The sequence below is a fragment of the Echeneis naucrates genome, chromosome 11 (genome assembly GCF_900963305.1).
Source record: "Echeneis naucrates chromosome 11, fEcheNa1.1, whole genome shotgun sequence".
Taxonomy (NCBI): Eukaryota; Metazoa; Chordata; class Actinopteri; order Carangiformes; family Echeneidae; genus Echeneis; species Echeneis naucrates.
In genome coordinates, this window is record NC_042521.1 from 3578113 (window position 1) to 3721452 (window position 143340).

General features: G+C 43.1%; 7 protein-coding genes across 9 annotated transcripts in view; 2 read left to right on the plus strand and 5 right to left on the minus strand.

Moving 5' to 3' along the window:
- Window positions 1-1741: 1741 nt before the first annotated feature.
- slc52a3-2a (solute carrier family 52 member 3-2a) lies at window positions 1742-4318 on the plus strand. Its single transcript, XM_029514649.1, has 3 exons — window positions 1742-2766; window positions 3068-3191; window positions 4109-4318. The coding sequence occupies exons 1-3, from the start codon at window positions 1757-1759 to the stop codon at window positions 4316-4318; spliced, it is 1344 nt and encodes a 447-aa protein (XP_029370509.1). The 5' UTR covers window positions 1742-1756.
- Window positions 4319-10021: 5703 nt separating this feature from the next.
- nfatc1 (nuclear factor of activated T cells 1) lies at window positions 10022-52162 on the minus strand. 2 transcript variants are annotated; one of them, XM_029514695.1, is made up of 10 exons: window positions 52068-52162; window positions 41550-42597; window positions 41165-41324; window positions 35515-35717; window positions 33860-34032; window positions 31925-32065; window positions 23664-23719; window positions 20511-20643; window positions 17445-18062; window positions 10022-10174 (listed from the first exon to the last, which is right to left on the minus strand). In XM_029514695.1, the coding sequence occupies exons 1-10, from the start codon at window positions 52129-52131 to the stop codon at window positions 10119-10121; spliced, it is 2652 nt and encodes an 883-aa protein (XP_029370555.1). In that variant the 5' UTR covers window positions 52132-52162; the 3' UTR covers window positions 10022-10118. The 2 variants fall into 2 exon arrangements, with proteins under 2 accessions (XP_029370555.1, XP_029370556.1); XM_029514696.1 differs by lacking the exon at window positions 52068-52162 and adding an exon at window positions 44001-44130.
- Window positions 52163-53786: 1624 nt separating this feature from the next.
- On the minus strand, window positions 53787-86980 carry atp9b (ATPase phospholipid transporting 9B). 2 transcript variants are annotated; one of them, XM_029514288.1, is made up of 30 exons: window positions 86893-86980; window positions 82787-82960; window positions 80313-80463; window positions 79148-79261; window positions 78441-78549; window positions 77799-77857; window positions 77405-77456; window positions 75667-75761; window positions 74436-74516; window positions 72461-72536; window positions 71120-71196; window positions 67988-68148; window positions 67656-67798; window positions 65791-65903; window positions 63912-64169; window positions 61023-61184; window positions 60572-60664; window positions 59355-59438; window positions 58668-58838; window positions 58404-58502; window positions 58229-58318; window positions 57825-57969; window positions 57246-57310; window positions 56852-57007; window positions 56514-56578; window positions 56246-56354; window positions 56087-56144; window positions 54834-55037; window positions 54258-54290; window positions 53787-53923 (listed from the first exon to the last, which is right to left on the minus strand). In XM_029514288.1, exons 1-30 carry the CDS (start codon window positions 86970-86972, stop codon window positions 53787-53789), a joined length of 3414 nt encoding a protein of 1137 aa, XP_029370148.1. In that variant the 5' UTR covers window positions 86973-86980. The 2 variants fall into 2 exon arrangements, with proteins under 2 accessions (XP_029370148.1, XP_029370147.1); XM_029514287.1 differs by lacking the exon at window positions 54258-54290 and having other exon boundaries at window positions 63912-64181.
- Window positions 86981-88404: 1424 nt separating this feature from the next.
- On the minus strand, window positions 88405-98314 carry sall3b (spalt-like transcription factor 3b). The gene is made up of 4 exons (XM_029514107.1): window positions 97530-98314; window positions 90305-93292; window positions 89842-90185; window positions 88405-89025 (listed from the first exon to the last, which is right to left on the minus strand). Exons 1-4 carry the CDS (start codon window positions 97609-97611, stop codon window positions 88633-88635), a joined length of 3807 nt encoding a protein of 1268 aa, XP_029369967.1. The 5' UTR covers window positions 97612-98314; the 3' UTR covers window positions 88405-88632.
- A 27364-nt stretch (window positions 98315-125678) lies between these two features.
- galr1a (galanin receptor 1a) lies at window positions 125679-127204 on the minus strand. The gene is made up of 3 exons (XM_029514521.1): window positions 126566-127204; window positions 126400-126465; window positions 125679-126032 (listed from the first exon to the last, which is right to left on the minus strand). The coding sequence occupies exons 1-3, from the start codon at window positions 127202-127204 to the stop codon at window positions 125679-125681; spliced, it is 1059 nt and encodes a 352-aa protein (XP_029370381.1).
- Window positions 127205-135048: 7844 nt separating this feature from the next.
- mbpa (myelin basic protein a) lies at window positions 135049-141191 on the plus strand. Its single transcript, XM_029514172.1, has 6 exons — window positions 135049-135252; window positions 136491-136583; window positions 137069-137095; window positions 138195-138215; window positions 139381-139464; window positions 139961-141191. Exons 1-6 carry the CDS (start codon window positions 135133-135135, stop codon window positions 140006-140008), a joined length of 393 nt encoding a protein of 130 aa, XP_029370032.1. The 5' UTR covers window positions 135049-135132; the 3' UTR covers window positions 140009-141191.
- Window positions 141192-142348: 1157 nt separating this feature from the next.
- The window catches only part of zbtb22a (zinc finger and BTB domain containing 22a), a 3876-nt gene continuing 2884 nt past the window's right edge, over window positions 142349-143340 (minus strand). The window contains exon 4 of the mRNA XM_029514418.1: window positions 142349-143340. This exon is cut by the window's right edge and continues 551 nt beyond it. Coding sequence (XP_029370278.1) covers window positions 142771-143340 — 570 coding nt within the window. The 3' untranslated portion in view covers window positions 142349-142770.

Genomic DNA, 143340 nt, shown 5'->3' on the forward strand with positions numbered 1-143340 from the left:
CAATGAACAAATTGACTCATTCAAAAATTTCTCCAGGGCACAGAAATCGGGTAGATGAGTTTGAGAATCACAGCATGTGATGTCCACTGATCTCTGAAGCCCAGACAGTGAAGAGATTTACGGCTAACACAATGATCAGTTAACTAAACGTGTCATGGTTGGCTACATGATCTCTCTCTCTCTCTCTCACACACACACACACACACACACACACTGAGGAGGGTTTAATCGTTCCGTGGTCACACAGTTTACTGCACAGGACTTTGGCTTCTTTCTCTCAGCACCAAACACCAAACTGCAGGTGAGTATTTACAAGGCTGCATGATTCTATATCATCCTTTTGACTTTAATATCAGTAATATTAATAATAAAGCATTTAACTGGCTTGAATTGGTGAACAAAAAATGGAGGGGGGGTTCTTTTCACTATGTTGAATTTTTACACAGTACTATTTGATTTGACTCTATGATATTTGAACAAGTTAAATTCAATGAACAGTCTGTCAAAGAGCTTCTTTGAAGCCATGATTCTTAACATTTTGCCTCTTTTCTAAAGCTCTGCATGATATTTTCCTCTTTCAGTCACTGATGTACGCTGCAGGCAGTTTCCTTTATAATAAACATTGCACTGCTCAGATGTTTTCTCAGGTTATGTAATGTTGCCAGGACAGCAGGTGGTCATGCTTCCTTTGCTGTATTTTTGATGTTTCGGGTCGTTTTTCGGCCGCACGCGATGTCTGATCAAGTGGAATATCTTGAACTCTGGCAAGTTGCATGATTGGTTTGGGATTGGTTTAATGTTGTAATGTTTAATGTCTTGGTGACACATTAATCTGTTAAATTTAACATGAATGTTTTTGTGTGTTAAAGTCTTGTCTTAACGTATTGTTTTGGTCACCATGAATATTTGTTATTCTTTGTGACTGAAGCAGCAGTAAAGAAAGAGCCAACGTGTTCGTTAGAATGACACGACATTACTTCAAATCTAACCAGGCGTGAAGAACCTGACCAAGCGATGGCCCAATCTTAAAATAAAACTAAACCTAAACAGGGTTCACCTCAGACGGATCACCAGTCTATCACAGGCCCAAAAACACAGAGACAAACAGAGAAAGCCATTCATGGTCACACTCACGCCTGCAGCCAGTTAGAGTCACCGTTTTGAACTGTGGGAGGAGGTCAAGGTACCTGGAGGGGTCCGATCCAGCACAAGGAGGAGCTGGAAACTCCAGAGAGAAAGGCCTCAGGTCCAGATCTCTGTGCTGCTGAACCATGTTGAGGGAAGTAAAGAAAAGGAAGTTAGTCATCTGTCTGGTTTGGAGTTCTCATGATAATATTAACCAACTCAAATACTTTTATATGAGAAACACATTTTACTCTTTTGATCTCACTAAGTCTGAGTGGTTGAAATGGTTCTATTAGAGCGAACAATATGTAACAAACATATTGGCAAAAGTTTCATCCATATCATGTGCAACTTTCAAGCAAGTTGCTGCTTAGTTCAGCTGCATACAGAACATGTCTTAGAGTTTCCAACTGTGTCAGATTTCTGAGCAGCATTTGGTCAAAATGCATGAAACCAGCATGATGATCCTATTTTTACATTCATAGATAAAATCATTTGACCACTGAGCTCCAAGAAATTTGTTGACGTTAGATCTGCAGCAGCTTCAGACTTAAGAAAGATATGTTGGAGCTCATTAGATGAAACTTTACAGATACTTCACGTCTCTTTTCTAGCGAAAACCATCTGCAGCATGGCGTTTCTGACCCATCTGCTGGCGTGCCTCTTTGGTATGGGCTCCTGGGTTTCCATCAACGGCCTTTGGGTGGAGCTGCCTCTGATTGTCCCCCAGATCCCGGAGGGCTGGTTCCTGCCCTCGTACCTCTCAGTCCTGATCCAGATGGCCAACGTCGGGCCTCTCTTCGTCACCCTGATGCATCGTTTCCGGCCCGGCGCCCTGAATGAGCCGGCCGTCATATATGTGATCGTCAGCGTGGGTACTGTAGCCAGTTTCCTGCTGGGTTTCTTCTGGACGGAGACTGTCGTGGTGGCAGGCGGTCCTCACAGTGTAGCCCTCCTCGTCTTAACTTTCTTCCTGGCTATTGTTGACTGCACGTCCTCCGTGACCTTCCTGCCCTTCATGATGCGCCTCAAACCTCAGTATTTGACCACCTACTTCATCGGGGAGGGTGTGAGCGGGCTCCTGCCTGCTTTGGTGGCTCTGATCCAGGGCGTCGGGGTTGTCCACTGCATCAACAGCAGAACGTCTCTGAACCACACCCTGGACGCCAACAGCTCCCTGACCTCTGACCTCCAGGCCCAATATCAGCCAGCCAACTTCTCCGTCGAGGTGTTTTTCTTCTTCCTGAGTGCCATGATGGTGGTGTGTCTGGTGGCGTTCCTGCTGTTGAACTTCCACCCGGCTGTGGTCAGGGATCACCAGAACAGTCGATACACAAACGGGGTGAAAGAGGAATCTCGGAAGAACAGGAAGTGGCCCGAGCAGAAGCACATGATGGATCCGCACAGACCCACAATCCAGAAGTGCAAGAGCAGCTTCGGCACCGGCGCTTACAGCCGGATGCAGGTGTTTTACATCTTTGCGACTCTGGCCTGGGTGAACGCTCTGACCAACGCGGTGCTGCCCTCGGTGCAGTCCTACTCATGCATGCCGTACGGAAACAACGCCTATCACCTGTCGGCCATCATGGCGGCAGTGTCCAACCCTCTGGCCTGCTTCATCGCCATGTTCCTCCCGATAAGGTCGGTGATCGATCACATGATCTGCTCACAGTCAAACACAGAACAGGACATTTGGTTTTCAAAAAATAAATGAAAAGGCAGAAAAAAAGCAAAACCTACAAATGGAAAGAGCTCATTATTCCTTCTATGAATCGACTAATCAGTAAACCAACTTATTTCAGCTGCAGTTTAGCCCTCACAGTTGTTAGTGAATGGCATTTAGCCCCAGTCACGTGCAGTAAATTTCTATCCTCCTCTCTAAATGTGATTTAGTAATTCGTTTTTAATTTATAACTCTACACGCTGCCCTGACATTTCGCAGGTCTCTGCTGTTGATGGGAGCGCTCACACTGGCTGGCAGTGCAGCTGGAGCTTACATCATGAGCATGGCGGTGCTGAGTCCGTGTCCGCTGCTGGTCAACCACACTTCAGGGGGCGTCATCATTGTGAGTGCATTATTTGGCCTCTTTTATCCAAATAACCCTCATTTAACCACTTCTACAGCATCGCTCCCATCCAAAACAGACAATTGTTTCCTTCTTCAGTTCATCGTTTATTTGGTTATGCCAAAAAATATTTGTTTAGCTGGTGAACCGTACTCGACTGTTGCTAAGAAAACCATCTCTGTCTCCTGACCTGTCTAACTAACAGTTTATTTGTTACCTCAAACTAACTGTATGTATTCTCTTTCTTTTTATCACCTTCTGCCAACTGAATGTTTAATTCAATTTATATTTCAGGAAATAGATTCATATTTGTGGCAGCAAAACTTCCAGGCTGGTACATTTAAAGTGTCTGAGGACTACACTTTAAATGTAATGAATGGCTTTCAGCTAACATTCATAAAACAAAATAACATTCTGAGAGTCGTGACACGACATTAAGAGCAGGAACACCGACTGCGTATGAAAATGGAAATCAACAGCAGCACTGAAAAGGGCCTGGATTTTATGTTAAAAAAAAAAAAAAAGGTTGGTGTATTGAAGTCTATATGAAAACAGCTTAACTCATTTGTGTGATTTTTAAAGCAATAAATGTTTTCCTTATGAGTTTATGGTCTGAGTTTCTACTTTAAATGTCTTCTTCAACACAGCTTGGTGTCAGTTCTTTAAAGCGCGCTCCCTTTTAGAGGAAAACAGGGTGGACAGACTGGAGAAAGCCTGGATCAGATCTATCCTCAGTCCTCCTCAGCTCCACCTGCTCCTCCAAACCAAGACTGGAGCAGCTCGCAGTGGGCTGGAGACATACAGCTAAAACACTTTTTCTGGAGGACGTAAACTCCTGAATCTCTGCTTCTTCAGCGGCCTGAGGATGAATGAATGCTGCTGAGCGGGTTTCAGACTCACCTGTTTCTGCTCCACAGGTGTTGGCCTGGATCACCTTTGCTCTCACTCTGTCCTACGTGAAGGTGATCATTGGCCTGATCCTGCGTGACGAGGGCCACAGCGCCCTGGTGTGGTGTGGAGCTGTGGTCCAGTTAGGATCTCTGCTGGGAGCCGTCACCATGTTTCCTCTGGTCAGCCTGTACAGCTTCTTCTCGTCAGGGGATCCGTGCAACACAAAGTGTCCTTAAACGATGATGTCGTCAGGAAAAGACAGGAAGCAGCAAAGGCTTGACCTTCTTCCTCTGTGAATCCATTTCACGCCTATTTATTGCTTTTTGGTCTTCTGCAGCTTCCATTTGTTACACACAAAGATATAAATATAAAACTCCTGAGCAGTTAGAGGGAATTCATACTTTCAGATGATTTTGATAAATGTGGATTGCAGCTTAAAGTATTTTTAAAAATGCAATAATAAGATGATTTGTGAGTGCACTTGGTTTGGTTCAACTTGTTTGTATGTTTGTAGTCTAGATGTTCACAGTATTGATATTTCTTTTACACCTCAGTTTTACCCTCTCTACATAAAAGGCATGGAAATTAATGATATGTAATTAAATAACATCATTGGGGTTTTTTTGTTCATATGTTTTAATCATATTGTTTATTGTATGATATTAAATATACAACCACAACTAAAGGAACGTTATATTATCTGTGTGTTTTCTTTGAAACTTTGAAACAAGCACAGTAACACAGTAACACAGGCACCAAATTAAAAATCAAATAAATTAATGTATAAATATAAATTGCATTTAAGGAGGAAAGGTAAAGGTAGAATAAAACTCTTGGTTCTCTAAAATACACAGCAAATAAAATTTCCATATTCTAATTAGACATCATTTCCATCTTATCACCATCACCACAGACAAATCCAGTCAAAGATATTACACCATTTTAATTTGAATCATATTTTCATATTTCCTGCAGTCCACTTCAGCATCAAAGACAGCATCCATTAAATAATTATTTTTATCCCTCCAAAATGGAGTGAAGTGACGGGACTGTCGGATTTTTTTTTTTTTTTTTTCTCATCAGACTTTTCTCTTCAGGCAGGGCAGCTTTTCGTGCGTGGCGAGATAAAACAGGGGATGCACAACACTTGCAGCAGACATCAGGAATACACACCTGGGGATCACTATACAGTTCTCTCCACATTCACCCAAAACCAAAAACCTTTGCAGCAGAGTCACAGGGATGTAAAACATCAAGCAGATGGTTGTCGTGGCGATGATGGTTTTGAAGGCCCTCTTCTTGGCCGGATTCATCTTGCCCCCCCCCGGGCCTGTCTTCATCAGCATCCTGGTGATTCTGATGCTGCACCGCCCGATCACTAAAATTTTCACCACCATCAGGACAAATGAGACATATTTAAAGACCTCAACTTTTTTCAGGGAAAAGCCCCCTCCATTGGTGATGCTCCCAACAGATATTGTCATGCAGATGACCCACATGGTCGACACACAAATCTCGCTGTATCTGTACTTCTTCAGCAGAGGGTACGACGAAGGGTGAATCACAGCCACGTACCTCTGAAAGCTGATAAACACCAAACTCATGGGACCGCCGGTTTGTGCGTAGATAAACAGAAACCTCATGACTATCACCTGGTGATGGGGCGCCTTGAGGGAGAAGACCAGCTGTAAAAAGGACAGCCAGTACTGGAAGTAGTGGAAGACGCCTAAATTGGCGTACAGGATGTCCACGGCCTTGTTGGACATGAAGATGAACCACAGCAGTCTGAGGATCACCAGCTGTCCGAAGATAAAAGTGAAGGTGTTGACCAGTGAGATGAACAATGTTTGTTTCGGAGTACAAACACAGTGCATCTTCATGCTGGAGTTGTCTGTGGCGTTACTGAGGAAAAGGTCCATCTGGAAACGAAGTGTCAGTCAGAGCTGAAAGAAACACACCGTCAGAGATAAGCTGCTGGTGGACGTCCAGAAAGTCAGACAAAAGATTGCTTCATCTGGTGATTCTTCATATGACTGATAATTATAAACAAACACGAGGTCAAGTCGACCTTTTTTCAGTTGTTTCATGAACAATGTCTAATAAATACCTTGAAATTGAACTAAATCGAGCAGAAAGGTGACAATTTAAAACGATCAATTTTAAGTTGAAGAAAATTCTCCCCAAAAATGATCTCTTTGATTTGAAAAGACATAATTATTACTTAAAGTACTTCATAACACACATTTCACGTTTATAGAAGAACATGACAACTAGCACAACTACACTGAACTTGTCACGTGAATCTGATGGTTTGGGGTTTACAGCTGAAGTCAGATCTTACCTGCTGGACTGAAGAGACTGAAGAGAAATGACAACAGATTTTCCTAAATCACATAAAACAGATTTCAAAAATAACAAACTGTCAGTCAACGTGTCCTGATTTCCATAAAAGCTGAGTTTCCGTGTGAGCAATACAAATGAAAAATACACAAACACACACACACACTCACATAACCTTGTGTTTGTCACTATTTAAAATGCAGCAGGAGTTAATCAGACCACTGGGTGTCAGTATGCACCACAATATTTAACACACAAACAGCAGATAGTCGAGTAGCTCCTGTTCTCCAGATGGAGTTCTACTTCTGTTCAATTCTGCACAATCTAAGACCGGAAACTTTTTTTTTTTTTTTTTTTTTAATGATGTGCACCACATGGTCTGCAAACATTAAATGAGCACGTCTGTATTTTTGTGTCTACGTTGTGATTTGAAGCAGGAGGATGGTTTTTAAAGTTGAGGACCAGCTGTATGGAGGACCAAGGACGCCACAGGTGATTAATAAAGCGTTACAGTCATTTAAAAAAAATATGTATTCATGACAGCTGTATGACAATGAAATGATTATATATTACATCATTTGCATTTACATTAAGGCCTCAATAAGTTGATGTAACTAAATTAAACTAATTGAACCATCCTGGGGCAGACATGGGGCAACTTTTATCAACATTAGCATTTAGTGGCGCCATGGAACCAATTTACATCCAGCATTTGCTCTTTTAAAATCAGGACCACGTTTAGTTTTTTGGTGAACTGGCTGACTTGACTTCACGTGCTTCATTCGTAAAACGTGAATAATGTTTTGTACGCTTGTAGCACCAACCTGATATTGATTGTGAACGAAAGGTCAGACTACGCTGATGCACATGTTGGTGGATGCTGTGGGGTTAATGGATGTGGGATTGATTTCTCTTTTGGTTTTAGTGCTGCAGCAGAAATCAAAGCCGTACTTGAATGCAAAACACTGATGCTTCCAAAAACCATCAGTCATTTCTCGTCTCTGGTTTCTTATGTTTGGAAACACACAAGTTATCTCCATCCCGCCACACAATTAAAATATAAGTTTCTGGGCATGTTTTTGTTACGTGTTTTATCGGCACAAGCTTTCTTGAATCATATTATTGTATATTATTTGACATTGAAGCCCAGAAAAGCCCAGCTTTAAAGATGAAGCACATTGTTTTATTCATAAACAAACGTTTATTTCTTTCCACAGCTGTGCTTTACACTCTTTGTGCAGCAAATGCCTCGTCTTAGGATACTCTTGACACAAATAAAGTTCAATCTGTGTAATGACAAAGCCCTAACAACGAGACACGTTGACCTCCCCGACACCTGTAACAGCTGCATTAGTTCACATCTGCATCAGCTCTGACTCAAGCTTTTTCTTGATGAAACGCCAAAAAAACAGCAGAAAACGTTTCTTGGACAAAGGTGACTTGGACAAAAAGTAAAAACCTACTGTGAGCATATCAGGATAAGACCAAATCATTTTGTTATTTTAACTAATTGTAAACCATTACATCATTGCTGATAACATAAAAAAAAGACGTGGATGTAGTTTTACTTTTGCTCCACACACACACTTTGGTTTCTTATTTATTATTTCAGCACAATATCAGACTGGACTCAATTTGAACCATGTTTTTTTTAATGATGTGCACCACATGGTCCTTAAACATTCAACGAGCACGTCTGTATTTTTGTGTCTACGTTGTGATTTGAAGCAGGAGGATGGTTTTTAAAGTTGAGGACCAGCTGTATGGAGGACCAAGGATTAATAAAGCGTTTCATTCATTTCATATTTTAAAATAATGTATAAATGACTAATATACATATATCTGTTAAACTCTTAGAAATTTGATTACAAAAACATTTTGGAGGTAAGATTGTTTAATGAGCTATTCTGTTTTTGCGTTATTTACTAATTCATTCCCAAATTCTTCTCACGGCTCGTATTTTTAATTCCTGTTGAATGAATGAAATGCTTTGACGTTTCATGTGACATCCCCTGATCTTCCATACTCGTGCAGCATCATTAAGCCACAAATTATGTCCAGATTTTATGTCATGTCTACAGCGAGACAGACGCCAAAGAGATGAAAGAGATGACGGCTTATTTATTGACAAATACAACAAAATAGATGACAAAGCAGAAATATGTGTTACAGGCTAACAACGACCTCCCCGGTAAACATTTCAGTATGGCTTCTCTCGTGCCCTCCAGTAAAATGGATTAAGACTCATAAATACAAATAAAAGTGGAAACAAGTATGAGAGCCCGATCTGTTCCATAAGAGCACAAACAAATTGGTACATAAACCACAGTATGTAGTTAACGTTCATGTAAAAGAAGCTGTATGATAAACATGGATAAACAGAGCACATGCTACGAGAATAAATATGAAAATAGAAAGACAAACATTAAAGGATTTATATATTTGTATTGCTGTTCACCGTTAAGTATTCTTTGGATTAGAAAAACTCTCGTGGTTACGATGCTGATTGTTTACATTCTTTTACAGAGTAATGCTACTTTGCACGTTGCATAGCTTCCAGGGAGTAACAAAAGTCAAGCTTTGTCAAGACTGAGATGATTTTTCTTTTCTTCTCTGATAAAAGTCCAACTAGTTCACAACAAAGTTCATGTTTTGTTTTGTTTTTTTCAAGTCAGCATGGAGTCCGTGTTCTTTTTCACTCGACAATGACAATAATATTTGGTGACTCCACGTACTGTGTATTGTTTTGTGCTGTAAGAGTGCAGAAAGGCTTCAGAACGCGGTTTGAGGTTTTGGGGAACGAATCAGCCGGAGAGGTTTGACATTCCCGTCTGATTTCAAATGACAATAACAAGTTGCCTTGACGGAATAACTACAATTATTACAACAGCTTCAGCTGTGATGTGACATGCCGACCAAATGTGATTTAAAGGGAGCAACTTTTGGAATAAGAAATATCTAATTCTTCCTGTTACGTGTTGAAAAGAGAGAAAACAGATTCAACTCTCAGACATTTTGCTGTTCCAACCTTATTTGGTCTGAATTACGGTGGCTAATGTCAGCAAACACGGTTTGTGCTTCTTATCACCTGCAAAAGTTGTGTTATCTCGCTTTAAAAATGCTTCTCTTTTAAATGTTGAGATTGAACTTGGGAAGCCAAACTCCAGAGGCATGTTTCAAATTCCAGTCAAAGGCACTTCTCTGTCTGTTTCTGTAAAGCCAGATATGCAAATTAAAGCAGTACACACGCCGTATATACAAATCACATAACAAATAGGCACCGAATCATTTACAAACTGCAGCAAAAAAGACATACAAAACAATTCTTGGTCCTCTAAAAGCATACTTTGTTGTTGTGTTGGGGGGTTGGCAGGTTTGGCTGCTACATACTGAATTTACTCATCTTAAAAAAAGTCATTTTATTCCTAAGATAACTTCTGCATAAAGGCATAATATATGAAAAACAAGGCACGTGTTGGACCCTGGTCATCTGGACGAAACATTTACAAAAAGCTCTCCTCCAGTTTCCTTTTGCTGCTTCTTGCACGCTGTAGTCCAAACATGTGAAGCACCGACTCAGCTTTTTTCAGGTGTTTCCCTTTTTTTTTTTTTTTTTTTTTTTTAGTTTTTTGTTTGTTTTTTTTATTTATTTTTTTTATGTTTGTTTACCGTGTCAGTTTTGTCGCTGATGGGAAACTATGCATGACTGTGGACGGAGATGCTCGACAAGTCGTTCCTGATGATCTCGTTGACTGGAAATGAAAAGAGAGAGAGAAATGGAGAGAGTCAGCATGACATGACATTATTTTAATGTTCATGTGTCTCTTCGCACTCTGATCATCTCAGCAGGACATATTTCCATCACATTTCATTTTGAATTTAGCGCTCAGACTTTTCAGGAGCTTTAAAAATGGTTGAAATCTGCAAAAATGTCATTTTTGGTGCACACATTTGCATACAGAGTCAGATCTCAGCACAAAGGTGAAGCTAATCGTGACTAATCTCCACAAATGTAAGCAGGACAAGTCGACGAGGACGAGAGCTGATACAGATGTCTGCGTTATTATGAACTACATGAATAAAATTTCAACTTCCCATCTGGAAGTGTGAAATACAGACGCTGTAAAACACCCGTCGCCTGCTCAACATCAATTAGCTGACATCATGTTTTCATGAAAATGTAACGTCCTTCTGTCACGACACTGTGAACCAAAAACATTTCACTCAGGGACGAGAAAACCAAAAAGCTGGAGCTGAAAGATACTAAATCTCTTCACGGCACGGAGAGAAAGTGCAGACTCGGGCGATAATTGGATGTTGGTTGGTCACTATAAATAACTCCTTTCATATTACACCTTACACACTTTCTGCACGAGTATTTAAATATCTGTCGGCGCAGCTTTACGGCTTGATGCAGTAATAAATAAATCGTTCTCCGAGCTCTGAGATTTCCTCTGAGCCCACCTAATGAAATCAGCTCATAGCTGAGCACCCCGGCCCTTTTTTATCAGGAGAGATGATGCAACCTCGCGCCGTCTCTGAAGGATCCAGGTGCACTTGTTTATCTGCTTTAATCAGCTGTGTGCTTTGGCGGACAGGTGGGATGATCCAAGAGCAGCTACACCAGAAAAACACACCGACATTAATCGGCTGATAAGAGAGGAAAAGGACCCATCGGTCACATTTTGCTTTTCTGCCTCACTGAAGGAGACGGTTCATTTTTCACTTCTTATCTGTTTTATTCATTTATTACTTTGAAAACAACTCCTTCCCATGTGACTCTCACTTTACTAATCAGTATCAGGGTCCAGGTTCACCCCCCACCATCCATTCAGCTCCCACGTGGATGAGAAATGTGGGGGGGGGGGGGACACCTCTGGATCCGGCCTCCAGAATCCCAGCCAGTGGGCTGAGGGAGGAATTCCCTCTGAATGACTGACCGGATGCTGGAAAAGCAGCCTGGAAACCTGAGACCGCACACACACATGCATACAATGGAAGGAATAAATCTATTTTTTAAACATTTATTTTCATCTCAGGCAGCGACCCAGCATTGGCACAACTGCCTCCAAACAGAAATACCACTCACTCACTTCCGAGCATGAAAAATGAAGTTGAGCTGTTGAAGAGTGCGTGAGGGGGGGGTTTAAAAACAAAACACACACAAAACAAGTGTCCCCATCAGCTACAGATAGATACACAAACAACCAGAGAGGAAATCAAACTGTTTAAATCAATGTGAAGGTGCCAAAACGCACCACAAATCATCCAAAGTCTGGAGCTGCTACAGAGTCTGGACGTGACCGTAAAGCGTTGATTGACTGCTCTTAATAAAACAAAGGCGAGACCTCCTGAGAGGTTTGATAACAGCAGCGATCTCACACGAGCCTGTCAGAGAAACACACTGAAGTTATTACGTGACTAAGAATAAAAGGTGCGATTCGCAGCGATACGTCTTCGTGGAGAACTTGGCAGCGCGGACAAAACTCATGAGGGAAGCAGCGGCTTTCATATTCAGGTGCTCCAAATCACTCACACTTTAATTAGCAGATTGGAGAAATGAGGAGAGACTCAACATCCTGGTTCACTTTTTCTCAAGCAAACGTTTCCCTCCTCTATCAAATACACAATCAACACGAGTGTTTTTTTATCTCCTAGATTAAATTGTCCAACAACATGCTGCAGCTCGTGAACACAGAAGAACTTAATACTGATTAGTTGAGCATTGATTCCACAAATATTTGCTAATTCCAGCTTCTCAAACGTGTAAAATTTCCTTCAGTGTTAACTGAATATCTTTTGGTTTGGGTTGAACAAATAAAGACATTTGAAAATGTCTCCTGTGGGGAATTGTGACTGTGGCGTTTTGTCTATTTTTCGACGTTCATTAGCCAAAACACTTAATGTTGGTCGTTGTTTTTTTTTTTTTTTACTTGTTCTGTAATAGTCTGTTCTCACAGCTGCTTTATCACACAAGTACAAGTTGAAGCTGTGCTAAATATAAAAGTTTTTGGTCTCGGCATATTGATTTAATTGCTTCTGTGTTGAAAAGCAGCTTGGAAGGAAGAAAACCGACGTTAAAAATCTTGTGGTCTGTTGTTTGTTTTTCAGTTTTTTAGGTTTTTAGGTAATGGGCTAAATTACAAGCCAACTGTTCTGACCTTTAGTGTGCGAATGGGCGAGGCCGACTCCTGTGCATTTATCTACAGTGGGATTTTTGACCGTTTTGACCTTCAGTTCCATCAGTAGCTGCTCTGTTATGTGAATACTAAGATGAGAGGGATCCATTTTTCTGTGTTAACGTTGAGGTCAGGTGCTTTTTAATGTTCTGTAGCCGGACAGCACGCCGCCACCGGCCATGTGAACGTGTGAATATGACCAATATTGTGAGGAAGAAATAAACACAGACATTCAGATGTGCTCGGATTGAACTGATCTGGCGTTGACCTTCTGCACATCTGGAGGAGGAAGGACGTGTCCTTTAAGGTCAGGGGACGTTATTACGCAGAGTTTTCGACGCGGACTCAGAACTGGGACGAATTTTGGACACCAGGACATCGGCAAAAGCGTTGCGTCATATCTTCGCCTGTCAAAATCACGGATGAATTATGCCATTCAGATATTCGTCCTCACGCGCCACATGTGGCAGGATGACTTTCACATGATGAAGTGGTAAAAAGAGAAGTTTTCTCAGATATAAAACAAAGAAAAGACAGGCACTAAAACTTTATCTTCCGTCCGACTGAGGCCGCAACATTTACTGTTTACTCATCTGTTGCCATGGCCCATTTTTCATCGTGCCGTCACATTTGTTGTTGAGCATCTAATTGAAAAAAAAAAAGAAGGTCAATCTATTGATCTCTAAGTGTGTTTACAACATAGTCCTAGAAATAGGCCCAGCACCAGTGTGACATCTGTGTCACGTGGCTCTTCAGCCACATCGGTCCGCTCAAGAGACATTTGACTGATAGAAATGGTGCAAACATCAAAGTCAACATCGATAAACACATTCGAGGCGGCAGTTCTGGTTTTTTCATTTTGGGCTTTTGATTTGATGTGTAGCTCTGAGTGGGTGAATCCTCACATCAGAAAACAACCTCATTGTGTTTGCAGCTCTGGAGCTTTCACTCATCACATGGTCTTCATCAGTCGTTGGACTTTTCCCACAATTTTATTCTTTTCCTGTAAGGACTTTGGCCTTAAAGCTGAGGTCAGGACCTGATGGTGACATAACCAAACCCATCAGAGCAGCTAAATGGACCTTCTAGTGAGAATATTTACTTTACTGCTGTTTTCAAAGCCGAGAATAAACTTTGAAACTCTTCTATGCCAGCACAGATGAGGAGAAACATTAAATATTTCATGGCCACTGCTGGTGAAGACCATCTGGTATGACTGAAAGCTCCTAAATAGACCTTGTGGTGAGTTTGTTTTCTCGTCCCCTATTTAAGAGACAATAGAGGCTCACTGGAAGGGACATTATTCTGAATGCGTCCTTCACTGGATTATTTGCGGATTCTGAAATAATCCTAAAATCCTCTTTCAGATAAATATCACCTGGAGAGTGAGTCTAACTTCACTGTTGTTTAAAAGCAGGAGGGTGGCGTTGGATTTGAAATAATCCAGGAACTGGTTTCCTGCCCCGTGAAGGTGGACAGCAGCTGGAGCTGACTGATACAGACCAGAGGTCCGACCAGGAAACCCCCCGAATGAGGAACTCCCAAACAATTAGCAGGTCAGCACTGTTTGCCTCATTAAGGGCTGCGACGAATCAACGTGATCCGGCCTTCAACAACACGACACGAAGGAGGAAGTGATCCGACGGCGAGATAATGAACAGCCTCAGCTGAGACACCAGAACAGAGACAATGAGAGAAAAGACTGTGAAGGAGTGGAGGAGGCGGAGAGGGGTGGGGGCAGAAAATACCACAACCACCCCCTCCTCCACAAACCCCCGTTTAATGCCACGTCAAGTCCAGGCCACAAGCCACGAGATGTTCTTGGCCCACATTACGAGGCTCCTACTGGGTTACTGCAAGTCAGTCCCACTGAGCCGAGCTGTAGTTCACCGCAGCCTGCGCCAGTTTTCTCTTTATTCCAGGTATAATTTAAAAAGAAAATGAGCGGACAATAGAGAAGAAAACTCTGTAAGCCTTTATAAAAAATAAAAGAGCTGTAGGAAGAGAGCAGACGAAACATGACCACAAGGACACTTCTTTCATACAATAAGTGACCAGATAAACGGTCAAAATAAATAAAAGTCCGTCCTATAATATCTATGTGTGCTCCGACTGTGAGCCAACAAAAACATCACAATAACCGCTGGATGGATTCTTATGTTTCTGTGGTCCCCAGAACTTGAAGACAAATGACTCGTTACTTGTTTTCTGAACAGATACGTCCAACAACGTCAGCTGCAGCTTTTGTGCTTCTAGTTAGTAAATGAAAACGTATAGTTTGTTTTAACGGATTAATGCTCCTCCCTGGAAATGATACTGACAACACAAAGTCAAGTCTTAAAATACAAAGAACAGGGGAAAAAAATCTATTATATAGTTTTATAAACGGTATTTAAACTGGGGTTGTTTTTTATTGCAGGGTTTCAACATGACATCATGATTTTCTTTTTTACTTTCTGGCCATTTATTGTATTTACGGAAGAATCAATACGTGCAACTGTGCAAGGAGTAACAGATGTGGATACTGACGAATGTAAGTAAAAATAATCCTCCAAAAAGCCGAAACTGATGAAAAAGAAAAGCTAATATTTCATGCCAATTGTTACTGTAAGATCTTATGTAAAGTCAGCGCTGTATATTTGATGTATGTGGCTGCAGATCATCTGAGGAAGAACAAGACAGTTAGAGAGGCCTCAAAATTTACGCTCATCTACTCCGTCTGTGATGATCTAAAGCCTTCTCACAAGGCCACAACACTTCATAAAAATAACACGCTTTAATGGATTTCAGGCTCAGACCTGACTTCAAAATGTTCATGTTTTGCTCATGTTACCTCCCGCTGACCGACGTCTCGGGCGCACCACTGTGCAGGATAACGTACGGCTCTGGCCGCCTCCGTCCAGACTCTCTGAGAGCCAAGGGGACGAACACAAACCTCTCCAGTCAGCAAGTTTTATGGACCGGACTGTTCACCCTGCAGCCTATAGCTCCGGCTCCGGGCCAGAGAGAGAGAGAGAGAGAGAGAGAGCGATTCAGACTTTCCATGAGCTGACAAGTTTGCGAGCTCTCTGGAGATGGCGTTTAAAAAAAAAAAAAAGGAGGGTGATCCTGATGAATCTGTGAGAGCGGCTCAAACAGGGCGAAGACATCAGCTCTGGTTCCACACAATGAGCCCACAAGCTGAGATCAAAAACACCCGGCTGTGTCACATCCATTTAAAGTCTAAAGACAGGGTGGTTCGGCATTCATGTGCTTGAATTATTCACTTATGCTATTTGCGCCAAATTGTTGTGAAATTAAAACGAAATTGCGCTAAATTCAATAAGTTAATGGCGACAGTTAAAGCAGGGATCATTACATCCTGAAAAACAGCTGGAAACACACTCGCAGTTCTTTTTTTAATGAGTGTTTTCAGTGACACTCGGCCTCTCAGCTCCTTAAAGGTCTCAGCTTGCGTTTAACAGGCATGTTTGACAAGAAATTACAGGAACTCCACACCTGAAAAAAAAGAGAAAAGAAAAAATGCTCTCATCTCTGCCAAGGGCTTTAATGAAGTGAGAAGCCGCATTTAGTTTGGAGTGTTCAGTAAAATTTCCCTCAATTCGCCAAGAAAAACAAGAGTAATTTTGGGCACGGCACCTGAGAAATATCCATGATGGCTACAGAGGGGTGCTTTAATACCTTTGAAGGTAGAAATCCTCCAGAGACACGAGCGGCCGTGGCACCGCGTTACAACATCATTACAAATCAAATCTAAAGCTCCCGCCATCCAAACGTCTCTGCCGACGCGGCTAACAAGTGTTAATGTATTTACCCAGACTGCTCAGAGGAAGTGGCAATGGGAGCAGTCTGAGTCCTGCAGTCTGCGGCCCGACAGCAGCGTCTCGTTCGCCATCGTCAGGAAGCCCGGGCCAGACGGTCCAGCAGGGGCTCTGCTGATGGATCAAAGCCCCGCCGCTCTGCGTGCTGATAGCTGCTGGTTAGTGTTTCTTCATTTACTGCACTCCCTTCCTCTCCTCATCGGGACTCAGTCGCAGCCAGGACATGGTTTTTCTTGCCCAGAGGAAGATCATTTATCCAATTTATTTCAAATCACCGCAGCTCAGAACACAAGGCCCCCGAACCTCAGCGGCGAGTGCAGAGGGCCAGAGTGGTGAGATCATAAAGTTTGTGCTCCTAAAATCCCGCTCTAGCTGAGATAAATAAAAAGGGCGTCATGTCCATTTTATCACGGAGCTCTGGGCAGGATTTAACGCCAAATATATCAAATACGAGACCACCAGGCCTCTTTGATCTAATTACCTCAGAAGTCAGATTACGAAGAACGCTGACAGCGAAGGAAAGAGGAACCACAAAAAGTGAGATGCAGGACTTTGGACAGGATCTATTCCAGTAAAAGTAGGAACTCCCAACGGCAGTGATAAAATGTTTTGGCACGGCCATCACTCCCACAGCTACCCACCTCTCCTGCAGGGGCCTAGCACGCAACCAATGCAAACACTACATCACACTTTCACAGTGAAGCCAGGTATTCAAAAGGAAAAAAATGTTGAACTACTCCTTTAAATAATAATAGGTGAGGAGATTTCAGCCAAAACGAAAGCTGAAAACTGAGGTTTCAAGGTTTAATGTTTGAGCTCCTGGCAAAGGGACCGGCGAGACATGTGATACTGATCAAAAATGCCATCAGCACCTGCAGATATAATGGTCCTTTATGCTGGAAGGTAATAAAAAAAAAGCTTTTTGTGTAGTTAATTAGAGTGTTGGAACGGCTGCTCGCTGCTAATTTTTTCCATACACTAGAAATCTAAGCAGAAGTGAGCAGTGAAACGTTTTCGCTCACCATCATCGAGGTACATCTGGTCCAGCTCCTGCGGTTCTTGTTTGATGCTGACGGCCAGCGTCGGGGGGCTGCCGTCCTCCTGGAGGGAGGGTCGCCCTCTGTCTGGCACTTTGGCGTGCTGCTGGGCGCCGGGGCTGGTGCTGCCGCCGACCGGCTGGGCTGGCGTCATGCAGTGGGCCGGAGAGAAGGCAGCGTCGGTCGGCGTGGACGGCTGCGAGGTCGGGGAGGAGGAGGAGCTGCTGGGCGGGTAGAGGCTGGGCAGCTGGTAGCGCCCGGGGGCCTCCTGGATGATGGAGATGTGAGAGATCGGGGACTGGGGGCCCTGATGGGGGACCGCCGGGCCGGCAGGGAGGCACTTGGAGAAAGGCGACGGCGTGAGGTCGTGCAGTTTGGGGCTGGTGCTCGGAGAAGAGGAGGTCGGCAGCGAGGAGGGCTTGGCTGTCAGTCTCTGCTGGCCGACAGGGTAAGCCCCGCCAACCCTGGGGTCAGAGGTCATCATCGGGGGCACGACCTGGGAGGGGAAGTACGGCTTCGGGTGCAAGGCCAGGGCGGAGCCGTGCTGGGTGCACACCAACGGGGCGTCGTAGTCGTCACGTGGCTCCGTCTTTATTGTTGGAACTGAGGCAGGAGGAGGAAGAACAGAAGGAGGAAAAGCTAAATGAGTAAACACACATAGCAACCTTCCTGCATGTGTGAGTGGGTTTGTGGCTAGGAGACCCGCTGCCAAACAAACACTCGCATCAATGAGTCTCTGTGTCTGCGCCTGAGCTCTCCCACCCAGCTGAAAATATTCACTAAACTAAAAAAAAGATGAGGAAAAAAAAAAAAAGGGGGATGACTCATCAACATGAGAAACATCCAGCAGCGTCTACAATAAAAGCTCTATTTTCTTTGGATCCCGCTCTGGTGCTAATATCCATTAAATGTGTGATATGAAATATGTCGCTCCGGCAGCAGCTTCACAGTCAGCAGGGTTCACTCATTAAAAATAAATTACTGCTGGCTCATTGAGACACAGAGAGAAAGTTTGAAGCTGCTTTTTGGACTCTGGATTCAGCTGAGAAAGACAAAATGGTGGCCCGAGAAGCGCGTCGGTGGATTGTGGTTATTGCTGAGTTCAAATGAGGCAGGGCTTGTTCTCGAGTCGCTGTGATCTTGGCTGCCGGTCCAGATTCCAGCGCAGAAAACATGTTGGACACTGAATTTTCAAATGTGGGCCATCAATCTGCCGCCGTAGCTCCTGACACGACATCGGCCTTATATAACAAGCGTCACAGTCCAGTTACAAGCAAACGACAGCGCGGCTCTGACCCCGAGCTTCATCGCTGCATCGCTGAATTGGATCTATTTCTTCTCTTCATGGCTGAGATGAAGCTGTTTTTGATTATAATACGAAACATGTGTTTGAATCCAAAAGCTCAGGCAGTAAATTACTTTTATTACTTTATTCTTCCTCGAGCACGAGTTTTTATTCTTACATTTCACTGATGCACACTGTTGTTTAGTTGTTTATCTGACTCTTTCGTGTTTTTCATGACTACAGCTGCTTCGGGATGTCTCTCGAAAAAGATATTTTTAATTTTACAGGGTGTGCCAGGCTGAATAAGGGACCAATTAGACGAAAAGGAGTGAAACTGGGACACGTCATGCCTTAGTGAAGGCTCCACTGTCAACAACTGTAAAAGAGGAACTGCGATGAGATGGTTACACCGACCGCAGGACTTAAAATAGCAAACGCACCCCTATTTTGGGCCTTCTTGGAGGAAGTGTGTCTGTCTGCCCGTGGAGGAGAGGCAGATGCACAGAAAAGGCAGCAGAAATGCAAATGTTTGCCTTGCCACAAAAGAGCGGCTGCCCTTTGTGCTTCCGGACGGTGAAAATCAGCCGTGTGTGCTGCGTGTCCCAAAATAAATCTGTTGTTTTTGTCACACCTGCTGCTGTTGCACAAAAAAAAAAAAAAAAAAAAAAAGCTAACATGATGTAATTCTGGTGCAGAACCAAACAGGAAAAATGGAGTTTTAATCATTTTTTCCCCTCTCGCTGCCCTCTGGTTCTTGTCCCTCACCCTTTAGGAGACACTGACCAGACGAGCTGCCCCCCCCCCTCTCTGTCTGTCCCCTCCCTTTGACTCTCTGCGTCCTGAGGACAATGCTCCACTTTCACGGTGGGGCACTCCGTCGCCCACGCACAGGGCTGGGCCACTTCGCCTGAATCACAGCTTTGAACCACCCACTGGATTTTCGCTCCGAGCCCAGAGCTCAATTAGCAGTGGTTTCTTCTTTCTTTTTTTTTTTTTTTTCATTTCAGTTTCGTGGGTCAGCGTTTATATTTGGCTTGGCAGTAGATTCTCTATTGAAATAATATGCTTTTCCCACGCCCCTTTCCGCACACTTGTCCAGTCGCTGCAGTGTTCGTGGAGCTACAGGTACGGAAAATAACACATTTCATGGATTTTTTTTACGTCCTCAGAACGGAGGAATTATAAAATGACTTTGTTCCTCCCAAGCATAAACCACCAGACACGAGGGAATACAAACAGTTTGGTCTCATCTTCAGACATAAAGTCCGGGCTGAAGTGTTTCTAATTTGTCTGGGATATGAAAGTCAAAAATCCAACAGTGAAGATGGGAAAGTAAAAGAAAGGCTGAGCTGTACGAGATCCTGATGACTTTTTTACAACAGTTTCATCAGAACGAAGTCATCAAGGTCACCAAAGCTACAGCAGCATAATTTAGCCTCCACTATCTGCTCCCTTGATGTTTCTAATCTGACTCACATTCTGCGTCCATATTTCTGGCCAGCTGTAAAATCACAGTGATAATATTATTTGAAATTCTCTTTGTTTGGATGATGCAACTTCATCAGAGAGGAGTCACAGCTCCATCCTGCAAAAATCCGCCCACCAAGACGAGTTCCTTATCTCTGTCCTTCCAGAGAAGTGCTGACCCGTGTTGGCCTTTTAAAGCATTATTTACTAAAAGCCAGATCTGTTGGACTCTGAGGACATTGGCGCTGCTCACCCTGAGCAGCTTTACATGTTCAATCAAGATCAGTAGGCAGAGTTACCGCTGGCGGGGATGTAGGTGAAGCGCTGATACTGGCTTCGTTTCCTCTTGCCGTTGCAGACGTAGAAGTTGACGTGGACCGGAGTGGAGAGTCTTTGGTTCCGATACGGGGGGATTTCAACCAGGAGCGAATTCTGCGAAGCAACACATTTGATCAGAAAGTAGAAATGTTTGGCGTCATTATGAATAATAAAGCTCTCTTGTTCGTTTATCTGTACTTTCATCTGCTTGGTATTATCAGTTTATTATTCTCCTTTCCTTCGCCTCCTCGGGTCTTGTGTGCTGCTGTAGCACGTAGCTCGCCTGCTGGGAACAACTGAGTTATTTCATCTTATGTTAAATATAAAAAGGCCTTTGTGCTGATGCAAACAGCAACGAGCAAAAGGTTACGAACACAACCATTTCTGGTCCGGTCATTGTTTTCATAAACACATAAAGATACCTCTCCATGGGTTAAGAAAAAAGAAAAGAGGGAAGGAAAAGGAGAAACTGAGGCTCCTTTATTCATCACTCCTGCTCCTTCATAGCTGCAGGGGGCAGCTATGCAGAAAAACATCTTTGCCAAGTTTGAAGATGAGAAACACATTAATTTTTTTAGTGGTTTAAGATGGAAAAACTATTGCGTGTCATTAATGCACGCATATTAGATTTTTTGTATTGTTTCTGACTTTGTTTGCAGGGAGAGACGGGGGGGGGGGGGGGGGGGGGGGGGGGTCAGGATTTGGATCTGTACGCCTCCTTTTGACCTTAAGTTGTGCATGTGCGTGGATGAAATCTAAAAAAAATCTGGTTGCAGTCCCAGACGAGACCATGAAGTCGAGCGAACAGAGAGGCCCGGTTGTTTGAACAGTGAATAACTGGGCTGACGTGAATGAGTTGAACTCGGGAGTGTCCACATAGTTTATTTCCCCGGCAGAGCTTCCTGCTGTCTGACGAGGGAGCGAAGGCCAGCGAGGACGGCGTTCTCCAGGTTCAGGCTGTGAACACATCTGTGAGAATATATATATATATCTATATACATGTCTGAGTGTGCTGGAGGTGCTGCTCGGTAGCCAGGGAGGAAGCCATCAGTCTGCAGAGCTGTGCTTTGGAGGACGGCTGGCCCTGACATGCACAGGTGAAAGCCGACACACGTCCTCTTAAATCACTGCAGTCGTAAAGTCAAGCGAAGCCAGATGAGGCTTTCTCGGCTCGTCTTATTCACCGCGATCCACCGATCCTTCGGAGGATTAGCTGATAAAAACCTCTGGAAACACTTTGTCTTTTCTGGGTGTAAGTTTTAATTGTGTCCAGGTTGAACAGGAAACATTTGCAGCGTTTCGCTCGCGAGGCAGGTGTCCAATATGTCAGTTTCTACAATTTATGAAAAACAAGTTTATTTTTAAAACCCAAAAATCGGACTCCAGTCGAATCATTCATATGCGTTTGAGGGTTTTTATGTGCACAGGTGTTGTAGTGATACATCATCTCAACTCGCAGAGGAGCGAGTGGACCTTTCATTTGTGCAAAAAGTCCTGACAAACGCAACAAGCATTTTTGGACTCTGATGTAAATGCCTCCAAAAATAGTAAACTAAATGACCCCCCCCCCCTCCCCCCACTTTGTCCCACGTTCGCCTCGCTGTTGGAGGAGGTCAGACCGCACAGGTGACGGAGGTGGCGAGGTATTCTCACTCTGTGGTTTTGTTCTGCGGCGTGGTGCAACAGCAGAGGTCAAACCTGGCCAAGGCAGCGTCAGTGTTTAAAATGGGAGCAATCCAGCAGACTGGCCTGAGTGGGGGGGGGGGGGGGGGGGGCTTTGTCTATTCAAGCTGACAGATGTGTCCCAGCAGTCACTGTACGAGTGTGTGAGTGTGTGAGGGAGGGAGATAAACTATGTGTTTTTGCAACGGGAAGAAACTGGGAGCAGGTGCAGCGCTTCACATATAGACACTGTCTAATCCCCCCGTCTGTCTCCCTAACCCCCCCCCCCCCCCAGCTGTCCCAGGCCAAGACAGGACACGCTGCCAAGCTCAGACTCCCACAGGTTGAAGGTTGAACTTTTGAAAACCTTTTGCACACGTTTGAAACACAATACAGCTCTTCCCAACGCCCCCCCTAAAGTCTTATTCTAGCTCCACTTCCACTCCGTCCATATTCTGCAGTGCTCATATGAAGTCTGTGGGAGCCACGCCGGGTGTAAACGGAGATCTTTTTAGGAAATGTGCTCATTCACTTTCTTCCTGAAAGCTTCGACATCTCTGTCATGTCTGCAGCAAACAGGAAGCTCCGGCCAGCAGCTGGTTAGCTTAGCTTAGCAGAAAGGCTGGAAAGGTGGGAGGGGGGTAACATGGAGCCTGGCTCTGTCCAGACGCAACCATATCCAGCGTAACTCCATAAAACTGTCATTTGTTCAGCTCGGTTTTTATAGGGATTAAATAAACGAGGTTTAATATGCCAGGTAGTCAGCTTTAGGTGGATTGTGTTATCTTCAGACGGAGGCCGGCTGGCTGCTTCCAAGCTCCTGTTGGTTTTAATGGCAGACACACGGAGCCCTTTCATTTCATCAGTGCAAGAGAATTTGTTTTAATGACTTCAGGAGCAAGTTTTCGGTTACATTCAGCACATTTACTCTGTCCTCTGACCTCCGAATCATGAACTTCTTCTATTCCTCTTTTATTTCTGTGGTGTCTTTTCAGACGGTTTCTTTTAAATGTATTATCCGAGATATCTGGAGCAGGAAATTAAAACTTAGGGTCTTTGTAGGCTCATGTGTTTGAGTGCAATTTGGACCACTCTGCTCAGTCAGCGTCTGCTGATTGAGGGGGAAGTGGATGGATCTCCAACTGCGGACAGGTAGAGAGGCTTTTCCCCCATTCAGGGTGAAACGAGCCTTTAAAGTGAACGACTTTACGTATATTCAGGCTGAATTGGCCCTTTAAAGTGAAATGCTGACTTGTGTGTTCTGTAAATCCACATCGGATGAAGTCGGCAGGATGATCTCCAGCCATCCCGCTGACTTTACTCAGAACATCTTTATTTGTTTAAATGTGAAGACTGAAAATGTTTTGTGGCTTAGATAATAGTAAAAGACAGAGAACAGCTGCTTTACTCTCACTTTCATCCAGGAATTAGAACAGATTTGTCATGATAGTCGGGTCATAAGTATCACTTACAGGCTTTGAGGCATCTCTCTCAACCTTGGCCTCGGTCTCCCAGAGATGGTGACCATCTAAAAAAAACAAAAACGAGAGAGAGAGAGAGAGAAAGAGGACAAAGAAGATTTTTCAATGACAAATCACAAAACAGTCCACCTATTCTGGCCACGAATAGAAATGAAGCCATCAAATGAGCGTGGTTAATGTTCTCTCTTACATCAGTGACACATAAAACTGAGGCTATCACGACCGTCAGTCTGTCTGACCCGCAGCTCATGAGCTCATATCCTCAGTCTAACAAACCTGAGACAGAAAGAGAGAACGAGACGACAAAACCCACAGAGAGGGGGAGAAAGAGAGAGTGAGAGTAATCTGATGCAATCCCAAAAAACCCAGAGTCATACCAGAGGGATGAGCGACATCGTTGGTGGATGAGAGAAGCCTTGACTTCATCGCCGTGTGGAATCCCTACATGCCGGAGCAGCTGGTTGGTTAGTTAATACGCAGCGACTGGAAACTGACAGCTCGCCTCAGCTTTTTCTAACCCCTTATTTCTTGTGGTCTCATAGGAATCTTTCTGTTATCCCCATATAATGATTGTTGAATGCTATTGGTATTTTTTCTCCTTTCTCGGTAATGTGTTTTTTTTTTTTCTTTTCTCTCTCTCCCTTAAACTCGCCACAATAAAGAGGTTTTTCCCATCAGGCTGTAAAAATAGGCATCGAATGAGCTGCTGGAAAGCACAGCCTTAATTTGTCATTCTTCCCAATGAGGTGTGATTCATCTACCGTTTGTCCATATCCAGGTCACAGGAGGAGCCAATCCCAGGTCACCCTGGACAGGTCGCCAACACACCAACAACCACTCGCACTCACACGTCACAGATTCATCCAAACATGGCGTCTTCGGACGGTGGGAGGAACAGAAAGGCCTCAGACCGGGAACCGAACCCACGAAACAGCACTAACCACTACGGCGCCACGCTGCCAGAGTACAACTATATTTTTACCAATTTATTAAACACAGAGGGAAACCATTGTGATTGCCTTTTAGCCCCTGGGCTCATTAATAAGGCCCCGAAAAGACGAGCAATGGCTCCAGTTTCCTTTTCCACATGAAGCCATTTTCACAGTTTACAGAAAAAAAGGTTGGTGCGCCGAGGAAGACGGAATGAGATGTGCGCCGTGTTGCTGAACGGGTCTGATAAGTGGAGGCTGTGTGGATGGATGGGGGACGTCCTGTTTGTGTGTGTGTGTGGGGGGGGGGGGGGGGGCAGCGAGGTGGCAGAGATGGAGGACGTGCCCAAACACAGCGGCAGCTTCCATTATGTCTGAGGAGAAACTGCTCTGTTTTCATCTCACTTTCCCTTTTCCTGCACTTCCACCCTTCCTGTCCGGCACTCAGTGGACTGCAGTTTTCACTGCCGATCTGCAGGATGAAGTCAAATCACCTCAACATAAAATAAAGGTTTGCACAGAAAAGCAACCAGCTGCTGTGCAGCACGAGACGAAGAGGGGAACGAGTCTGAGCAATGAGCTGTCAAATCTGGAAGCATGTTTTCAGACATTTTTCTGAATATGAACGGCCCCGCAGACTTTATTGATTATACTTAATTTAGTCACTTTTCCAGTGCACCTGCTGACAGTTATTTTGTGGAACTGGGACATGGCTGCAGTCTCAGCATTGCTTCTTGTTTCTTGCCAGGATTTTCTCCAGACCTCTGTGAGGCTGATGTGCTCGAGCATTTCGAGGCGCACCTGGCAGCAGAAGCCTCGTCTGATAACATTTCAGCGTTTCGTCGGCTCCAGACGATGATTCATCCGCAGATTGTTGTGTTGTATCTGCAGTGGCTCTCTAAGCTGTTCCACCTAAACAACGCCAAACAGTCATAAACTGAAGAGGTGCAAATGGCTGCAGAGAGTAACAGGAAGGGGTCTAAAGATGCTCTGCCACTGAAAATTGGATTTTCTGGATAAAACCGGCTGCTTTTACTGCTCCTCTGTCGGCACTGTGCAGCCCAGAACACCGAGGTGAGACCGGGTACGATAATCCGGTCACAGAGGCTGAGGGGAGGGATGCAGCAGACCATTTATCCCTCCTCACCGTCTTCTGTGTATATTTCTGATGCTGGTATGTTCAAAAACAAGGTCTAACCATATCTAAAATAAAAAAAAAAAAAAAGGTCCTTCTCCTAAATGATTTAGGAAAAGGAGAAAATCTTTTTCAGCCTGAGATATCACATGTAAACAGAATCGCTCTGTGAGCAGACACGATGTGTGGCACTGTGGATCAAACGAGCCATGTTGCGAGGAAACCCCCGAGTAAACAACAGAAACGAAGAGGAACACAGCTCGTCATACAGGAAGTTGTACAGGATGCTTGGCAGGAAGGCTCTCTGCTTGAAGGACGCATATGTCCAGAGGAGATTATTATTTTTAGACATTTTATTCTACACAGTTTTGATTTTCTCATTTTCAAAATAATACAGCGTGTATTTTACTCCAGACTAAAACTTCCATTTACTGAGTTACTTTATAATGACCAAAATGTCCTCTTTTGACTTCATTAGTGATTTTCCTGGATCACTTCAGCCGGTTCATTAAAAAGATTCATTCTGCGCTCACTGAACTGAAACACAGAAATTTATCTTTTTCTATATTTTCTTCACGACCGCTGGCTTCTGGAGGCGAAGTGCTGTCACTTTGACAAACACACCAAACCCCATTTTATAAATCTTGATCTTTTTAAACTCCCTCGGATGAGAAGTGAAGAAGCGACTCTCTCTCTTTGAATCTCTGAATGTTGGTCTTGTGCTTTTAATGTGTTTGCCAGCACAGTGTGATAAAACAAAAGAGAACTTGAAGGTGCTGTTTGTCTTCGTGGCGCTCTGGAAGTGAAACCACTGGATGAACCAGGACGCTGATTGTTGTGCTGACTCCAAGGTACAAAAATGGCCTCCGCGCAACATGGATGACGTCGATCCCGCTCGGTGTGTGAGTGTGTTGCTGCACGCTCACTCACAGCGAACTGATTAAATGATTCAGTTCAATTTCTTCGGCTAAGAAGTTATTCACAGTGTTTGGTGATCCAACACTAAGCATTACTCCCTAAACTTCGACTTTTTAAAAGCAGTTGGTGCCAAAAGTGCAGTCGCCGTCTGTCTGTGTCTTCCCTCCCACTCTGCCTCTCGCTGACTCTCTTCACTTTGGGAACATCTCCAGAAGGGAAGCCTTTGCCGTCTACGTCAATCCACGAGAGGTAAACATGTTTTTCAGATCTCCTCTCTCAGTTTCCCCTCGTCGTCTGCTTTCCTCTTTCTCTGACTCATTTCTCACATCAGTCCAGAGATAGAAATTTTTTCAATTGAGCAATTTGTTGTCTGTGCCCGGTTACTGATTGCCAGGAAACTTCTAGAGGGCCTTTTAAAAAATAAATAAGTAAAATAAAAAAGGCTCCTTGCCTTTGTTTGAAAAGAGTGTGCAGGATTATTGATAACCACAGAATGTTCCACAGTTATAGGTCAACATCTGCACCAACCCACTGAAAAAGACTTCAGTAGCACTGACTCTCCAGCTCCCCTCCTACAAACTTCAATGAGCACAACTTGGTTTCTGACTCCTTGGCCCGCTATCGAAGTTAAACAAGCTAAAAAAAAAAAAAAAAAACCCTCCCCAGAAACCACCCCGACCGTACAAACCCGCCGCCCCCTCTCCAGCTCTCACTACGCCCAAACTCCCTCCGCCTTGGCAGCGTCCCAGCCTTCACATTTCGTTAGCGATGGCCTATACAAATCGTTGCTTTCTCAGAGCAGACATAACGCAGAGCAGTCAGTGACACAGCGGCGGCCGTGTGCTGTTCAGAGTCATGGCAGCCGCAGGGGGAACAAACAATATACAATACGGTTATTTGTCATGTTGGGTTTGTAAAGGGAATCAAACAGCTCCTTGTGCTCCTTAATTGGGGCTGGGTGGAGTGAAACTTCGGTGCCCAGAGTGAAACAGCGGGGTGGCGTGTGCCCAAGCCCTCATAACGTACAGTAAATATAAACACATGCTCTGCCCTGGCTCATGTGGCACGCTGAAAGACTCCCCTTGTCCTCTGACTGATGACTGCGACTTCTTCCTTCCTGCTTCCCCCAGCGAGCACACAGGATTTGGGAGGTTGCTGCGGGGTGGCGGCGGCGGTGGCGGTGCAGGAGCCTCGGGCCCACTCCGAGCTGATAAAGGGTGGCAGATACCGCCAAATGCAGCCGCGCCGCTCACAGCTACGGTGGCGCCTCGTCATTCGGACGCAGGGCAGGCCGTTTCATCAGGAAACCGGGCTCTGGACTTCCTCAAAGGGGGCCTGTGATTTTTATGAATCATACACTGTAATTTATGAAAACATAATCCCTGCTGTTTATGCGGCTGTAATTGATTTGTTTATGAAAACAGCCATTGTTCTGAGAAGTGTCGGAGGCAGCCAAACCGCTGAAACGGCTTTGAGTGGAAACCATTGTTCTGTGAATGCAGCGAAACCAAAGCCCGCTGACCATGTGCGCCACCGAGGAAAAGCCACCCCTCCCCTCCCGCCTCCAACCAAACATGACCACAGCTCCACAGCTCAAAGCCAGCGCAGCCAACCCAGCTGGTTAAAAACAACCTAATTCCCTCCACTGTTGCCTTTCTGTCGTCCTGCCCTCGTGGCTTTAAAGGCAGATGGTTATCTGTGACTTTCTACAGGTGACTCCAGACGCCATCTGGCACGATAATCCTCCCACAGTTCAGCTTTCAGGCCCTTTTTACTCCTACAGCTGCCTCGGCCAACGGCAGTTAGATTTAGACTTTCTGGGGTGTCCGAGGCCAAAGCGGGAACCTTGGTCTGTCTACCTGCTCGGAGTCCCGACTCCTTGGGACGCCAAATGGCGAGGAGGAGGACGGGTCAACTCAAAAAAACGCAGCTACAGTCGCGGCTGAGGAAACAGATCAGAGCTGCAGAGTTATTGACAGCGATACAGGCTGCAGCCGACCAGGCGGCTCTCCAACACAACTGACCAGATGTTAGAGCGATCTTTTCGTCGCGGGGGGGGCGCCTTTCTCCTCTGCAAGGATTTCCTTCAGGATCTCTCATTCAAATGAAGCTGTTATCAATCATGGTGAGGAAATACTGAGCAGAAAACCACACTTTAATAAAAACACCAAGGGGAAGTCGAAGAAGAAATTGAATCAGGGAACAGGCAGAGGTTCACGAAGGGAAACCAAACAAACTGAAGCATACACAATGTTCCCTGTGACGACCGCACATTTCCCTCCATTTTCCCAGGTCAACCATCGACCTTCAGCTACTGTCTGTCATTGAATGCTTCCCTGTAGGATGCTGCAGTATGAAGTATTACAGCCATATAAATGCATTCCCAAAGCAACTTTGACCCCCGTGGCTCTCACATGGGACGTTCTCAGGTTTGTCAGATTTCATAAATATGCTTAATTTTTTTTTTTAAAGCCAACCAAGCTCAAGCTATTTTCCCCCCGCCACGTTTTTCATTTTCATTTGGACTTCAGCCCGCGCTTACAGACAATAGATGACGTCTGACAAGTCGTCCAACGGCTAACCATAAAAAAAGCAGAATTGAATAAATATTCCCCAAATTGGGGCGAGTGACTTATCAGAGGCCGAATCTTCTGGGTGAATGAAAGCGAGGTGTGACCGAGTTGGGGGTTTAGATTACCGGCTGATGTCTGCGGCACCGAGGCCTCAAGGTAATCTCTGACCACTTGATTGGCTGTAACTACGAGTGACAAGCAGAGGGATGTTATCTCTGGTTCTCCTCCACCGAGGCAGCATGGAGGCAGGAAACCAAAGGCGGGGGGGGGCAGATGGGAACTGTTACTGTTTTCAGACTGTGGAGCAGGTGTGTGTGTGTGTGTGTGTGTGTGAGAAACAAGGATTTCCTCGTTCGGCGTGAGTCACCAGTCGCAGCAACAACACACTTGGAAACATGAATACGACACTGTACGTGAACACGAGAGCACACGTCGGCTCTCACACCAGCGTTTCCCCAGATTCTCTTTTGTCAGCAGAGTGGAAATATCATTCAGACCGTCGGACACTAAAACAGAAACCAAAACAAATGAAACTTTTAGTTGGTTGGCAGCTTCTTAAAGCAGGGCGACCCGTCGTATAACTCTACAACTGCACACACACACGCAGTAAAGGATATATGCAAAACACAAAAACTCCGGGGATTATTTGCATCTGTCAATTCCCACGTGTTTTTTTACTGCAGCTTTTGTGAGCGTGCTTAATTGGGAAATTTGCAGGAAAATTGTGCATCGGTAAAATTAAATGCTTCAGCTCTTTATGGCAAGAAAAAAAACAAAAAACACTCTGGATTTATGAGTTTGACTGTTAAAGTGTTTCTCAGAGCTCTACCTCTGAAGGAGAAAATAGCAATAAAAGCAGATTAAATGTACTAATTCGATCAGGTTTTTACAAAATACAAATTAGTTGTTTTGCGTGCTGTGAATGTTCTTGCACTGTATCTGAAAATATCAGCCGTGCCGTTTTCCCCCTCAGAGACCGGGGACGTCTTCGCTGTATCTATTTACCTGATCTATTTATACAGGCAGCAGCTGTAAAGGAGACAGAGCTCACAGCTCTGGGACTCAGTGAACTGAGGGCTGGTGGCACAGAGGCAGTTTGGATAGAGAGGTGGAAGGATGGAGGGAAGTGAGAGGAGGAGGAGGAGGAGGAGGAGGAGGAGGAAGGGAGCGGGGGGTGTTGTGGAAGCCTGGCTTAAGGGTTGTTTCCATGGTAGGATTGCCCAGGAATCTGATGCTGGTGCCAGACGCGGGGAAACCCTCATCAAAAACAAGGGAGCACACCCATGGACAGCACATGGCCCTAAATCCAGTCAGATTCACAGAGCTGCTGCTGCTGCTGACCCAAACTGTAATCAGCCTTTTTCCAAAACAAAAACGAGCAGCTTCAGTCAAACTATTGGTTGGACTCTACCACAGCGGGAGGAAGGGGGGGGGGCTTCATTTGGAGCGCGATGAGATAAGATAATGACTAAAGGTTTCATTTTTTGAACCTTTTGAAGTGAGGAGACATCAAATTAAGGTCTATTCAAATCACCTGGAACTCAGTAAAAGAAGTGAAGGCCGTGCTGTGAATAATGGAGTGTGCAGATGTTCTCTCATCTGCCAGTGCAGATTTCAAAAAGTTACATCCTGATGATTCCTTATTTCATTATTTACTGAACTGTCTGTTTGCTGGATGATGGATTTTTGTTTGTGTGCTGTAATAATAATCCTTTTATGCAAATCTAATGGATAGTAAAGATCTTATCTTATCTACATATACGCACAGGCCTCGTTCTTTCTTTGTAATGGATCATTTCTGCTCCAGATAGCAGGAATTTATTTATTTTTGGTCTGTTGATTGAGGCTTAAATCAGCTCCAGGGTGGGTTTTGTCTGTGAGAAACTCCATGTCTGTGATCTGCTCTTCTCTCCGGAAGAGATCAGGGTTAATCGATGAGGTCAGGAAAAGAGGAGCGAGGCCTGAGCTCATATAACACTTCCTGTTTTCAAAAACAAATTCACTGCTGTGTTGTGCGGTGCAGCGGAGAGAGAGAGAGAGAGAGAGAGAGAGGCCAGCCTTGACTTCTTCCTCTCACAGGTGGAACAATGAAAAGGCTTCCCTCTTTTTCTTTTTTCTGTTTTTTGAATGAGTCACCGCGGCTGATAGGATCACACGTGTTTACAGTGCTCAGCTTCGGCCCAAACTGAGCCTCACGTTGCTTTTTGCTAAAGCTAATCAAGGAAATTGCTGTTTGTAAACGTCCGCGTATCAACATCTGGGAGCAGTCGGCGCTCCCTCCAAACCAAAAGAGCTTAAAGTCAGGAGAGGAGAAATAAATACTGAGGCATGGCACACACACACACAAATGTGTGTGCACCCACACCATGTGCACGGCCAACACACACAGACACAGACACACAACACATGCTGCATTTGTGATCCATTCCTCTGCTGAACAGGCAATGGAAACTTCTGCAAATGTAAATCTGCTGGGTTAAAAATACAGCGCATTAATGTGCACCACATGTGGCACTCTGGCAGGATGGAGGATATTTTGACGGCGGGGGGAGAAGAAGGAGAGAAGGAGAGAAGGAGAGAGGGAGGGAGCAGTCTTGGTGTTTCTCCAGCAACAGACGCACACACACACACACACACACACACACACATCTGTGTTGAGACGATGCAGCTATTAGTCCAGATCTCCTCCCCTTTTACCTTGAGCCTTTTCCACAAACACCACCTTGGAGTCGTGCTGGAAGTTGTGTCCGTCGAGGAGCATCGTCTCCCCTCCGGGGGCGGGACACGTCTCCGAGCTCTGCTTATCCACCAGCGGCAGCTCCTGGGCCGATCTCTGGGCTGTGGGAGGGGAGGGAGGGAAAAGAACCGGACTCATCGCTCGGCTAATACACACCCACTCCCCATGCAGACCTGAGCATCCAGACCGAGGCTGAATCACTACCTAGACAGTTTTCGCCGAGCTGTCGGCACAGCTGTAAACCTCAGCCTCCTCGTGTGAGAATTAAACTCCCACTTTGCCCGTCAGCACGGAGAGAGGCTCTGTGTTGTGTTTATTTGTTTTCTTCTAATTTGGGGTGGAAGTTGAGTCTCAAATGTTTGGTTTAAGATTCTCTCTGCTCTGCCTGTCTCCGTTACCTTTTGGCCTGCTCTTCTCGTTCCTTCCTTGCTTTCAGTTTTCCTGAATTGATCTATTACTTGCTATAATATATCTGCAAACCCTTTTTTTTTCTGTCTAAATGTAATACTGATGTCTTGGCCCCGTCTCTCTTGAGAAAGTTATCTGTAATTTCATCATGATTGACCGGGACACACAAATAGTTCAATAAAACTTGAATATTCTTTTCATGTGAGGATCATCTTTTTGTAATTTGACGCTGCTGTTTTCTGATTTGGATCAAACTCTAATTCTTGGTCTTTGGAAACCATCAATCCTTCCCATATCTACGTGTTTCTTTGCCTCTGCCTGTTGTTCTGCTTCTCTCGCACACAAAGTGAATTCTGGTCAAAAACAATTGCTCCGTGGCAGCCGTTCAGAAACTAACAATGGTCTATTTCAAGGAGCTGAGATCATGGTTTAACTACTGTCTTTCATTTACCTCATAAGACTTAATCTGTATGGCAGCTCTCGGTGCCAGACCCACATAAAGTGGTTGATCTGCCTCGGTTTGTCCCGGTCCAGTGAAAGGTCAACTTTAGTGCAGCGCAGAGAGTCAATGGAGTTTATCGAGCAAAAGGATTAAATGGCCTTTACGCAGACAAACAGTGTCAAGTTAAAATGTAGCTCACAACCACATGCACCGTGTCTGCAACAGCTCCACCAAAAGCTGCATCGAGCAAGTCTTATCTCGTCCTCGATTCAACTTTTCCTGACTGACCAGCATGACTGAGAGTCACAGTAATCTGTCTTTAAATTTATTTTCTCTTCGGTGAGCTATAAATTGTTAAACGTTACGTAGGCCAATGGGCCGAACTTCAAACTGTTTGTTTTGTTTGACAAACTGCTCAAAACCTGACAGTGTTTAATTTTGAGACATAAAAAAACTGACAAAAGCAGCAAATCCTCAATTTAAGAAGCTGGAAGCAGCAACTGTTTGGTAGTTTTGTTTGAAAAATGACCTTTGACGGATTGTTAAAGTTTCCTTATTTCCTGTTATCCCTCTTCTCATGTGTCATGTTCCTCTGAGTTATGAGCACTTTAAGCAAAACCATCGTTTTTTTGTTTTTTTTTCTCCTTCTAACCGCAGATTGTTTGATTTGAGTCAGAATTAGAGGCCTGAGATGGTTAAAGTGTCTCATGTTACAAGGAATAAAGTCTACCATCATGTTAGCAGCTCTGTGAAGCTGCAGCGGCGCTAACACTGCTAACGTTCAGAACATTAACGTCTGACTTTCGCGTTTCGTTTGCACGCCAACATTTGCTGCACTGGGCTCATTAAAACAGTGATGACGGCATACTGTTATTAGGATTCATCCTCTGGGGAACATGAATGTCGACAACAAAGTTATAATTGTTGCTAATGGGAGGACTGACTTCCAAATAGGCAGCACAATATGAGCCTCGACATGGACACAAAACCTGAACCTGATGGAAGTGAAACTGAAAGGCTGCTCGCGAGGCGTTCAGGGACTCACAGCACTCAATGGGATTGGATGCCACTTGCAACGACACCGTTCTCCCCGTGGCCTGGTTGATGTGGATCCTGAAAACCATTCGCACACGTGTGTTCTTGCGTCCGATGTCCGTCTCCCCCTTTCGCAGCTCGATGTCTGAGTTACGCAGCTTCAAGATCCCCGCGCAGTCGATTCTGTTAGAGGAGACAAAAGATGAGGATTCTGCCAAAGTCCGTCTGTCCACGAGGGAAATCGCTATTAGAATTTACGACATATATACTGGTGCAGTTAATCAGGTGGTGATTTATACGTTTCTGCAGCCAAATCAAGAGTGATCTTTACTCTGGACTCCATTAACACGGTCCTGAAGGAGTTTGCAGACATGTCAAAAGAAAAGATGAACACCAGCAACCTCAAGAGGAGATTCAAATTGCATGTGAAGGTTTAATAAATCAGGTGCGTCTTTGTAATGATCCAGAAGAGATCGTGTCTTAGATACTGTTTCCACAGATCTTACAGCAATCATCTGCTGCTGTGTCAAAGTCTGCACTCATCTTAACGTTTTCATACCTCCGGCTTCTCCCAACAGTTTCTGGCTTTTCCATCGCTGTGCTACTTGATGCCACATTCCTCACAGCCTAGTTAATGTCAACTTTTACACACATTGAGCACTCCCTAACATTCTTCCTGCCAGACACCGGGGTCTGCTCCGCTGGTGAAGTAATCAGGTGTTGATGCTAAGGACCCCAGCTGTTCAGCTCTCTGCCTACGCAGATGGGGCTGAGTGCAAAAGCACATCGTGAGGCGTCTGAGAAAACGCTTTAGAAAGAAAAGGGCCGAGATGAGCAGTACTTTTTTGTTTCCTGGTCCACAGCTATCATTGAATTTATTTTCAGTTAATTGGAGTCGTACCTCCTAAACCTCGGCTTCGCCGTATAATGGAAGGGATTTTAATTGATGCTGATTGATGATTGAACTCAGGACACGCTGCCTTGAATCATATAACAACTATTTCAGAAATATAATAAACGCCTGTATTCTATACCGCATAATAAAACTTCCATACATCACACTGGAGTGCCTGTCAAAATGAATACATTTCCCACAAATCCCTGGCCTAAACTTTAAGCACTCTGAGGCGTGTCCGCTGTGAGAAAAGAGAAACCATATCCCGAGGTGCAGCCGTTGTATAAGAGGAGTTTATGTGTTACATCCATTAAAAGGCAGAGAAAGTGCTGATGCAGGCAGGCGGCTGTTCCCCGCAGCTCAGGTCTCTGTTAGCAGCTTTGAGCTTCCCCAGTAATCTGATATCTGAGCCTCATAAAATGGGAAAGCCAGCGGTCTGAGATGCAGAGGGCAACGCTTTCAAAAACCCAAACACTACAGGGGGCGTGTACAGTGGGGTGAAAAAGTAAAGCCTCACACTGCTGTGCAGAGATGAAGCAAAGCAAACTTTAGCCCTTAAATATGAACATAGCTAATCCCAGAAAACAAATAAAGATTTCATTTGTCTTAAATGGCGGATGTCAAACCTTAAAGTAGTTGTGTGTGAGGCCCTAAAAGGCTTAAATCGAACTCTGAATGAAATTTCAATCTGAAGTTGAGCCGTTTAACGAAACTCCACGTCCGAGACAAATGTTGGATTCTTTCAGACTGAACCGGCCTCTGATACTCACATGGCCCGCATGTTGTTCTCCGGCAGCAGTGGGATCTCCAGCACCTTGGTGTTGTTGTGCATGGCCTCGTGGCTCGGGGTGGACACGGTCTTGCCGGTGATGCGGTGGACCTGGTAGAAGGCGTGGGGCCTCAGCAGCCGGTCGTCAGCCGTGCCGATGAACAGCTGCAGGGTCAGAGGCTCGCTCTCCATGTAGCCGTGGAGCTGAGAGGGGAGAGAGGAAAGAAAGCACGCAGTTCAGATTAAGTCCTGAAACAGCATCCAGTCGCACTTAGGCGAAAACAAACGCAGGTCTTTTGGCGGTCAGGCTCTCAGTGTGAGGGGTTTCCAACAACGTCTCCATTTAGGAGCTTCTTTAATTTACATTCGCTTCCTCCATCGGTTTCTGCCAAGTTGTTGATGCTGCAGTAGCTGAATCTCAGGGGCGGCCGCTGCCAGAGACCAGTAAAACCACCTACAGCGAGCGGGGCTGTGATTTGTGAGCCCCGCACTGGACTCGTGACAAGACCATTCTAGTGTTTCAGAAAAGTCAAGGTCACGCCAGCCCCGCGGATCCCAGGCCGATCGGGGTCGAGACAAAGCTCCTGGCGGCGACTCCCCGCTCCGATTACTATCAGTAAAATGATCCTGGCACGACGGAGCCGGATACGGCGCAGAAGTGTCGCTCGCTGTAGCTGCCGAGTTCGACCCAGAGAGTCTGAAGTGCTCCCAGACCTCCATAGGTGTTGGTTGACAGGAGGCCTCGTTCCAGGATGACCTCAGCCACCCAGACTGCAGAGCGCAGGCATGAAGCCTGAAGCCGCAGGCTGAAATCTGAGAACAGGGCTACTACTCACACACTGTCTGACAGTTAAGTATGTTATCCATACAGCGTGCTGAGGGAGCACAATCAGACCAAAACAGCCGGCGATAAAAGGTTCCCTAACGCAGGAATATACCATGAAAAAGAATCTGGAGATTACAGGAACAAACTGCTGAGGCTTTTTCTTCCAAGTTCAAACTGCAGCAAAGATGGCAGATCATCTGGTGTTGTGTTTTTTGTTTTTATTTCCTCATTCGGCCGTTACAATAAAAATGTCATCAGCCCAAATCAGCGTGTTTTTACTTCACATACGATTAGTTCGCATTGTCGCTTGTTATCAGCCGTAAAGAGTCGAAGTGCTTGGGACCATTTCAGCCTTCAAAAACAATAAATTCTACATTTTCATTGCCTCCAATAAAGGCTAACCCAATAATGATATATTAATAAAAAGAAAAAAGTTAATGTTGAGCTTTAAATTTTAAGTTAATGTCGTTTCCCCAACCCCCCCCAATCAGTCAATAAACCGCAGGAAGGACTTGGTCCTGTTTCACTCAGCAGTCGACAATCTTTCCGTTCTTTTCAATAAAGTTTTTGCCGCACTTGAAACATTTCCAGTTATCAGGTCTGAATTAGAGAGGACTGTTGGCCAGTGAGGGTCAAGTATTACGACTGTGGCTGTGTGTGCAGTTAATTCAATTTTGATATCCAACAGAAGATGTAGTGGCGGTTTTTCGACCAAGAACCATCTCAGGCCAGTTTTTGATGTCTGGTTTGTCTCTGCAGGAACAAAGTCAACGATCCAGTTGGGCCTCTCCTCTTATTGGCTGACCTGCTAATCCAATCGGCCAATATAAGCAAAACATTATTAAATTCTAAAGTGAATCAAAGACACTGAATGATTTCACTGTTCTATGCAATATTTATTTATTTACCAAAAAAAAAAAAAAAAAAATCTCTTTGCAAAACTATGAATATGATTCTATTTGGGTTCAGATCTCCAACAGAGTTACTGCACAATGATCAGAGGAGATATGTGGTCTCTTACTGTGAGCTGGCCCTCTATGCATTTTGGGTAATGTAGTTAATACAGAGCACAGAAAAGAGCAACTGGTTAAAGAAGCATTACCCGAAAGAGTGAAATTAAAAAAAAAAAAAGTGCTGGTATTACGTTGCAGCGTCACTTTGAGCTCTGACATTAACGCATTTGAACGGTTTGAACCATGGCCGTTCGTTGTGACATCACAAAGTCACTGAAATCCTGACTGCCCATTCACTGTAAACTCAGCAGCTTGATGCTTTTTTAAATTTAAGCATCAATATCAGAAGTCTGACTTTATACAATGTGGGAACTTGAAAAAAAAAAAAAACTTTTTGAATGAGAGGATCAGCTGGACCAACTTGTGAGAAAATGTCAAAATGGAGGCCTCAGTTTTCACTTGCATAAGAGGCGTGCTCCAGGCGAGGAGCGCCCACAACAAGGGCGAACTGCTCAGCTCGGGGAGGCACAGCATGTGATTTGGAGTCAGGGTTAAGTGCCTGCAAAAGCCCTGTATATTTGTGTAAGGAAATGGGTTCCTGCCAAGCAATGCTGTTTATTTAGGCAGCAGAAAGGAGTGGGATGAAGTGAGGTAGCCCAGCTCACAGCTAGGTGGTTACTTTTAAAAAATATAATGACTACCAGATTCCTGAATTATCATCAGCACCAAAATCTATAGACAAACATAATAATGTCATCTGAGCGCTTCGAGCTGTTTTTGCCTGCTCTGCTTCCAACGCTTGACATCTGCAATTCCTGTCAGCGTCGTCAGCCACCATTTTCAGACATAAAATTATCTAAGTAGCAATCTCGCAATCAAGAAACCTTTTCCTCTTTTCATGTATGTCTCTCAGTGTGAGGGGTGATCTGAGTGAAGCTGCTGCGGCGGACAGAAGTTATGATTTGCAGTTGAAATAAATCCCCGTGATACGGCTTCATGTAAACCCTCGGCTCCTCCGCCCTGGCAGTCTGACGCTGGCATCGCAGCCAGCCCTCCCTACTTCATTTTATCACCCACAAGAGGAATGCCGAGACTCTGGCTGCTCAAGGCACCAAAGAGGAGGAGAAAGGGGTGAGGAATGGACAGAGGCTGACTCTCCATTCCTGTACTCCCCAACCTCGAAAATGATGATCACACAAACTTGACGCGCACACACATATGGACTCACTTTAATCAAGGGAGGGATAGCCCGGCAATTCTTCCCGTCACGCTTTTTGTTTCACGTGATATTTATTCATTACGCTTTGTTTGGATATCTAAATTTGATCACGAGGATCAAGGCCCGTGATCTGAGCCACGAAAAGCCAGCTTCAAATGGAGAACAAAAGGAGACCTCACAGACTTGAACAGGGGTATTTCCTCTCCACCGAAGTACAGCATGAAACCCTGAGCATTAACTGTGGTGAGGACTGCACACAGCACTTCAGTCTGCTGCCGACGTAAGGCCGGGTGTGGTTGGGGGCAGGCAGCTGCAATGGCATTGAGAAAGAACAGAAAACAGCCAGTTTAGCTGTGCTGGATGCTCGACGTGGAGAGAGAGAGAGAGAGAGAGAGAGAAAAAAGGAGCCGTCCAGAATAAACTCTGTAAAGTCTGGGCAGGGTTTGAGTCAGACGAGCGACGGTACGAGCCGCAGAGGGCTGCAGCGCTGCTCTGTGTACCATGTAATCAGGAAGTCACAGAGATGGGGCTGCCTTGTCTGAGGCTCCCTCCAACATCTTCATCACAGCCTGCCAGAAACGTGTGTGGTTTTGGTCGCTGCCGCCTCCGCAGGACGCAGCACGCGATGATGTCAGCCGTGCACACGGGAACTTTCCTAAACAAAGGGAAGTCTGTGTGGTTGAGGTGGTAGCTGGCGGAAAAGTGGGGGGGTTTAAAGAGAACACACACTCTCTATTTCAGCTGAGGTGAACCCAGACCCCTGTCATTAAACCATTAGCACCTTCCCATGGACAAATACATGCACCTCTCACAGATGTGCGGCTGCAGTTGCAACACACTGGATGGTGCAGAATGTTTTGGAATGTTTTATTCCACTGCTGCATATGAACATAATATTTCTGTTTCCTTATTCACCTTTTTTTATGATCAACAAAACACACGAGGTGCTTTGGATTAAAATCCATCACAGCTCTAATAAACTGAACCTTTTAGCATCTCAGGGGACGGATAGTCATTCTGTCGGGAGAAACTGCGTCCAAATTCATACATACCGACAACATTGCGTATGCCACGGTTCACTGTTTCTGCAGTTTGTACACATGAAATCATTTCACTATTTTCTGCTAAGTAAATATACCAAATTGTTAATTAAAAAGTTCGTCCCAACAGTCAATAATTATTTTCCAAAGATGCTCCCCAGGCAGTCTCATCGCCATCTGCAACTGATTTGCTCCAGCTGTTAGCGTCTCCTCCTCCTCCACAACAAACGCACAAACACAAGCCTGCCCGCTGACCTGTAGCCAAAACTATCAGCTGATTTCATCACAGATATATTCGTGATTATAAACTAAAGAGAACCAACAGCCTGCTCATATAATTAGAAAGGCTGATTTTATGAGCGCGCTCATGAGAAGACTGTCATGAAAGGCTTCGTCCACCAGAGGGAACTGACAGTTTAACTACAAAACGTTTGGAGTTAAATCTGTAAATCACAATTAATTCTATCTTAAATTCAAGGGATTATTAACCAAAGCATATAATACTTCAACCGTGCATGACGGAAACAAATAAGTTATCCTCTGTTAGGTTACAGCTGGATTCATCGTTAGCTTGTTCTGTCCAAACTCAGTAACGTATCGGCCTGTAAAATTAAAGCGGACTTTAATTCATTTCTACATTTTTACAGTGCGAACTCACTACGACTCCGCCGTAGCTTATGTTCCGCCCTAAAATGGCTGCAGAGCCCCGTTTGCGTTATCTCTTCAGACTACAGGGCGACATCTGCTAACTGCCTCTTTGTGGCAAAACTGGAAAAATGTTCTTTCTAAAGTTTATCAGTCCTGAAAGACAAAAGCAGAAAATTCTGCTGTCATACGTGACGAATGTCTGGTAAACTTGTGGGCTTATTTAAATGTAGAAATGAAAGGTCAAAAGGCATTAAATAGGCCGACAGCCCAGCTTCCCACTCAGTTTGCCCAACTCTTCACTTAGACCCTTTATTTATCCAGAGACTGAGGTCAGTGGTGAGGAGTTCTGGTTTGGGGACCAGATGGGTTCATAACCAAAACATATCTGCACTTATCCACTTTTTTTTTTCTTAGATTCGACCACCAGAGCTACTGTGGTTAAAGCTCATGACTAAGCTCTTACTGGCCATGCTACATCACTTTGCAACCGTCTGAGCTGCGTTCGAGTACGCAATGGAAAAGGTTGACTCACTCTCGTCTGGACAGGAACTGACAGAGCGGACCGGTCTGTCTAATAGCACACCGATGGTATTCCTTTCAGAAATGTGACATCTTTGAATAACATAACAGCCAGGTCACTAAACACATGTTGCTGTAATCTGTTTTAACACCAGAGCTAGAAAACAGGAGGGGAGGAGGGGGGAGTAGGAGGATGAATGGGCCGTATGGCTGCACTGTGTTTTGGTCTAATCATCACAGGAAGCCGAACAGCCGGAGTTGGCGGTTCCCATCGGAGGACTCATGGCTCCTGATGGGGTCAAGAATTTCTTTTTTTTTTTGTGATTGTTTTGGCTGCAAAATTATTATGATGACCCTAAATCGGCGGTCACAGCTTGGAGAAACATCTTTGGAAGACAGTGAGATGTTTAAAGTCAAAGTAAAAAGAAAAACTTGGTTCAGCAGACCTGAATGACCGGGTGTCCTCCTGCCAGGGCCTTGACCGCTCCCCTGCTGCCCTCCGTCTCGTAGTGGGCTCTGTGGTGGGACTTGGGCTGCACCTCGATCTGAAGGCTGTAAGGCCCCGAGCTGGACGGCAGCTGCCAGTCAAGAGCTGGCAGGGACGGGCTGTCGTGAGGGGAAGTGGGGGGGGTGTTAGGGTTAGGCACAAACATGTCCCACATGTCAACAAGGAGGGAGGAGAGCTTATTTTAGAGGCCCTTATCAAGGTAGAATGTGCAGAATGTGAGCCCTGTGGTGTGCCAGGCGTTGTGATAAAGCAGATATGAAATTAATAAATAAATACTGAGAACTGATCAATGTGAATATTCTGAACCGTCTCTGTGGCCTTACCTTACGTACTGCTTTGGCTTGGGCCAGGAGTACGGATGCTGGGGCACGTCCAGGAACCCGCCGCAGTAGCCCTCCTTCTTTAATGCCAGCCGGTTGGAGGGGTGCTCGTCCTCACAGAGCTGCCCCGGACTCAGCTCCTCGCCGCCTGGCTCCACCTTCAGGCTGACCGAGGGGCTGTGCTCCAGGCTGGTTTTCCGGGCCTTCATGGGGATTCCCTCCCCAAGGTCGACCACGCCATCGGTGGTCAGGGCGTTGATGGCTGCCAGGATGGCTGAATTGGTGTACTGGTTGGTGTTTGGGAGCCAAGTCTCCTCGGTGACGCTGAGGCGAGGTGAGGTTTGGGGAGACGGCCCAGGGGAGTGGTTGGGGGAGTAGGGATAGTGCTTGTGCGGCGCCCCGCTGCCGTTAAAGCTGTACTTCCTCTTTGCCCCACATGGGGAGTTGGGCCTGGAGCCACGCTGGCCCATCCAGGTGTCATCCGTTATGCTCGTGCGGGGAGAGGTGGAAGGGGAGTGGCGAGGGGAACCACCGGGGGCACAGCCGTCACCGGGCAGGGCGAGGGTGGAGCCTTTGGGCGACACAGAGGGCGACTGCCACGGGGAGTTCTGGGGCGAGTTGTCGTAGTTGTAGGAGAAGCTGGATTCGTAGGAGGAGGCCTCGGAGTGGCAGCTGCGGGATGAGATGCTGCTGGCCGGACTCAGGCAGGTGGGGTCACGGTAACTATCTGCGCTGGGGAGGGTCAGCGTCACCACCGAGTTGACCCGCTTGGCAACAGGAAGGCTGCTCTCCTCCACCTCATCCTCAGGAAACTGACCATACGCAGTGATCTCGATGCGGGGGCTTTCCAGGGTCGGAGCTCCGTTTGGGCGGGTGCTCGAGGACGAATAGTAGCCGGCCGCTCTCATGTCGTCCTGGCCGTCGTAGCTGTGAGGCTCTGAGACGGACACGGATATGGTGGGGCTGGACTGGAGGCTGTGGTACTGGGAAGGAAGACAAGGGTTGCCCAGTGGGAGGGAGAGACTGACATTTGGCGTGAAGCCATATGCATCTGGAAAGCAAACACATTCAGTTTGTTAGTGTGAATATCAAACACGCATCCAGCGGCCCGTTTATTCAGAAGGAGACAGATGCCAAGTTGAGTCTTGTGAGAGCTGTTGCCTATAATGGCAAGAGAGCAGCTCGCCTGCTGCATTTGGCCTTCGCTGCACAAAGTCTGCAAGCTAAAAATCTTAACGCCTCATCGAGCTGGGTTCCCCAAACGCACCGAGGCCAGTGGCATTAAACATCTGTGAATGGCTCAAATTGTTCAAAGCAAATTAGGTGGGAGACACGAATAAAGGAGCCAAAAATAACTCCATTCTAAAAATAACCAAAGAGCAAAACCAGCTGGGTTTTTTTTGGTTGTTTTTTTTTTTTTTTTCCACTTGACGTTGCCAGATTTATGTCACTTAATGCACACGCTGCAGCCCATAAAACACAACATTGTGAAAACACACATCGATGCTTTTGTTGGCCGGTTTCAAGTTCCAACTGCCTTCAAAAATAAACACAGGAGGGACGTGATTCGTTTATTTGCATGCTGTAAAGGTGCACGCCGTCCTCGGGCCGTGGTCTCGTGCCAACGCTCCCCCTGGCTCATATGAAACTCCGCCTGTTTGCAGCTGAGGTCATACGTGGGGGCAGATAAGGGGTGGAAGGGTGGAGGGGGTACATGGGAACAGGAGTTGTGGTTGCACGGAGCTGGGGCTGGCTGAATGTGACCAAAGTGGAGCTCGGTGATGCGGGCGGAGGTGACGGGTTGGGGTTTGGGCCTGCAGTCGCCACAGCTCCTGTCTGCTGTAAATTAGAGAGAATTAGGGGGCCCCGACCATAAAGAGCATGGCGTCAGCGCTGCACCACATGACTCCTTCTAATAAAAGAAAATTATGCCAACACTTAATGCTGCTTGTGGTGTGTGACACAGTAGCACTGAAATGTTTGTTTTCTACAATCAGCCTGTAGTGAATTAGCAGACAGGTAGCTGGCAGGAAGAGGGGAGGGGAGGGGGGGGGGGGGTCCACAAATATTACCCACAATGCCATGTCAGTCATCAGCACACGTTTAATTCAGACTATTTTGGGAAGACTGTTTCAGTCATGAGGCTCAGAGCAGCAGAGGCACGCCCACCAGCAGGGAGGGGCACTGATCCTCAGGACTGTTTTAAGTTTATTTTTTATTTCATATTAACATTAATACCAGCAGCCTGGATACAGAAGGGGGGGGGGGGGGGGGGGGGCAGACCCCATTTCAACATAACACAACAATTCAAGGTGCCGCATCCGGGTGTTAAGTGTCAGACTGTGATGAGAAGGTGAATAATCGCCACGTTAATAGTTTTAGTGCCCTGAGATGAACACACACACACACACACACACACACACACACACAGAGAGTGTGAAATGAAACACTCACCCTCTTCAGCAGATTTCATGTTGGTCTTTGGGCAGAGAGCTCTGAGATGTGAGATCAGACGGCTGTAGATTGATCCATAAATCGGACTGTATATTCCCTGCCGCCAATTCAACAACCAGGAGGAGAGATGAGAAAGGCAGAAGTTTAAAAAAAAAAAAAAACTGTACAAAACAAAAACAACAACAACGGCGCGGGAGAGCAAAAAAAAAAAAAAAAAAAAAAAAAAAAAAAAAAAAAGTCGGATCCAAAATGAAAACGTCAAAAAAATGAAACGGTGTGGATCGAAGTCATGACCGCCGCAGTCAGAAAAACGGGGGTCCGGGTCGGGGGATCCTGGCTGAGCTGGCTCTCTGTGACGCACTGCTCCGGCGCACACCGGACCTCCGCGCTTTTAAACCCGGGGATCACCTCCGCGCACGGCGGCGCGCCGCCCCTCCGCACTCGTGACGCACGTGCGCCTCCGACGGGCCGACGGCTCCAATGGAGATCCTCGCTGCTCAGCGGGGCTTCCTGAGGCGGAGGAGGTGGGTGGGTGGGGGGGGCTGGAAGGGTCTGGGCCGAGTTAAAATAAGCCTCAGCACCGGGAGAGCCAAATACAAACCTTCACTGATGGAAAAAATAAGATGATCCGACAGATCCGGAGCCAGAGCGAGTAAACTGGAGTTAAAATGAAACCCGAGGAGCCACCAGCAGCATCAATCTGCACTTTCCACCCGTTCAATCTCCAATATCTGCCCCCCCCCCCCCCAATGTTCACACGGTCAGTCATCAGCCTGGATTGATGTGCTGGCAGCTTTACATGAAGCTGCTGACAGAGCCGTCCATCAACCGGTTGGTGTTGGTTGGTGTTCCTTCAGAGCGTTGAGCTGGAGGCTGCAGCCTGAGATGATCCACCTGAACCCCCCCCCCCCCCCCAGACCTTCACATCTTTGCATGTAGGCATCTCACGAGTTATTGCAAAAGGCAAATAATTCCTTTTCCACGTCCTCCTGACAGACTGCACGTCTGCGGGGCACACAACACATAATTATCCATACTTGCATAGACGCACTATATAAAAATCGAGCCCTATACCCGGTGATTTGACACGCCGAACTGAGGATCTTCATAGAGTTTTCCATCGGCCGCTCACTGCGGTCGGTGTATACTTATTCAGCTCGTCTCTCCTCAGCGCATTCGGTCCCAGCAGGCCGGCCTGTTGCTATCTTTGGCAGGTCTGGATCTTTCAGCGGCTGGCAGCAGGCCTGTGGTTTCTATGATGACAATAGTCACATGGCGGCTCCTGAAGTGTCTTATCCGTCCCTGGAGGTGGGAATCCACTTCACAGCCCTGCAGCGTCTTATCGTCTGGCCGTGGCTGGTTTGATCCTCAGTGCTGCCGCTCTCAGCTGGGAGGTCACTGTGTGTCTTCATTCAAAGGTCATAGTCCTGTCTCTTCTAAAAACTCCGGAGTACCAACGAGTTTCCTGGGATGTTTGTATTTTCAGAAGCAGGACTTGGCCTCACACACTTTTCCCTCAAATAAATGTGTTTTAGAGGGCAGTTCGCCGAACGAGGCAGCACACCGAACTGCAGCTCTGGTGCTTGAAAACCTTCACGAGAGTGAGAGTCCTTTCCCAAAAAGGCCTGATATCTGAAGTGCTTCTCCTGCACAGCTGAGTGATCTGACAATAACTGATCAAACTGAGGTGTTTGACGTCAGGGGCAGCTAATAAGCACAAACATTTGCAATGACGCAACGGCATATCTGAAAGTTATTCAGCACAGATTTCATTCCACAACAGTTAGACACCGTTCATGATCTCAATTAATAAAAAAAAAAGAAGATACTAAGACTAATAGTTTTCAGTCACGCTAGTGGCTCTGCAGAGGCTGCCCTTTGAGACGGGCCCTCAGACAGGACTAACATGTTGATATTATTAGAATGATAACAGAGGGGAGCTGAGGATGACGGTTTTGTGGGTTTTTGATGATGAAGTGTTGGATAAAGTGAATGTTTGACTTGATGATGGTGTTACAGGGATTACAACTCGGCCCGTTATTAAATTTCATCCACAAAAACACAAACTGAGGGTGACGCTCGAAATGAAAAGTGAGGGGTCACCAAAAAGAACGGGCCCCTTCCAACATTTACGTCAATCCTTCAGCGAAGTCAGAAGTTAAACTGAAGTCACTCTAAAAGCGCCAACGTCCCCTGAATCCGCCACAGTGTGAATGTTTCGGCTCAAACGGCACAATGATGGAAACTATATATAAACAACTTCCATCCAATTCTCTCCACTAGGCCCACAAATCAGCTGTTAATCCACCTTTGTCTCCATTGTGCAACCCGATGTCATGCATGCCCCACATCTGAAGCAATCCCCCCCCCCCACTCCCCTCTCCCCTGTCGGGATCGCTTTCTGCAACAGAGTATCTGAGGGAGTGACGACACTTGTGAAATCCAAGCTGCCTGTTTCAACATGGGGACATGGCTGGTGGCTCCCCAGTCATTTAAAGAACCCCACTTGTTCCTTTGACCTCATGGAAATCTCTCATCAGGGTTGGAGTGGGGGGCTAAACGGTGGGGGGGGTCACCACTATACAGTTATGTGTAACTGAAACATGTGCTGCAGTAAACACTTCCACCCGTCTGCAGTTAATAAATAGACCTGCTGCTGATTGACTCGTGGACTCGTCTACGTCAGGCCGGTTCTGGGGCCGCGGGTTTTTCCAGCCGGGCCTGGCGTTGGTTAGAGGACACCTTGGTAACGGGCCACTACAGACCGGATGGATCCAGAGCCACGGCTGCAGTCGGAGAGCAGCAGATAATGAGAAACAACACCTACGTCCCGCGATGATGATGCAGACGCAGCTGAACTGTTTTCTCACTGACAACACATGCTGACGTGATTAACACCAGAGCGCCCTTTCATGTCTAAATCAAGTCAACTGACAACACATTTCGCCATAAAAAGGCCTAAAGTTCCTCAAGTTAAGCCTGATTTTCCTCCCAGAGTTTCTTTTCTTTTGTCAGTTTAATTAATAATTAAGTTTTCAGCTTGTCCTGACTACCAGTCAAATTTCACATTGGTCACATGACTGAAATCCAAACTAACTAATCATCTTATTACCGTCTAAATATTTGCTGACAATCTTCCGGTCACGTGACCTGCACAGTTCAAGTTTACGCTGCTGGGGAGTGTTTTGGCACAAAAACCTGAAGTTAGCCTAAAAGTAGCATGCGCACTTTAGTTTCGCGTTTCTGAATTCGTATCGGTACTTTCTGACAGTGATTGATACTCAAATGAGAACGATATATGCAAAACTGTTTCTGAGGCAGAGTTGAGGCTTTAAGGCGGTGAGACATCGCAGCAACCACTTTAATAACAATGATACATTTTTATTTATAACCGCATTTCAAGCCAACAATAAATAAAATCAACATACATAAAAGAAACAAGCGAGAGTGTAAGAAAAGTTAAAGTGAGTGAGCAATCTTCAGCTGGTGAGTTTTGAGTTTGGACTTGAAGAGTTCAGAGGAATCCCACCGGAAGGTCTTGTTACCAACAAACAAGCGAACAGACTGTGACACATTTGCATCGTTTTCCCAAAAGCAGCTATTTATTTAGATTTGAGACGGTTTACATGTGAAAATGCATTTTGGCCATTGCGGGATTGTTGCGTCATAAAAATAGCAGGTTTCAATCTCTGTGTTTACAGGGAGACATGGTGCCGTTGAGCTAAAACATAACCAACACAACGTCCTTTATGGCGCGTTGGTGAGTGACACAGACACAGATCATCAGCAAATGTTTCCGATGCGCGTTGACCCCACGTCTCCCTGCCGGGACTGTCGCCCAGCTGTGTTTCTCGAAGTTTCGTCTGGTTGTATCATCCTTTTTAAGAGTGTGGGAGGGGTGAGGTATCTGGAGCTGGGGGTGGTCTCTCCTGTCACAAACCCACACTTTTTCTTTTTTTTTTTGTCATCCTCCATCTCGAACATGGCCGCTGCCAAATTTTTAGGAACGCTCTGCCCGGTATGACGTGGTTTGGCCACAGCGAGGTGGAAAAGACCTCAACTCGCTCCTCTTTCCACAGCTCGAGCCCTCAGAATCCAGTGCCTGGCTTTATTTGTGTCTGAAACAAAAACACGACGGAACATTGGACGGTGTTGTGAGTTATTCATAAACTGAGAAACAACCGGGCCCCAAAATGCTGGCTGTCCACGCTGCTGAATCACCTGTTTGTTTTGGAAAATTGAATTGGAAGAAAAGTGAAAAAAAAAAAAAAAAAAAAGACTTCTGTACGTCTTTGTGCTGTTGAGCCTTCTCGCACATCCCTCTCACCATATGTGAACCCATAACTGGTATTTTATGGAGTGTGTCTTGATTTAGAATAATGAAACCTTAAAAATAAACTTTATGACCACAAATTGAGTTCAGACTGTGACCAGAAAACTGACTTCAGGGGGAATTCAGTGGTCTTTAGCTCTCATTGGAAACCAAACAACTGGCATGAAAAGCCATCTGGGAGATGAAACAGATAGAAGTGAGAATGACAAAAATGCAGAGCGGTGGAGTAAAATATCATCACATGGAAAAAAAACAAAACAAAAACACCAGATGAAAAATGATGCCGCTGCTCGAGGATGAAATGTGTGCAGATATCTCCGCTGTGAATCATTTTCTAATGTTTCAGGAAGTAGTCGAGCTTCTTTTTGGGGGTAGCGCGGATATTTCGCTGTTATTCAGCCTGTCCAGGGAGTCATGACCCTCCTCCCACCACACACCACCACGCCCCGCCGCCATCCCTCCGTCTTACAGTCAGACTTCCTGTCTCCCATCAATGTTCTCCTTTTTTCTCGTCCGCTGTGACGGATTCCCCTGCTCTGTTTCCTGTTGTGAAGGCCTGTTGCTCGGCTACAGCCGGCGGGGGGCGGGGGGGAGCGCTAAGAGCCAAGGGAGTGTTCGCAGAAGGCCGGGAGGCTCCTTTTCTCTCCCCCAACGGTCTCAGACCGTCTGTGGAGCTCAGGCAACAGCTCCCCAGAGGCACACAGCGCTTTACTGTCTCTGAGCCGTTGGTCGCGGCTGCACAAGCTCCACAGGCCAGAGGTCGTTTACTCAGATCAAGAATGGAGCTAGTGTGGTCAGCATAGACTGGACTGAGGTGGGCCTGTTGACACCGGGAGGTTTTCTATCAACAGCACTGCGGTCTAAAAACGTCCTTCAATGAAGCAAATTGTTTAGAACATATGTAAAATATACCTTAGTCTGCTCCAAATATTCCTACTCTGACAAAAAAAAAAAAACAAACATCCGTTCTAGAAGTGATTGTTTTGGGCAAGACAAAACCAAAAACCTGAAAATGAGAGTCAGCGTGTGAGTCAACAATCAGCCAGAATGAAGATGACGACAGACTATCATTAAATATTTTTAAAGGAGGTGACGTCGATAAGGAAGCTGAAATAAATATATATATATAAATATATATATATATATGAAAGCAGCTGAACAGCTGCTGTCAGGAATGAAACCCTCCGGTGAATTCAAAGTGTGGTAGTTGAAGTATCAGTAATAATGTAAGAAGTCACAATCAATCCAGCTTCAAAATTAAAACCAGAAGTTAAAGTTTCAGCTTAAGCGTCAGAAAAGAAAGTTTTGTTTATTCTGGGTAATTCCCTAAAAGCAATATTGCCCTTTTCAGGAACGCCAGGCAACCGCACTGACTTTTCACCACACAACATGTCACTTCCTCAGAGTCGGTTTCGCGTCCACATGGAGATTCTGAGCGCAGAAGCTGTTGTTGCAACTGTTTTGTATTTCGTGTGTGGAGAAATAATTAAACATTGGGACAGTTTCTCCAGCTGGAGCCTTGGGATGAGGAATAGTCTTGTCTTCCTGAAGATTTCTAAACTTTTCTGCCCCCCCAGTCAGCCGAGTCAGGGAATATCATTACCGGTAACTTTATCTCTGCTGGTTGTTGTTTCTTAATTCAGACGGGGTGCTGTGGAATTTTATAACAAGCCCAGTCAGATGGAATATGGCTACAGAAGCCACTTAGCCGCTTAGTAACAAGATAGCATAATGGCATAATGGCAGGTCTCTCTCCAGCATATAAAAAAAAAAAAAGAAATACAAAAAGCGGCAAAAATGTGAAGAAAATGTACTAATTTGACAAATGTTCCACGCATCTGAAATTTCTGCTGCATAAGTGTTTTGTATCCCACTTATGGGCCGGATAAAATCTAGTTTGGTCCAGAAGTGTTTTGCCAAAAACACCTCATTCTGGACGGCTTCAAATTAAGTTATGGAGTCTTTTTTTTTTTTTTTTTACAAGATAATTTGTTGCACAAGAGATGAAACATCAGATTATTAAGGTCCATTTTGACAATGTAACAGCCTCAACGTCGCGTTTCTGCACTTACGCAATTAAATTTACGGCTGTCTGAGCGACTCCTCCTGCAGAGAGAAGGCTCAGAGATGTTCTGTTGTTGATGTGCAGCTTTTTGTTTTACATAAAGTTTTCACTGAGTGTATCTGAAGACATTTGACTGTCAAAGTGACGCCTGGATTCAAAAGGTGATAGAGGAGCTCTGGCTGATGACGGGTCCATTTCTTTATGAGGATTATATCATTTCTTATAACCTTTATGCTGCCACTTCATTCCTGAGCACAGAAATATGGATTGTGAGCATTAAACACAATCTGTGCAAACAATTTGGATTTCTTCATTATGAATATATGAAAATCCTTCCTTTATTTACAGTTTTCTCCCTCTGTAACCGTACTTTTCATCGTTTAGAGTACCTTCAGTGTCTCTGGATGGCCGCATGCACCTTCAACTATTCAGCTATTTTTCTTATCCTTCCTCTCTCAGGAACATTTTTTGTGCCTTTAGATGGACTGAAGGACTTCAGGAAACATAAACTTGTGATTTCTGTACCGACACTGAGATTCATTCTATAAATTTAAAAACATGGGGATTTCCCTGATGTAGAGAAAAACATCCAGTCTCCGCGTTAACGTTTAAATATAGAACTATAAAAGCCAGTCGTTTGCCATTAGTGCCAATTTGCGAATGCATGAAACTTTAAGTCTTAACAACCAACTATTTATGAGGCAAGATGCATTTATATCTTTTCACAAGTCAAGTCATGTCCAACATAATTTAACCATCCAGTTTTCTATCTTCATATTTCATGATATACACGAGAGGGAAGCCCTAAACTGCTCTGAACATGAAGGAGCCATAAATTAATCCACAAAATCTACATGAGAAGATGTTTCCAACAAAAGGCCAACTGTTCCGTGTTAGCAGAGTAAATCATTAGTCACATGAACGCTATCTGGCCCATCACTGCGGCGCACCGACTGCAGCCAGTTTTTGGAAAACACACCACAATGATGCACACACTGTAGGAATAGTTAAATACAACCTACGGTGCAGCTACAAAGTGAAAACGAGGAGATGAAAGCAAACGTTTTTTAACATGTTAGAGCCATCGGACCATCACATCCATCACTGGGTCACCCTTCATCCACAAAGTGCTTCCTCCTCTGTGGGGAGAAATTGATAACACATTGTCTGTTTGCTTGTGGCTGCCTTAGATTACGTGGTAGAAGATTTCTTTCTCGCTGTATACATTAAATCTCCCCCCACACTGCTCACGTTTTCAGGGCCCGTCTGTAACTACTGTACAGCTAGAAATATTTTCTTACTGCCACACTGCAGCGAGGCTTCATTATGTACGGCATTACTCAGTTATCAATGTAAATTTGGACTTTGTGTCTTAAAGACTGAGTCATTTTTTGAGTATCTTGTCAGGATTAAGTCACTTAGTTTCTGGTTTTAAAATGTTTTAGAACATATTTACTACATTTACTGGGCAAACGTTTCCAGTGAGAAGTCAGTCATCATTTTCTTATTGCTTTCATCTGCCTTTTTTTAAAATACCTCTCCATGTAACTTTTCAGATTTGTTTTAAAATGTAAAAGTGTGTTACAAATAAATTATCGTGAGCACCGCAAGTGTACACACACAAACGAAAAGAGGGAAATGCTTCGTGTTTTTAAATGTTTTCACTCACCAAACATGAGAGAAGAAGTTCTGTGTTGTGTGAAATGCTCCTTTATAAGGATTCCCAGCCTCATTCAAGCCAAGTGTCTGGTCTCTTCCTCCATCTAGTGGCCAAAGGATGACCTTCGGGGTCGGCTAAAACCTAGAAACTGTCAGAAAATACACAACATGCTATTTTCATTGCCATTTATTCATTCTTTTTATTAATCATTGATCAATAACAGCATTATAAATAGCAGACACTGTTAGAAACTGCAGTGTAGAACATGGAAAGCAAGTAAACAAGAGAAAAGTTCACGCAACAGCACATACACACAACACACACAGAGAAACACAGAACATCTTGAATTGCCTCTTGTAAGAAAGAAGTATTCATAACCTAAATGCAATTTGCATCAAAGTGTTGCAGTGCCACCGATTCTTCCCCCAAATAACTCTGTCCACTGGTTTGTGTCTTTTCTTTCAGTGCAGCTACAGAAATTTACACGTTTTTAGGAATGCTCAGCCCGAGTTTAACTCGATGATGATTCAGAAGAAACCCGGCTGGTAAGTATCGTTAAACTACAAACATTGAACAAATCGGGTTAACTTTGTCCCGCCTGTCATCTTTTCTCTCTGTGATCTACACATCTTCAAACAGTGTACATGGAGTGAATGATAAAACTCATTCCCCCTTAAAGGAGAGGAAAAAAAAAAAAAAAGACAAACAAAAACAAATAAATGTCATCCATCCACTATGGGCCAAAGTCACACAAACACCCGGGGGAATCATTGTCAATAAAGGCCTAAAAATAAACCAGCAGTGTGTTTCAGGCTCCTCCACTGACTTTTAACGTCCTAAAGTCCACATCTGACCAAACACCAACTAAACTGTTTAAAATCGTATGCTGTGACGCACATCATAATGAGGCACAAAGCGAGCTGCCACTTCCTGGCAGGAGGACAACACTTAATCAAGGCCAGTTACACGAAGATGATTGAACATGTGGTGTTGGTTTGGATTGCTGGTTTCACACTGCGAAGATGATGATGATGATGATGATCCTGATTACGTCATTCACCGTCTTAAAAACATAAAAGACCAGCAGCAGCAAATGCACAAAGGTTCAGCTTGAAACCAGCACTCAGCATTTCCTCTCTGAATGTCACTGTACATGATTTTTTGGTTAATGCAGTGAGGTTCACATTGACAGCAGTAGTAAAGGCTTTATTTACAATAACATTAAAGCGAATGATCTTTTTATCCCTTTACAGCAACTCAACACTGTTTAGGCTGGCAACTGCGTTTAATACCTCTAATATAAAATAACACTTAAAAAAATCTGAACTTCACATATAAAATTTTGACAGAAATGTTTTAGAATTGTATAAAATGACACTTGGGAGCCGATGCGTTTGATTTGCTGTAAAACAAAAGAAGGCAGAGAGACCCTTTCTGACAAAACAGGGTCAAGTGCAGTCACTTACGCCATTTCATTGTTTTTGTGGTAAAATCCCTCCGTTTGTAGTCTTTCACTATGTGCTCTGTGATTTCAAGTAATCCCAAGTCTCAGTGAAGTAAATCCAAAGAACAAATATTCAATTTTACTCCATTTCTTGATTGTTCCAGTGGTTCCTCACCTGTCTGTCACTGAGGATCGGTGAGTTAAAAAAGTGCTGAAAACACAAAGTCCAGAGAAGCAAAAAACAAAAAAAACTACAAAACAAAAACAGGGAATTCAAGTCGGGCTCATGAGGACAGTTTGGAGTAGCTCGGTGGTGAAAACTTGCGCTTCAGGTATTTGATAATGTACAGAGGAAGACAGCTAACCAGCGTGATGGCAGACACCTTCCACAGGAAAGGCCAAGTCGTGATGAACGACAAGTCTGGGGGAGGAAGCAGAGACGCAGCCCCTTAGTTACACATTGTCATGGTGTTGTGTTGAGATTGTACACGTTTATAGGCATTCAGTCAAGTGATGGGAGAGTCATCATCACTTGATTAAAGGACATAAAGAAAAGATGAACAGTGCAGATGCAGCTTAGAAAGTCAAAGTTAGACACTGGCCTCAAGATGGGAACTGAACAATGTATTAAATGACAGGTCACCGAAAAGATTCACAGTGCAAGCAACCTTAAAACACTCCACACAAATGACATGACTGGAACATACAGAAATGTCTAACACAGAGCGAAATGAATTTACAGGCTGCACACCTACCGAGAAAAGCTCCAAAGGAGACCCTGCCTATGCCTGTTGGCAACATACAGAAGCAAAAGAGGTGCAGCAGAAACAGTGAGTGCAGAGCAGTGAAGAGATAAAAACAGAGGGACGGACAGAAGACAGAGGAGGGACGCAATAAAAGCACAGAGCTGAAGGTGCCACATTAAAATCAACCACATGGAGGAAGAGAAGAAACAGGACAGAAAGTCTCCAACAGGTTAATCTGTTAACCAATCAACTATTTCCATTCATTCATTCATCCGTCAAGCAAACATATCAAATACAAGACAATGTGAGAGTTCGCTGCTTTCCTTCACCACACAATCTGAACTGGAGTTATTTAAGTTTGGTCTATTTTATTTTTGCGATTGAGATCTGATTTACAAGATCTCACTACAGAGAAATGAAATAATAAAGAGAGATATAAAAACTTCACTGTCGTCATGTGAAACATCACTCATGTTTTATTTTCTCCTTAAAATCATCAAAGTTGACATTAAAAGTCACAGTCTATACAGGAAGAACAGATGGGAGGAAAAAAAAAAACAACAACAAAAGAAACACTGCACCTACCAAAGTACTCGTTAAGGAAGGCGAGCGATGCGAGGTAGCAGCCGAGACTGAAGAACTCGGCCACCACCATGAGCCAGTGCCAGGTACGAATCGTCAGCGCCACCATCAGCAGCTCCGTCAGGATGAGTGCCGTGAAGGAGATGGCGACTACGTGGACGAACTCGGACTCAAACAGCAGCAGTGCGCCGTACATGAGGATGCCGCCTGTTGGTGCCAGAGGAAACACGTCGACTGAGACACAACAAATCTGAACGCCTCGGGTGTTTACTCTGCGTCTGCTTAAGGATTTTTCTGATGGATTTGATTATTTCAGGCTCTGCATCACATTGCTGCTGTTTGCTTTAACTTGTTAAAAAAAAAAAAAAAACTCAGATGTGGCGAAGAAACAAAAAATGAAAACACTTTAATATGACGCTTACATTTTGTGGGACACCACAGCAGACCCCCTAAAGTAGTTTCAAAGTGCAGTCAGCTCTGCCCTGTACAACTAGGACAATTAGAGCTGGCTGACTCGGGCACCGAGTTAAGGATTAATGAGTCTGGAGATAAGGGCTGATTCAATAAGATTATGTATGAGGGGAAAAGATGCACAATGTGCTCTAGTGTCTCAGACCGCTAAAGTTCTTTAAGCGTTCAGACACTCACTCATCTCTTGGTGCCTACTGTATTCTGATAGCCCTTCGTTTTATCATAACACTACACAAATTGAGCCTAACCGCCTATAACTGATCACATAATTACTTCTTCATACAGCCTTCATACAGCGCATTCCAGAGAGTCAAGCCCTGTAATGAATTAAAGCAGACCTTCGTCTAATATTTTCCTCCTGTGCTGTTGTCTTCTCATATTGTCTTCACAAAAATTTTTTTTTTTGGTTTTTCCACAGACCTATATTGGCCTTTAATTAAAAACCTTAAACTGTCAGGAAGTCACGCTTGAGCAGGAACATAGATCTTTCTCACACGCTGCATGGCTTAGCGATTACAGAAATATCGATTTACTGGACAGACAAAAGCCTGCATGTAAAAGCAGATGGTGGTTGGAAACCTAAGATACTGAGAAAGAGACTGTCTGAGAGTTTGAAGGGGCCCGGGGATGGTGGTATTAGACAGAAGAAATGGTGGCTGAAGAGGTGCATTGACACTCGGTCATGCCAAACCAGTTGGTCTTGAAAGAGACAGTCCTGCTAAAAAGTTAAAATCAACTTGAATGATGTCCAGATTAAACTTTTAGAAAACACCTGTGCACCTTACCTTGGTAAATACTGATTAGAACCCAAATGAGGAACGTCTTGAAGGATAATGAGCGGCCCTAAAAGAAACGCCATCAGTGAGCTAAAAGCAGTTCAGGGAAGACAGTAAAGAAGTAGAAAATGATTTTTCCAACACACAATATTGAAGGAGGAAGAAAACCTTAGTGAGGTCTTTGTAAAGCTCTGGGTAGAGCAAAGCCATATCAGGTTTCACATCTTGGTCCAGAACCAGGGAGAACACGGGGAACATGGTATAGATGGTGGCATACCTGCATAAGCAGAGACGAACGGAGACATGAACAAACTTTAATTCAGCTGGAGGCGACGGGCCTTGAAACAACATTCATTACACTCTCAAATAAATCCACACATATCTGTAGTGTTGATGATGATAATGATTCTGAGAGATTTCATTAAAAGGAACGCACCCGACCATGAGGAAACCCTGGTACAACGGCACAGAGGCAAAGAAGAATATGGAGGAGAAGACAGCCTGAGGAAAGAAAACAAAAAGAATTATGTCATAGAGTTAGAGAATTAGAAACTTTATTGTCCACAGTTTGGAAAATTGTCTTTGGCTTCACCGCAGAGCACCAATGTCTGTAAAAACAGACAAATAATGAAGTACAGGCACCAGAGAAAAACTTCTGCAAACATGACAGAGAGACAAAAATGCTGTTGTATAGTTATATTGGGGTTTTTTTTCTAAAAGGTTTCATATCACTGAACAATACAGACTTTGTCAACGCTTTAAAGACCTCTTTACCTGCATGGTGGAGATGATCATGCCTCTGTGCATGACGAACTGACCCAGCGCTGCAGAGCGTTTGTAGCTGTTCCTGCCGTGAACCATGAGCAGGCGACCGATGTGCTTAAACTGAGTGATGGAGAAGTCTGCAGCCAGAGATGCCTGCTTCCCCTCCTGCGTAGAGAAATGAAGCATGAGGAGGATTCAGTTCTTACACAGGGCCCCTGTTTCAGCGTCACACCCTCTTAAAATAATAAAGAAAATTATAAATTGTGTTAAACGTTATATCAAAACACAACTTTCAAAATAAAACACCGTCAAGAGCAGAGTAGGTATAAACTATTTAATTAGTAAGTTAATCGATGGTTCTTGATGTTTACATACATCAATTTGTCAGGTGGTAGTCTGTTACCTTTCCTTCGATTCCAATGCCGCAGTGTGCAGCCTGGATCATGCTGACATCATTTCCTCCATCGCCTGTTTAAAACAGAACAAACACATTTACAAATCTTATTTTATAATGTGCGACCGTAACGGTGGTACAGTACAGCAGGTGATGCTCATTGAGCTTTGGCTGCCACCTTGTGGATGAAAGATGAATTAGTGCCAGGAGCAGTGAGTTCTCACATGTCGATTGTGCGTCTCTCTGTGTGTTAAATAAACATCCAAAACATCAAATAAAGCTGGAGTCGATTTTCAGTAGCTTGCTTAACACAGTTAAGCAGACATGTCTGTGATATGACAGATCAGTAGCTGGCCAATTAAGGGCCATGTTCTGGAGTTTCAAAGTAATCACTGATGCAACTTCTTCAAGCCACCAGACAAACTATCAAACAATCCACTGAACTGGTTGTTTAATTAATCTGTCCAATAGATTTTTTTTACACCTTGTTAAATATTGCCCTCGCAAAGGCACTCAGCCGTATCCACACAGACATTTTTCAGTCCAACGTCCGTCTGTGCTGACACCACTGTATCAGTCTGCGCTCACCTATGGCGCAGGTTCTGTTGGCCGTGTGCTGCTGGAGCAGCGTCACAATCTGGGCCTTCTGAGTCGGGGAGCAGCGACAGCAGACCACCGCTGGACACTGGCACGCCAGCTCCACAAACTCATGCTCGTAATACCTCAGGCAGACCTGCAACACAGAGAAGACGATTCCCGTGTTGGCTGTTTCTTTCCTTCAATGAAAATGTAACACTACTGCTTCTCTCTTATTAAAGCCGGATGTGACTTTTTACTCAAGACCCCAATTGAACTCCAAAGTATTTGTTTTGGCTGAGAAGGACTTTCTATTCTCTTATGGCCTGTTTGGCTCATTCTCAGCATCATCTGCTGTAAAAGGAAATGTCACTATGGGATGTGTTGTGTTATGTTGTGTTGTGTTGTAAACCTACCTCTAAGGAGTCTCCAGAGATGACCAGAGCACAGTCATGTTTCCTTCTGAAGGCGTTGAGCTCCAGATGAGCCTCTCCTCTGTTCGAGACCTGCTCAAGAGCCAAACAATACAATTAGCTCCAAGTACATTTAGGAGCTTCATAATGGAACAAGAGTCCGAGTAAAACAGCATACCGACTTGAAGACGTGGATGTCCTGGTTTCTGGAGACTAAATGGGAGCTTTTGGCGATGCAGGTAGCCGTCTCGAGCTTGTCTCCCGTCAACATCCAGATCTAAGAGAACATCAGCATGCAGACGGGTTTAAATTTCACTCCAGTAATTATCAGAACTCCCCATCAAAGTCCTCTGGCGATAACTCCTGATCACTGAGTTTCCCTCTAACAGACTGGGCCTGGTGATAAAGAATCTTCCTGGTCTATCTTCGTTTATCTACCAACCTTGATGCCAGCGTTTCGGAGGAGCTCCAGTGTGGGTCGGACGTCTGTTTGGAGCTGGTCTTCCACGCCGGTCAGACACAGGAGCTCCATCTCTCTCTCGAGGCTCTCCAACACTGCTGCCACCTTCAGGGCTCGGTCGTGGATGCTGAGCTTTGCCTGGTTGTAACGATTCTGCACCAAAAGGGACAACACTGCTGTTTAAAGAGAGATTTAGTAACGAAAATGCTGCCACATGAAATAAGCATTAAAGTTCTTTCACACTGAATTTTGAGGATCACTATTTGTTGATGCTTACAGGAAGAAATTAAAGTAGCTTGAAGTTTCTTGGCTTTTTTGTGCAGTTATACATAGTATAAATTATAATTGTCTCTGACCTTTTTATTCTATTTCACTTGTCTTCACAGCAAAATCTAAATACTATATAGCACATTCATATATACAGTAATGCTCCCCAAATACTGTGAACCACCAGTGAAGTGAAATATTCAGCTTTTGGTTCACCTTTAGAGATGAGGAGCAACATTTTTAGGAAATTAGTAATAAACACCCAGACAAAACACATCCTGATGTTAATGTCATTATCAATACATCACTCAGATGTGTTTTCAGTTTAGTGAAGAAAACAACAAGAGATTTATTAAAGGACACAGACAGGACAGAGATGTGTACACTGGGGCTGATTCATACCTCAAAGTCTTGATACTGCTCCTCAGACAGAGACTTCTTGGCCACCACCAGCGTCCTCAGGCCTTCTCTGGCCATGTTTCCACACTGACAGAAAGGAGAAGATGATGTTAGTAAACAAGAGGATATTCAACTTCAGGCACTTTGGGGAAACTTTTATTTCTTGGCCAAGATTGAAGTTCAGCGCTATTTAAAACAAATGTACATGTATGTTTAATTATGTCTTCTCCCCAGGACTAATTTAAATCAAATCTGAGGCAGATAATCTGTTCTATCAGAGCAGCTGCCGTATAAGTACAGCGTGTACAGTGAAGTCAATAGCAGCATATTGTTACCAACACCAAAAGAAATCAATATTGAACAACATACCCTGTGGTGAAACTCAGAGGACACAGTAAAACAAAGGCATGGATGGCGGTTTATTTTTGATATGAAACACCGATGGGGCAAATCTGTCCTGTTGATTGGTTATTGACAAGCGCAGTAACTGTAGTGCCGGCCGATTTGACAGCGGGATATTAGAGCCAACAGAACATCATTAGCACCATTGTTCGAGAATATGACATACTGTAATTACTTCAACTTTATCTAGGTCACTAATTAAATCAAAAGCTGCCCGCGGCGCTAAATGACTCAATAATGTCAATATAATTATGAACATATGCACACAAGACTTTTGACCGCTACACTGGTGAACGTCCTGATTGGGAGTTTATTGGAGAAAAAAAAAAAAAAAAAGGACTACAAACTATCAACTATCTCAATTTTTCAGGAGTTTCAATTTTTTTTAATTTTACTCAATCTTTTGTCCACAGCAGGTCATTTTTAGTGACGATATAATTTAGTGCTTCTTGCAAAAGACAGTGCTTTTAAAGATTTCAATGAAACTAAACCCTGTTTAGACTTTACTTAGTTAAATGCATCTTTCAGCAATGCCCTTTGAGTATATTTACATTATGTATTTACTTTTCTATGTGGAGTAATGTTCTTTGTCAGTCCAGCATGGCATCCAAACCAACGTGAGTTCCACAAAGAATGTTATTATTACTGTTATTGTTTCTGTTCACTCTGTATCAGAGCTGTGAAAAGACACCGCGTCGTGCAAAACGCCGACACAAACCACCGCTGATGACGGACGCCAACATATGACGCGGAATTAAATCTTAACTGCTGATGGACAAACATGGGTCGAGGTAGGGTCCAAAGGAAGAGGCATTCACCTCTTCTTCCAGCCAGTCGTTGTACTGGACGATGCTCGCCATGGCAACATCAGCACCCTTCATGTAGAACGTAATGTTTCCCGTCGACTCCTCCTACATCAAAATGTCACAAAAAGCGTCTGTTAGAGCATTCCCTCTCCTGTTTGAGTAGATGACTGGTTGAGCCGAGCCATTCAGCCCTCTGCTCCTTCTCGGTCACTGTCTTGTTCTGAGGAATGCCGTCTGGCGTTACAATACTTGATGATAAAGCCTTTTACAACACTCAAGCTTTAGCGATGACCTGCATTTGTAAGCAAATTTATTTCTGTGAAAAATGCGAACTATATATATTAAATATTATTATATTAAAGCCAGTTTTCAGAGATAATCAAGAAAACACAGAAACACATGATTGTGCAGCACAAAGACCGCACAGAGAGCAGATTTATATTTTTATGCATTTGGGCCCCACCCTAACGATGATGCCCATCCTTTTGCTCTCGGAGGTGAAGGGGAAGATCTGCAGGATGTGGAAGGAGAGAATCTGTCCTGAAGGAGTCTTCAGCTGCAGGGAGGTCAGGTCTCTGTTCACCAGGGTCAGGCCAACACTCTCGGTCCACCTCACCAACGCCACCTGAGGAAAGCACACAACACAACAGGCTCACACAACTGAGGATGATCATAACCTACAACATTTTGACCGTTAAAATGAGAACGTCATTTTCAATAAAACAAAATGTGGATGGACTTTTAGCTTTATGAGAATTTAAAAATGCTCAAAATTGAATCTTACTGACTGATACAACAGAAAAGGAGAAATATAAGGCCTTTGTTGCAGATTAAATCTTTCTGGCATTTCAGATAAGGCAGTGCAATATAAACATGTTTTTAACACATTTGTATAGTTTTGATTATGACAAAAAGATATTTGCAAGTGTAATGACAAACTGAAGATGTAGAAATGAGTCCAACACAAAAAAATGTTTCATGCAGAACAAGAAGAAAGCTGAGTAAACCCATAGACCATAAGCTCATTGATTCAGATATCACTTTGTGTTGAAGGATAAGGCATAAGAGAGTTATCGTATCTCCAGAGCTGCTGAGCTCTTCTCATTCAGTTCCACATAAGTGTTTTTCTGTTTCTCTTTCCTCTTTTTCTCCTCAGCAGGAAATGCGGCCCCCGAGTGAGCGTTCAGCTGCACACGACTCAATTCTCAATGGGTTCATTTTCAATTTGCTCACTCAAAGGTTGTTATTATACTCTGACCTACAAATTGGAACTTCCTGGTAATACCCCATCATTTCTCCTGCTCCCCCTTTGAGCTCCGTAAAAAGGGCTGCCTATATTTATTTAACACACATCTGTGTGTCATTATCCGTGTGTGTGCGCGCCCATATGTATCTAAACACACACACATATACCATGTGCTGAGGAGCCTAAACCTTGTACTTCAATCGACTTTATCAGCTCTTCTGAAACTATTTAAAGCTTTGTCAACTCTGATACAAACTGCACATGAATCATGTGTTACGACAGTAATAGAAAAGACTGTTGCTGACTACTTTACGATGGTGGCAGACTGGTTTAAACAACCCGATCAATCATTCCCACTGTGTTCACAACGTTCTACTGATTGTGTAAATCACTGGGGCAGCACTTCCTTTAAAATTAATAGCAGCTAAAACATGTCATGATGAAAATGGACCTTGAACAGTTAAATTGCTCCTCTGTGATATATACAGATATTAATTGAAATTTTGGAATATGTTACTATTATTTTGGACACATTTTTGTAGGCAGTGATACAATCTTTTATCCAGTAACATTTATATTCTTCTTCTGCTTTGCTTGAAGCTCAAAACTAAATTGTGAAGATGCACCTCCACCTGTTTGAGAAACACTTTGTGAAGTCTGATTGTTCATGTTACTGACGACTTCAACAGTTATGAAAAATATACATAGGCCTGCAAAATGTATACATTTTTCTTCTGATGACAGCACACACACACACACACAAAAAAAAAGTGACAAATGAAAAGCTCTGGCATAAACGGCTTAGCTCCATAAACACCTTAATGTCCCCCTGAAGAAATAATTGTTAGTCAGTGTTATTCTTCTTTATGGTACATAATCTACGTCTGATCTCCTCACTGAAGCTGCCAGTTACATCCAATTGGAAATGATAGAGTACCCACTTTACTGGGCACGCTAGTCATTAAAGGCTACAGTCAAATGCTCTTGTCTGATATTACGAGGGTCATAGGTCACAGGGGGACTCTGCTCAACGCTACTCTCAGATGACCCCTGTTCTGACCTTTTTGGCCAGCCCACTTCATCTCCTTAATGATGGCTCATTACATTAGAGAGGCTGAGCGGAGAAAAACAAACTATCACTGACAGAGGCGCAGTTGGCCAAGATCTGATGCAGCAGTCGATGAGACTGAGGAGAGAGCGATGAGGAGAGAAGAAAATAAAAGGACAGGGAAAGAACAAAGAGTGTAGTAGAAGGGGAAGGGAAGAGCTCCACCAACAATCACAGACCTCCACCTCTCATCGTCTCTGAGAGAAAATTAAATATTGATCAATCCAGGCAGTGAGAGACAATGGAGAGAGGAGAGGAGAGACAGAGTGGATATATAAATAAATATATACATCAACCAAGTGTGGAGAACAGACAGGAAAAAGGGAAAACAGAGATATATCTTTCACCACCTTTTTATCTTCATTTGGACTGCTAGACTTGAGCCGCGGGTTTGACACAAAGTAAGACTCTCAAAGGCTTTATGACGCCTCACATGTCATGGGTGATAAACACATCAGCCATCACGAACTGGGTGTGCAAGAGAAGTTCATCCTTCTCTTTAATATACTTTTAACCCATCCTAAATAAATTCCTGATCAAAATCTCTCACAGTTATAGATTAGCAAATGCTAGTTGGGTTTCCTTGTTGATGAATGAGCCTTTAGAGACAAATATATTCAGGACGCACAGTTATAAACGCTCCAGATCTTGGGTTACAAGGAGATAGAGCCAGAGAAAAGCTTGGAGATGCCTTAGGGGATCACTTTTGTGCTGCATTCTTCCTTCACTTGCCGCAGTAAATTCTCAAAATGTAAATATAGAGGATTAAATAGCTTAACCTCTACAAATAGTTCACGACCTCTGACTTTGTGTCCATGAAACGGCTAAAATGACTATTTTGACAAAACAGGGTTGTTTAGGATCACCGACAAAATGTTTAGACGGGGAAGAAACTGGAGGGAGATGAGTCTGCAAAGTAACAATGTCCAAAGAAATTCTTCTATAGTTCATGAGTCTGTTTCTTTTCTTTCAAGGTGAAAAATAGTTGTCAAGTCTACCTCATCAGGACTGGAGGCCTGGTAGGTGCGGTTATCATCGCTGAAGTCCTGGTCGGCCTCGGCAGACTCCGCCTCTCCGTTTACAGCTGTGTGTGACTCGTAGACGGGGGTGACGTTGTGGCACAAGGCGATGGCCTTCACAGCCTCGTGGATGCGACTGCTGACGCTCTTACGAACCTTTGGGCCGGACGTCTGGGTCTTCCGCGATGGCGTCAAGCCGCTGGTGGTGGTGGTGCTGCTGCTGCTGCTGCTGGAAGGCTGGGAAGTCACCTGAAAGAGCAACAAGGAGGGGGGGCAGTGAACCAAATATACAAGCTGCAACTTCTGCTGATGATTAGATGTTAACATTTATCATTTAGAGAAACTCATGCATGTTTCCAAAATTTAAATCTGAAATAAATCACTTCTGATCTGGAAACTGTGTTCCAAATGTTGTCCAGTTATTTGCTGTATTATTGGGACCTTGCATATGATGGACAACTAGATCTAATCCCACACTTGCCGCCTATTCACTCTGACACAGCGAGGGAAGTGCTCTATCACAATGTTTATCATGTCATATCTCCTTTGAAGGCCTTTTATGTGTTCGGCTGTTTTGACAGCAACCATGACTTTAACTGAGTGCTGACTTGCGAGCAGGATGACGGCCAGCTGTGTTTGACGGGGGCCCCGTAAAGCATTTTGGTTTTGGCTTCTTGTTAACCTTCAATACTGCCAAGCAGTGAGGACAAAAGAAAACAGCTGACTATTAGCAACAAAATGATCTATAAACAAAAATGGTTAGGGTGAAAGACTGAAATGAAATCTGGGAAAAAAAAAACTGAATTTAAAACAAAAAACAAAACAAAATTAAAAAAAAAACTTAAAGAGTTGTGCAAAAATGATCAACTCACTGAATCAAATGTTACTAGTTTTGATAAGAGATTATTTTTATGTGCTGCTTTCTTTTTCCTTAATTGAGAATTAGTTTTACATTTTCTGTTTTATATCAATGAATGAACAAACTTGCCTCTAATTCCCATGTGACAGTACAGTGTGACTGCAATGTGTCGCATCTATTTGCTGGACAGAGATGTTGCTGCTCTGCCATGCTTCAGCAGTTCAGCGCTAAAAGGACTAGTCATTTTTCATTAGCTGAGATTACATATAAGGGTGTGGGGCAGATGGTTTCAGTGTCGACCAGCTGTTTGGAGCTGGCGGAGACCGAACAATATCAGTCTGTCAAGACCGCAGCCAGATCTGAGCCACCCAGCGAGGAAAACACTTACTTACAGTACAGGGAGTCGCTCAGGGACACTGCGTGATGAATGAACAATATGGGTTCCTTTCCTGGAAAATTTGTCCTTAGCTAAATATAAAAATTGATTAAACTGATCTACAGGGAGGACTGAGAATAAGCAGGAAAACCCTTGGGGTGAAAAATAGTACATATTTTTATTTGAATGTTTCCACTCCTGTACTGGACAAAGGTGTTCATATGGAAAGTAACAAGTTGGCTTTACTTTGCTTGGTTCTGTGTCAAATACTGGACCGGCTCCATTTTATATCACTAATGGGAATGAACGACTCCGTATTGTTAAAAGAGATGGAGAAAAAAAAAATACCATAGAAGAACCACTCCCAAATTAGTATAAAAATTCCCATAAAATTTATCACACAGCTGAACTGTGTTTAAAGTTATGATCTTATCCGCAAAATCTCAAGGCAGAATAAAGTAAGATTTGATGACAGTGTGGGAAAATTCAAACTGAAGGGGCCTCATAGGGTTTAAAGACGTGACTCATCAAGTTGTTTTAAGGTATTTGCGTGTCTTTCTGTGAACACCCACCTGCCTTCTTCAGGCACATTTCATATTGGATGATAAGACAACATGACTCACCAGCGCATAAGACTGGATTATGTGGTTCTGTATCTCATCCATGGTGTCAGTGCCATAGGATACTGTTCCCAGGTGAAGCCGCTTGAAGATCATTTCATTCTGTGTCAGCGTCCCTGAAATCACCCGTGTCAGTCCATTTTAGCCATAACAAACCAGAAAATCAGAAAGGAAATACATCACATATACAAACTGTTGGATCACTCCTCCTATTTTTGCCCTGGTACTTCATGCCCTTCCCATGAAAAATACAACACAACAGACACAACTCAAACCAATGCTTGATTGGTATTTTTTTTTTTAAAGGCAGACAATGACAGAAATACAATAAGAAGATTTTACAGTAATAGTAGTAAACAGGAATTTTGGTACCAGTCCAATTATTGCAATTCAATTTATTATTCCTTCTCATCAAAAACATTCATAGCAAAATATGAATAAAACAAATCCGCCATATCAGCAAAATGCTGGACCATGTTAAGTAGTTTCTCATGTCAATACAATCTTGTTTTTAAATGAGTAATGAGAAAATAAAATAAAAGTAATTTTTTGACTTAATTAAATTGCAGCTGCTTCATTTCATAAAGTAAAAGTTTTTTTTGCCCCCTTTTTTTTTTTTTTTATGTTTGACAGTACACACACGCAAACACACAGCTTCTGCTTTCAGGAGGACTGTCTCCAATGCATCATGGGACCTGCAGGGTGGTGTGACTGCCTTCCCATTGACCTAATCTCATTACCAATATGGAGTGCATGTCCCCTCTAATTAACAGACAAGACACAACATTGCATACAAAAAGACTGGGTGAATGTTCGGACACAAAAAAAGAAAAAGAGAAACAGGGCAATGGTTTTGTTTAATGGATGCCTGTTGCCAGAATGTGTGCTGATAGAGAGTGAAGCTGATTAGAGGTCATCTAACTTCCAAAACCATTAGAGCTACAGGGTTAACCAATTCTAATGGATTGATTGTTTGTTCTTCTTTCTGTGTTCTTTAAACTATCAACCTGGATAAACCTGGATAAATTGTCTGAAAAGCTAATCTGTTCCTACCAAGATCGGCATGGTAAGACAAAGAAGCATGTTAGGACCTTTTTTAATCACTCTGACAGATTGCGTTAGATTTGTCATTAGAGAATCTGAGCACGGTACCAAAATGAGGGAAGTTGACAGAGCCTTAATAACATCTGGAAGTTCTTTTCATATCGAAAGTCTTACAGTTTAAACTCATCATCCTGCTAAAGCAAAGTGGCTTCATTTAAATGGAAAATAACGATGTGGCTACATAAAAATCTTCTCCAGTGCTGTGTGACTGACTCACCATCTGGTCAGCAGGTGGTGGTGATTTGCTGTGCATTTTATTGGGTTTATCACATTATTTTGTTTATCATGTGCTTCTCTTTTAATACATTATGTCAGTGGAACATCAGGTTCCACTTTTTATTATGATGTAGCTTTTGAGTGCTATCAGAATTTCTTCAGAAAGACTTAGAGTATAGTTCATGTCATGTGTTTTAAAGAACCCATGACATGAATTCATAGCTGGTGAAGAGTAATGCTACATGATGTTTGTGACACATAAAAAAACAAAACAAAAAAAAAAAAAAAACACGGTGATCGATGGAGCAGAAAGCTTGACAAAATGTTTTGTAGTATTTCAGGTATTTTTAAGTTCATAAAAGAATTTATATTGTCTATAACTTCAATAAAAACCCTTTATATGCACGCACACAATGTTGTCCAGCTTGAAAGCCATGATCCTGTCTGCACTGTAGAATATTTACAGCCTGTATTTGTATGTCATCGGATAAATTTGCTTAAATTTTCAGTTCTTCTTCTTTTTTTTTTTTTCATGTTTGGACTCCTACCTGTCTTATCTGTCAGCAGGTACACCAGCCGACCTAGTTCTTCAGGAATGGTGCTGGTTCTCACTACGGTGCCGGGGATGTTCTCATCTTTCATGATCATCCAGCCGTAGGCCGACTTGCCCATGTCCAGGTTGACACGCAAGCTGCACATTGGGGTAAAAACAAGCTGTAAATGTTGACAACACAAAAGCAAACTCACAAAACACTGAAGTGATAAACCAAGAAGCACTGGTGTTTGAAAAAAACAGGACAGTACATTTTTTATTTCTTTCTTGCTTTGCATCATTTCCTTTTAAGAAAAACTAAGAAAATCATTAAGCTCAGTGAAGTACCTGATGGGAATGATGTAAGAGAAAAGCACGATGAATCGAAATAGGTTGCGAAACCAAGGACCCACAAACCCTTGTAGTGCTACCATGACAACAGACAGGACGACCTGGGCCAGGAAAAGGGCCTTAGTGAGGCGGTTCAGCTCCAGGTCCAAAAGACCAACCTTTGAAGACAAGAGGTTGGAGTTCAAAACAAGCACATGTTACAATGTGAGTGTGGTGCTGACTTGAACACAATAACTAAGTAATATCTGAAGTATGTTATGTTTGACACATTATGTATTTTGTAGCGCAGACTTGTTTCCACTGAAAAGCATTTAAACAATTCAAAACGAACAACATTAAATCCAGATTAAAGATTAAGAGTCGCCATCCTATTCCCTTTGTGATAACTAATTCTAGGGAAGCTGCTTTTAACTTTCCCATCTGGTATTTAAGCCCTACAATATGCTACACAGGCACAAAAACAAAACCAATGAAAGACATTCTTGCCAAGTGTGTGTGTGTGTGTGTGTATGGCATAAATAAGTTTATTGGTGGCATTATTTTGTGGTGAACTAAAAGCACGTGATGCTAAAGCATTGTTCTTCAATGTAACAGAAAGTCAAAGGGCCTCAAAGATAGAGAAAGTTCCCATATTGAGATGGCTGTTTGAGAAAAAAAAAAAAAGGTGGGGGGTCAGAGTTGTCTTATTTTTTGAGTGCATCTCCCAGCCAATGGAGCATGTGGGAAAAAGATGTCAAATAAAGAAGCGCCCTTCCCCTTTCTGGCAGCGTTCACAGCAAAGCCCTGTGCACAGAGGGCTTTCATCTGACGCACCACGCTTACAAAAACAGAAGAACATAACATCTCTCCTCCCTCAAATAAAGGAACTGCTCTGAAAAGGAGGGGAGGGGGAGAGCACATATAAAAAGCAGCAAAATTCCTCCACTGCCCAAACCCCCACCAAGCCCATTCCCCTGAGGACTGGGAGAGCTGGGAGACCAGTGTGACTGATTTATCAGTGGCTGTTAAACTCCCAGCAGCAGAGTGTGCAGAAGGGAAGGGCTAGGGGAACGAGAGGGTGGCATCTCCCCACCCCAGTGCCTCACTACATGGTTCATGGTTGAGCTATTGAGAAAAATAGGGGGTTTGGGTGGATTAAAATGAAGAAAAATTAAGACAGAGAGCACAGTGCATGCCTGAAAAGCAAAGGATCCCCTTCTGCTTGAACAATGGCTAGTCGAAATTTTCCAGGCCTTGCTGGGGATCAGATGAAGTCATTATTCATTCAGTCAAGGAGGGGGGAAAGGGACTCAATTACCTCAACCTAAAGATGCTATCACTGAATAAAAGTGCATATTTTACTCCATTCATCTCTAAGCCATTAAAAGTGAAAAGAATGATTCAATCTGCTTGTGTGGCTTGTATTTTAGCATGTGTGTGAAATCTGATGAAGAATTGCAGCTAGGGGACATGAATATTCATGAGTTAAAGCCAAAGAGTATCAGGACTTCAGTCAGGGAGCAGCGTATTGTTTAGTGCTTATGACAGCGACAACTCGAGGAAGTCAAGACATTAAACTGAAATAGATTTTTCAGATCTTAGTAAACAACTTTAAGTTTCTTTTTTTTTTTTTCCAGAGTAACATAGTTTAATATCACATAAATATGTGAAGTGAGCAGAGGACTTTGGCTGGGGTACGTATTTCAAACAATCTTTATTGAAGAGCAGCCTCTTGTCAAATGACATTGTTCTGTCTCTTCACTCAGACAGAGGTCTGTCAAACAATACTGAGACAAAGAGTGAGTCTATGTCTCACATCCTGTCAGATTGATCAAGTACAGGCATTGTCCTGGCCGGTGTCACAACAGATTATATGAGGCCAAAACGTTCCGGCGACTTTAGCCGCACTGTATCGACTTTCTCCCGCAATCTCCAGTCTCCATATTGGCACTTCTGACATCATCTCCTTGAAATATTGAATTCCTCTCAGCTGGAGAGCTTACACAAAACACAGGCCCCTGCCGTTCGACCGGCCACATCAGCGTTCTTAATAAAAGACACTGGTGTCAAAACTGTGCTGCAGCAGAAAAGGACCGCGCTGCGCCAAAGGGAGATTTAGAGGTGCAGACAGCTGCAGGTGATAACTTTGTGTAAAAGTCACTGCATGGCAGCCAAAACACTTGCCTCTTAGATATTACTAATGCCCGCGTCCATCAGTCGACCCGTGTCTATCTAGCCCATCCATGTTCCAGGTAAAATCTTATATTGAGATTAAAATTTTCATTAATCTTCTCAATCCGGGGACAAAACGCTCGATGGGGATTCTGTGGGATTAACTTTCTGCTGAAAATGTCATTTAAATCCTTGCTTAGTTAATTTCCCTTTTGGTTAATTAGCAACTGGCACTGACCTTTACCATTGACAGGTCCAACGTTATCTTGAAAGTCAAGGTTAAAAAACCACCTTGCCGTAGTGATTGATTAGTGATTAGAGGCAGGAGGAGAAAAGATGGCATGAGGAGAACTTGGAACAGATGTTACTTTGTGTGTGTGTGTGTGTGTGTTTGCAGCTTTTATACAACTGCTGGTTTTCAGCTCATATGGTCTTTAGCATTTCTAGGAAACACAAATATATATATATATATATATATATATATATACACACACACACACACACACATACACAATTTTTTTTTAGGTCTGATGTAAAATCTAAATATCTAATTAAAACTGATTTTCTCCCAAAACATCCAGGTAAATATATCAAAATGCTGCAACTCATTAATCCACAGAAAAGTAATCAGCAAATGTTTTGGTAATTGATCAGTTGTCTTTTTTTTTTTTTTTTTTAATATAAATCTGAAGCATAAAAGTAGTTCAAGACTTTAAACTGTGATGGTTTCCTGTTTCTCTGCCTCTGGTTGTGATCGACAAACAACAAAATATCGTGTCTGTGTTTTGACAGAGACTGTCAGAGAGACATCCATCACCATCTTGAACTTCATACACCAGACTCAATCACGCCACTGATTGAAATTATATATATCTGTACGCATAAAATAGAAAAATATATCTTTCGATTTAAAGCATGTGCAAAAAAAATGAAGTCATAGAATTGCTAACTTCCCAACAAAATCTAAAAGGTGTTCACCTTGTTCTTGGCGTAGGATGTGTTCAGTACGCTTCTGGTCTCTTTGCCTGTGTAGATCACCACCCCTATCACCGTGCCTGCCAAAGGGAGAGACAAAGAAAGTAATGCTGCTCATTAACGGAAACTCACCCCCGCCATCTCCTTCACACCACACACACACACACACACACACAAACATACATAGACGCACTCATCTTGGTCAAGTAAGATGAACTGCATGAGAGGAAACACAATAAGGCTGAGCTGAGGCAGTTTTGTCTCATTGCCACTCAAGCCAACAGACAGGAGTTTAATACGCTTAGACTCTCAGGGCCTTCAGCCGCCCTATGGAACCTCATAAAACCTGATCAATATACTTCCATCTTTATTTGCCAATTCATTATGGTGGCCTTATTACGAAGGATTAATGAGTCATTAATATTAAATGAGCTTAATGGGAGAGCAAAGGCACCAATAAACCTAAATACTGCCCCTGAAATCCCCAAACTATAAAAATGGCAAGAAAGTTAAAAATGGGCAGAAAACAATACGAGAAAAGTGAAGTGCAGAGAGAGAAAGGCCTTAAAAAACAACCAGAGGAGGACGGTGATAAATAGCTCTCGCTGACTTCTAACTTCAGAAATATTGAGCACCATGACAAATGGTGTGTGGCTCAGCATGCAGCAGGGCTTCAATTTGAATATGCGAGCAACTAATTCTCTCATCACAGCTGGACCGCAGCCCGTTAGAGAGTGAATGCACCGTGATCCGGGCCAGTTCAAGTGTCCAGAATGCCACTGTAGAGGCAATGAAGTGTCTGTCAAGAAGAGGCTTGTGAGGGACAATGACATTCCCAAGCGGAGATGATGTAAGGGGTCTAAGTCAGGCTTTCTGTGCGCGTCTGTGTGTTTGCTCTTCTGGTCAAGGTCAGGCCAGAGAGGAGAGCAGCACCGCAAATCAATGGTGTGGCCATCACTGGGAGCGTCACAAACACTCAACTGACACAACTGTTACTGTGGGGAATTGCTTGGTTGGAGCAAGGGAGGATTACCTCAACTGTGGGTTTTCTCAGAGTTCTTCAAACAAGCACAAAGCGGTATCAAATCAAACACCTTCAAGGTTCAATACCATGGATCCTTTGTGTAACACAACTTGAGCAAAGGGCTGCATAGAATCTATTAAATCTGGTGCTGTAGACTGGTTCTTGTTCCCTTAAAAGTTTATGCCGACTACAATTATTTTAATAAAAACTTTGTGTGTAATGATCATTGTCTCCACTGCTTTGTGCCACTGGATACAGTCCACATTCAATAGGGGCTCCTGAACCTTGTTTTATTCAAATAAAAGTAGTCATTCACATACCTGATGCAACAACTGTGCTTGCCCAAAGAGTGTTTTCGATGCTCAGACTCTCGTGGATCTGTGGGTCTGTGTCCTCCTGTGGAAAAATAAATAAATAAAATAAATCAAGTGTACCCATTGGTTTGAATAAGGCCGTAAAGGTTCTTTTTTTATTTTTTAATATGGATATGTCTGGCACTGGAAAATAATGCATACTACTTAGTGGCAAAAGAGAGCTAGCTTCTTGGAGGGAAAACCTCAATGCTGTGAATTTATTTCTGCAATTAGCCAACTTCTAATTAGTATTTCTCAGAGCAGCCCTAGAGCAGATAAGAAAAACAAAACCAAGACCCGCAGGTCATGAATTTAGCTTTTAGACAGTGTAAGTGCAAGTTAAACAATTAATTCTCAAAAAAAAAAAAAAAAAAAAAAAAACATTATTAAAAGGAAGAGGGTAAAAAGTTTTCTTCCATATAGACCTTGTTTGTTTACAGTATTTATAGTGGGGCTGAACAATCAATAACATTTTTATTGAGACCACAGTATTGCCACCGCAATATCCAAATGGCTGGAGCTGCAACTTGTAAAGGTAAAATATGTCACAGACCATAAATGAAGCATTGTGTTGCTATAGAGATGGCTCAGCTAACAAATCATATTCTACAGATGTAGCAGAAAAAAATTATTTCAAGCACAAATTGTGACTCTTTCACTTTTGTATTTATTTTTATCTGCCAGAATAACTGAATTATGATTTATTTTACATCTGCTGCTTAAAAAATAATAGTGCCAATACAAGAGTGTGTATGCCCTAAGACTGAGTTACAACTTACAGAAAAGACCAAAAACTGCATTGTGAAACAACTTCTTTTGCCATTTTTTTCAATGTTTTGGTAAAAGAAGAGAAGAAAATGGAAGAAACAAAAAATAAATCTGAGGTGAGTGAGCTCAGATGAGACAGTAGTGCTGGGCTCTGCTGTGCCATTAATTTTCACAAGTACCTGACACAGTTGTGCAGACTGTAGCGATACAGTAGTCCCTTTATCAATACTCTGACTAGATTTGGCATGGTGATAAAAGCTCCTTTTAAAAACAGTATACACACTGCACATAGATGAGATTTCAGTGATAAATAAGCCCCCAGAGAGCCTCCTGTTTCTCACCCTCCTCCCCTCTTTTACCCCTCTTGCTTAAATAAAGACAAATGCTGAAAATGGCAGGAGTCAGGAGTGCAGAGTCAAGGCTCCAGTTTCAGCTCAAATAGCTCTCCTGATATGATAATTATGATACCTAAGCACCCACATCCTGTCAGTCCACTCAAAAAGGGGAAGAGGTGCATGAAAAATAAATGGCAGTATGCGGAATGCTTGACCGCTCTGACATTGGGATCATACTATGGTGTTCATAACTGCAGAGGTTCTCAATAAAGTCCACAGAAACAAGGCCACAATATCGGCCTCCAGTAAAGAAAAAAAAAAAAAAAAAAGGAAAAAAGAAACCCTCATACATAGGTAAGTTCATTTGCTGCGGATCTGTGGGAACCCATTTTTTTCCCATCCTGCTCAGACTAAAAGCACACGCTATGCAAAGGAAGGCCGCGGAGAATGAATGAGCGGAGGAAGTGCTCGCTCACTAAGCCTGGTGTGTGGCCAAGAGTGAAGACCGGCCACAAAGCCTGCCTTTGTACTGGAGCTCTCCTCTCTGTGGGGGCTGCGCTAATCTGCTATTAATAAAAAAAAAAAAAAAAAAAAATCACTGAGCAACAAGCAAGACGGGATGGAAGGAGCTGGAGCTGCTAGAACCTGCCTATGATGTAAGAGCCATGCCTGCTGGAGATAACAACGGGCCTGGAAGGACACACAAGCTCTCATTGTTGCCACTTGTCACCACTTTGTAGTGATACACATCTTCTATGTCAATTCGGTTTCTATAGAAAAATCTGCATGTGTTTAAGATTTGTTTTACAGGTAATAAATATGTCAACAGGCTACTGTACCCTTGTGAAGTTCCCCTCAAAACTGTGGATGTCCAGCTGAGGCCTCTGGGCGTAGACGTAGGCGCTGATGGAGAAGAGGTCCTGAGACAAGGACACATGACAGAAACACAGGAGATAAATGTCTTTGGTCTCATTCAACCAAATTAGGCTTGTTTTTCAATATAGTGTTAAAAAAAAAAAAAAAAACACTGCCAAAAAACCCCTACTAATTAATTAATAAAAAACATAAATGACAAACGTCTTCGAGTTAGCCTGCAGCCTATGACCTGTCGAACACCCAGCACTAGCTTTGGCCCTATAGTGGAACAAAATTGATTGTACACATTAAATTATTCAAGCAGGCAGGCTGTGGCTCTGCAGCGACCAGGCGGCCTTCAGCCATGCTCAGATTGTGTTCTCCTGGTGCGAACATGGGAAGATTATTTTACTGAAACCCCAGTGGAGAGTAGAGTTCCTCCAGCACTTCACAGGCGCAGGCTCAGACTCTGAAGAATCTTCCAGAGATAACAATGAGACTGCTGAAGACATACATCCCTGATACAGTGTATACTACTGTGTTAGTTTGTTGTTACTGTAGTTTTGACACTTCCAACAAATGCACTGAAACAAGCTTGACCTTTCTAGTAGCTAAAAGAAAACACAGTGGTATTAACTATAACATAATAATAACATTAACATTGTCATTTATTACTAAGCAGATAGTTATGAAGCTAAAATTTGATCCTTGATTATTCACACTCAAACTAATAATCAGGGGTCATATGTGCTGTTGTGAGAAGAATATTATAAGAAGATAAAATTGATTCATTCTAACACCTGATAAAAACAGTTTGTCAGTTTTTGGGAGGAACTCACCTTTCCTTGGTATGTAAGTGAGGAACAACTTTCTAACTTTTTCTATCTTCAGGTTTCTTGAAATTCAATCTGGACACCACAACTCATTCATCAAATGACTTCCTGAAACTTTAATTCTCTGATCACATTAAGTGGCAACCAAAGAAAAAACCCCACATCAAATCAACTTAAATCTTAAGTGTTGAGTATCGCCTCCAGTTAAAGGAAGCTGCTGTCAGGTCAAGACTGCTCCTGCTGTCTGTCATCAGTGATTAGGTTTCCATCACTGCACAGACTTCATTTAATGAGCAATGCTTTTAGTGATAACAGTGCACGCCTTCACTTATTCACAGTCTGTCTGTTACTAGAGATTCACCCCATTGTAATGTATCCATACCCCCACTGCTGGCAGTCGCTGTGTGCAGCTGACAGCGACTTTCAGTTTCCAGTCCGTTTCTCCATCTAGCTGATCTGTTCTGATGAAACAAGAACCTGAAAAAAAAAAAAAAAAAAAAAAAGACAGAAAAGCTTTTGGGATTATCATGTCTGTTACATTGTTAGCTCATCATTTGCCTTTTCGTCTCCGTACGGTGCATAATCATCCAATCAGGTCCTTAAATAAATACCTCAGGTGCATCCAAGAGTAGTTACTTAAAACCTAACACTTCCCTTAAATTAATAAACAGTTCCCAGATAAAGCACATATGCCACAATGTAGTGAAAAATAAATCATGCAAAATAAAAATGTGCCACATGGCTGGACCTGTTCAGATGAAAAGCTAACAGTGGAACAAATAAAGGATACGTATTAAGTTCCTTGGCAGGGATTTAATGTCAGTAATACTTTAATACTAAAGACAGTAAGTATGGCCACAGTACCACCAAAGGGATTCTTTTATTGCTCATTAATTAAGCTGTTCATTTGTAATGGGAGTCCTGTTTCTTTTTTTAAAAAATTATTGGTACCATGAAAAATCAAAGACAAACTGAAAACCTTTTTTCATAAAGGCAATTGATGATTTTTTGCAATTTCATAAACATTTAAACTAAAATTTGGCAATAATTATAAACTTCCTTGTAAGTTCTGGCCAAAATTTAAAGCACATTTTAAAGGTTTACATGTGTTCAGTAAACAAATATGGGAGTGCTTTGATGTATTTAGGAGTTTGTGTAGTTGAATTGGTTATATGTAACACCTCGGTCTTAAAAGTGACATCTTTGTGAGATACTGTAAACTACAGGCTTAGAACAGATTTACTCACTAACATGTTACTATAATAAACCGGCATATGTCAAAGCACATCACTAACAGCACTGTGCATACACAGCCTGTAGCCCAGAGTCTGTGGCTGTTGTGGACACGACAAGGTCCGATAAACACTGAGCAGTCGTGACCCGCATTGATCTGAGGTAATATTACACATGAAACTGATGGATGAGAGCAACTATTTGACAGAGAGGGTAAAGGGCAGCTATAAACCATCCCTGGAGGGTTAACTATGATGGAAAACATTAGCACAAGGAGGATGATTCATGCTTTCTTTCTGCTGCAATGGCAGTTCAGCTCCTCACATAACACTGCAATGTGTGTGTGTGTGTGAAAGAAAGTATATGAGACTGTGAGAGTGTTTATGTATGTTTGTGTATGTGTGAAGGAGGCATAAAGACATCAACAACTCCCCACCAAGCTTATTGACATATCAAAGATTGATGGAAATGATGTCCTCAGAACATTTCCTCTCAGTGCCCCTCAGAAAAGAGCCAGGATCTTGCACAGCTCATTGATTAATTGGAATTTGTGTCATCCGTCACTTGAACAATGTGACATAAATCATCATCATGAATCCCAGCTTCCTGGATCAGATGACGTCGAAAGGACAGGAAGTGTGGGGAAAAGTCAAATTTTTCACCCAAATGATCTTGACACAGTTTGTGTTAGGGCATACAAAGTTCACCTGTACAGCATTCAGTCTATTTAAGATACAGTATATTACTTTTGTACTACCCTCACATCCGCTGGGATTATTTACAACTGATGATTTAAATATATCTCATCCTTTATCTTTGTTCCCCAAACAGGCAATTTACAAATCATGGACGTATTTTTTCAGAGCTTCAACACTTTGCCTGCTTACCAGTTTTCTCAGACGTTCTCAGAAAGATCATGTCTGCAGGAATCCTCTGGTTCTATAGAAAGGAAAAAAAAACAACAACAAAAAGAGTTCAAATGGGAGAGTGTTATTGAGCACTGTGGCAAACGCCCTGTGAATCTTCCTGAATAATTAAACAAGGTCAATACCTTGACCAGTGGGTGAAGGAGAATCAGATTTTTAAAGTGGGTCTAACACAGTAATGGAAATTTTACTTGTCCGCTTTCCAGCAGCAGCTAGATTTCATGAGGGCTGAGCTGAAACCCAAAACCACAAACTCTATTCTTCTTTGCATCAGCTTCACCCGCATTAATAAGACTTGGACACACTTTTAATGATCCCCGTAAAGCCCCAACCTCTAAAGGAAAACAAGTTTTACCTTCTCAACAATGATCATGTCTCCAACTTGTATGTCTGAACTCTTCACTTGAATTTTACCTGAGGAAAAGGAATGCTTGAATGAACAACAATGTAAAAGTCAACTGCAATCATTGGTTAACAAATAGTGTGTGAATTTTCAAACAGCAATGAAAGGATCTAAAGTTAGGATGATGATTTTTGGACTTTGAAAATCACCTTTAGATAAAAACACAGCCTAATTTGTGTGATTCCTTTATTTTAAATCGCGGGTATTCTGGCAGATTGATTACTGCAATCCAAAATGTTCTGTTTTCGTATTTGGTCTGAGGCACAGAGGGTCAGGCTAAACTATACTGCCTCAATATCTACTACGACCCTTCTTCTTCTACCGCACTCAAGCACACTAAGTGTGTACATAAACATGGTGTGAAAGCTTCATCCTCAGCCTTGGTCAGAAATATCACACAGGGGGATTTTACCACACATTTAACAAACAGACAGATCTTAGATCGCACAGTCTTGAGAGATCAAGAGAGGGGAGAAAAAAAAAAGAAAAAAAAATCAATGTAATGACAGTGAGAAGAACTGACTTGAGTTACAAGTATAGATGCAGTCAGGCTGTGCTGTGGAATATCTGTTATCTTTGAGTCCCCTCACTAACCTCTCACTGTAAGCTTGCTGTAGAGTTGGGAGTTCATCTCTTTGTCCCGCTGGAAGCGTCGCACTTCATCCACGGCCTCTCGCACCACTGTGACGGCTAACACAAACCCCTGAGTAACGATGAAGCGTTTTTATTAAACACACAATAATCAACTAGAAAGCCTTATTCACAGAATAATCTGATAACATAACCATATATGCTAAATGTTAAATATTAACCAATGTTAGAGCAGATTTGGTAAGAATTCTAAGAATATTGGGTGAGTTTATGACAGCTTCCAATCATTTGTCTTTACCTGTATACCCGAGAAAAGAAAAATGAATTCCTGTTTAAAGGGTTTACTCTTAACCATCTCCATGGGTGAATGGACGAAGTCCAAGGGGTGTTAACATTTAGGTGATTTACTGGCTTTAGTGCTGCAAATATTTTCAGTATAAATTCATTAATTCATTATTTTCTCATTTGTTTAGTTCATCAATTGCCAACAAAATGTGAAAAAAGCCCAATGTGATGTCTTCAAATTATTTGTTTGGCCAGAAAAATGGTCCCCTACTCAATGACACTCAGTTAGAAAAGATATAATACAGAAAAGCTGCAAATCCTTATGTTTGAAAAAAACAAAAATAGTAAATTTATTCTCAAAAATAATTTTTTTTCAGCTCTGAATTTCTTTGAAAAAAAAAAGAAAAAGGGATGAGCTCATTTACCAGAGGCGCCCAGTATGTGTACAAATATCCGATTTTCAGTGAAGGCACAAACTGGGAGCAGGCCACCACCAGAAAGTAGAGATTGAGAAAGAACTTGAACTGTTGGTAGAGAACCTGAGAGGGAGACAATGATTCGGTGAGGTGAGAGAACATGTCAGCGAGGCGAATCAAAGACGACAACGACGGCGATGACAGCTGCCAAAGGAGACACAGAGGATGCAGCAGCAGCAGCACCAAAGCCGGCAGGATGGGTTACTGTACAAGCTCCGAGATGGAACAAGATACATGTTGACGCTGTTAACTTTACATTAACCTAATGAAAACTCTGGCAGTTTGAGAACTTTTGTTTCAAATGGCACTCAGGGAACGGATTTCATGTCGTAGGTCCAATGTCTGCTGGTGCTTGCGCTTTGCAGAATAAACATAAAACACAAAATAAACAGGAGTGATGGCAGCAATAATGAATGAAGAAGAAAAAAAAGATCAAGCGCCTTAATTCTCACATACCTTAAGTGACACCTGTGACTTATTGAGGGCTCTTTGCTAATGGGGCGTCCATCAACAGGGAGCCTTTAGTACTGTATTCATCTAAGGTCAAATTTTGAATAATGCTTGCAATAATGAGAGTCTAGTGTCTCGCCAGATTATCAGAGACAATGGGATCAATGGATGATGTTCTACAGTTAATGAAGCCTCTGACCTTTAGGGAAAAATGCACACTGCTAAACTCAATTTGTGTGTATTTAATAATTCAAAGTGTAGGGAGAAAAATGGAGCCGTTTTGTTCAGCACCGATGACAATACCTACATCTCTAATAGACAGTTGACATTTTATGGCCTGGGCCAAAGGTGGCCCTCTTAATCATGGAACCACTCTCTGAACTCTGATCGGGCCCAAATGTTCTGCGACAGTATAAACCCTTAATATAATGACAAAACAGTTCAATATTAGATGAAGTGAGTGCTACTGTGTTCTAGCTACTGTTAACCTGTGAAGCGATCAAGGCAATTAACTGAAAGGATGAAATGCCACTGTATTGACTGTAAAAGTTAATAAGAGTAGGAACATAGACTCAGCAAAGACTGAGTCAGGAGCTTATAATGTGTTCAAATATGTAATTATATGACACAAGTTACACGTCAATGTCTTTGAGAGCTGACTCACCCCAGGCACAAAGGTAAAGATATTGTACTTCTGGTTTTTGATGCCATTTTTTGGGTACTTCTCTTCACATTTCTCCGGGCAGCCGAGCCATACCGTCCGGGCCTTTAACTCCTTCTTTCTCCGAAATACATGTGCCAAACAATCACAGCAGCTGAGAAGGGAAGAAAGCAACACAAATTTTTTTTCAAACCCACAACACCCACCAAACGTTGCTTAATGTGTGGTACTGGTCAGCTTGGCTGCCCCACACCAGTGATTTCCAGCAAACCCTCTAATTCTTTGTCTGTCATTTTTCTAGTGAATTACGGTACAAATAGCAAGTTGAACAGGTTATTTTGTTTTAAGAAGTTTGAGGCAAGCACTACTTTCACTGATAAACACATAGAAAAGCATTTTCAGAAATTATATATATATATATATATATATATATATATATATATATATATATATATATATTTATTTATTTATTATCAGATGGCTTAAAGGTGGTATATATATCTCCACATTAAACAGTTGTCCTTGTTTCTTCACAGTAATACGCAGTAAAGAGAAGAACATGCTTTCGGTTGTAAAAAGGAGCACATCAGTCAGAGTCCACTGAAAATGAAAGACTAATTAATTTGCCAATATTAAAATTATCATAATTTTAACATTTATTTTGCATTTTTTAATCTGTGGTTTTGACCTCCCTTGTAACACTTCTGTCAATAAAAGAAATGGATCTCTTACTCATGGCCATTTTCCTAATAAATATCAAGACTATCAACAGCCTCATTGCTCTTTCATTTTCTCAGCTGTTCAATCAATTGTGGCCATTGAGCACCACAGCTGTGCCCTGCTACACCCAACAGCTATTTATACCCCCAGTCTTGTCAGTGCTAATTAGATCTTAAAGGCTTCTTCTGACACTATTTCATAAAAAAGCCCTTTGCTTGACCTGAACACATTAGTATATCTCCAGGAGGGAATTCCCTCACTGATGCTGTGGGAACACTTTCACAGCTGAACCATCTGGTAAACCCTGAAGAAGCAGCCATGCTGTATATCTGCACATAAAACATACCATGAGGCATACAATGGCACATGTTTGTCCTTGTTTCCTGGCTAGTTGGACCTCATGTTAAACATTTCAAGCATGAAAGCATCATCAATGTCATATTAGTAAAACTCTAAGAAGAGATTAGAGAAGAGATAGATTGTCAATTGACATTTACTTTTTAAATATTATTTGACTTTCTATCAACCTGCTAATGACTACACTGGAGCTTATCTAGCATATCTGATATAAAATGCAAACAGCAGTGTAGTGTGGGGGTAAATGAAAATGAGAGCAGCCTGATGTGAGCATGACCTGAACCTGCACCTGTCGGGGGGCGGCGTGGGGAGTAGAGGGGAGAGTGTCAGTGTATACCGTCATGCTGATCAACTTGGCTTTTCCACTTTTTAAGCAAGTTGGCAAAACATAAAACTAAATAAATCAACTTTGGTAAAAACTCTTGTTTGTATTGGCCTCGACGCTCCCCGTCTCTGTGCACTCTGAGTCCAGATTCATAAGAGCGATTATTTGAGCAAATGAATGCTATTCAAATAATATGCCATTTGAACAGTCAGGGCTTATTCAGTGTGAATTATTTGTGTTTTATAATCCCACGCTAAGCATACATAAAATTACTGGAAAGCATCAAACTGGTCAGCTGTGAAAAATCCGATTTGTTCATTAGTGGGGGGGAGGGGAGGGTGGGGGGGATCAATATGCAGCTTCAACTGGAGATGCACCACTGACAACAAAACCACACCGAAACCAGAATATTCTATGAAATTCCTCCGTTGGTAAATGTTACTATTTGGCCACCGAAGTGCTGCATTAACATTTGTTTATAAATGTAACACTTTATTGCTCTGCTATCAACAAACACTCCTGATAGGAGCATCTTTAGAGGGCAAAACCTGTCAAATGAATCATTAGCTGGATAAACCGAGTCATTCTCTTTGACCTGAAAATCTTTTTGGACTGATGGTGCGCATCAAGGAACTCGACCAAAAATATGCCCTTATCCTGTCTTTTCACTTCACGCACAGCTACCGGTGCGTTTGAAATCCAAACCGATCATCACAAGCATACTTACTAACATCATACACTACACATACATCTGCTGAATGACAAAAACACGGACTAATTTCAGAGGGCTTAACGGTCCAAGAGGAAGTGCGACAACTGAAGTGACTTTGCAGCACAGTAATGTATATAAGGTTAAAATCAGCATACATCAGCCAACTTCTTTTAACAGTATAGTATAATAGCATTAAAGTACATCTGTTATGATAGAATCTTAAGAATAAACCTTCTACAAACAGCCTGTGTAGTGTAAGGCAGATGCTAAAATATGTAGGAGAAATGTTCCAGAGAGTATTTATATCAGCTATAACATGATTAGTGCATCATTAATTTTAGTCTACGTGCAACACACCCATACCTGCCGCAGAGGACTTTCCACCCTCCGCACAGGAACCACCCGAGGCCTCTCTGTCTCTGATTGACTCTGGCCCGGGGCAATGTCTGGTAGTCGCTCTCATCGTTTTCAAAGCCTTCCTCCGACATCATCAGAGGCATCTCATCCAGGTTAGAGGACTCATCTTCTAGAGAGTATCTGTGAGGACAGAGCACAGCAACACAAACATCCTGAGGCTGAAAAATGCTATCTCTTAAAACTCCACTAATTTGGAACCAGCATACAAATCACAGAAACACTTTCTGCTTTGCCAAGAAAGATATTAAAAATATATTGATGGGGTGTTTCAATTTGTAAGGGAATCCCTGTGAAACTTTCCCCTGATGTTATTCAGACATTTTGATTCTAAATTATACATGTTCAATACACAGGCTGTGTGGCCAAGGCCAGCTACATTTGCAAATTATAGTTGGGTGAATTTGGTGCACATTTGGAGCTGAACAGTTAAAGCACATACCACATAAACACAACGTACACGGTTAGATTCTGGGATTTACTGCTCAATAAATGGTGAAAAATCCCCAAAATACTGTTAAGATTCAGGAATGAAAGAGCACTCTTAATGGCACCAGATGTGCTAAATTCGGTGAAGGACTGTAGAGAAGCCAACATTACAGTTCTACCACTAAGTACTGTAGAGCATTTCCCCAATTCACAATATAAAGAAACACTTGAGAAGCACATGTCTTATTCATGAGGCCTCTCTAACAAACTGACATAGTCTGGACAGCTACAGTAAAAGCCTATGTCACAAAGAACCCAGAATAAATAAGAAAATTATTTAGACATTTTGATGAATAAGTCACAGCCATCAAACACAACAAATATAAGATGACAAGGAAAAGATGCACCTGAAATTAAGACTGATGATATTTTTCATTATATTTGATTCAATGAAAGTCTATACTTCTCTGTGGAGACACAGCTAAATGGCCTCTAACCTACAGTAGACCACAATGTGTATCGGGTACCAAAGGGAATATCAAGTTCAGCTCTCTCAGTAACTATAAAGTCCAAACCAATTCTCATTTTTCTGGCATGTAGTTGAGACTATTTACCAGTTTAAGCCAGAGCAACAATCAAAGCCATATATTCACTGTAATGTTGCTGAGTGCATACCCACAATCTCACCTACTCACATCAGCACACAGATCGGGTGGAGCTCCACAGTCAAACATTATTTAAATATTCATCCAGTTGACCAGCTACCACATGTTGAATAATAAAAATGAATAGGCTACAGGGGGGAAATGTTTTTTTTCCTAATCCTATTTAAACTTGTGACTCATGCTTTTACAAAGCTTTTAGAAAGCCTGGAATGAAGAGATGGCAGCTCCAGGTGAAGGACTTGCTGAAAAAATTTGCTGATGAACACATTGCAAACTTGAAAACACTATAAATTGATGATATAAAAACATCAAAGTGTTTACTGTACAAAGGCTGGGGTGGGAGCTGTTTCAAGACAGAAATTAAGCTTGTATTAAATGTACATAAGATAAGAAGAGAGGTCTTGGACTTAGTACAAAAAGATTGAACATATCACCTAAGGCTAAAAAACAGTGTTCCTAAGGTTAGTTATTTGTAGAAAGGAGATTTAACTGCATCCAAATGAGTCATTCTCACAATGTTTTGTTTTTCTTCCCCCACAATTTAGGCTTTAACCTATCTTCTAGACTTCAAAATTGGAAGACAGAAAATATGTTTTGGATTGGAAGCAGATCTATTTGTGTGTCATACAGGAAGAAAACTATTTCAATTTGAAAAATTCTGGATTATAAACAGCCTGAAAGGTCAATCTGCTGTACACACATCTTGTACTGACAAACATGGACAAATGAACAAGCAGGAAACTAGCAACAGGGGGATTATGAGCTTAAGAGCAACGAGCCACATTCAGTTCTCACTGATATGAACCTCCAGCACGGCTCAACATGACAAAGCAAAACATACAGAAGCTGTAACAGTCTGTCTGTTTCAGCTGAAAGCTGCTGCAACCTAAAGAACCAGACAGACAAGGACACTCCATGATTAAGACGACTTTCTGATCTGGGAAAAAAAAAAGAAAGAATGAACTATGAGCGCGTGTGGACTGTAACACCCACAGCAATGGATGAGCTCCACAACGTTCCAGGCCAGCACTGAATGGTTTGAGGATTCCCAGTTCAGACAGTATCTCACATCACAAACTGAGGATAGTTTAAGTTAAATAATCAAATTCTAAATCAGTAGTGTGAAAAGTGGAACATTTTAAAAAGACTACATAATGAAGGGCTTACGCAACTATAATACTCTAAATGCAGCGTTGGGTTGCTTAAATACTGAGTAATTTTCACTTACCATCTCTGGCTCTGAACAGGTAAATAACGCTTGAGATTTTGACCTCAGCCACTACTGTTGTTGAAGTTTGAATCACCAACCAAACACTTCTTATTTTATGTTTAATTCACAGACTGCTGGAAGTTGCCAGTGAGGTACATTAATACCCCTGGTGTTTCTTGTTTGGATCTCCCACATCTGATTACATAATAATTCAACTCTTAATCCAGTGAAAACACGGGCTGGTTTGTAAAAAGGTTTGTTGGCTCGGATGCAACTAAGGTATAGCTGCCAACAGTTGTTCAGTGTCAACAAGAAAGCTCCATCAATGACTTTTACCACCCTCAGGTGCAGTCTGATCTCCACAGTTAGGCCAGACAAGCTAACCACATGCCCAATAAGTTTTCATGAATTTCACTGATGAGCTCAAGGGAAGGATTAAAAATAAGGGGCTGGGTAACAAAACAAAACAAAAAACTGTTATTTTTCAAAATGCATTTAGGATATGCGGATTTTAAAACTGGCTTTGCAAAACAAAGTTGAGGTATTTTGTTAACACTGGACTAACATGATCGGAGAACAGCTCAGAACTCCAGCACTAACAAACAAGCCCGGATGATCAACACACACTGCAAGCACTCCACAGACCTTCAGTCAACACTGGATGGGGGAGAAATTAACTCTGTCAACAGTCATTTCAATTTAAAACTTCTGCACATGTAGCCTGCACTTGTTTGATCATGATGGCTTTCTCTGGCTGTAGCATCACGACTGCGAGGCAGTGAAATGTTATGTGAATACTGTTGATATCAACGCAGCAGAGAAAAACTAACTTTTTCCTCCTTATCCTGCTTATCATCTGTAATGTTTGTCTGTACATCAGACTCCTAATGTCCTTATTTTCATATAAGAAGACTGTAGGTTGCTTACAATTAAGCGACTTTTGGTTTGGTTTGATTTTATTGTTGTCGTTGTTGGTCAGACCCTCATCAGATCTCAGTTTCATTTCAACTGACGAACAGAGTAAATTAAAAAAATATGCTTCTGCACACACTGAACTGTAGCAAAAGCCTCTGTGTGTTTGTGTGTGTGTATATATATATTTTTCCCTTTATTGAAATATGGAAGACATGGTTATCAAATGGTGTTTCACACCTTTCCTGGTGTTAGATAAACATGTTTACTTACTTCTATTGCTCTAAAAACACAGACAGCCTAAGCTGCCACTGGGTCTGACAGTACCTGGTCATGCGCCTACTTCATTTTTCTGTCCAGTCCTCACCTTGAGGGCTTTGTTAGTTCATCCTCAGCCCAGTCTGAAAAATGAACAAGCTGTTGAGTGATGACTTCAGCGGCTAACAACACTTTGACAACATGTGACGAACTCGCAGAAGGCAGAGTCACGTGACTGGCAATTAAATACCGGAGCGGTGGCTAACCCAGGCTAGCGCACAGTAGGGAGGAGGGGGCGGGGGGCAGGGGGCTGAAGGGCTGCTTCTATTGAATTAACAGCGGTAGAATACATATAGCAGATGTTTCTGGCTTTATGGGGGGAGGTAGGAGCAGAGGAAGGAGTTGTCAAAGTGGAGGGGGGGGGGGGGGGGGGTGGGGGAGGCGAGGGAGCTGTCCGCGACAGCGCTAGCAACACAGGCTAACAGCCACGGAGCCCGGGAACGAACCGAGGCAGCCGGGTATAAAACATCACAGACAGGCGGTTGTTTTTCTACGAAAAAGCCCTGTAGTCCCCTCCATACCTTGGAAGTCTGGCCGAGTTGTAATACAGGATTCTCATCGAGTTCTTCCGCACGGGGTTCAGCGGGATGCCGTCAGCCATCTTGGCTGGAGCAGTACACAACCTGACGTCACGCCCCCGAAACAAACAGCGGTTAGGATTTACGCCGCGTTCGCTTACCGCACGAAAATTACGAAAATTACGAAACTCTGGTACGCGCGGGAGCACTGACCATCAGCGTGGTGTTTAAAGATTTTAAGATTAAAGAGCACAGAGGGCATGTTTTACATTTTCACCCCATCAAGTTATTCACAATATTAATCTACAGATAAAAAAATTAAGAAGATTTTTTGCTTGTTTATTATGATTGTTTTTTTAATTGGTCTAGCTAAACCGCGCTTTCCCGATGGCAAGTTAAGGCAGCATACGCGTGGTCAACTAACATTCATAGTTTCCGATAAAAAGAAACTGGAGCTTCAATAAGACTTTATATTCTACAAAACAAACAGGGTTAATCATATTAAATACAACTAGTCTCCACCTGAATGAATTCAGGGCAGCTGTTCGCCGATTAAGACTGTATGAGGTGATCGAAAATAGGCCAGTGAGTATGAGACCCTTTGGATTTGACTATTTTCCCATTAAAGTTATTAACTGTTCATTAATCATCCTGTAATCAACCGTTTCTTCTTTAATAGTTAATGGCTGACGACTTTTTCTTCATTTTATTGTTTACTTAAAAAAAAAATAATAATAATATTCCAGACTACTATCTTAACTATTTTTTAATAGCTGTGCCTCCCAAAATAATTGGCAACAGCTTTTTTTCAAGAACATCATCAATTCATCCTGCCAGGAGAGATGGACAGCAAGTCATAAAGTTTTAAATGAGAAAAATATATGTTATAATGGGTATGGGTATATTATTAGGATTATCTAGAAGAAATAAATGGGAAATGTTGCTGTTGTTGAAGGGCATTTTTACTGGAACCCACAACAGGAGCATAAAAGGCAGAAATAACAGTTTAACCAATGCTATTTTATGAGCGAACATTAGTACATGCTTAAATCAGCCAATTTATAGTTATATATTATTTGCTTGGGAGAAAAACATAAAAAAAAATCCTTAATTACAAAATGTACAACTTTGCAATAGTATCTCTGCAGGCAGATGAAGCAAATGACATTGAAGAGTCCACGTTGCAATGTAACGTGTGGAAAAAATGACATCAGGACAAGTAATCTCTTTCCAGTGTTTAAACAGAGTGAGGTAGGGGACTGGACATACAGACGGTTTGTTCTATATTTTATTCGGTCCAACTGTTGTTTAAGAGTGACAGTTTCTCACCATAACATCCATAACAGACCTTTGCGGTTTGTAGTCGTGGGTATGAGCATATTTTGTGCTTTGCACCAGCTAGCAGCATTGGGCAGCTGTCCGGAGGAGATAGCAGACTCTTTTGCATTATTGATCTGAACATATGCTCCTTTCTTCGGAGCAACCATACATCTAAGCACCGTAGGAATTCTCAGGTACAAGTTAAACAACTTATTTAATGTATAGAAAAGAAAAAAAAAAAAAAACACTCACAAATGACTGCAAAGTAAAACAGCAAAATGTGAATACCCTACTATTCTCTGTCACATGATAAAAAGTTCTTTTTAGGTCTATTTATAATACATAAGAACAAACAAGTCGTTTTACAAATATTTTAACGTCCATTATAGTTTGCATAAGTATTTCATCACCATTCAGCTTTAATCAATTGATTCCAATTTCTTTGCTGTCATCTATCAGCATAGAAAAATGTCTGTTATTTCCCAGGTCCATGCCGGTCTTGGTTAGACTGTTTATTGGACTTCCTGCGGTGCTCACTCTGTCCATGCCTGCAGTCAGAGGGTGAAGCTGAGAGATGCCTCTGTTCTGAATCACTGAGATCTCGTTGTTTTTCATGGCCAGGCTGTTGCTGATAGCCGTTGCGTAGCGGTTCCAAAACCCAGGGTCTACATTCATCGCTCGAGCAGCCAGATCCTTCTGAAACATCTCCCCAAACTTCACCGCCTCTCCACCCAGCAAGGCCATCGGGTTCTCCACCGACAGCCGCCTGCCTCTCCTGGCTGGTGCGTTGTTCCACATGTGAGTTCCCATATGAACCTAAAAATGATATATGTTAGATCTGGTGCTTGATCTTGCTGTAAAATGTAAGTACGTAGTGTGGTCCAAGTGATCTTCAAACTCCCTGACATAAAAACAACTCTTAATTTACTCTCCCTGTTGAATCACCAATTAGAAAATAGAAAATTTGATCATAAAGTAATTTTAAAGGCAAAAATGTTGCATACATAGACATATTTCAACACAAATGATCAACTGATTAATCCAAACAGTAGTGGCAAAACAATAAATAATGAAAATAATTGTTGGTTTCAGCTCAGTATAGATATTTTTGAAACTGAATTTGTTGATAGCAAACGATTATCTGCTTCATCTATGAAACTAAGCACATGAAAAGGTCTTCTGGGTCTCCTCAGCCTCAGTAATGGGACACTTTAACCATCTCAACATGCTTGTGCAGTGATCGGTATCATGTTACTCTAAATTATAAACAGCATATCATCAATTCCTATGTGGCTTTGGCAGAGACCTCTGTGTTCAAAGGTATTGTTTAGAGAGTAAATATGTTATTATGGAGAATTTATACACTCTGATTGCACTGCATTAAAATACATCACAGCAAATTGCAGAGTGGAACTAATTCCACTTGAAGCCTAAGCCCTTAAACAGATTACCTTAAGATTAATTCATTATTAATTTGTTTATTCAGCTGTAGCTGTGGATGATCCTGCATCATTATATGATGAATCAATATCTAGTTATTGAATGAAATATCTTTATTTACCGCTGAAAATGTCATCAAACCGTGCTTCAGCTTGAGTTCAGACAAAACCTCACAACAAAGTCCGTATCTACCTTCAGATTGCCTTTAGTGGTGAAAGCTCTGCCGCAGATGGAGCAGACAAACGGTTTCTCCCCCGTGTGTGTGCGTTCATGGATCTGTAGGGCGCTGGCTGATGAGAAGTTCTTCCCACAGGCGTTACAGTTGTGCTGCTTGGGAGTCCGTCGAGGGGGTGCGGAGCCCAGCAGGGAGGTCATGCCCGGGCTGCCAACTGATGGAAAAGCCGGAGGGATGTGGATACTAAACGGTGGGTGCTGACCGTCGTTCGGGTTGTTTGGTTGACAGTGGCCGTTCACCTCGGTCTTGATGACGGCCGATGACGTGCTTGTGGCCAAGCTGGGAACGCTTTGACCTGCAGCTGAAATCAAAGTGAACGCACGCAGCATTAGTCAAGTTTCTAACAGACTTCGAGAAAAAAAAATAAAACCTCTGAAATTTGTAGATCGTGGCAATGTCACGAAATCAGTGTAAGTGTACCTCTGTCTCTGCTCAGTTGGAAGGACATACTGTAAGGGGTCTCTTCTTTCACACACGGTTTGCCGGGTGGAATTCCTCTCCGCTCCTGGGCCGCCGCAGCTGCTGATGCAGAGGCGGGAGACTCAGATTGCTCTCTCTTCACCGAGGCTGCCAAAGGCTCTTGAGATTCTGGCATGTTGATGTGCGCTGCAGGTGATTTGATCGTCATGCCCTCTGAGTTGCTCTGAATGGGAGATGCATGAGGTGAGCAGGAGGATTCTGACACGTTTGGGCTGTTAACACTGGAGTTCTCCACCGTTTTCTCTGATAAAGCACATTTAATATTGAGTTGGCTGCTGTCGTTAAAGCCGTTTGTTAGGAGCTTCAAGCCGAAGGAGTGGTTCAAGCTTACAGTGGCATCCACCATCCTCATTTGATTCTCCAGAGCTGCAATACTTGAAACAACAGCAAAGGACTTAGGAGGTGAATTACAATCAGAGGCCAAAGTTTTAGAGGGTCTCATGCCTTCCTCCATATTTTCTTCATCCTCTTCCTCTTCTTCATTATCATCCATTGAAATGTCATCTATCAAGTCATTGCCATTGCTGCTGAGACTGTCAAAGCTCTTTCCATTGATAGAGACGTCGCTGTCCATCTCCTGCAGCCCGTCCACCGGGGCTGAGTCTGGAATCTGCCCCACCATGTGCATGCGAATGTGCTGCTGAAGAACAACGGCATTGGTAAACTTCTTCTGACAGAGAGGACACGAGTGTTGCACTTGAACTGGGGGGTTTTCCCTATGAACGCCAATGTGTGTCTTCAGGTTGCCTTTGGTGGTGAAAGCCCTGCCGCACACTTTGCATTTAAATGGCCTCTCCCCGGTGTGAATGCGGTAGTGCATCTTCAGCGCGCTCTGACAGCTGAGGACGCGGTGACAAAGGACACACTGGTTGGGGTCTGTGATCTTTTTGTCGATATTCTCCACCAGCTGCTGAAGCTTTGAGGTTTCAGACGTTTGCATAGACTCCAGGAGGCCGCCTGATTGGAATTTAGTTTCATCTGAGTTGAGCGAGAGGGGCGGAGAGATGGGGACGGGGGAGGCAGACGTGATGGGTTCGGGTGTGGTGGCCACGGATGGGACTGTGGAGCCGCTTGCTTCTGTTGCTGGGTTGGCTCTAAGTTTCAGCGTGCAGCTTTGGGGCAGGTGTACTCCCTCTGTTTTCAGCATAGTGGATGTCTCTATCTCACGGTTTAACTGTGGAGACTCGGAAACAGGAGAGAAATGAGCCTCGCTGCCTCTGTGGTTAGGTGACAAAGATAGATATTCACCAGGAGCTGGCTGGTAGGGAGACTTTACGGATGGTGTTACAGCTACGGGGTCATTTGAGCCTCCGATACTGGTAATAGTGGAGGAAAGCGGAAGACCCATGGTGGCTGGCAGAGTTGCTACAACAGGTTTGCTGTCCAGCCATGAGGAGACCGGTTTTTCCGGGGGGATGGACATTCCATAGGGAATCCCAGAACTTGTTGGCACGTTATCTAGATATTCTGGCACCGGGTAGGGATTCATCTGAACATGAGGATACTTCTCTTTATGCCTCTGGAAGTGCACCTTTAAGTTCCCTTTTGTGGAAAAGCGATTGCCACAGATGTTGCATTTGAAGGGCCGCTCTCCTGTATGGGAGCGCAGGTGGATCTGCAGAGCGCTGTCACTGCCAAACACTTTGGCACAGAACCTGCATTTATGCTTGAAGAAGGGCTCCTCTGAGCTGGGCTTCGTTTCAAACAAGGACACGTTAGGCAGTTTCCCTTTCCTGTGCTTCATCAGGGCCGCAAGAGGGTCAAGTGCATTAGCTGTGGCAGCGATGCTAGCCAGGGGATTGGGGAAAATGACGCTGCTGGGGGGGCTCTGAGGTAGAAATGGTAAACTGGAGGATGAGCTGAGGATGCCACTCTGCCCCAGGGACAGCGGGCTGGAGGAGCTCAGTGTCTGAGTACAGTTAATGCCGCTGGCATGGGAGCCTGTGTAAGGAGGAAGTAATGCGGAGATGCTCCTGCTGCTGCTGCTGCTGCTGCTGCTGCTGCTGGAGAGAGATGGATTTGAATTATCTGAGGAAGCTGAGGTACACGTAATGTCTCTAAAGTTGGACTTTCCGCATCCGGTTTGCGAGGAGATATTTTGTGACTTTTCAAGCACAGACGACAAAGAAACGGCAGCCTGTCCGTTAACAGTGGAGGGCATCGTTCCCGACAGCGGCAGGATGGGAGGTGGGATGAGGCCTTGAGAAGGGAAAGGATTAGGTGCAAGAGAAAAGGATCTTGAGACTGGGTTCAACGCAGCTTGCGTCGGTTGTCTGTTCATGATGGCTACCTGGCTACAGATCTGCTCGATAAGCTGCAGCTGGTGGACCTGTTGTTGCTGCAGAGCCAGCAGGTGCTCCAGGATCACTGGGATGGCTGCTGAAGCTCCTTTCCCTCCTGTGCCACTGCTGTTGATCCCCTGTGAGAACTGCGCCACGGCCACTCTGGTGCTGTGAAGAATCTCCAGCGTGACATTTGTACTCGGCATGTTGTAGCTGCCAGCTGCTAACATCTGGGGGGAAGTGGACGCAGCTGATTCTGGAGGCTGAGGGCTGGAGATTGTAGTGTATTTGTCCTGTGGGCGCTGCTCAAGCTCCATGGCTTCATCCCGGTCCCTGCCTTCCTCTAAATTATCCAGACTGTCGTTGTCGTTCACATGCGCCTCTCCCGGATCAAAGCCGGCGTCTGTGGACTCTGCCGCGGATGAGTCACTGGACGCAACGCTGGGAACAGGAGACTCCTCAGGAACAGGCATCCCCTCATTGTCCTTAACTATCAGCACTAAGGGATCCTCAGTGCAGACTTTCTGGTGTTCACTCAGTTCGGTCCAAGTGAAAAACTCAGCACAGCATCTGTCACAGACGTGTGTTTCCTCGCTGCTGTGGCAGCCTCCACAGGTCTCCTCTCTCTCCGTGCCTTCCATGATTCCTGAAAAGGAAATAAAAGAAGACGTGAGAATCCAAAACTGGTAATATTGTCCTGATATTCCCCCGAGGAACCATTTTTCCTTTTTGCACATTGTAATTAATCCCCACACCCCCGCCATCGAGTCCATCTTTCCAAACAACACATGTTGTGTGGACAAGCGTTGTTCAAACCTCATGAACTTCTGATTCCACCAGAGACCCTAAAATGTCCAAAGATAACAAACATGTCAAACTGAATCACAAGATGGTTTGTTTAAAATTATGCAAAACACATCTGGAAACAGATCATTTGAAGTCAAAAAAGCATCTTAAATTTCTCTCTGTCACCCAGAACCATTAGAGTAAACGCCACTAGTGTCTGACTATGAAGAGGAACATGAGGGGGAATTCCAGCTAAACAATAACTGCTGCTTTATTTTCTTCCATTTATACATTATGTTAGCTTATCAAAAAAAAAAAAAAAGACAAAAGTTTGACGTTTTAATGAACTCTTATTTAAAACACAAGCTTTACCAAGACCATAAAAATCAGCGAAGGTCAGCAGAAGTTATCTGACCTTTCACATGTGCATTCAGACATATAATGAAATTCCATACAGTACACTGATTTTCTGTGCATTCAATAATGTGTCTCATATTTAGTCAAAAACAATTGTGGGCCTAATATACACTGGTCAAAAAGTACGAAATTTTTTTTACACCAGATTTGTTGCATCAGGGCACTTCAAATCAGTGGCCCTCGATGGTTTTCAAATCAAAGACCCCTAAACTGACACAGATTCAAACATACACCCAGAATTAATAGGATTTTCTCCCAGAGTCCCCCATCTGACAGCTCCCTTTGCTTTTATTCCAGAAAGTGTTTGAGTCTCATGACTAAAATAGCCATACATGTTGTCGTTGTGTTATTTGTGGAAGGACTTCTAGTGGAAATAAATGATTCCCCTTTTAGCCCAGGACCCCCAAGAAGCCCTTCAAGGACCCCTGTATGTCCCCAGAGCCCAGTTTGAGAACCACACTGAAGATGAAAATCAGTAGTTTGATTCTTTAACTCTTTGCTGTGATTAATGTTTTATTTCATGCAGTAAACAGCAGAACAGAAATGTAATAAATCAATTATTATTACTTATTAATGAAGTCAATCTATAATATCACTGATCCAACAGACAGCATGCTGCTGTTTCTATCACAGTAACTACTAAAGTGACGCGTGCAAACTTTGCCAAAGGAAAATAAAAGTAGAGTAAAAACATTAAAACAGCATAAACAGAGCATTCTGATGTAAACAGGATATTGCACACAGATTTGTTGCTCTTATTCCTAAATTGTGTGACTTTGCAATGTCGATCCACTGTCACTTTTTAAATTACCCTCGGTTATATCTGTAAAAATCTTTTGTACACAAACATAGATCCTCAGACAACCACTTTCCCTTTTGTCCCCTTTCAGTAGCTGCTGTGTGACGTTCATGTTGACAAGATTTCAGACTTTTAGAGTCAGTTGCATCTGTTCAGGCTTTGGCCCATTAGGAAACAGACAGTAAGACCAGATGGAAAGATCTGGGGAAATCAATAGTAAATTAATGTCACACTCACTCGGGCCTCCCTACACCAATTTAAGAATAACAATTCAAAAAGAACCAAAATTAAAAAAGATGGTTAGTACGAGCTTTAAGTCTGACCATTGAAATATAATATAATTCATTTTACTTTCAATTTTTTCCAAAGAAATTAGTGATGACTAATTTTATTAATATTTACTTTTTAAGAAAATAATCATGACTCATAAAATCTGTGTGTGTGGTCTACATGTGCTGTACCTTGTTCTTATAAACACACTTTGTGTACCAAAGTGTGTTTGCGCTCCCTTGTGCACATGTGTGTTGTCAGTACACTCCAGTTATCACTGTTTTTCACCTGAAAGAATTAGTCCCAATTAGTTCAAGCTAAACAAAGATAAAGACATCTGTTTCATTTACTTTAAGGTGAACACACTCAACAAATCCTCCTGCAAGCACACGGTGCACTGTGCTTATCATTGGTGAAATAAGTTCAGTAATAAACTGCAAGTTTCAGCTCAGACAAGTGCAACCAGAGCTGAGTGTGTAAAAACTGATCTGAAAGTCAAACTCATCAGAGATAAAGAATCAGAGTCCTTTGGCTCACCAAGTGGGTGGTCTGGAGATCACCAAGGCGATTCAGCAAACACAGGAGCGAAAACACTTTCACTGTTTTAGCTCGGGATTATGTTTGCACTTTGTAAGATTTACTTCCAGTGAAAGCAAAGGGAAGATCGGTTTAGATTTAGGGCTCTGAATACATTTCCAAATATAATAACACAGATAGGAATTTATTTAAAAATGTCACCCTCGCTCGATCCATGACATCGGGAGCAGCAAACAGATTTATGTCTGTTCCTCGCTGTGTGGTTTGGCCATGAAGCTGCAGCTGCAAGTAAACAGACTCTCAGCCCAGCGTTGGTGCCTCTCTGAGTGACCTCTGGGCTGCAGAGGTCAGCGGTTCACATGTACTAATTGTATTATGATCCAGACATGGAGCACTTGCCCCCTCGCTGGGTGAGGCTGACAAAGGTTAAGTCAGCAGGCTCAATCAAAGCCCATCTCAGAGCAGCGGAGCCCCCCGCCTGGCTGCAGGACTGTGGGAGGGCCTGACTGAGGAGGGCCTCCTCTACACTCAGCACCTCTTCACAGCCACAAATAATAACATCTGAACGCAACGCCGTGTTAAAATTCAAAAGAAACAAATCATTTCGTGAAAAAAATAGCATGAGCTGCGATGAGAAATTTGTAAATTGATTTCTTGCAGGCCTTTTAGCAGAGAGAGAAAAGCTAATGCTAATGCCATAAAAACAACTACAAAGCCACCATAATCTAAATAAACAAAAGGGCCGTGAAATGAATCATATTACATTGGAATAATTTAGATTCATACTCTACCAAGAAGGATTTTTTTTTTTGTTTTGTTTTTTACTTTAAAGATTTTGCATCAAATTTCAAGAATGCAGGCCAAATTCAATTTAACATTCAGTCAATTTCAGGACAAACATTTCAATGGGAGATATCAGTTCAAAGTTTTATTTCTGTTTAAAATATTATTACTGATATGAGCTACTGCTCAGAAGTGAGAGCTGATTAAAAGGTTCAGATAACACCAAGCTCTGCTGGACGTACATGGGCAGAAAATGAAATTGTTTAATTAAATATTAAAATACTGGAAAGCATGTGAGGCTTCTGGTGTTTCATAACACAGCCTGGAAATGTGATTGAATAAGTGAGCTCCTGTTACAAATAATATGGACAATATCGTTAATATTAATAATTTGTCAGTACACTCCTGGCAAAGTGTAAGAAATACTGGACACTGGGAACTTTGTTTTGTTGTTTTTTTTTTTTTTTTCCCTGTGTACATTTATGAAATTATTTGTTCAGGATATATGGGATCTGTTGATAAAGCATGACGCTGAAATACAGAAGTCACCATGCATGACAATACATTAGCATAACCATAAAAACTATGAAATAACGTCCTGCTTTTGTTTTCAATTTTTCAGACTACTTACTCCTGGTTAACGGTTCAATGTATCTCATTAAAATCCAGTTTAAATAGTTGTCAGGGAGGCCTCCAGCCAGAAGACACAACAACCTCAGCCATAATCTGAAGAAATAAATGAAAACGCATCACTATTCAAACTTCAAATTCCCTGTTTACTGTAGGAGAGTCACAACAGGCCGCTCATTTGCCCATCACTTTTAAAACAGCCAAACAAATGAAACTAAAATATGACAATAGCCATGTTTGTCCCATATTAGCTTGTTAGATCTGAATGTTGGTCACAAAGTAATAAAACATGATCTTAGAAATTCCCGTTTTGTGTCTAGATTAAACTCTAAAATGCTTTTATTCCCAAATTCCACTAGGCAGACCTCAGGCAGGAGGTCTTTAATAACTAAATGTCAAAAAGTTAGAAATAAATTTTTAAGTGGAAGGAGGAAAGTTGCAGAAACATAACAGTTCATCCACCTCTCTCTTTTCTTTCCGCCTGTGCGCCTAAAGCCTCCATCACCATCCTCACTATTGTCACATTACTGCACTTTGCAATGAAACCTTCGTCATGAAGTTGTCCTTATAAGCCCGGTCTCCTTGTCGGTGCCGCTGATCCGTTAACTTCAGAAGAAAAAAAGCCAGTGAAAAGTGGCAGGAGGACCTCCGGGACACCTACCATCGGGGCGGAGGAGTCCGGTGTGAGCGGCTTCCTCGTCCGACCGGAGGTGCTGCGGCTTGGCTTGTTTACGGCGGGACATGTTGATCCTTCACGGTGCCACTCTCTGCCGCCTTCCCCACAGACTCATCTACCGGCAGCGACTGGGACCTTCCAGCTGGAGCGGGGTCGGTGAAATAGGCGAACGGCGGCTGGTGTCGGCGGCCCGGTGCAGATTGCGCATGTCAGTGTAATTATGATGGAGGAAGGATAATGCTTTTTACGACTCTCGCTGCCCTTCGCTGGGGTTGATTGGCTGCGGTCCAGCCGACTCACCCTAGATATGGAAATGAGGGATGGGGTTTAAAAATAATTAGTTCACTTCCTGTCAGGCGAGCGGCGGCTTTTACGCGCAGCTCCGAGCAGCTCCAACATGGTTCAGTCCGACCTTCGGAGCCAGATTCTGCCTCTGGGCTCGGTCCATTTAGGCTCAAAGTTCGGCTCTGAGCTCTTCGATGAGCAGTTAGGGCCAGAATTACGAAAAAATAAATAAAAACAACAAGGGGCTCCGGTCTGACCTGCCTTCTCGGGCTGTGGAGAGGAGGAGGTCCCGGCTGAAGCCCTCACACACGCGGCAGCAGTGCAACACAACAGCAGGACCGGTTATCCTTCCACAACAGGAGAGTTTGTTGTGTTTGTGTGCGTTAAGTCCAGAATCGACGGCCTAGAAGAGGCGATTCGGGGAGAAAAAGATCAGATTTCGTGCGTAAAAGTAAAACTTCGTGCGTAAAAGCGGCGCGCTCAGATCGCAGCGGGTCCGACCTCGGAAGTGAGACTCCCTGGTTTGTCCGAGTCACCAGCCCCCTCTGCTCGGTGCCTCCGCCTCCGGTCCATCATTAGATGCCCTTCAGCTGGCTGCGATAGGCTACTGCCAGGATACCACAGGAGGTGTTGGAGCCCAGGCTTCATTTATTAACGACCTCCCACAATTTGGCGCCAGAGAAGACTGAAAAATGTCTCCGTGCTGGAAAAGTGATGATCAGCCATGTGTGAAGAAAAAAAAAAGAGAGAGAGAGAGAACGTAGCTAAACTCATATTAAAACTTAATAGTACATTTAAAGAAGCTACGTTTGTGTGTGTGTGTGTGTGTGGGGGGGATCTTCCTGCACCTCCATTTTTGTAGTTTTGGAGGTGAGCTCACGGCCACTCACTCATTTGTCTCCACAGCTGCATGAAAAAAAATGAAAGGAGGTAAATCAGAGTGCACAATAAGACCTGTTTGAAACTGACTGCAGCTATTTCAAAGCTGAGAGCAGTCCGAGGCATACTTCACCAAAGCTGTAATCCCTCTTCAGGCATTGTTCCAAAACTTGTAATTATGTGGTATTAAAAGATGCTGGGGGAGGACAGAATCAGCTGTTGATAATTGCAAGTACTACACAACAGCCTGGTATTGATCGGTATGTCTCCTATTCCCCTGCTATGGGGAGATAAGGGACCCCACTGCTGCTGGAATATAATTTCTTCTGACCTATCAGGTTTCTACAGACTTATGATGAATAGCCAGAGTGGCCACGAGTGCTTATCTGGAAAGTCAACCCTGCTTGATTCGATATTGATTCTTTGTAACCAGCGCCAGCACACGAAATCAGACTAACAACTACTTGACCATGATCTCTTCCAGATTCCAACATGGCCTACACCAACCCGGACTCCACTCACAGCCGTAAGCACCACTTGAATTTCATTACTGCGTTTCACATCAGTTTGTGCTGTTTTGTACGATCAACGTGGCAAGTTCAAGTTAAATAATCATATTTGATGATCAATTATTCAGAGTGCAACTTTGCAGTTTTGTCTGTCACGTTGCAGGAAAAAAAAAAAAAAAAAAAAGACAGCTAAACCAAATATAGACAACAGAGCCCTTTAAGAATAAAAGAACACACAGGTGTTACACAACAGTCACACAAGTAGACAAATTATCCAAAGCTGCAACCGTTTAACTTTTAACTACATTGTTCCAGAGACATGTTTAAACTTTGCGGGTTCATTTGGACGCAGAATTTTTCAAAGTGCAGAGGGAACATTTACTGAATGAAACAAGGTGAGGGGGACGAAATGTCACATTTTTATAGGAATCCAGCATATCCAGAGATATGAACAAAGCAGGTGTATATACTGAATTCTGTTATACAATGCTGATTAGATTTTATGAATTACTTGTGTGAGAGTTTGCTCCGAATCCCATCCTAAAGTAGGCCACCAGAGAAGTTAGTGGAGTCAGTGGACATTATTATATCTTAGTTCTTTTAAAAATGATTATTCCATAAAAATGTAAATGTTTTATTTGTACTGGAAATGAACAGAACAACGCTCACAACTAGTTAAATTGTTGTGAACTGAACTATAACTCGTTTCTGTTACGGTTTGGACAAATTAGGTTCAATCAGCTTCTGACACAGAATCAGAAAATGAAACCACAAAGCGACACGTCAACTATTGCTGCGCTGCATTAGATCATATCCACGTGTTCTCGGTATTTATGTAAAAATAGACGTGACTTTGACTCCAAACATTCTTATTTATTATCCATTAAAGCCACACTGTGAAAGTTAGTGGTTCAAACACAGTCCAGTCCAGTTATGTTCATTTTTCCACTTTCTGGGCGTGAGTCACCAAAGATGAAGTACTGACGCTATAAAGCAGAAAATTGAATCAGCAGAATTAAGAAGCTTCCCTGCAGCCACTTTCAGTCCATATGAAGATTACAGTAGGCTGTGTGATTTACAAGCAGCTGAATGGAGGAGCAGATACAGCGCCGTCCTGTCAGCCGGTGCCAGCTGAGGAATGTGAGTGCTGCAGTACGGAGTGCGAGGCCTCAGATGGAGATATGACAAGCTAATGGCCCCTGACCCGCCGCTCAGACGGGCAGCCATCAGCCAGCAGAAAAATGCCAAGCGCTGCCGAGATACGTCAGGCAAGAAAAGAGTCTGAGATGACCCGAGGTATTTACTGAGGAAGGAGAAAAAACGGAGGGAGGTTTCAATCTTCAAGTATGTCGGGCTGAAGTTTGGGGTTAATGTGTTTTAATGGACGAAAACATTCTGTTTGATAAAATACGTCCAGACGTGCAGAAAACGTGTCAGGCTGAGACAAAAATGGTAAAGTGTGGATGTTTTTGAGACCTGCCGACATGGCCGTCAGGCTGCTCCCCAAAGGAACGAGCCATGATGTTGTTTGTCAGGAAGGGTTAAGATCTGGGTCAGTCGTCCCACCGATCCTAGAAACTGCTCTCATATTGGCTGAATTCTGAGTGTGTGTCCGTCCGTGATTTTTCATCCCTAACTATCTAACTTTTTAGTACATCCTGCTCAACCATTACGAACAATAGTTCCAAATAATTTCTTATTTTTTAATTTAATTTAATAGTCTTCCTCTATAATCAATTTCCAGATATAGAATAAAACACAAAGAAATCTTGAAATCTTGTTGCATATAATCTGCATATTCGCGTTACGTTGTTGACTGGACCTCGTGCAAATATGCAAATATTTTTCTTAACTTAATCTGAGATTACCTGAAGGCCACTCGCTACTGAACAAAAAAAAAAATGGTCAAATTAAGACTTCCCAGCAGGCCTCACTTTGTAATTTTGATTTGATTTTCGTTCAGTAGTAAGTAGTTTTTTTTTTTTTATAAAACATTTGAACAAGAGCAATAAAAATATTAAAAAGTGAAAAACATGAGTGTCCTCTGACATACAGTGGTTCCCTGATGTGCATCAACAGTTACCCCGTTAACTTCAAACCTCTGGATGAGTTTTCCTTCGTCACATTCGGATTAGCTGATGTTTTAGGCCGTATACGTGATAATAATGCAAACATCTTCATCAGCAGTGAAATTCAAAGTCCCAGAGCCGACTCCAATTTACACATTGTGTAAAATAAGACCACAGCGAGCGGATTAAAGTCTGATTTGGGGTAATTAGTTGAAGCCGATGTGGGATCTGTGGGAGAGAGTCTAAGTGTCGGACTGTATGAAGCTGGAAAGCCACAGGCTGCAGCCTCTGGGGGGGGGGGGGACTCTTCAACGACACCGATGGGATCATAACCTTTTTTGTTGTTTATATCTTTCCTCTGAGGAGCTTCTGGGTGGCAGCCTGTTTAGTCCTCCGCGCTGCAGCATACATCTAAAAGAATTACATTCACTCCGGCTCTGTTTCCTCATATAATCACACAAAAGGATTTTTCGTGAAAATGATCATAAATCACAGGCCGGATCAATACGGCCAGCCCAGGCTGCACTAGCCTGATAACACAATCAATACGGGGTATTTGGATTTTAATTAATACATGACAGCGCCGAAGCCCTGAAACAGTGAAATATGACCTCAACCTCCTTTGAAATACGCCCCGCGGAGCATCGCAGGCCTCCATATCTGCTACAGCTCATCAGATGTCGATGTGATCTGGTAACTGAGGAGCTGAAGGGACTGAGGGGGTGTGTGATTGGGGGTGGGGGTGCGTTTGTGGACCTGAAGCAGGTAAAGCAAGATTAAGAGTTTACAGCCTTTGGATGCAAAGACGGGGGGAGAGTGCCAAGGTCATGTCCGGTCATCCTGAGCAGGACGGTGAACACGGGCCCCAAATTTCAGGCTCAGAACCACAAATCAAAACCTCGTAGCTGCGCCACGTTTAACCTCTGAGGATCAGGACGAGACGTTAAAGGTTGGGTCAGGTTCATCCTCTGTGGACCATGAATGTTTGAATAAAATTTCATGGCATCCGAGAGCCCCTGAGATGTTTCAGTCTGAAACAAGAAGAGGCCGACCGCCCCGTCTGTCCGTCGTACAAAGCCGATGTGGCGGCTCGGACTCAGGCTCCTCGCAATATCCAAAACCTTCACTCAGCAGTTATTGCGGCCGATTGGGAGCAGGCTCCTCATCCCAAAACACAAAGCAGACGGAGAATAGACCAAAAGGAAATCAAAAGTGAACAAAAGAGCAGCGAGCGGAGAGTGATGGACAGCACCCAGACAGGTTATGTAGACTGAGGGCTGAGGGGCCGGGAAATTTTCTGATGGCTTTAATTCACTACACCCAACTTGGACGGGCTCGCTCTCCTCTCCTCGCCGCCTTTATCTAGCTCTGTGTTTCTGTATTGATTTTTTTTTTTTTTCTTTATCTTCAAGGCTGGATAAGAGGACAGAGAACTACGGGAGCGAGAGTGAAAGGAGAACTTTCCTGAAGATTGCTGCTATTCTCTGGCTTATTGCCTCCTGTCCTTCACGGTTTCACATGACGTCCCGGGTGTCAGGTTCGCCTTCAAGCCGTAAATGAGGAAGCCGACGATACCAATGGGCTGGGATCAAAAAGGAAGAAATTGAGGCTGAGGCGGAAAGGGACGGACAAAAATAAAAATACGTTTAGAAAAGCGTGTGATAGTATAAGATGGGTGTAAATATTTGCAGGAGCGGCAACCGGAAAAGAGAAAATATTTCCTTGGGGGAATTTGGGGCCTTTTTTTTTTTTTCCTCCGTTGTTTTGTTTTCTTTTATTTAGTTTTTTCGTTGGATGAATTTCGGGAAGGTTTTAAGAAAATCTCTTTATTTAGAGCAGCACGGGAGAAATGGGAACAGTGCTGTTTTTTTAACACATGAAAGCTTCATAATGAGGTGTTTGGGACTGTTGACACACGTGCTTACATGATAACCAGCTAACAGTAAAAAAAAACAACAACAACAAAAAAAAAAAAAACAACCGAAAAGCAACTTTCTGGAAAAAAGGAAATGATTCCTTCTCACAAACTTGCGTGACAATTACAACAATAGATGCAGTAAAACAGTATTTAATTACAAGCTTTAAGCACATAATATCTGGGGCTGGTCACGGAAATCTCACCCCACTCCTTCCTGTAAATACACCACACCGTGCTAGCACACAAACACTTGTTTGGAGCAGGTTAGTTGCTGGAATTATATCAGGCTGATGTATTTAATTTTCCACCTAACTTTTCATTCATTAGATTTCTCAAAACAAAGAAGAGACAGACTGGAAGGTACCAGCAGGACGTCCCAGAGACAATTAGAGAGCAGTTTTGAATAAGAATAGACTGATCCAACTCAAACTGAAAGTAAAAAGTCTTTTCAGAGCCGATTAACAAAGCAGACTAACCACAGGTAGCCTTTGTTTCACATCAAGCTTTAGCAGAAACCATTTACATGCTTTTCTATTTCTGAGCTAAAGTGCAGTTTGAAGAAATCCAGAAGTCAAACTGAGAATGCCTTGAGAAACTTTGACGTTTAAAAAATTGATCTATTGCTCTCACGTTGTGTTTTAGTGCTGAAAGGTGACATCTTCCTGCACCAGTCGATCAAAAGAAATACACAAAAAAAAAGAAAAAACTGCAAAAAGAGCTGAGACCATCAAGCTGACAAAGGTTAACGTCTCTCTGCTAATGAAAATGGGTCGATTGCACAAACATTCATTCATTTCACACCAACAAAGACAACAAGTTAGAGCAGATATTTAACTATTTGAAAGAACTCATCAAAGACAGATCTGTTATTTCGCAATTTTTACTCTCTGCTTCATCTGTAAACTAAAGTCACCTCCTCGTGCACCAGCTGCTTCCTAATCAGTCTATCAGTGATAATCCACAAATGTATCAGACACGTTCCTATAAAAAACTGACGCTTTTATTCATTATTTCCACTTTCCTGATAACTTTTCTACTGCGGTGGATCTAAAAGCGTCACCGGGACAAACACATATTGAAGCAGTAAGAAAGGCCCTGCAGGCGTCTTCGACACGTTCAAGCAACATATGTGCAGTTTTTTTTTTTGCCTCCTCCTTCAGTGCAGCTCTCAGTAGGAGACAGACACAGGACAGAGCAGTGATGAGGAAAATGATCCTACAGGATAAACACAGAGCGCAGTCAAAGGCCAATAACTGCTGCTAACCACAGCCTGAATTTCACCGCAAGAGCAGCAGCGAAGAGCATGAAAGCAGCCGCCTGCGTGACAACAGGGCTGCACCGCTGCAGGAGCGCAAACTTTATCCTAGATGGGATTTTAAAAAAAAAACAACAACTATTGTCCCACTTGTTTGAGAACACAAATGATGAGGTCAGACTGAATGTGTGTACTTACTTACGTCTGTGTGAAGTTGCAGATGCTTGTGAAGTTCGAAGTTAAAGCTCACAAAGATCCTGCAAACAAATAAAGGTGTCGTCTCCCGCCCAGTAAAACAGCTGAAGCTCTGCCACTGTCTACACAATGAAAAGGAGGCGAAGAAACACACACACACACACAAAAAAAGGGGGCCCAGACTGATTTTTATGTGAATGTTGACTAAGAATGGTCTCCATCTGTGTAAACCAACTCAAAACAGTGACTTCCTGTGAGTCACAGTCTGAAGCCTGGAGCAAATCACTGATATTTATCATGCAAGATGGCACACATTCCCAGAGTTACAGTCGGACCGCCGCTGGTCTCCCACTCCGGCTCAGGCCTGCTCAAAGTCAAAGGGGCCAAGAACCAGAGACACTCCGGGCCACGTTTAGGTAAGACTGTTATTTACTATTTTTACTCAAATCCAGGAAGCCGCGGCGTCGACATCCAGGTTTGCAACTGACGTCAGGGATGTCACAGATATTTTGTCCGCCATGTAAAAAAAAAAAAAAAAAAGAGTTCTTGAAAAAAGAGTTCAGCTCGTTTTTGGTTTACTCTGCAAAGCTTCAGCTTTTCTTTGTCCTTATCACGCTTATACTTATAACGACTTTTATTGCACAATGAGGGTTAAAGTATTCCATTTTACAGGTTTAAGAGCTGCAGTTACCAACTAATTGATGATTTCTGGAGCCTTCCGATTCCCCACGATCCCACAGTCTGTTGGCAACATGACACTCGGTTATTTTTATTAAATGTCTGGATCTGGGTTCAAATTATTGTGGAAATAAAGCAACATGTTAGTCGTTTCTATAAACATTCGATGGCTGGAATGCCAAAATGTTCCTTCTCCACATATATATGGTGAATAATATTATGTTTTTAACTAAACGCACAAACAGAAGTAACCTGGACATTTTCCCAGCGTCTGCATCCAACAGATTTACAGTCTCGCCCTTCCATAAGTCTTTCCCCCTCCACATTTCTCACGCCCCTCAGATAAAACATGTGAAATGTTGCCTTTGTCTGATGGAGTTCGACATTGTTGGCGTCCCGAAAAGGACTCCGGCGGCCTCAACCTCTCTCCTCTGATATTACGCGTCCCCTCCAACAGACACATTTTCACCGTCTGCTTCCTCACCAAACTCAAAGTGGAGCCTGGAGTTCAAACTTGTCATTTTCCTCTTTGACATGATCATGCTCCGGTTTACAGGATCAGATTTATTCATTTATTTTTTTTTTTTATCAACTTTCCACTGTGAGTTAAAGGAAGTAAACACATCGAACGGGCCTTTTTTTAACGTTAGCTGTCGCCCCAGCTCTAGTCTATTAATGACGCAATAAAAGGCAGCACAGGAGGAGCAAGTTACGGATAATTGCAAAGTCATGCTCCATGGGGCCGGGGCGGTTTATTTGATTAACCTCTAATGACAGGTCAGATGGTGAGAATATGTTTTTCGAGCAGATGATCATGGGTCATTTATGACCTCCTGCTGAAGGATAATCAATAGGCTGATGGACGGACGGCCGGACAGCTGACAGAATCTGTCAGCAGGGTTGTGTTTGTATTATGTCTGGTGCCGAGGCTTTCTGACACTGACCGGGCGGGTGTTTGGACAGAAATGGAAAAAGAAAAAAGACCTGTTTTCTCCCCAAGCACGACCTCATTTAATCCCTGTCATTGTTTCTGCCTCTACCTGCCTCGCACCTTTGTTCTCTCGCAGCCACAACGCCGCGGACCTCGCCACACAAAATGGCAGCATGTGCGTCAAACAGCCCCATTCACAGGGAGAGACGAGGGGAGGGGACACGAGAGGGAGAGAGAAAAACAAATGTCATGCGATGCTAACAGTAAAAAAAAAAAGGCGGGGGAGGGAGAGAGGGGGGGGGGGTCCATTCTGCTTTACAACAGTTTTACAGCACATCCTAGGCCGAGCCTCCCCCGGCTGCCTGCAGACAAACCCTCTCTCATATCCGCCCTGCTCTCCGCCGCGCTCACTGGCTGCTGCACTTTTAAACTGCCACCCGCTTCGAGCTGCTTCGGCCTGTAAACAAATGCAACATTGCGTTTCCTGTAGTCTAGACACAACTGAGGCAGGAGTTGTAGCAGCACTCGGTGCTCATCTCTGGAGCGAAGGAAACGTTTTAAAGATTTTAAAACAAATGCTTATTAAGATTTGATCTCATATTGTGTAACCAACCTTAGTGATTTCAGGAAAACTGATATTCGTCACAAGATGTAACTAAAAATATCATTTAAGGTTCCTGTCTGTATCCCTAAAAAAAAAAAACCTAGTGAAAACTTGAAAAAGGTCATTTTAAAACCTAAAAGTCTAAATCATAAAAAAGAACTTACAATTTCTCCAAAAAGCAAAAAAGTATAACAAAATAATGCCCCAAAGCACATCTGAATAATTTTTTAAGAAAAAAAAAAAGATGCAAAAAGGTCAATATTTTTAAAACTAATAATGACATACAATGTGAAAATTATAGAAACAAAGCAAAACAACTAACTAACTCACTGAAACACACAGCTGATGAAAGCTGATGGTCAAATACTTTGTCCTTTTTTCCACTGCTCTATCTCCTGTGCACACTTAATAAAGCACATTTTTCCAGCCCTGTGCTTGGGCCCTGAAGGCATCACGCCTCTGAGGTAGAACCTGTGTAATTTGTCCCTGCGCTGCAGAGCCGGCGGAGTCTGTTCTGCAGCGCAGCCAAACGAGAAGGAATCAAAGAGCCAGCGGAGAGATGATCATTGATTTAATCACATCATCAACTGCGGCCACTTCAGGGCCAAAGTATCTAATCCATAACCAGCCAAACAGATTCATGCCAACGCCTGCAATCATCAGTTAAATGGGGATCAGGAGGTGTCGCGCAGGATATCAACTTCTATCACGCTCAGATGTGTTATGAAGTGTCTCAGTATCGATCAGAGATAACAGCCACATGGCCATCGACCACATAAGACATAACTGTATCGACAGGAGAATTAGAGGGATAATTGTTCCCTCTGTCATCTAACATCTAACTTTCTGTGTGTGTGTTTTCTCTAAGCTGTAGTTTTTGCTTTTCAAAGATGATACGAGACTTTCTTGAAGTCAAGGAGCCTTTAAAACTGTATCCAGACGCATTTTGTGCACAGCTGAATCAAATTAATACGTTAAAGCCGATGAATTTAAAAAGAGCTTTAACTCGTGAGGTTAGTATGAGTGGTGTTGTGAGTCGGGCCCTCCAAAGGTCAGGAAGGGTCGTGACATGATTAGAAGGGAAAAAAGAAAATCTGCTCAACTATTTTTTAATAAATTCTCTCTAATATTTGCTCTTCGCATGATTTAAGCTAAAACACTAATTAAAACGAAACAGTCTGGGAAGTTAAAGCAGGAAACGCCCTTAAATACGACAACCAGGAGGTCAGGAGGCAAAAAGGAGAAGTAGCAGAATATTTACTTCTGGAGTAAACTACAAATATTAAAACCGCTCCAAAAAAAAAAAAAATCTCATTTAATTTGTTTTCCGAAGTGAAATCAGGAGAGGAAAACAGACAGGACGCAGAAAGAAAGCACGTTACTTTCCTCCTCCTGGGTGAAAAATACAGCCCTGGGAAAGCTTCGGGGTTATTATTGGATGTCCACTCTAAAAGTATTTCCAAACAATCCGATGTTGTGCTCTAACAGAAATCTATGAAGGCTTCTCAGGGGCGGAGGACAAAGCTACGGAGAGGCCGTACATCTGTGAGTTTAGAAACAAAGCTTTGTTTGTGAGCCTCAATCACTTGTGCTCATGAAAGCAGACACTTACTTGAAAAACTTTCTTTTTCTTTCAGAAGAGTTGGGGGGGGGGGTTGTTGGTGGCAGTGATGGTGGTGGTGGTGGTGGTGGTTGTGGTTGTTGGGGGAGGTTGGGGGGTGGAAGGGGGGGGGGGGTGGAGACACTCTAAACCTACATCCTGGTATAAATTTGCAAAACGCAATACAGGCCTGATTGTGTGTGCAGCAGACGCAGGATGCATACAAATAGCATCCCTCCTGAAATGTCCCCTTCCTTCCATGGCTCAGTGGCTAATGTACAATAAATCAACAAAAGGGGGCTTTAATGCGAGCGGCGGAGGTCCGGGGGTGCTGTTATTTTATCTTTTTACAGTATTTAATTGGAAGTTTTCCCTGAAACATTACACCGCGCTTTCAAATGACTTTGCCCAAATCTAAGAGGAGATTGATAAGAATTTCTCTCCCTCTCCTCCTCACCCCCTCCCTCTCTCTCCCCTCTTTTTTTTTTTTTTTTTCTCCTTCCAACCCCCCCACCCCCACCCCCCACCCCCCCTTCGCCTTTCAGAGGAGAGCAAGTTTTTGCCGAAGGGAGACTAAAGTTACAAGTGTGTGGCATTTTGTGGGGAGAGAATGAAATCGGAGGCTCGGAGGGATGGATAAGGACAGGCTGGGAAAAAGGGAAGTTGGCAGTGGTAGCGGGTCAACAGCGCGCCTCAGAGCCTTACCCACTGCACCAGGTGTCCACTTAATTCAAATGATACTATTATTCATAGAGAGAGGAAGAGTATTGAAACGACCACCCCCCCGCCCCGACCACCCCCTCCAAATCATTTGCAACTGAATACAGATATAATCCTGGAAATATAAGTCTCCATTAAGGCTATCCCATTTAGCAAACAAGGCTCCCATTGTGCAACATGTTGTGTGTATAAATCACAGACTGGGAGAAAGGAGGAGAGAGAGAGGGAGAAAAGATGAGGGAGAAAGAAAAACATTCAGGCCAAGATGAGATTTGAGAATGTCACCGAGTCGCACATGACAGTCAGGACTGTGTTTAACTTTCTCATTTCATGGTGCTGATTTCATGGATGTTTTGCATGAAAGGTGCAGAGCGATGTCTCAGAACGGCGGAGTGATGTTAACACGTCTTTACAGCGGTAATATTTAATATGAATGAGGACGATAAAGACAGGTGTTTTTGTGTGTGTGCGTTCTGCAGCACAGTGAAACCAGCTTCCTGTTTTTTATCATATCGCAGGTCGTTAGGATGAAAACGTCACCCATCCCAAAATATCAACTCAGGAAGTCGAGGAAAAGCTTCATTATCTAACTGCAACATAGATGATGAATGTTTTAAAACAGAGAACTGCCTTTAAATAAACCAAATCCCCAGAAGACCTCGACGGGGCCTGATTTTCTAGATAAATAAAAAAGATTTTGGCCTTCAGAATAAAGTTACAGTTCGTTACTTTAACAAGTTCAGATCACTAAAATTGTAATGAGACATTTCAGTGTTTTAGTTAAACAGGCAGGTTTAACACTGAAGGTGGCAGTAACACTTTAGATTACAGGTTTGTGATGGATATAAAAATATCCTGAAAGAAAATTCAACCAGGCCAGTTTTTGGTAAAAGACAAATCTACAACATGTGTTCAGGTTTGATCGTGTTCCAACGTCATCACAACTCATAGCTTCGTTTTTATCGGCCAGGATTTAAACTGCAGAGTGTTTGAATGTTTAAGAGTGTTTAAGGATTTAATGTTTTATATATATTCTTAGGTCACTTCATTCAGCTTTGTGCCTCAAACTGTAACAGATCAGCTGTCAAAGGTCAAAATGTCTCAGCTTATGAATAAAATACAGCGACGCCTGCTTCTCGTGTTTCTCAGGACAGAACAGCCCACATCGCCATCACATGTCCGTCGTCAAGTCGGCGGATCAATCTAATCCTGCAGAGAAATGTGTGATGGCTCGGTGCAATCACAGCGAACAAAGGCCATGTGGAGGTCTGCTGCTGCAGCCAGGAGCTGTGACTGCAGTCGCCACAGAAGAAGAGCTTCCCTCAACTGAATATCTGCAGGAGACGGTTTAATCTGACAGCTGCTCGACTTCAAGCTCCTCATCAACTTTATCTTTTTCAACAAACTGCATGAAAATCTGCGTTCGTTAGTTCTCTTTATAAAAACAAATCCACTTACACTGACAACAAATTATAATACAGAATAAGACATCGTTTCCGTCTGAAGCTGCTATGATATTTTACATATGTTTTTTTTTAAACCACACAGAGCTGAAATAATTAGTTTATGAAAAAAGGTAATTGTTTAAGTCACTCACCAAACGACCGTATGAAGAGTTTCCTTGTTGTAATGTTTCAAAAGTGATAAAAACTTTCTTACCATAATATTTTCTGCTGATGTTCACATTATCAAGCAATTCCTAATATATTATAAATAATATGAATTATACAGACAATCAGCAGTTAAACTCCATTTTTAGCATCTTCCTACAGCTTCAATCATTTAAGTATTAGAATATAATTCAATGCGACTTTTTAAAAAAAGAAGAATTTTTTTTTAACAATTTGATTCTGATACTTCTGCTTCAGCACTTTCTGACAATAGTTTGAACTTTTCTTAACGGCAGCACGTAAATGAAGCCTTCCCAGTTTCATCTCTTCCAGGTGTTTCCTCCAATGGGGTGAAATCACACAAAAAAAAATGGACGCATTCAGTTGATCAGCTCAGGTACAGTAACGTCAGACGTCCACACATACTGCCTCTTTTTTTTTTTTTTTTTTCGGGGTGGGGGGGGATTTTGCCTATTTTCTCATTAACATGAAAATGCTCCTCGTATGTCTGCAATATGTTTATAGCATCTGCATAAACCCTTATAAATTCTTTATTCAGTCCGGCCTTTTCATTATCAGTGTTCTAGACATCTCGGTCTCTCTGTCTCCGAGCAGAAGTTCCCATGACCCGTCACAATACAGTGATGATGTATTCAAGCGGTGATGTATGAAATTCGGGCAAATAAAAACCTTTGTCCCTCCACGCTGGCTAATTATTTGACAGATTGGAGCCCTGTTGTGTGTGGATACTGTGAAGGAGCCCTCCGTCGCCCATCCCCCACCCAATAAAGAGGCCACTTGCAGAAAAAAAAAAAAAAAAAAATTCCTCTATAGCCTCCCTTTTCTATTCTTTGTTAGAAGATTACATTTTTTCACCACATTTTGGAATGACAAAATGGGGGAGAACTGTGGGTTTTTTGGAGGGGGACCCTGTGTGCTCAGGCAGTGACAGAGGGGGCCAGGACAGCAGTCAGTGGCAGTTTAAAAAGATTTTCTCAAGCAGAAATATTTAATCTTCTCAGGGAAAATAAAGCAGTGAAAAAACAGAGGACAAAAAGAAGCTAATCATCCACAGGTCTCCCTCCCCCCCCCTCCCCAGAGCTATCTGCAAAAAAAAATAAATAAATTCAATAAAATAAAGGAGAAAGATGATGTAAGATTGATAGAATAAATCTGCATGTTTAATTATGACAGCTTCCCACATGTGCGAGCTGATCCGTGAGCCGGCGGGTTTTTCTGTTTTACACTCGAAGCCAAAAGGAAACACACGTTCGCATAAAAACAGCAGGAAGAGAAACAAAGTTAAACCACTTCAGCTTCAGCAGAACAGGACGGTGTTTCAATTAAAACGCCTTCTGCAGTCTGAATATCCTGAATTTGCTGGTTTAATAGGACTTTTTTTTTTTTTTTTTTCTTTTTCTTAAACTTCTTTCTCTTTCTCCGTCTCTCCGCTCCAAACGGGACAGAACTCATTTCTGGGCAGACTTCTGTAAACAGCTCATTAGCAAAGCTGGAAGCGTCCAATTACTTTCTTTACTGAATTCTGTTTGTTGCATTTGTTTGAGCGGAGGGGAAGTAATTATATGCACATCACATGCAGGTGCAAGGCGATTGGAAAAGAGCCTTAATGGGAGGCCGAGCACCTGCACGCTGACCACACCACCAAATTCACTGAATGGGCCTTTTTCATTGTGATCTTCATCAAAAGATCAAAAGGTCAGAAACTAAACTGTCGCCTCCGTCGCCGGCTGCCCGACCTTCACTGGACTTTTGGGCTGCTCTGTTTCATGCTTTTGTACTTTGACTGAAGTTGTTTTGGGTTCAGATTTTAATGTCTCTGCTGTGACGAACATGCTAACGTTCTGGTCGTTTGTTGCTTTTAAATTTGAATTCAAGTTTTTGAGTGCGGCTCATTGCTGACGAAGTGAAAAACCTTCAAATGTAAAATCGTTCAATGTGCCAGTTGGTTTTTATTTTCGTGACACAAATAAAAAATCTAGAAATTCGGCAAGTGATTTTTTATTTTTTTTTTAGGGTTTATTTATTTATAGGTTGAAATGCTAATTTTATGTGCTTGCCAAATTAGCCATCCCAACATTAGCTATCATATTAACAGTATCAGACAGAAATTTTACCTTAAAAAAAAAAAAAGCTCATTTATCACTTCAGCCTTTCTTGTTGCTCAGTGTGACATCTAGAAACTTAAAATAGGTCACACACTTCCAATCTGCAGATGTAAAAAATAGCAAAGCTCATCTTTTTGTGTTTGTGTTTTTGATTGGAGTTGTTTCTTTCTAATCACACGCAGTAAATGAAGTGACTGTTCAGCACATGAGCAACTCTATAGGTGTTTTATAACTTTAATATCTATAATTTTACGAGTTTCCATCAGTAATCGTTATTCTGTCATAGAAAAAATGCAGAATAATAAAATGAATATTATTCAGTTATTTTGTTCAGTGATTTCAGAGCCAGGACACAAACCGGCGTCATACATCACTCCCTCTCTGTGACTAATATCACAGGCTCCAGTTTTGGACACAACCTTGATGTTGTGGTCCTGAAGCTACCGGAGTTTATCCTCTCGGCATCTGGCTGTGAGGTAAAGGGGAGGGAGAGAAAGCATCTGTGGGGTCTCGTCCTCCCCCCGCGAAGAGCCGAAGCTGGAGGAGCACTTGGCACCGGCCCAGTGAAGAGGTGGCTGGAGTATTAACTGCACAACTTCCCCCACGTAGAAGGTTAAAACCTTTTCACAGTTTCCTCCCCCCCTCTGCCTCCCTGAGCAGCACAGAGCATATGCTCTTTAAAAACATATGGTCAGCAACAAAACTTCAACTCCTTCAACCATGAAAACACTGAAAACACTCACTTTGAGTAAAAAATTGGTGACTGTAATGGCTCGTTTTTTAGTCGTCGTCGCTGCGATTGGACGAGCCGGTGCCAAGCCAAGGTGATTTATCACGCACATATTGTCCCAATTAGCACGATTATGGCGATGGCGCAGGCTGCTTGACCTTCTAGTGCCATCCTCATTTGTATCGTGTCAACACAAAAACAACCCCTAAATCACTGCTCCTCGCTCCCCGTTCAAATCACCTCACTATTTAAATCTGCGATCCCAAAGACACAGAAAAGAGACACAGTTGGGAGTGAACTTTCCAAAGTGTGATTTTTGTCCTCCTGCAGAACGAGCATGGCCCAAAAACCAGGGAAAGGTCATTCCACTTCACATCAGACGGAAAAGTAAGTCCTTTCTAGAAATTAAGATGTTCTAAAAATGTGTATTCTTTTAATTTTTTTAATATTAGCCATTAATTATAAAATAATAATAATAATTTCAGTCCACTAAAATAATAAGGTACATTTCTGGTAGTTATTAAAATTGAATGAAAAGTAGATGGAAAGTGAAGTGTGTGTATTAGATAAAAAGTCAAAAAAGTTCAAATAAATGGAAACAAAGAAAAAAGACAATACAAAAAAATAAAAACATAACATGCACAAGTTTGGACAAAGTAACAGAAAGCAGACAAATAAGTCAAATCAGGAAACACAAAGAAAGCATAAAACTGGAAAATAAATATAAATGATCATTTAGTTGATGCTAAATAGTTGAATTGGCACCAAATCATAGAAACAGCAAAGAAAGTCACACAAATACACACAAAGTATACACACCAAGTACAGTGGTGTGATTTTACACTCGGAGCCGACTTCAACGAGCGACGGTGACGTGAATCATCTCTGGTCTGCAGAGAGACGTCAGCGAAACGAATCTCTGGATGTTTTCTTGTGGCAAATGGCTGATGTGTCAGCTCGTATGTCTGTGTCACAGCACCAGCCAAGGCGCCCCCCCCCCCGCCGCCCCCTCCGCCCCCTCCACCCCCCGGCTGGGCTTTATGGAGGTGTGTGGTGGCAACAGAGAGCTCGGAGCAGGGCGGTGTGGGGTGGTGGTGGTGGGAGAAAGAGAGAGAGAGATAGAAGGAGGAAAAGGGGGGGGGGGGGGGGTCAGGCTTCGAAGGGAGCACATGGAAATGAGACCCATTCATCCCTCTACCCAAAACCCCCCCGATTGGCATATGGCATGGCATTGTCCTTGGTCGCTGAGCCAGAAGTGATGCAATTTGTTGGCATGTCCCGTCATTTCACAAACTACCCATCCCATTGAGGCCTCCAGAAAACAACAACAGAAGACATGGAAGGGCAGCCAACAGCTCAGCTTCTCCCGACGCCCTGCCAAAGCCGCTCAAGAGGGAAATGAAAAATAACCCGAGTTCAAACACTCCAACATTTACCAACACTCGTGGTGTTTTGTTTTGTTTTTTACGTTGCTTAAAGTTTGGATTTGAAATATTACAAAATAAACTAATAGATAAAAAAAATATTGAAGTTGTAGCTGAAGTTTTTGTCCAAATACAAAAAGTGGGAGAAGTTGACGATGAAAATAATAATGAGTTCCAGGTGTGATAGAACAATGAGAAAAGTTTCAGCCGAAGACTTGTTGTTGTTGTTGTTGTTTGAAAGTGCGAGCTTCGTAACTGAAAGGAGCTGAAGTGTCTTCTGAAGGGAGACGAAACTTCAGCTGGTGCGAACAAAGTGACGTTTAAGAAACAAAAAGTTGGAGGCTGAATACAGGAAGCGATAAAAGTAATTGACCTGTCAGTCGGCGGCAAGAGTCAAGTTCATCCTCTGAGATGTTTAAGTTTTCTTTTTGGTTTTTTTGGTTTTTTAGCACGTTTTAGCCGGAGATGATGATTTCCTTTCGCCGCCTCGTCTCCTTTACACAACCTCTTCATAACAACAAACAGTTCATGCAACGCTCAGTCGAGATGAGCGGATGATTCTTTAATAAGTCCTTTTCTTTCCCACTTTGAGCCGAGGCTTGACCCCAAGCTGTCCAATGTTTAATTAACTCTCACAGACTCGACGGAGGGAGGAGGCAAAATCTTCAAAGAATATGTCCACTGCTTTGTGGGACATCAAATCCAGCTCCGGATCCTATTGTGCGGAGTTTGCTCATAGTTGACCTCACCTTCTGTTGGGATATCCTGTTGAAAGAGTCGGCCGGCTCAGACGGCCCACACAAAAGGGATTTCCCTCCAGGGAAACTCTGAGCTGTCAGTGGGAGATGTTGCTGCTGATGCTGTTGTCATGTGTCTGATCTGTTGGGAGGCTGGAAGGAATCAACGGAGAGATGTGTTGTTTGTTTTCTGTGCTGCGTTTGTCGTTTCACGCACACACGTCAGTTTGTCTTCAGATAAATGAAAGACACTTTTCTATTTGTGATTCAACCGTATCCGCTGCCTGTGGCGGTGATGAGTCAGTCAGCGTGCAGGAAGCGTTAACTCTGGTATGTGCTGATTCCAAAACTGCCCCTCGTCTCAGTTTCCTGCAGGCCTGTCTCACACGTACAGTAAATTCCTTTCTCGGTATGTGACGTCTGAACAGATGCACGAGTTGGTACGATGCCACCTGCTCAGGTATTCATCCGCTTTTAGCTCCTTTCAGTTCGACCAACCACTGGCACAAACTTCCTGCCGCTCAATCTACCAAAAAATCAGATGATTCATCTTTCGTTGTTGGAAAGTGTCCTCATTGCATTTTTTTGTGTAACTTGTGTAACTTGTTTAACTTGTTTTGTTGCTCATTTTCCCATGAGGTGACCTCATCCTGAGTTCTCTGCCTGCATAAAAAAACAACAACTGTCTGCTCGGTGTCCGATTAGCGTTTTAACTTAAATTCTCGCTGTTTGTCACCGACGCCTCCAAAACAAACACAGAAGTCTCATTATTAATCTGTTCAGTCGGGAGAGAAGCCCAGAAACCATCCATCATCTCAGCCGACGAGCGGGTGACGGGGTCGGGGAGGTCGGGGGGTCGGGGGGTCAGGGGGTGGTTGTCCACTATCAGCCGTCAAATGCCTGCTGAGCTGGACGGACAGACCTGGCAGCTGAGTCACATGACCACCAGTACAAAGCTGTTTTCAGGGTCAGTGGACATGTAAATGATCCCTCCTTTCCTTTCTGTCAGGCAGCTTTTTTCCTCTCATCTGAAAATCAAGACGGCAGCAGTAATCTGGATTTTCTCTCCGTTGTCACCTTCGTCCTCTGCGGGCCGTCTTTCCTCGTCAATTAGGAAATGTGTTGGCATGAGAGGCAAAGGGGCTGACTAATGCCGATGATGTCATGGACGAAAAGCACAAATCACAAATCACAACAAAACCATAAATCATCTCACAGATGTCTCCTCGGTTTGATGAGCGCGGTGTCCATATGCTTCACTGTCGTATATCAGTCAGAGTCCGCCGCTGAGACGGGCCTTAATGGAGAACGTCACCTCCAAAATGTCTCTTTACTCTTTCCATCTTTTATTTGTTTATCATCTTTGTCGAGGTGTTGGCTGGTTTTGGGGGGCTTTTTTTTTGACACTTCCTCCTCTTTCTTTTATATATTTATTTGTTTTTATGAGAATCCAATTTGCAGACGCAGCCATTTGCATTTCCTGTAAAGTGAAGCTCTCAGCCTCTGCTCAAAAGCCCGATCTTGCAGGACTCTAAAGGCAGCAGGAGGCTATGATAATTTCACACACACACACACACACACACACACACACAATGAGGCTGCTGTTGTGAGCCTTATAACACGAGCAGGCCTGAATGCGCCCTCTCTGCATATCAAAAACACAACCGTTTATACACCGCACAACTGAACTCATCTCATCTCTCATCTGAAGACTCGTCCGACCATTATAGTTGTGAAAAAGATCTCAGGAATCATGCAAAAAAAAATAATGAAGGGATTTCATGCTGCAGATATGAGCTCCATGTGCTAATTATCACACCGTTGCAAATGTATTCCACCGTGTTTCAAGTTCACTCTATTGATTTCAGTGTTGTTCCCTCTTAATAACATTTCTTTTATGTCTGTCAGGCCTCATGCATAAGTCTACGGGTCTCATTTACATTCAGGTCTAAAGCTCCACAAATGACATGATAAAACCTTTGAAGTAGGTGAATATGATTTATTCATTTTAGTTAAGCTTTTTTTTTTTCCTAACTGGGGAGTCTTATTGAATCCAAGAGCATCTGTAAAAAAAAAAAAAAATGCATCTGAGCATAAAGATATGATTCAATCATAAAAAAAGATCATAGATCAAAAGCGCAAAAAAAGAAATCTGTTGATGTAATCAGTTTAACAAAACAGGCGGTAAGAGAAGTGTTTCCTAAAAAGCATCAGAATTAGAGCCAAAGGGACCTGAACTGGTTCGTCTTTGCTGAGACTTTGCTCTGCTACAGAGCGAAACATAATCATCTAAATATTTCTCAAACCTATTGGGCCGTTTTTAATAACTGAAGCTTCCAATCTGGAACAACAGCTCCTCCTGAAACACTGCGTTTCATTTACAACTACTGAAGAGCAGAAGTCCTTCAGACAGGGGACATCACGTGGACGTCTAAGGTCCAAAGTCCACAGTCGATTTTGTGCCAGTGAAAGAGTCCGTCATGGAAAAACTCTCCACCGATCGCATTCTTTCTTTCTTTTTTTTTTTTTTTAAATCAGCATCTTCCTCCAATCCACCTTCGGAAGGATTAAAATGACGGACTGAGGAGACACTACAGCAGGTGGAGGACGCTGCAATGACTTAAACAAGCACACACTTTGAGTATCGATATGAATAATAAAGTTGCTGGTGTTCATATTATTGACCAGCTGCACATCAGCAGATATCGGACTAATAACTCAATATCACAACAACAGCTGCTATTCTCCCTCTATCTGAATTCACTGGTGCATCCTCGCTGCTCCTGGATTAAATGGCTGATGTACACGCCTCATTGTCAATTGAGTGTTGCCTGGTGGGTACTTGAAAATGCATTAACCTACAAACCAGGGGGAATAAGCCAGAGAGCCTCCATGTAAAACCAGTGAACCCATTAAAAGGCCTGATCAGAGCGCTCTGTTTATGAGTGTCTCCACTTCATCCTAATGTAGCTTTTAGATGATGCTAATAGATCACAGGCCATTGTGATCAGACAAGGTAATGGACCTTTGTCACAGCTTGCTGAGTATGGCTTCAGGCTGCGCGCACACACACACACACACACACATCTGCATACCAAAGAAACACACACACACACAGACAAACAATGACCCTAATTAATAATGATTAGTCCTCTCTCAAACACACTCACGAAATGTGCAAATGGAACAATAAATATAGCTTTTAAACATGGCTTTTACAAGTGAGCTGAAACAATCTCTACTAATCATTAGTAAACATCGGCCCGATTTGTCATTATCACTCTGTGATGCGTGTTTAGAGGAAGATAAACCCGGGTCAGGTCTGGCACAGAGCACAGACTGTCAAAGTTTAAAAGGGAGGATCAAACAAGCTCTGAAAGTCCAAAACACAAACTCAGAGCGGCCAGAGAGGGGACACGGTTCAGTAACGGAGCACTTTCAATCGTGTTGCAGAGTTGATTTTACATAAAAAACATGTAATTACCTCGTGAAATATATTTTATGTCCGCAGATTCAGCTGCAGCGATGAGTGGAAAGTTAACGTCTGCTCCACTGTAACACATTCTGTGGACAAGTTGGTCGAGAAAACACACAAAGCAAACGAATTTATAAATCCTGCGTGCAAGAACGAGTGGAGCAAAAATACAAAACGAGTTTACTGTTCATAAAATATGCAACAAAAGTAAACAACGTGTTCATTCACTGGTTCTCGCAGTGAGCTCTTTAGTGTGAGTGGGAACAATTTCATGTATTTTCAAGTCAGATTTGCACTTTCAGTGTCTCCTTCGATCCAAATACATGAAACCTCCATCACACAGGCTGAAACTAGAAAAACACTTTCCTCCTTAAATCTGCTTTAGTCTGGAGTGGATAACAAAGTCTGGTTTCTCATCAGGGGCTCAGATACTTTTAAAGTTAAAAACTTGTCATTTTCAAACTCATTGTCGTCCCCTTTTGTCCCCAGATTCTTCCCTCGAGAGTTTTTTTTTTTTTCTCTTGCTCTTTAATAAAACAGTGAGCGGTTTTCAGCCGCAAGCGCCTCCTTTAATATCTGACAGCGACGGACTGAAATAGAGAAGTCATCATATAGAAGGTCAAACACACTGAAGCATTTAGTCAGTTAATCGAGTGGGTGATCAGTATTTAAAAAACCAAATGCATCATGAGATACTTCAGTTCATCGATCAGGAAAAAAATATTTCATCTAAAATCTGCTTTTCTGTGACTTAACATCATTCTGATTCTATCATCTGATCTTTTATTTTTTTAGACTGAGGGATTTTTGAAAAAGAAAAGAAAAAAAAAAAATCAGCGCGAACAAAAAGTAAGTATGTTGTTTAAGGCCTGAGGTTTGTTGAAAGTGGAATGAAACAGACAAATACATTCCCAACGCGGGAAAGAAACCAGAGAGGAGATGGACTGATGGTTCAGCCACACGTTGATTGGTGAGGATGGAGTTTTTAAATAAATATTAGCTGTTCTGACGCCGTCCCACTAAAAACACTCAGTATCTTCTCCTCCATCTGTGACGCGACCATCAGAGCATCACTTCTGACAAACAGCTTATTGTTTTAGCCCAGAGAGGGAGAGAGCGGAGCGGTAAAAAAAATAATGATTAGCCTACTATGTAAATGGCAATTAAAGGACACTTAGTGCTGCAGGCGTTGTCCTTGCATTTCGTGCTCAGTTTTGATAGGAACACACCCAGCCGCTGAGAGCCACTGGCCTCTGACACTCATTTGTCAAAATGAAGCAGAGGGGGGTAAAAACTTGGCACTACGCATTAAATCAATTAAGCATAATGGAAAAAGTGATCAGAGTGATTAGCCCGCACCGCAGGTCATAACCTGTATGTGTGCATGAGCTGCAGATATAAACGCAGGTGAGGCCAAACTTTCGGGCCACTCCACACAAAGTGAGCAGGAAACGCTGATGAATGGCCGAAAAGGTGGACGGAGTGCAGAGCCTGCTGCCTCAAACGAGCATCATTAGTTTTACTTTAACTCAAAGGGCCCTCGGTGTAATTGAAGGCGTTGGGAGAGAGGGGAGAGGAAAAAGGTGCGACAGCAAACAGCAGCCGGCGCCTGAATTCCCATTGATTGGTCTCTTCAGATATTCAGCGCAGGAAACAGGAAGGGATCTGCATAGAGACGCACTGCCACCTAGTGAGGCGCCGCCTGCAAAACCGAGAGGCAGGTCCACTTCTCACTTCCTGCTCGTCCGACCTCTCACCTCCTCGCTCTACCGTTTCAAAAGCACGCAACAGAAAGAAGAACAAACAACACGCAGATATAATAATAAAATTTAAAAATAACACAAAGAGTTTAGGGGCCTTTGACAACAATAACCAGAACAACTACTCATAAAGAGTCAACAAATGTTGAAGTATTACACCTCTGATGTGAAAATGGAGACTCTTATTTTCACCTGTATGAGATTTAAATGTTCAGTTTCAACACATTTACTGCACCAACATTAGAAAAATAAAGTGTCTCAATGAATGAGTATATACTGATTTACATAAATGTTTTATGTTATTCAGTCACTTTTTTCTCACTGCTGCTTCACTTTTACACTTTTTAAACTCGATTTTTTCTCGATCCTGTAAAGCAGTATAGATAAAGCTGTCTCTTCTTCATTGTGTAAAACTGGCTTTGACTTCACTGATCAGCTGCTTATTTAAAATGAGCTGATTTCTCCTTCACATCGTGTTGGAGGCAAAGGTCACAAAAACAAAGCTGCATTAGTAGCTACAGCTAAAAGATCAAGTGTGAACCGATTTGTTTTGTAATTCAGGTGAAGTGACCCTTTAAGCTGTGACAGAGCGACTCCTCGGCCTCGACCTCGGGGGGGGGGGGGGAGGCAGGTAATGAAGAGGCCTGAGCTCCTCCAGCCGTCTGGATGTGAAGTCCCACTTCATTTCATTTTTCAGCGCTGGTCAGATCCCAGCTGTTATCTGATGAAATTTAACAACCATTACTAAGCGAATAAAGCTCCTTTGAGCGGCCTCCTAACAGAAATCCAGCCCCCCCCCACCCCACCACACCCACACACACACACACACACACACAACTTTGTCCGCTCTTTTGAATTCAGCGGCCCTCTCGTGACAAGATGATAGGAATAATCTCACCAAGTGAGATTGACAGTTCATTTCAGAAATCAATATTTACAATTTACTTCTTTCAAAGTTCATTCTTGGAGAGGGCTCCATATTATCCACCTCCCAAATAAGCTGATCATATCTCCCCCGGCCCTGGAATGAGTTTCCTACCCAAAATGTGTCGTCTTTTTTTTTTTCCTCCCTTTTTACCCCTCTCCCCTCTCAGAAATCAATGTCTGCGTTTGTGCGCTTTAATCTGGCCTCTGATGACAGTAAATCTTTATCTGTTTCTGGGCAAGCAGCAGTGAGCGGCTGACACCATTTCCCATCAGAACAAAGAGCCAGGCCTGTGTGGACTACGGGAGATACATGGGGCTCTAATGTGGCTGGACATGTTTCAGCAGGGCCATTAATCAGAGCCGCTGACAGCCACACCGGCCCTGGTCGGCCTCAGCCCGGAGAGCTGCACCTTTTCTGAGAAAAGTGAGGCGTCCTGGACAGGTGAACGGAGATCAAACCATCCCGGGACCGCCATCTCAACGTGGGATAAGATCTTTCCATCCCAACAGCAAAAGGGGAGCAAAGAGAAAGAAAGGAAGGCAAAGTGTTTGACAGATGGGAATCTGGGCGCTCTCCAGGTCAAACATACAACACATCACATGACGCACACACGAGAAGCTGAGTTTCACTTTAGATCGGAAACAGCTCGCCTAACGCCACAGACACTGCGCATCCTCAACAAAATCCTGAACTAACCAAGAGGTACTCCGACGTGCAAAGCTGTAATTTGTTCTTCAATAAATTCCGTGATTTAACAGTATTTAAAAGCTGGGACTTAAAATTAGCCATTAGGACTTTTGTCATTTTGTGATGTCACAACTGCACCGTGCATGCATCAAGGGGTGACTCTGCAAAGTCAGGTTGTATTGAAGTCTACGTGAAAATGAGTCTCCTTCAGTAGAACATGATGCTCATTTTCTAAATTATGGACCCCTTTTAGAGGAACCAGACGATCAAGCATTTGGAGCGTGGCTTCACTCTGACTGGCCAGAAGAAATCCACCATAAACATCACCTCTGCCTCCGAATGTAGTTTCTGCTAGTTTAAAATGAAACAAAATGGCAACGGCCAGATAGCAAATTTAAGGCCTGAAAACTTTAATTCACAAACCAACAGGTGACGTCACTCGGTGAGGACACAGCCAGCCTTTGGTGCCATTAAACATTTATTTATTTATTTACATTATTTAAAGCAAATCATCAATGAAATGCCAAAGTCCTTGGAAAAAAAAAAAAAAAAAAAGGCGAAGAGCTGAGCAGCAAACAGGGAACGTTAAATAATCTGATGATTCATAACCTCCTCTGTAGAATAAAGCCTCCTCCGGCTCTGAAGAGATGCACTGAAGTAATATTTATTATTCAGCAGATTTATGACCCCCCAACACACCAAACAAGGCTGAAGCAGCCCTCCTCTCCATTCACTGCAGCTCCCCGGAGGATTACTGGGTGGTAATCTATTGTTAAACAGCTTTTAGAGTGATGGATGAAAACGCTCACTCAATTCATATCTAATTATCTGGTATTATTTATGAAACTTTCAATAGGCAGGGTGGGAGTCTCATGGGATGGGGGGGGTAATGGCCTAAGCTGCCACCGAGGGAAATGACAAATGGTTGAGGTTATCAGGGAGGAGTATTGATTAGCATAGAAGATCAAGAAATTAGTTTCCCACCAGCGGAGGCAGAAATCACCAGATTTAGATGACACATGACAGAAAAAACTGAAGATGGAATTCCCTGAATCACGCAACAAAAGAAAGAATTTAAGGAATAAACTGCGAAAACAGAACAAGTGATAAAAAAGGACAGAAGTAATGAAAGTGGAGGCCAACAGCTGTATGAGTCTGACATCTGCTGTTCAGCTGAGGTTACAGCAGCTTGTGTGGCAGCAGACGTTAAACGGAATAAAATAAAAATCAGGCTTCTTTACCTTCCACACAGCTGGGAAACTGTTTCCAAATGGCTGTTTTGTTTCTTTGTCACTGTTTGATGGGAGGAAAAATAATTCAAACTAACTAATCAAACACTCAGAAGTCTGAAAACTGTCTGAATTCACTGCAGGAAGACAAACTGCTGCAAAAACGGCCGGGAAAATACGAAAACATGTGATTTGTATGAAAAGCATCATCAGTTATTTAATCGTCTTTGTGTCTGTCGCACACAGTATGAGAATATTCAAATGAATGAATGAGAGCGGTTTCCCATTACACACACACACACAACCACACATTTTACACACACACGATGCCTCCTCTGAGGCAGTAAGGGGGGGGAAAGACGGCCTCGCAGAGAGGAGCATGTGAAGGAACCCTTCAACACCCTCAGCCTCGGGATGAAGACGACAATCAGGCAGGTAAAGCAGCAAATAATAATAAAAAAAAAAAAAAAAAGAGTAAACTATTTATTGGTTTGGGATGTTATTTATTCATTTCTTCACATAGTCCATCCAGATTACACGTTTATTTTGGTCTTTGTCTGCTTATTTTAATAAAACAACACCAGCACATTTGAAAACACTTTACAGCGACACAAACATGAAATCAGAGGCTTCCATTTACAAAAGGGGGGGGGGGGGGGGGCCTGCTGTTTTAAACACAGAAGTTCACAGAATGGGTTTGTTTTTGTGTATCTATCCTTTGCCTTCTTTCTGTGAGGACAGACGTTTTCTGCCCTGCTCTTTATTTACTGCGTTAAACTGACAGCACTGCTCTGTGAAAGCAATTTTCTCTGTTCACTTTACAAAAAAAAAATAAAAAATAAAAATAAAAAAATAAATCTTGAAGAGCTGTTGCTGCGTCCATTATGTGTCACAATGTTGTCCTCGTCTTTGTGTCACGTTCACGTTTTGGGGGGATTTGTTGGAAAAGACATCAACATGGAGTCTTCTGCACCTCAGCAGGAATTTCTAATCTCACTTTAACACCAGAGACGGGAGTTTTTATGAAAACAAGTAGATCCAACTCAAACAAGTTGTCGAAAAGGTTGCCGCTGACTGTAACCGGGGGCCTTTTGTAAAAGTATTGATGGGTAATTTTTTTCTGCCATTTTGGTTCGATTTTTCAAGAGAACGATAAATTGAAGGTACAACTCACGACAACTTGAATAATTGTTTACAGTTTGGGAAAGTGGCTTTCTTTTAGATGGACCAGGACGTGCACTTTGGCAGCATGTGGTCTAAACTGGCCGCAGACAGGAAGTAGCCTGATGTTTTATCCCCCATCGTGATTTTTTTTTTTTTTTTAACCGAGACGAGATGGCTGTTTCCCCGTCTCCCGTCGTTATGCTATGCTAAGCTAAACTAAGCTAAGCTAACCTCAGGAATTATATTTACATAAAACTCCCTTCATGTGTAATGATTGTTTTAATGATTAAACTTGAGAAGAACCGCGGTCTGCTTTAACGCAGAAGGTTCACAGCGACTTCAGACACAACATTTATATTCACATTTACATTTACAGCCATTTAAAGCCACCGTCTCGGTCTTTTGCTATCTGAACCTCAGGCTCTGGTGAGGAAAATAAAAACTATTCCTCCGAACATAATCCAGCCAGTGAAACCGTGTTGTCTGTTCCCGTTTTGTAGGATATGAACCAAAAACGGTCCTTTGTGTAGCTAAACGTGAGGATGCTGGCCAGTGACAGATTTTGATATTGGTGCCAACCTCACACCTCCAGCATCAGTCACCCGGCGCTCGGCAGTGACGTCAGAGCATCTTACTGATCTGGGAGTCGTGACCTTTGTAGGTCACACTGATGTTGGTGGACGGCGCCGTCTCCATCCTGCTTCGGAGGTCTCTGGTGTCGTTCAGGGCGCACTCGCTGGGCGCCCGGCACCAGAACACCTGCCTGTAGGAGTTCCTGAAGTTCTCCGACAGGAAGGCGTAGATGATGGGGTTGACGGAGGAGTTGCTGTAGGCCAGGCAGTGAGCCACCATCCTGAAGACGAAGGAGGCCTGGTTCAGGGGGAAGGAGCCAAACTCCACCCACAGGTGGACGACGTGGTGAGGCAGCCAGGACAGACAGAAGACCACAACCACCACCAGGACCGTCTGTGCCGTCTGCAGATAATGGGTAATATAAGAGCACGTGATCAAATATAAGTGTAACTGGACGGGCTGCGGAGGAAAGGACACAGCGAGGTAATGATGGGCAATATAACCTGATCAAATAAAATAAAGAGAGGCGGGCACTTTATGGCTGATCCAAAGAGCACAAACAATTTTTTACATTGCTACAGACGAAATGCTTTTTCCCACCTCGACTTCTTTTACTTCTGTAAGACCAAGGAGCTTTTGCTGGCTTTCCTTCTAAGCACAGATCTGATGGCCATTAAAAGATCAGCATGCTCACTGACCTTCAGCACTGGAAACAAGCAAATGTAAAGAGAGAAAGGAGTTTAAAAAAAATAAATAAATAAACACTCACCTTCTTTTTGGAGAGCTCGGACTTCTTCGAGACGTTCTTCAGCTTTTTGTGCAGATGGTTCAACACCTGCAAAAAAAAAAACAAAACTGAAATGACTTAAATGATCATGCATTTTAAAAATGAAAGTCATGTGTTGGTTTGACTCCTGATTCATGCACACACACACCTTTGCATAGCAGACAGAGATGAGGGTCAGTGGCAGCAGGTATCCGAACACAAAGGTGCACATCACGTAGACCTTCCTCTGGTGGTCTGGCCAGACCTCCCAGCAAAACGTGTCGTTGTGCCCCCTCTCCACGATGCTCTGGTAGTGCGCCACCGGACCTGCCATGGCCAGAGACAGCACCCAGATCAGCAGCACTCCGAGCAAGGCGTGCTTCCCGACGCGGATCTTGGAGGACCTCCTGGCGTGGACGATGGCCACGTACCGGTCCACGGACATGGCCGACAGCGTGAAGATGCTGACCAGCATGGACACGGTGAAGAAGTAGTGGATGAACTTGCAGATGAAGGCCCCCAGCACCCATGTGGGCAGCATGTAGATGGTGGACTGGAAGGGGACGCAGAAGAGCAGGTAGGACAGGTCGGCCACGCTCAGGTTCAGGATGAAGATGTTGGTGGTGCTCCTCGGCTGGCCCGGCTTACTGCGCGCCAGCACCGTGAGGACCAAAGTGTTGCCCACAACTCCGAGGATGAAGATGATCCCAAAGACGAGCAGAGAGATGAAGTTATCCACCTGAAGCCCCAGGATGAGTTCTGCCGGCAGCCTCACGGTGTTGGCGTTGTTCTCCACCTCCAACTCCATCTTCTTCTTCGAGTGTGTCATGCTGAACGCCGGATTTCGGATTGAGCTCCTGCCCACATGGACAACGTCACCGGGGGGGGTGGGGGGGGGTGGAGAGCTGCACACCGCCTTCACAGCAACACCACCCACTGAACCAGCCCCCTCTTTTTTTTTTTTTTTTTTTACAGAAATACTAAATCGATAATCAGTCAGAGGCACGTTTACGCATCAAACGCACGGTGGCCTGATGGAGATGGAAGTCTGACTGTGCAAGAAGACAAACACAAAGATGGTTTGGCATCATCCCAGATATGATCTGTCACGTGTGTCTTCTCACTTTTTCCATCAGAAATCAGCACAGTGCATCCAAAATTTATCTTTTTTTTCTGATTATGATACAGCCACATTCATATGATTAGATAACACCCCCCCCCCCCTCCTTTCTGCTTTGTGTGTGGAAGGTACTGACCCATTTATAAAGAAATCAAACAAACCCTCCACTGCACCGACACCCTGAGGGTGGCGAAACCTCAGATATGAAACCATAACATTCATTATGAAGAACTTTTTCTCCAGCGTGACGAAACTTGGACTTCTTCTGAGACAGTGGCAGTCAAAAGTTTGGACACGCTTTTTGGCTCATTATTCCAGATTTATTTTCATATCTTAAATAAGGTGGATTTGTCTTTTTAATCCTTTTTTTTAAATTATTATCATTGTTCAGTCCATCCCCAGACAAACAAGCTTCACGTGTCAAACGGTCAAAGGTCAGCTTCAGGTCAGTTTGGTGTTCAGATCCAAGCAGGAGTCTAATAAATGCATTATGGGAAGACAAAAGTTTAAATATCACCAACATCAATAAACGTCTGTCCCACATTTCATGCCACTTCCGTTTCAAACGTATTGGAAGCTTTGCACTAAAATTCAAATGTCAACCAGCTGGAGCTCGGAAACGTTTCCATCTCCATCGATCGCCCTCATCTTTGTGTCTCTCCTATTGATCCGGACCGACCAAGTCCTGCGAAGAGCTGCGTCACTGGGAAAGAGTGAAAGTGAGCGTGAGAGGGATCTGGTCGTGGACACAGCCATGACGACAGAGATGATGCACGTAGTATGTAACCGGAGAGCGGAGGCTGATGTTATCTCGCCGTCCCCTTGTCCTCAGAGGATCGCACACATTTGAAGCTTTTACTGTTTACATCCCTTCATTTACATGTTAATCAGGTAAACTGCACACAAAAGTTGAAATTGAAGGATGGCGATGATGATGATGATGATGAAGACGGTTCTCTCCCACTTTGCCCTTTCTGAAAATGAATAGCAGCCATTATTTCATTTTGTTATGATTATTATACTTTCGGGAGCGTGGAGGCTGTTTTTTTTTTCTGCTCGTGTCCTGAAGCAGCCCGAAGTTTCCATAGCAACACTTTACTCCATCGACTGAGATGTTATCCTCGTTTGAGGCACACCGGAGCCCTGAGATGGGTAAAACCTCAGCCGTGGGCCTGCTGGATCCACTGGGTCACATCTCGAACCGCATCAGTTCCCCTAATACGTCTTCATTTAGATATTTACTGTTGAAGTCGTCGACTGTCCACAAAATGTTCAGCCAACATTGAAATACCTAAATGCTGCATCTCTAAAAGTTTTTCCATTAAGTTCACAGTCTCAGTCAGGTCGTGTGATGGACAGATAACCAGGATCAGGTCAGATCAATGAGCAACAAGTTCACTGCATCTTTTCAGGAGTTTCTGTCAGTTTTGAGTTTGCCCTCAGAGACTGGACGTTTAAAATCTGACATAGTTCATTGAATCTGATATGTGAGACAAGTTGAACTGAAGTAATAAAACACACGAACAGATGTTCTTGGTTAACTGTGACTGTGATTCACGGGGATGTCACAAAAACATCCCGTTGTGGCTTTTCCTGGCCGTCCTTATTAGCTGCAGGGAGATAAGCTGCTCGCCGCCTCAGGTGGTTGGGCCTTCAGCTCAGGCCTGTTGTTACCATGACAGAGCTACAGCACGTACATTTACCCCGATTTCTGAAACAGACGCAACTTCCCTGCTAAGCAGCTGCGCGCCACAGACTGATTTAGCTTTGGTCTGTTTTGCTTTCGGTCAGTTCTTCGCCTCCTTTTTCTGTGTTTTTCACAAACAGTAAGTCGGATAATGACGGATGTTTGTCAGTCTGGGAGATGCAGAGGATGGTAACGTCCCTCAGAGGCTGTTAATCTGAAGACTGGGGAGTTTGAATTCTCAAATCGATTCTCGTGATTACAGTAAAACCTTAAAACTTAAAGAAGTAGAACTTACAAAATGGTGTAACTAAAAAAATAAATCAATCATTGACTCTATCTTTATCTACAATCAACATTATTTTAAGAATGTGTTCAAATGAAACATCCAAAATAAAAACAAAAATCTGTAGACAACATGAAATATATATATGTGTACACACACACACACACACACACCAGTTCCTGACACCGTCAGTAGAGGGGGTGAGGGAAGTTTGCCTCTGCCCTGTGTTCAAAACACAGCCTGACACACTCGCACACAAACGCACACATGCTGCACAAAACAACCTGAGGCATTTTCTGCAAGCAGAACAGGAAGTAACATGGTGGTTTATTAAATGTTAAAGCAAAACACCAATTCATCCTAAACAGAGCGACTGTTGTTCCCCGTAAATGTCAAACACACTTCTCAGCTGAAAAATACGCAGGACAACTCCTCGTCGTGAAGAAAGCGAGTGCTCTCAGACGTGAATGGAGGTACAGTCAGCAAATACACAACATAAAGAGCTCCCTCCGGTAACCTTTCATAACTACAGTCATTCTCTCACTTTTACACATTTTGCATTACCATTGAACTGCTTTGCTGAAAGTGATTTCACAGCACATCACACAGCTGCAGGCCTGCGATGACCTCAAAGATTTCTGCTCTGTGACAAAAGCAGATTCAGAAATGTTTCACATCTCGCAGACTGAACAGGCACTCGTGACTCAGTCATGATGAATTTAAATTGATTAAGAGATGTGATCAAAATGATCACATCTCTTAATTTAGGACCCAAAATGTTTTTATGTATTTACATAATTTCAGCATTCATTCCTCTGAATGGGACTCTTCCTACTTTATAATTAATGTTTTGCGGAAGTTAGCACTTCACATGAAATGACAGATGCCAAGACGCGGCAGACGCATGTTGTGGAGTTAATGAAAACACAGGCAGCCGGCTCAGCGCTTCCATCTTCACATCCCATGAGCCCGGAAAAATCATCTCCAGCACAGTGTGCCAAATCCACGAAAACCATTTTGGCCTAACGGTGGAAAGCATTGCCAAGTTTGTACAACTACACAAATGAGGAAGCGGCACTCAGTTTCAGAGCACACCACACTCATGGAAGAGAAGAGGAATGGACACCTTGTTAAATTCAGTTCAGATGGAAGATAAAACCTCCAAAAGTCAGCTAGATGTTCACAGGAGCATCGTGTTTTACAGCATGAAGACCAGACCAGAGCAGAATCAACGCCACCTCAACACAAGATGAACGACAAACGTGATCCGTCTCCAGTGCAGAGAGACGGATGTTCCTGAAAGACTTTTACATTTACACATCAGCCTTCTGATCCAGGACGCTCACATGAAGCACCTACTTTAAAAAGCATTTAAGAACAAAAAAACAATCACAACAACAACAATTTCTATAATGTTTCACTTTTTGTGTGAAGAGGAGGAGAGAAGGAAAAACAGTAAATGAGATAAAATAATAAAATCAGATGAGCTGATCACAGTAAAAGAAAACTGCTTTGAGAAATGCACACCATTAAGATGGAATAAAGTCTGAATCTGAAATCTAAAATCTCATATTTTGGAGATTTTCTGCTGCCAAGGCTGACAGCTGTCGCCTGAAATTACACCTTTAATTTCACCCGTGATTTCGAAAAACAAAACTACTGCAAGGTTAAAAACGCTTCTTTGTTTTTTCTTTTTACACTACAAAGTCAGAAAACGGCGATCCTCCTGCAACATTCCTTCATGTTCGGCAGCAGTGACTCCAAAATATTCACAGTTTAGAACAAGAGAGCATGATATTGTTGCGATGCTGAACAAATGAATGCATTATGCTCGGGCCCTGTGCGACACTTTCTGCCAAACATTGATGGAATCGCTGGCGTTCGACCAACAAGACATTAGCATCGAGTTGTTTACCAGCCAAAAGGATCACTGTGAGGACAAAGGGGAGGGGGAGGGGGAGGGGGGGGGCATTCATATCTTACAGCTGATCCTATTACTTCAAACAATGGGAACTGCAGTGGCTCAGAAAGTCAACACCACGTCAAGTTTTTCAGCATCTTTGACTTTAAAGGCTTTGGTCCTTTCTTTGTGACGACTTAACAAATACAAAGTGTAAAGTGAGACAGAATTAGATCATTGGTGGGGGGAGGGGCTGCATGGTGACATCAGCTGCTGAGCATCATAGTTATGTTGTCATCTGTAAGCCGCGACACGAAGAGGTCACCCCGGGCCACGAAGACACGACAGCACAACGGCTCTTCACTTTTATTCTGAGGAGAAATCCAGCCCGTTCCTCATTCAGCTCTGTCGTATCTGCCATCGTTCTGTTCTGTCCTTCTGCCTGATATTTTAATTTCTGAGTTTATGTAACACTGCCTGATTCAGTCTGTCAGCGTTCAGAAAACTGAATTTGTTTTTTATCCAGACTGAAGGACTCTTGTCGTGTCTTTTCATACACAATCAGCTGCTGTGTAGCTTGCACCCTCCTGGGCCAGAAAGATTTGACTGGCATGACACACCTCAGACCAACAACGTGCTGCTCCTGCAGGCCTTTGAAGACACAAAACAGGCCTGACTGTCCTGGTCCACAACACAAACACAGCTGGCAGCACACACTGAGACACATCCAAACCCTTCAGCTCAGTGAGCCACTGACCCTACCTGAAGTTTGTCTGCTCCAGTTTAAAGCCTCCAAAGGTTCATGAGTTTTTCATGGAAATACTTTAACTTCTTCTTCATTTTGAGGTGGTTGACTTCCAACAGTTTGGTATTTAACCTCCACCCACTGGGCTGCAGTGAACATGCAACAATGCTTAAAGTGATATATCACCACCTTCTGCTTCTTCTTCTTCTTCTTCTTAAAATTCAGTTGACATCCAAATATTAGTTGGTTTGCTGCCACCAACCTGGCTGAAGTGTAAACTGCAGCCATGTTAATGGAGCTGAGAGTAAATCAGACCGATTTTAAAATGTGTCTTGTTCTCCAAGAACATGTAAACGCACGGATAAACCCCACAGAGAGACAGACAGTCCCGGTCCAACAGTCTTTTTCAGGTGTGTATTTAAAATTCTGCTTCATGCTCTGAGAAACAGATTGAGCTCTGTATTTTGGAGGTTGAAATACTGGAAAGCCTAACCCTGATTTATTCTCAGTTGATGAGTTAGGGGGTCACGGACAGGAACCTCTGAGGAACATGGCAGGCCGTCTGAGCTGTTGAGATGTTTCTTAAGCTAAATTAACGTCCCTGCAGTTGAGCCATGTTAAATATTAAATGTTAGGTTACATTTTCCAAACATAACATACACGAAATATTGAAACACGAATTTGGATTCAGCTGTGAGTCTGAGTATTAAAATAATAAGTCTCCTCCCACTGCATGTGAGAGCTGATATCTTGGTCTTCACTCCACTGCCTTTCTGCACGTGCATCCACTCAGAGAGGTTGCAAAAGTCATGAAAACAGTTTTAACAAATGATGGTGAGACGAGTAAAACTGTCTCATGGTTTGTTTCTGTACATGTGGTGGAACAGAGGAAGGCTTTCTTTCTTCCTGCCCCCCTCTCTCCAGCTTTAGATGGACATTCAGCTGCCTCTCCCAGTGGGTGTCTTGGTCTAGGTTGACATTCCTGCCGGAGTTCGAGGATATCTCCCGTGTTTGTGTCCCACAGCTCTGCTCCATGGCCGCTATTGTTTCCCTGTCGCTCCTCCTCGACCTTCCCGCCTCAGGAACAAATCCAAGACTCTTCTGGACGCGAGGGCACAATCAGTGTGGTCATCCCACATTCTGCATTCCTGCACCCTACCTACCTCTGCGAGGCCCGTGGGTGCTGCGCTGAGGCCCGGCCCAGCAGGACAAACAGACGGAGCTCTGTGTTCAAGTTCAGAGTGGACCAACACGCCTTCCTCCGAGTCGATCGCCATTTTACTCTCTACACAGGAAACCAGACAGCCATGTTGGTTGCAACGAATCGAGGCACATAATCACCCGAATGAGACGCATTTCAGTCACACGTGGTTTATGGAAACTAAAAAAAAATATATATATGAAAATTTGTTAGTACTAACTGCTGGCTCACCTACACAAATCTGGTTCAAATTATTCATCTGCAATTAAAATGCATGAGCAATGTCACTGAGGCTGAATGTGAGCAATGATAAAGAAGGACACAGTCGTCCAGTAAATTGAGATTTCTCTCTGCTACGTTTATTAAAATCTATTTCTATCCATATCCACGTATTCATTCGTCCTTTGGGAGACATAGAACGATGAAATTCTGACCAAAGAGTTTGTCAGACATTTCACAAAAAACTGAGAATGGAAACATCATGATACACAATCTCGTGGCTCTTTTGTTTGTTATTTGTTGAGATTTTGTTGAAGTCATACAACATTTTCAACTTGAATAAAATCAGGCATTAGTATTATGTACACTCCAATAGTTGGCACACATAAAATCAGTCTGATGTCGCAGATGTAACTCCACCTCAGAAAACCTTTCATTTGTTGTGTGTTGTGAAACAATAAAACAGATTCATCCGTCACCAAACTCCAGTGGAGAGTTAACAGTAAACATTAAAAGTTATTTTCTGTCTCTAAATAAGAAGCAGCCATAACAAAAAGGCTTCTGTTGTGAAATATTAATATTCTGAAGCTGCATGGGTGTTTTCTAACACAACTTACCCGTCAACAGATCCTGCTTTGTTCACTGGCTGCTGCATCCACTGCAAATAAAACAACACAATCCGGGACTCAATTGTGTTGCTGCAGTGTAGAGCGGTGCGATACGATGGCAGGAGAAATAAAAAAATGTAAACGTGGTGAAACCTTCCAGCCTGGAGTGCCATGGCAATAAAATCAAATCAGTCTAGCTCTGGATTCGGACCACATCGCTCGTCTTTATCCACAGCTGGCGTTTGCTGCAGATGTGTATATTAACTGCATCAACTCAGCCTGACGGCTTTCTTTTATTCTTTGAAATCACAGTTTGTGCATCAACAGCAGACTCAACTTTAGTGTTCAGTATAACATGAACGTCTGAACTTTTGTCAGCCTTGAAAACAAATGAAAAAGTCAGGGCTGTTTGATTTTTCATTTCATTTCATGAATGGAAAAAGTTGCCACATCTTTATCTCATGACCGCGCAGCCTCGGACTTTTGGGCTCAACAATCTCTCTCCTTCTTCTGGGCCGACTGTACATCCAATCTAAACACAATCCATTAAGGAGATATATGAGGCCGATCCAACAATGGCCTCACAGTGTGGCGGGCTGCTTTGCATCAGGCTGTGAGTTCACACTCAGAGATAACCCTTGTTGTCCCTTCGGCCGGGGTGAGGCGTACGGGGAGAGGAACAATGGCCCGGGCCCATGCGGAGGGCGGCAGTGACTGACACAGAAGGTCCAAAGAATGCCTGGTGCCGAGCCAGAGCCATGGATCACACCGCCGCAACCTCACCCCTCCTCCCCCTTCCCTCGTGTCCCATGGTGCACCGGGGCCGAGGGGGGACGACACCTTCAAAGACGGCCCCTGAGCGTCAGAAGGACAGCATACCACCCTAAAGGATCAGCTCTGTGGGCCGGTGACTGACTGTGAAGAGGAGTAGATAGACAGAGGTCAACCCCACCCAACCCCGGCGACAGATAGCATGGCTACAGCAAGCACCTCAGGGCAGAGCACCTTCGGGCTCGGCAGGAAAAAGAAGAACCCCGGACTCATGGATCAGATTAGCAAATTCTTTGGAGGGGACAAAAAGAAGAGGAGCAAGGTGAGCAACACACGCCGGGATCTAAACGTTCCTGTCTGACTGGAAAAAGTTTGATCTTTGTTGTCAGCTCGTCTCGGTTATTAATCTTAAGGTCATTTTCTGGACCGAAGCTTGAGCTGCTTCTTTCACATTCAGACTCTCAGTCATATCAGTTATACAGCTGATTGTTTTAAGGAAAGAAACGAGTTGTTTGGTCCCCAAAAGCCTTTAACATGACGTGATGGTTAACTTTCTTATCACTTCAGTTGTGATTGTTCTTTTTGAAAACTTCCATTTGGAAATAAGTGAGGAGGTTAATTTTTTAGAAGTCATCTGTGTTTAGTTTCTTGCTTTTTTATTTCATCCCCAGAGTGTCTTTTGCATTTAAAATTTATCTGCGGTGATTTCAGAGTATTTATTTTGTCGTGCATTTCGTGAAACCTCTTGTGTTTCTGCCAGGTTTAATATCTTTCACCAGTTTGAGAAAATCTCACACAAACAGTTTTTAAGACTGAACAGTGTGGGATGAGGGCGGCCCTCAGGATTCAAACAGACCTCTTCCATCTGATATCTGCGTCTGCTTTTCTGAGCTTTTCCAGCTCAACAATGACAGATTTGACGCATTTAACTCTTAGTGCTTAGAAGTTTTCCGCCATAGGTCTGCTGTCCAGAACGTCTCAGAAAGAAAAACATTTTTTTGGCACAAGTTTGTCGATCTAAAGATTAAGAGTGATTTAGAGCAAACTGTCTTTAAGCAGAGAGAACATCTGTTGGATGAACGGCGTTGTGCGCTCAGTTACAGCCAGAACAGGCGGTGAGGTTGTTCATGCACCAACACAGACCAGAGGCCAGAGGTCGGCAGCTGTCACTGAGCGACGGTGTGTCAGCTGGCCACACCGCAGTCGACAGTATTGTGCTTTGGCACCTCGCTGTAAATCTTTCATGCTGGCTCTTTTTAGCGTTTAATCACCTTTAACTTATTCTACGTGCACATAATTCATCATTCAGTCGTGGCTTGTACTTTTGGTTTCCTCTCTCGCCCGGTGAGACATGACATCCAGTCGGGCTTTAAAGCTGTCCTGATTATTTTAATGGAGCTATCAGGAGGCAGCGTGCAGCTGGGGACTAACTTTCAGGAGACTGGTGTCTATTCAATCGTGAATGTAATGCATAAATAGATATTTTCAGTGTTGTGTAGCGCAGTGTAAGATTTTCAGTAGATGCACACACAGACTGATGTGAGCTCTGTTGGTCCTCAGGGGTCGTTCCGGAGTCATCTGGCCTCCTCACCCCAGCAATCCTCTCGCCGCCGGACCAATGAAAATGCTGTGGTGCATTTCTTCAGGACCATTGTAAGTTCCTCAGACTGAGTAGAGCATCATGTGTTATTTAATCACGTCATTGATCACATTCACAACTTCAGTACTTTTAAGTCTTCCTTGTAACTTCATGCTAACATCCTTTTTTTTATTGAACTTTTGAGCTCAGCAGTTTGTTTCATTTCTCTGAAACTACAAAGAGTTGCACAAACCAGAAATAAAAAGTGACCAATTTCCTCCAATTGATACTTTATAAGTTTTAAACTGTTGGAGTTGTGGTTTTTGGTTCATTACATTGATGCCTGGCTAACTTTGGGCATTAATATTGCAGTGTTTTAAAAAACAATACTTCCTCCGCTGTCTCTCTGTGATTCCTTCATTTGCATCTTGATAAAGGAGGAGCCATGGAGGAATTTCAGTCAACAGCTTGAGAGCTTGTTTGTAGTGTTGATTTTTTTCCATTTTCCTCTTCGGTCCAATCAGTCATTCTTTTGCTGTTGTTGCTTGGTGTTTCTCAGGTTTCCTCTCCTCGTCCTAAATCCAGGGTGAGTCTCATTTTTCCCAGTATCACTGTTTGTTTGATCATTGCAGAGGTGTAGTCGTGGGCTGACGTCGATTCACTGAAAGTTTCTTCCATTTCTTCATGCCGTTATTATTAAAATACAATTTTTAAGGTTTCCAGGCTTTGGACGCCTTCACTTCTAAATGTGTCATATCAAAATGTTCAGTTTGGTGCCGTCCAATGGTATGAAAGAAAGACGAAGAACCTCATGTCACCTGCCCATTGCTCAAAAAGACACTGAACAACCAAACGACTGTGCTAATATTCATAGAAATCAATGCCAATATTTGTTTTTAGCCAAAGCTATTTAGTAACACGTGAAATAGAGCTACAGGCTGACCGGAAACAGTCGTTTGAATCTTCAGATGACGTCTAGCGGTCAGAATAATTATGACAGGAGGAAAAAAGGAAGTCAGGTGATGTAGCAGAAGGAACAAATCGCATTGTTGTTCCTTTCCAATTGTTACCGCAATCTCCATGACAACCTCAAATAAAACTACTATTTTAACCAAAACACAATTTCTGCCTGAGGCCGAATATGACTTCTTGTATTTACATTAATTTTGCAATATTTTAAAATTTTCTCCTTAATAGCCAGCCGCCTTGCAGATATAATTATATTTCACTGGAGATTTGAACGTTCAGATAATTTAAGATTTTTAAGAGTTAAATGTTGTGTTCAGGTTTTCTATCTGTCATTTGCATATTATTTATTATATTATCTGATCATTTGGATGAAAATGAATTCCCATCAAAAGGCTGATAAAATCCTTTATGATGTAGATGCATGCTTGCTTCAAAGCTGAAGGCTGGGAGCCCTTCAAGCGGTCAGAGAACAACTAAGGCAATCAGGACTCTTCAAAAAAACTGAGCAAATAACCAAAATGGTTGTTGTGAAAGAGAAAATCATCAAATGATCACCGATACTAGAGTTTACGTCAAGATGGCAGTTTCCCTCCAATTTCGCTGGTGACCTCACTGAGTCTGGCCTGAACTGTAACCGGGTGAATTCTTTGTTGTGTTGAAGCGGGTGCAGCTGCCGTCGCTCATCATGTCAATGTTTGTTTCTTTTTCATGTCCAGTGGAGAGATGTCTTGGGTTTGGTACGTCACTCAGTCTTTGCCTCGCTGCTGACTGTGTGTGTGTGTGTGTGTGTAAATGCGTTTGTGCACAGCTCTTTTGCCTGCAGAGCACCTGTCTGCTAACCTCCGTACTCATTCTCTCCCTTTCTGGCTTCGTGTTTTACGGCTTTCCTTCCTTCCTATGTCGAAATGAACGTGTGGAGTCAAGACATATTCAGAAAGAAAAACAAAGCTCACTACAGCTCCTGCTTCCTGCCTGCTGACTCTATCGGTCAAAACCATTTTATTCATTGTCCTGACAAAGCAGGAAGTAGCAGTCGTTGGTAAATGTAATACATCTCAGTCTCCCCCTTCTTTGCTTTGATCCAGAACGACTCACTGCTTCTAGATGACTTTGAAACTGCTCAACTTTTTATGAACTCCAGCCGGTAAACATCTTCTTTTAGGACCTTTTTGGCCCTGTCCCCCTCTTCCCTTCATGTTCTGTGTAACACCTCCATCCTTTTGTGCCAGAGGTGACTCATCGATCCACCTGTTTTGGCTTCCCACGTCCTCTGTGTGTCCTCCTCGTTGTCATCTTTTGCCCTAACTTTCTCTCTCCTAAAGGTTCGCTGTTGTGTGAATCCTCCACATGTCCGATGTTTTTCCTTCCTTTATTTTTCATGTGTCTCTCCCACAATAACAGATGACTCGGCAGAGACAGCATCACCCTGCCGATGGTTTATATCTTAGGAAATTTAAACCACACAGGAAATTCATCTTACTGTGAAGGGAAATTAAACCCAGACCCAAAAACTCCAAGTTCAACCCAAATCAATCAAGGAGAGTGAGAGTAAAAAAGGAGCGATACAGGTTATCTCCGAAAAGTGCAGAGTTTCGGATATTTATGAGGAAACATTCAATCTTTCCTTAATTCTTTGAGAGCCACGTTATTTTGGATATATGTGTTTCCTTTGGTCCAACAGCAATAGCTCTGCTCTTTGTAACATTTGAAGCCATTCACATTTGGCTTTTTGCGTCGGGACATCTCTGACTCTCGGAGGTAAAGCATGTCTCGATTTGTAAAGAGAGAGAGAGAGAAAGGCCATCGATGTAAAAGGATTAAACTTCTCTGTGAAGGTTGAGCGATGACAGAGCAGCCAACGTGGTTCAGATCTACCTCTGCTTATAAAACGTCTGTTTCTAGGCCTCGTCGCCGCGTGCCGAGAGCACAAAGTCACCGGTCAGAAGACGCAGAGACCAAAGCACGTTGTCCAGAATCTTCAACCTGGTGAGCTTACTGCACGTTTGCATCTAGATTTACCTCCTTGTGTCTGTAAAACTGGACCTCATGAGCATTTTCTTCCCCATCTGTGTCTGTCCGAACACAACAGTGATGCTCTCATCAGAGATCAGTGAGTAGTGAATCAGTGCAGTATCAAGATTCATCATTAGTCTTCATTCTTTTTGCTCATTTCAGTCATCAACACGCTTCCACGGCAGCCTCTCATCATAATAAACTAATCAGCTGAAGAGCCGCATTTTCATTTTTACAGTGATGCCACACATAAACCAAAACATTACACCGCTCACACACAAAGCCATTGGGTTGTTTTTGTTTTTTTTTTTCTGCAAATCCCATCTACCTCAACTGTTTGTTTTCAGTGTGGATCTCCATGAATCCCCATAAAGCAAGCACTTGACAATCAAGCCTTTCATGAGCTTTCAGCACAGCTTTAACTGAAAACCACATCACTCCCCTCATCCTCCTTCCTTCTTCTCTCCAGGGAGATAAGTCCCGTCCACCCCCTAAACGCTGGAGCACCATCTTCTAAGCTCTCCGCCAAGAACCAGACCACAGATCCAACGCCGACGGGACAGGATGAAGAAGGAGAAGCAGATTTGCATGTGGCGGACTCACAACCTCAAGAAACGTTAACGAACTAACACAAGCCTTGTGTATTTTTAGACAGTCAGCCACTCTCCAGGGATGTAGGTGGTCATTGTGCCAGTTTTCTCTTTAATCTTACTTCTAAGGGTATCTTGATCCTCGTCTTAGTCATTATGCAGCTGTTTATAAGAGTTCGGTGATGCTTTTAGTAAAATATCCGACTGTATAAATCATCCCGTATCTTGGTCTGATGGTGCTACTGTCTGCTGTCTGAGGTTTGTTCATGGCAGATGTTTGTTTTTTCTATCCGTCGCCTGTCGTCTGCATTTTGTACACTGCTTACGTATCTCGCTTCTTTCTGGAAAACACGACTCACACACACCGAACAAACCGTCGTCTGTTTCACAGGTGAAATCTAGATGGAGAGAGGTCCTGTTTGTGCTTGAGTGAAGTGCACGTTGCTAAGAAATGCATTTGAAAATACAACCGGGATGTGTGTAAGAGTAGCATGGGCTCTAATCTTAAATTGTGTAACAATTTTTCTTTCTCTAGGCCTCAGTGTGATTAATAAACATGAACAGTACGATGCTGTCCAAGGCCCTTTTTAGATGCACTGTTAGATAACAGAAAACGTTCAGCTGGTCTTCTGTCTTTCCCATCCAGTAGTTTTTCCACCTATTTCATTTACTGTAAGCTGACTGTTTGCTTCTTAAATTAAGTTTGGAGTTTTAGAGTTATTTGTGTTTCATTTAAAAAGTGGTTTGTTTGGATTGATGGTCAGATCGTAAGTGGTTCGGAGGTTCAAGGCAGAAGCAGCTAGGAGGCCTGAGGAGCTCAGGACTGAAGGACGGTTTCAAATGTTCTGATGCATTACTGTCATTTTTATTTTGTTCATAAGAAATGACATTGCAACCCGCATTTGTATGTGATCTGTTTGTCAGTGCGCTCTAACTGTGTAGTCAAAGGCACTAAAATGTGGTGCTGACATGTGGTGGTGCTACAGGAACGGGAACCGAGTGTTGTGTTTTCTCTTCATGTAAAATTCTTGTTTTGTAATGTTCAGCCTAACTGGAAATAAACTTTCACTGTCTCTTTAGTTAAGACTCATTAAATGTTTTAAAATCCCACAATTCTCTCGTCTTTACCTCCGTTTATATTCTTGTGTTCTACAGGCCTCTGAGGCAATACTGTAAAATTAAGATTTACAAGCAAAGAACAACAAAACGTTTTAGGAAATAGACTCTTTCGCTATCTTGAAGTTAAGATGAGAAACTCAACATCCTTCTCATATATTTACATTAAATATGTAGCTGAACTCAAACAGGTAGTTAGACTCAGTCCAAAAAAATCCCCTGGAGGTCAATCATCCATCTCAGACAATAATCCACATCCGTTACTGAATCCATAACAAGGATGAGTCAGAATCATTTGATTCCCCTGCCAGTACTCCAAAGGGGGAAAAACATCATTTCTCATCATTAGAAATAATGCTGAGAAAGAACTTTTCCAAAGGCAAAGCCACAATTAGCGCAGCTTAATCTCTCTGTATGTGATGTTCTTGAAATAATTGGCTCAGAGGCACAAAATTTAACATCCACAGGGATGTGAAAGGCAGTTTTTTTCTGCTGCTTGGCACATTTTAGCAGCCGACTGGAGCTAAATATACACAGAGCAACGGGCCGTTCTGGCTGTTCGTTTCTCTTTAACATACGAGCTCCTACGCTCAACACAGAAACATGTCCGTGTGGTTTTTTGCTGACACGACAAACTGTTGTGCAACTCCTCAGACTGTAACCGGATTCAACCAGCTACATACACAACACCGTCTATAGGAGCCTTTGATATGGAGATCCCAATCAATCGGCCCCTGAATGAACCTGAATATAGAGGATGAAATCACAGCTGCAGAGATGCGGACTGCCAGTCAATGGTTGTTCATTTTTCAGGGTCTCTGTGTGCTTTTGTAATTAACCTGTGGGTCCTTTCTTCATACAAAGATGAAAACCTTCTTGCATAATTTAATCATGTGTACAGATGCTGCAGAGTTGTGCAGCAGAGACATCTACTGCTCCACAACTGCGCTGCAAAAACAACTGCATTGAGCTGAACTGTCCCCAAACGAGACAACAATTTAGATCCAGCTGTGCAGAATGTGTCAGTGTGTAACAGTAGACATTTCTGCTCATCTCACCCAAAGTCCCCGTCTCTCTCCACCTTCTCTATTAAAAACTGGTTGAAACGGCCCAAAAATAGCGTTGATATGAATAAATGACCCATATTCCAATAAGAAATCAAACACCCAAACTGTTTTTATTACATCATTATTTCACAGAGGAAAAAAATACATTGTGGTATTTAATTTATGTGCAAAATGCAAATTAACTTTATCCTGGCTCATGATGTACATTCACAGCGTTGTTTGTTACAGATGTAGCTTACAGCAGCACTAAACGAGAAGTGGAGACTCCAAATGACACTATACAATCTAGAAGAACCACTTAAGTGAATCATTAGACTGTTTTTTTTTTGTTGTTGTTGTGAAAATAACAAGACAAGTGAAGAACGCACATAAAAAGAGCCAAACAAAAGCGGCAGCTTTAAAGAAGCCTTCAATGATTTGTGCCAATAGACCATGTGCTCTATTCCGCTTGTATCTGTTTATGTACTTTCCATTTAAAGACACATAAACTCCTTTCACATTATTATTTAATTTTCACTGAAGCTCTCCCGCGCCTCCTCTTTGAAAACATGACTGCCACCATCCAAGCTCTGCGACTGTGATCTTAGTTCGTCCACAATCCCCGAGACACTGCCCAACAGCCCGCCCATCCCATCCTCCATCTCCCCATGAAAATCCACCTCCTCTACTTTCACTTGTCCTCCTGTTGCAAGAAAAGCTTCTCCTTCATCAAATCCGTAACTGTAGCCGTCCTCCATGTCTGCTGCTGCCGTGCTCGTGTTGTTGCTGTTGGCTGAGGAGCTGGAGGCGAGTCTTTCGCATCGAGCCTGATGCCTGAGGAAGCTGTCTCTCCAAATGACTTTCTTCCCACACAGGCTGCACTCGTAGGGCCGCAGCCCTCCGTGGGTTTTAAGGTGCTTGGTTAGATGGTGCTTCATCTTGAAGGACTTTGTGCAAACAGGACACCCAAAAGGTCGAAGATTGAGGTGCTGCATCTTCACGTGCCGGTCACGCATACTCTTCAGGGTGTAGGCTTTGCCACAGTGGCAGAAGTGGACTTTCCCTGTGTAGGGGGCTCCAGCAAGGGAGATGGAGGA

Coding starts and splice junctions, on each gene's coding strand:
- slc52a3-2a (XM_029514649.1), top strand. CDS start 1,757: ATGGCGTTTCTGACCCATCTGCTGGCGTGCCTCTTTGGTATGGGCTCC. Junction 2,767..3,067: donor GCCATGTTCCTCCCGATAAG/GTCGGTGATCGA, acceptor GACATTTCGCAG/GTCTCTGCTGTTGATGGGAG. Junction 3,192..4,108: donor CTTCAGGGGGCGTCATCATT/GTGAGTGCATTA, acceptor TCTGCTCCACAG/GTGTTGGCCTGGATCACCTT.
- galr1a (XM_029514521.1), bottom strand. CDS start 127,204: ATGGAGTTGGAGGTGGAGAACAACGCCAACACCGTGAGGCTGCCGGCA. Junction 126,466..126,565: donor TCTCTGTCTGCTATGCAAAG/GTGTGTGTGTGC, acceptor TTTTTTTTGCAG/GTGTTGAACCATCTGCACAA. Junction 126,033..126,399: donor CCGAGCTCTCCAAAAAGAAG/GTGAGTGTTTAT, acceptor CATTATCTGCAG/ACGGCACAGACGGTCCTGGT.
- nfatc1 (XM_029514695.1), bottom strand. CDS start 52,131: ATGAGGCTGGGAATCCTTATAAAGGAGCATTTCACACAACACAGAACT. Junction 41,325..41,549: donor AAGCCAAAGCAGTACGTAAG/GTAAGGCCACAG, acceptor CCCTCACGACAG/CCCGTCCCTGCCAGCTCTTG. Junction 18,063..20,510: donor CACCTACATCCCCGCCAGCG/GTAACTCTGCCT, acceptor CTCCTGCCTCAG/TTCCAACAATAAAGACGGAG.
- mbpa (XM_029514172.1), top strand. CDS start 135,133: ATGGCTACAGCAAGCACCTCAGGGCAGAGCACCTTCGGGCTCGGCAGG. Junction 135,253..136,490: donor ACAAAAAGAAGAGGAGCAAG/GTGAGCAACACA, acceptor GTTGGTCCTCAG/GGGTCGTTCCGGAGTCATCT. Junction 138,216..139,380: donor GGAGAGATGTCTTGGGTTTG/GTACGTCACTCA, acceptor GTCTGTTTCTAG/GCCTCGTCGCCGCGTGCCGA.
- sall3b (XM_029514107.1), bottom strand. CDS start 97,611: ATGTCCCGCCGTAAACAAGCCAAGCCGCAGCACCTCCGGTCGGACGAG. Junction 90,186..90,304: donor CCAACTGAGCAGAGACAGAG/GTACACTTACAC, acceptor CTTTGATTTCAG/CTGCAGGTCAAAGCGTTCCC. Junction 89,026..89,841: donor CCACTAAAGGCAATCTGAAG/GTAGATACGGAC, acceptor TATCATTTTTAG/GTTCATATGGGAACTCACAT.
- atp9b (XM_029514288.1), bottom strand. CDS start 86,972: ATGGCTGACGGCATCCCGCTGAACCCCGTGCGGAAGAACTCGATGAGA. Junction 80,464..82,786: donor TGGAAAGTCCTCTGCGGCAG/GTATGGGTGTGT, acceptor TTCCCTTCTCAG/CTGCTGTGATTGTTTGGCAC. Junction 78,550..79,147: donor ACACATACTGGGCGCCTCTG/GTAAATGAGCTC, acceptor ATCGTTACTCAG/GGGTTTGTGTTAGCCGTCAC.